This window comes from Ochotona princeps, chromosome 22 (genome assembly GCF_030435755.1).
Source record: "Ochotona princeps isolate mOchPri1 chromosome 22, mOchPri1.hap1, whole genome shotgun sequence".
Classification (NCBI taxonomy): Eukaryota; Metazoa; Chordata; class Mammalia; order Lagomorpha; family Ochotonidae; genus Ochotona; species Ochotona princeps.
This window is the reverse complement of record NC_080853.1, coordinates 9,667,055-9,788,950: the sequence shown is the minus strand read 5'-3', so window position 1 is coordinate 9,788,950 and position 121,896 is coordinate 9,667,055. Positions and strand designations below refer to the sequence as shown.

The 121,896-nt window shown below is 52.3% G+C and overlaps 3 protein-coding genes across 5 annotated transcripts; 2 read left to right on the top strand and 1 right to left on the bottom strand.

The window, feature by feature from the left end:
• The first annotated feature begins 395 nt into the window (after positions 1–395).
• SLC12A5 (solute carrier family 12 member 5) lies at positions 396–31,800 on the top strand. 2 transcript variants are annotated; one of them, XM_012927184.2, is made up of 25 exons: positions 396–556; positions 12,567–12,661; positions 12,911–13,042; positions 13,222–13,368; positions 14,182–14,236; positions 14,698–14,828; positions 15,675–15,916; positions 16,637–16,848; positions 18,313–18,483; positions 18,710–18,808; positions 18,942–18,999; positions 20,959–21,133; positions 21,785–21,903; positions 22,194–22,292; positions 23,163–23,282; positions 23,681–23,785; positions 24,926–25,094; positions 26,760–26,955; positions 27,725–27,894; positions 28,221–28,352; positions 29,171–29,278; positions 30,294–30,416; positions 30,507–30,706; positions 31,290–31,423; positions 31,567–31,800. In XM_012927184.2, exons 1-25 carry the CDS (start codon positions 433–435, stop codon positions 31,656–31,658), a joined length of 3,408 nt encoding a protein of 1,135 aa, XP_012782638.1. In that variant the 5' UTR covers positions 396–432; the 3' UTR covers positions 31,659–31,800. The 2 variants fall into 2 exon arrangements, with proteins under 2 accessions (XP_012782638.1, XP_058535723.1); XM_058679740.1 differs by lacking the exon at positions 396–556 and adding an exon at positions 10,403–10,732.
• A 3,969-nt stretch (positions 31,801–35,769) lies between these two features.
• NCOA5 (nuclear receptor coactivator 5) lies at positions 35,770–68,265 on the bottom strand. 2 transcript variants are annotated; one of them, XM_058679743.1, is made up of 8 exons: positions 68,129–68,265; positions 55,330–55,396; positions 45,991–46,281; positions 43,110–43,246; positions 40,769–40,895; positions 38,486–38,685; positions 36,957–37,277; positions 35,770–36,536 (listed from the first exon to the last, which is right to left on the bottom strand). In XM_058679743.1, exons 2-8 carry the CDS (start codon positions 55,365–55,367, stop codon positions 35,947–35,949), a joined length of 1,704 nt encoding a protein of 567 aa, XP_058535726.1. In that variant the 5' UTR covers positions 55,368–55,396; positions 68,129–68,265; the 3' UTR covers positions 35,770–35,946. The 2 variants fall into 2 exon arrangements, with proteins under 2 accessions (XP_058535726.1, XP_058535727.1); XM_058679744.1 differs by lacking the exon at positions 55,330–55,396 and having other exon boundaries at positions 68,129–68,253.
• A 19,454-nt stretch (positions 68,266–87,719) lies between these two features.
• On the top strand, positions 87,720–96,772 carry CD40 (CD40 molecule). Its single transcript, XM_004586082.2, has 9 exons — positions 87,720–87,846; positions 90,552–90,630; positions 90,957–91,082; positions 91,555–91,701; positions 91,921–92,014; positions 94,607–94,668; positions 95,766–95,852; positions 95,940–95,968; positions 96,430–96,772. Exons 1-9 carry the CDS (start codon positions 87,796–87,798, stop codon positions 96,583–96,585), a joined length of 831 nt encoding a protein of 276 aa, XP_004586139.2. The 5' UTR covers positions 87,720–87,795; the 3' UTR covers positions 96,586–96,772.
• Positions 96,773–121,896: the final 25,124 nt, after the last annotated feature.

Here is a 121,896-nt window from a genome sequence, read left to right as displayed (position 1 = left end):
GAGGCCTTGGAGTTCTCTGTCCTCCTCCCCCGCACAGCCCTATCCCCTCAGCGCGCCCCAGTCCTGAGCCTGCCTACTCACAGCCCCTCTGCCCCCTTTCCTCCATCGGGTCCATACTCCTCTCCGGGAGCCCAGTGCCTGGCCCAGCCCCCCAAGGGGGCCTGAAACACCAGCACCTCTCACAACGTGTTGAATGAATCCAAGAGTGGACCCCGTGGTGTCTGGGAGACGCCCGCGGGATTGGGAGGCCGGGGCCAGCGGCCAGTGGCCAGGGCGGTGCGGCCCAGCGGGCACTAGGACCGTGCGCCGCGCCGCGTCCGGCGGGGGGCGGCGGGCGGAGAATTGGGGGGTGGAGGGGGGATAGGCTCTTTCTCCCGCCCGGAGCCCCAGCGGCGGCGGCCACTCGTGCGATCCGGGCGGGCTCTCGGCGCCATGAGCCGCAGGTTCACCGTCACCTCCCTGCCCGCCGCGGGGCCGGCCCCAGCCGCCCCCGACCCGGAGTCCCGGCGGCACTCGGTGGCCGACCCCCGCCGCCTCCCCGGGGAAGACGGCAAAGGTAGAGGCCGCAGGCGGCGGGCTGTGACCGCGGTCCAGGGGGGTCCCATGGCGGGAGGCAGAGACCCCGAGACCGCCGACGTCGAAACCCCAAGTGTGCAGGGGGGAGAGGCCAGCCTCAGGTGGGCGGGGCCCGGGAAGGGGGCGCGGCCAGGGGATGAGTTGGGGCGTCCGGCGGAGGGGCGGGCCTGGCGATGGAGGGGCTGGGGCCCGAGTGGGCACTGAAGCGACGGGGACTACAGAGTAAGGGGCGAGATCGGGGCAGGGGGCGCGGGCTGTGCGGTTCAAGGGAGGGTCCTGGGGGGATGGCAGTGCGCCGGGTGGGGGCTGGGCCCGAGGTGGGGGAGGTCGGCAGGTCCGTGGGTGCTTGTTGGATCTCGACACCGAGTGTTCCTTCTCAGACTGGGAAGTTAGTGTGGAGCCTGGACAGCTGGACCCAGGGGGACCCCGAGGGGACTGCAGTCCCGGTCCTGGCGGTCGCACGGAGCCCCCTCCTTGCTCCAGCTCCGGAAGGGGCCGGGGTAGGTGGGGAGGTGTGGTGGGTGCTCAGGGCGCAGCCTGGTAACGGAAGGTACCCCGCCGGGTGCAAAGGGGAGAGGAGGGGAAGCAATGACCCCCGGGCAGTACGCGAGTGTCCCCTGCTGGGAGCACTCCTCAGGGGCCTCTCCCTCCCCGGGTCTGGAAGGAAGGAAGCGAATCGGGTCGGAGCGGTCGGGGTGCTGGGGGAAGGAGGAGGAGGAGGAGGAAGAAGAGGAAAAGGAGGAAGAAGAGGAGGAGCCGCCTCCCCGGGCCGCCAGGGGTCGCTGCCGAGCCGCAGGTGAACGCGCTTGGGCTGCAGGCGCCCCAGCTCCCACAAGCGCTGTGGTCTTGGACCGGGATTCTGGCCACCGCTGTCCTGCAGGTGCAGGCGACCAAGCCGGGCCGAGGCTCCCGCGTGCCCCCGATAGGTTGGCCTTGACTACCAGAATTCCCTTCCACGCCCCGTGTTTGCCATCATGTCTACCTCTTGTCTGGTGTTTAGGAATAGCTTTAACAGCCTCTCAGACAGCCAGGTCAAAAAGGCAGGGGCCGTTAGCAACGCCATCATATCCAATTGGACCCCTAGCCCCTGGCCTCTAAACCTCACCGGAACGTGGCCACTGTCCTGTTTCCCAAGTCCCTCTCGGGACACTGGCCACAGCCTCCTGGCTGCTTTGGTGGCCTCCAGTCCTGCCCTAGCCAGGTTCTTCAGTTGTCACTCGGACTCCTTCCTGTCTGCTCCAATAACTGTCTGTGTTTACCCCCCTCTTCCAGCTCACGCTGAAACATACAACTCATTTCGCCTCCATTCAAAATACTTTTCACTTCCTCTTGCTCCCAGCCTGCTGTACATACCATGGGGGGCATGAGGCAGTGGTGGAGCCCCGCATCCTTGGATCTCCGTATTCTGAGCTCCAGCCCTGGAGCCTGGGGCTGAGGCCCTGTGGCCCTTCTTCCCAAGGAGCCGTTCCCGTGGGCTCCCTGCCACACAACTGCTGTCTCTCCTCCCACGCTCTAGCCCCTGCCTGGGAAGTAACAAGGCCTCCTGTCTTGTCCCAAAGGGATTGTTTGTTCTTCCCACTCAAACTCCTGCGCAGCCGAAGCAAAATATAGCCTTCAGGCTTTGGGTGTGCAGAATTGTGTGCAAAATGGATGTGATTCTGCGAGGCTGTGTGTGTGTGAAGGGAGCAGTACTCCACGCTACCCCTACTGGCCCGTGGGGTGCTCAGTGGATCAGTTTACCTGTGTGTCCCTGCCCTGCTGGCCTGTTGGTGGCCATGAGGAGGTATACAATCTTGTGTCTGGTTGTGGAGTGGACACCAGGGTACCTGGGCAAATCTTGAGGATAATTTGAGTGACTTTAAGCTCTGAAGCCACGCATGGGACAGCTTTACACACTCAGCATGCAAAAATGGGAGAAAGCTCTCTGGGGACAATGATGATCTTGTGGTCTCATTTCCACAGGTGTCCTTTCCAAAACGATGGATTTGTGAAGGAGAGGGAGTGAGTGAGTGAGCACTCTTGTCCCAAATGCCTGCAATGGCTGTGGCTGGGCCGGGTTCTCAACAGAGAGATGAGAATTCAATCTATGTCTCCCACGTGGGTGGTAGGAACTCACGGATGAGCAGGAAGCTCGAGTCTGAAGCCATCATGTCTTAACTGGCATCCTAACCGAAAGACCAGATGTCCACCCTTCTACACATTAGCGCTCAGAACCCAGAGAGCTGCTGTGCCTCCTCTGGTTGTCAGCTGGGCTCAAAGGGAGAGATGGCAGCAGGCACTGGACTGGGAAAGTTTGAGGGAGGGTTTGTAGGTCACACGTGTGTGAGCGATCCTTCTCTTTTACTTGGGGCTACCGACATGAAGCGCTTCCGGCTCCCAGGGCCTGAGCTGTCAGTGGGACCACCACTAACAGAGGTGAGAGAGGAAGCCGGGGATGGGCCACAGCCCACACGCTGCAGTTGCCTTACCTGGAACGTGGGTCAACTGAGAGGCAAGTGGAGCTGTGAGTGGCTGGTATGACCCAAGAACCTCTCCATCATCCTTTCTCCCCACCCCTCCCAACTGTGCCTTAGGGAGAAGAGTTAACGTGAGGCCTGAAAGACTAACAAGGGTAGGGATGTGTTCCCATAGAGTGTGAGGGGCTCACACATGCCTCGGGGTGGAGCGGCACCACCAGATAGCCCTCAAGGGGGCTTTGGCTCTGAGGTGTGGCCTTGGCACGCTCGTTTTGGGGCCACAAGTTACCCATACAAAGGAGGCTGGCAGGAAGGTCCTTCCCATCACGGAAACTAAGCTCTCGGCCTCCCCAGCCCACCAGTCAAGTTTCAGCCTCTGCACCTGTAAGTTGGGAAGAGTGCTGCCGGTAGTGGCACATGGGCTTGGCATGGAGATTCCCCTTCTGCCCAAGGAGTTCTCCAGTTGTTCCTTCCTCATGCCAGGACTCAGAACCCCACTGCCCAGTACCTCAGCCCAAGGTGAGCCCTAGGAATCTCCATGGCAACAAACTGGTTATGAACGGGGCTGCAGTTGCTATGGTGACAGGCCTCTCTCTTTCTCATCCCCCTCCACTCTTCATCTCTTCTCAATGAACCGGAGCGATCTGCAGGCCTCAGCCCTCTGGGTGGGGTGAGCAAGGAGTGGGTGCAAGAGAAGGGGGTCCGGATTGGGAAAGAGGGAAGATGGGCTGAGTCTGCAGGGGAATAGGGGGCTGTTGGGGGTGCTGTTGCCATGGTGATGGGGCTGCAGCCTGTTAATTAAGCCCCCGGTTGCCACGGAGACGGTGGTGTTTGACGTGCTCTGCAGCGAGCCCTGTGTGTGGGGAGTGTGTGATGTGCTGGACTCATCAATTCACTGCTGGAGGTTTGGGGGTTGCAGCTGGGGGAGGAGGTGGGTGAAGGAGGGGGTCAGGCTCCCTGAGGCCAAGGCTGGGAGTGGGTGGCCAGGTTCTGCAGGACATACTGTGGATCTAAGGGTGGGCAGGGGCTGAACTGTGCGGGAGAAGCCCTGAGCCTGCCTCTTGTGGAAAAAGGACCTAGTCATGGGTTCTAGCTTCCTGCAGACAACGCCTCATCCAGTGGGTGGAGCCCTGGAGGTCAGAGAGTTAGAGTCTTGCTCCCCTGGATCACAGGTTCATCCCATCCAGAAAATGTGTCCCTTTCCATTCTGGACTCTAATTTCACTATAAGTGGGGGAAGAGAAAAATTATCTTCCAGTTTCCAAACCCCAGTACCCAGGAGGTATTTTCTCTATTCTTCGCTCTTTACGGCACAGAAGGAGAGAGGGAGGATGCGTTTGAGAATTTCTGCACTCAGAAACGGGTCCCTGAGTGGCTCTTCATCTTTTTTTGTTGCCCTCAGAAGGTTCCCTTAGGGTTCTGGGTGGGGATGGCTACTGAGCTGGGATTGGATTCCTGGGGCGCAGAGCTGGGGTCGCCTCTTGCTGGCCAATACCAAGTTGGCATTGTCAGGCGAGTTTGCAATGTGCTTCACATGCAGGACAGGTTGGGAGTCAGGCTGGGGCCCAATCCTCTAGAGAGGAAGGGCGACCAGTGAGAGGATCGCATCCCCTTCCTTGGTCTGGGGTCCCGATGTAGTTCCTGGATGTGTGGCGTGACTCTGGGGTTGGTGGAGAACAGCGCGTGCTCAGGAGAGGCAGGCAGGGAGGCTCAGAGGGAGAGGAGCCTGGGCTTCCCCAGTGAATTTGGGGACAGGGGTCAGGATAGAACCACCGTCTCCTGAGGCAATTCCAGTGAGTGTAGACAGAGGGAGCACTCGGGGAGGACCCTTTCTGTCTTCATCTGTGGTCCCCAGAGGCCTGTGGGTGGGCTCCCTCCCTGAGTGGGCAGAGGTTCCTCCCCAGAACCTCACCAGCCCTGGGCCACAAATGCAGGGACATAGGCCAGAGCTGGGGCTGCAGGGAACCCTCAGCCTCTTCTCGAAAACACACACACACACACTCATGCGTTTCACCATTTCCCATCTCCACCACCACCACTGTGTGTAGTGGATGCTCAGAAACTCTTGAACATTGCCTTGCCCTCCTGCTGGTCCTTTAACCCCTATCACCTGTCAAAATCTAGCCCACCGTTTTTCTAGTTGTCTCAGGGCAGCTGAGAATACCGGTGCTCGTTCCTGGTCTGCGTGGCTCACCCTCTACCTGAGAGTCCATGAGACATCCCCAAAACCGAGTGGCCGTGACCGCTGGTTGTTGGGTCACTCAGCTGAGCCAACTGGAAACCACTGATGAACGTGTCCAAGGGAGTCTGAGTGGGGGTCCCACAGAGTCTCTGCTGGCTGTGCATGGCTCTTCGGGACTGCTGAAGGCCCAGCTGCCAGCCAAGAGGCCACACCAGCCCACAGCTCTGAGGCCCAGGTACCAGAACAGGGAGAAAGCTCATCTCAGGCCTTATTCCTGTTCCTTTCTTGTGGAACCCAGAACCAGGAGCTGCTGGGCCACTTGGATGGGACTTTCGTCCTTGTCTCTTCTACTGGAGACAACACCAGTTTAGAAAAGAGTTGACGAAAGCGAGTTCTACACGAGAGTAAAGTAAACTGGGTTCCTGATCGAATTCTGCCTTTGACTGCCATTGTCTTCACAATCATTTCTTGGGCCTTGATTATTTATGTTTTTATCTGTAAAATGAAAACTGTGCATTATCTAGTCCAAGAAGCCTCCTGGAATTAATGTATTAATTTATTTTCATTGCATTTGAAAAGCTGAGGGAGAGATAAAGGGAAGGAGAGAGAGAGAGACAGAAAGAGAGAGAGATTTCATCTACTTCCATGTTGGTTGATTTCCCAAATGCCTGTAACAGCCAGGGTGGGGCCAGGCACTCAACCAGGGACCTGATTTTTCAGCCTTCACCTGATGCCAGGACGCACATTAACTGGCACCTGGGACCTGAAACAGGTGTTTTGCAGTGGGGTGCAGATGCTCCAAGCCGCATGTTAAGCTACTGTGCCAAATGTATCTGAGAGAGACAAGACAGAGGACACTTCCCAAACGCCACAACAGCCAGAGCCATCAGGAGCCAGAACTCAATCCGGGTCCTCCACGTGGGGTGGCAGGGACACAAAGATTTGAGCTGCCTCTCAAGGCATGCATTAGCAGGAAGCTGGAACTGGAAGCCAAGGGCTTGCCCCTCTCCCAGCACTGTCTACTCCCACCCTTGGATAGGAGGGCAGTTTTCCCAGCGACTCAAAGGAGCCAGTGCTCCACAGTGCGGCTTCCTGGGGTGTGTTCACTGCTGGCTCCAGCGGGATCTAGGGGTACTGTGGGGCCCTGCGGTGACCAAGCTTCGGTGGATCCGCACTCGGAGGGGGAGGAGTGCAGAGAGCACGTCAGCTCTGGACGGAGAGCAATCCTGGATTAGAGGATTAGACACTCGCCTCCCCAGGAGGAAATCTGGTCCCCAACCAACAGGCGGCCTCATTCGGCCCTCCCCCCACCTCTGCTCTATCCCTGGCCAGCCTCAGACCAGGCTGCAGCATCCCCGCTGGGGAGTCGGAGCTCCCGGGAACCTCACTGCTGCCTCCTCTACTCCAAACTGCGCCTCATCGCAGGGTCACTGAGTTGACAGGAGGTGGTCTTTAACTCCAGTTACGAATGGGATGGACCAGGCAACCCAAGGACCTAACACCACCACCCCTCCCGCCCCCACGCGGAGTACACAGCTTCGCTTCCGGTCCCTGGGGTCTACGTGCCTGCAGCTCCCACCTCTTGAATAGCTACACGGGAGGGGGTCTGGTTCGGCGCCCCCTTCAGGGCTGGCCTCTTTAGGTCGACTACCCAGGGTTCCACGTTCCATGGCGCCCCCCTACCCCACCCTCGCCGCCTCAGTTCTTCTTTTCCCGGGGGGTCACTCCAGACCCCCAGTCAGGCAGCCGCTGCGGGGCCGCCTCCCCGCGGCCGCGACCTAGTTCCCTGCCGTTATTTTTAGGGCGCGGGATGGCACCTGCCCACGTGCTGGGCTCCGCCTGCGCCGGGAGATTGGGGGGGTTATCTGCGTCTGCTCAAGGGAGGCGAGGTCCCCGCCCTCCACAACCCTCCATCCACCCCACCCGTGCAAACCCCCCAGTTTCCCTGCGAAGGGGCCACCCGGCGCGCTCTGCCCACCCTCGTCCCCTTTCCTCCTCCCTCTCGCTCTTCCCACCCCCCCACCCCAAAGCCCCGCCAGTGGCTCACGCCTCCTGCATACGGGATGAGGTGAGCAGCGCCGCCGCTGCGAGGGGGCGCGCGCGGGTGTGAGCGTGTGTCCGTGTGCGAGTGTGTGTGCGCCGGGCGGGCGGGCGGGCACTGCAGCTTCTTCCTCCGTGGAGCGGAGAGCGACAGAGCTAGAGCGAGCGGGCGAGCGGCGAAGGCGGGCAGAGGGGCGCGGGTGAGGCGGCGCAGCCATCCCCGGCCCGGCGCCCCGCCGCCACCATGCTCAACAACCTGACGGACTGCGAGGACGGCGATGGGGGCGCCAACCCGGGTAAGCAGTGGTCTGGGGGCGGCGAGGAGAGCAGCCACACAGGCAAGCTGTGAGGTTACAGGCGAGGCAGCTGCCAGCGAACCCGCGCTGGGCGCAGGCGGCGGCGGCCTGGAGCCCGGCTCCATTGGAATGCGCCAGGCTCTGTCCGAGGTGCTGGAATGCGCCGCGCTGGGGGGCAGAGCCCGGGGCCTAGGGGGTGGTCTTTGCCCACGGCTTGGGGGTCAGATCTACGACAGCCCAGCCGAGGAAGCGGTGGGAACGGGATGGGAGGGTTGGGGTGGGCTGACTTGGAGCTCGACGGCAAGGAGAGGGCTCCTGCTCCCGAGAAGGGACCCGGGCGTCCTGGCGCAGAGCCCGGACCAGTGGCGCTTGGGGTGGGGGGACGCAGTCTGCTGCAGTGCCTTGCTCTGAGACTTACAGCTGAAAGGTGGGGGGGAAAGGTGGCTAATGGGGGAGGGAGGCTGGGACCATATGACAGCTCCTGTCTGGGTTGCGGTATCTCTTTAGGGGACACTTGATGCAATCTGGAACCTCCCCTTCCACCCCAAAGCTTCCCAAGGACCGACCTCAATGGGAAGGGGCCTTCTTTTCCCCCCGCAGATTTTTCAGCGCTACTTTGCGGAATCTCCTTCTAGCTTCCCCGTGGGCTCCTAATTCAGGACGGGAAGCAGGCTCACCCTCCTTCCTTCTCCTTACTCCCCCACCCTCCTCCTCTGGGTACCCTAGGGCGACCATGAGCTTTACAGGGCAAGGCAGGGGGAGTCTTGCTAGTTAGCTCAGCTTAGCATTCCCAGGGAGGCCTGGGAAACGGGGTCCCAGCGGCGCCGCGGCGCGGACACTGCGGACGCGCTGCGGTGGGTGCGGAGACTCGTCAGAAACCCAGGGGTTGGGAGCGAGTCCTGTGGCCGCTTGCGTCCCTTTCCCCGCCCCCCGACCCCGGGCCCCGCGGTTCCTCTGCTCCGAAGTCTCGGGGCCAGCCACCCCCTCGAGCTCCAAGACCCCCCGCCGCCCCCCAGCGGCCTCAGCCATCCATCACGGCTGTCAGCCGCCCCCACCCCCCACCCTCGGGCGGCGCTGCGTCCCCTGCGCACTAGTGCGCCTCCTGCGCCTGCTGTCTGCGCCCAGCGCGTTCAAACGCTCCCCTGGGCATGGCTTGACCCTCTGGGCCGAGACTCCCGCAGCCCTCTCCGGGGAAATGGCTGAAGGGCCCTCGAGGGCTAAAGAAATAAGATCTTCTAGGGACCAACAGCTTTCACTGAGGTCCGTGGGATCCTGCACCTCAGTCAGGGGCCTCTGGCTGCTTGGGACACCACGGTCCCTGATTCTTGGTCTGAGACTCCCCCACCTCCGCAACCTCTTGGCCTCCTTGTTGCCCAGCGGGAGCTGGGGGTGGGGGCAAACTACCAGCTGGCCGACTCATCCACCTCCCCAGTGACCCTGGGCTCACCTCCTCCCCATCAGACTTGGGCTGCAGGGGGAGAGGGGTTGCCAAAGTGGAGTGTGCTGCCGCAGCGCTGGGGTGTGGGGTGGGAATTTCCATCCAGCTCCCCCTCCTGATGCCTGAGGCAGGGGTTGAGCCCCTGGGGTAATCTCTGCTCCCCAGGCACAAGGTATGGCCCCAAACCCCCAGCACCCACTTCCTCTACCAAGGCTTCCTTAGGCCTCTGGGGTTCCCTGGGGCAAGAGGCTTTTGTGTGTTGGAAGCCAGACAGGGACTGGAACTCTTCAGTTCTGCCTCCTCCCCCTTGGTCTCTGGGTGCTGAGGGTAGCTGGCCCATCCGGAGACAGTCTTTCTGTAGCTAGAGTCTAGGACCTGGGTCCGGAGAGAGAAGACTCGCAGGGAGGGTGGGGATTGCTAAGGACCTTCTGAACCTGAAAGGAAAAGGGACAGTCAGGTCAAGAGCCCCTGGTGTCTTGGGACATGCCACAGGAGCTGCAGGTTGACCACCGAGAGACAGGAACTGGCCCAGGAAGAGGCCCTTCTGGACTGCAGAGGAACTCAAGGATATTAACACTGGTCCCCAGGCCCCGTTCTCCCTTGGGATCTGATGCGCCCTCTCCCTCCCCAAGGGGGCCTGGGGATTCCCCCAGGCCCACCCCTAAGCCCTGGGGTGGGGGGAGGCTCCCCAGACCTCTTTCCCCTGTTTCCTCCCCTGGAGCTCTGGCCGCAGTAGCTTAATTGAAAGCCGATTCGGGCTGAGGGTTCCCAGGGGGCGGGGGTGGGGAGGGCCCAGCCTCGGTCTGGCCCAGCGTCTTGCGCCGCATCAGCGCGCGCGCTGCTCCCGCATCACCATCACCTTGGCTCCTGGCTCGGGGGAATCAGGGCTAGTTCCCCCCTTGGCTGTCCAGTTCTTTGAGCACCCAGAAGCTCAGTGGCCAACCCCCTCAACCAATGGGTCCGGCATCCCAGGGAGGGGACGCCACCGGCCCTGGCTGGCAAGGCCCGGAGGTTGGCGTCCTTCCCGGGGGAGGGGGGCGGGTGCGAGGGGAAAGGCGAGACACAGAACAAGCCTACCTACCAAGCCGCCCCCCTCCCCTTCCCTCCTCTCCTGGCCCGGATCCGGCCTGGAGTCTGGCTCTGCGCTGCGCGCCGCGTTACATAAGCGACTGCGGGCGCGTGGCCCGATCGGCGCTGCGCTCTCGGCCCGCGCGGTCGCCATGGAGACTGGTGCGGGGCCGCAAGTTGCGGGGTCTCGGGCCAGGACGCCCACCTTCCTGCCCGCTACGCGTCTTTCGCCCCCTCAAAGGAGGCAGAGCCTGGGAAAAGGGGCGGGTGTGAAAGCATAAGGGAAGGGCCTCACCGGTCTACTCTTTCTGGTTCTGAGCTGCACGAGAGGTCACCAGCGCCCCTAAATGTTTTTGTTGAAGGGGGCGGGCTGGTGAGTCCGAGGTGTGTGGGCAGCACGGATGTTACTAATAATCGCAATGGTGATGGTTGCGGTAGCTGCTTCTGCATGCTGCGTACACTGCGTGCCCCTCATTTCCTTGAACTCCCACCACCCTACCGGCTGAGCAGGTCATGCCCCTTGACAGAGGAGGAGGCTGAGGCTCGCAGAGTTTAGTGGTTTGCCCACTGAGAGAACGGATCCAGGTCCCCTGAGCTCGGTTCTTTTGGCTCTCCTTCCCCTGGCTCCTCCTGCCCCCTAAGTCCCTGCAGTCTCCATCCTGGTGTGGTGGAAACAGGTAAGGGGAGGGAGGCACACCCACCCTCTTCTTCCTCCTGTCCCCTGGTCCCAGGGAGTTTTTTAAACCTTGGAGAACTTACTAAAAAGACTTTTTTTTTTCCCTCTTGAGCACTTACTGTGAGTGAGCTCCCTGGGTGGGGCAGGGGGAACGGTGGAGGGGATGGGCTTGTATTCCCAGGACTGGCACACCTGCCTCTGTGGTCCCCACGGTCCAGGTGGAGGTGGAGTTCCTGGAGCAGGTGACGTATGCGCTTACCTCCTCTGCCTTGGCTGTCAGGATGGGATTGGATTCCTAATGGGGCCAGGTCGGGGCCAAGCAGACGGGGATAGAGAGGGAGGGCGGGGAGGTGACCAGGGCGAAGGGATAGAAGAGCCAGTGTCCACAGGGTCTTAGTTTCTCTTGGGGTTTGATCCCTGAAGAGTTTACTCAGGACCCAGGGAGATGTCAGTAACTAGGGCTGAGCCCTGGGGCTGGGGGGTGGGTGATGGCTGGAGCGGAGGGAGTGCGTCCATGGGAGCTGAAAGTTCTCTCCCCTTGATGTCCAAGAGGCTTGCTTCCTGAGTGACTTCGGCCAGGTGCCTGGGTCGCCACACCAGTCTACACCCATTGATGTGGATTCCCCACCGTGTCCTGCTGCGTCCTTACTGCGTCATCCTGAGCCACACACCTGGGTCTGCATGTGTTAACTTGAATGCCTTAACCTTCCCTAAGTGTGGTATCTCGCGCACCTCACATTCTTCCTTTTCTTCCCATCAATTAACCAGCACCATGCCCTGACCCATCTGCCTATGTGAGACACCCCAGACACTGTCCCAGATTTTGACCCTCCCCACCCCAACCCTCTGGCACAGAAAGGTACTGATCATTTGCGCCCCACGCTGTGCTGGGTCTTCATGGGTGCTGTCTCGGATTCCTGGGTGTCTCCCGTGGCTGAGGGTCCGAATGGTTGCTCCTCAGCAGATGTCTGCTCTGCTTGACAGTCTTTAATAACTGCCCACCGCCCGTTGGATGGAGGTCCAACTTCGTGAACTTGGTCCATCTTTTAGGACCCAGCCCACACCTGTCACAGCCGCCACGCAGCGGTGGCCTGGCTCAGCCTGGGTGATACTTCATGCGGCTCCTCTAACCCGCTCTGTTCACTGTCACCTCGGGGCCACTGAACACACTGTTCTGCCGTGCTGTCTGCCTAGAACACCCTGCCCGCCTCCCTCCCAGTCCTGTTCTTACTCATCCTTCAGTTCTCAGCCAACACGTCACTTCCTCTGGGAAGCCTTCTGTCACCTCCCAGGTTGGGCTGAGGGCCCCTCTTGTGTCCCCACAGCTGCAGGTTCATCCTCCACCACTGGGTGCACTTCTCTGGATTGGCAGTTCGTGTTTGCTGCCCCCTGTCTCCCACCTGGACGCAGGGACAGTGGCCTTTTCTGTAATTTATTATGCTTGGTGGCACCTGATAGATGCATAGCACATGCACATTGGCACATGATAAACGGAGGGCACAGGAGTTGCCAGAGGGGGTCACTCCTCTAACAGTGGGGTGTTCTCAGTGCCTCCCTGCCCTGGGAGAGAACAGCTGTGATCAAGAACAGCATGGGCAGAGCCAAGCAGTGACCTCTGCAGCCAGTGGGCAGAGCCAAGCAGTGTTTGTGCCTTAGGCTCTTGGTCCATGTTGTCCACTGAGATCTTGCAGAGAAGGTGGACTCAGCGACATTTTTCCATGGTAAAAACTGGGGCTCGGGGATGGGGAAGCTCCAGTGGACACACAAGCATGTGCCCATGTGGCCCGGGGCAGCCGATGGGCAGGGCCCGAGCCCTGATTCCTCTGATTTCTCAGGTGATGGCAACCCCAAGGAGAGCAGTCCTTTCATCAACAGCACCGACACAGAGAAGGGGAAGGAGTATGATGGCAAGAACATGGCCCTGTTTGAGGTGGGCTGCCGGGGCGTGGTAGCCCCTCCTTCCCACCCTGCTTTGGACTCCACCATCTTCCAGAAGCCTCTCCACCCATCCTCTGCCTCTCTAGCTTTAGCCCTGCTGTTCCTAATCCTACCTTGCGCCCCTGTCTCTTGCTGCCTACCTTGCCTGTTCTACCTTTCCCTTCTCATTCCAACCTCCTTGGTCCTGTCTGTCCCTCTGTTCCCCACCTCCCAGCCTGACATAGCCACCTTCCCTCTGCAGGAGGAGATGGACACGAGCCCTATGGTCTCCTCCCTCCTCAGTGGCCTGGCCAACTACACCAACCTGCCCCAGGGGAGTAGGGAGCACGAAGAAGCTGAGAACAATGAGGGCGGAAAAAAGAAGCCGGTGCAGGTGGGGGCGCAGGGGAGCAGCCCTCAGGGAAGTAGGGAGGGAGGCAGAGGGGTAGGAGTTGGGGGCTGGGTGACAGGAGGGCAGGGAGCTCAGGGCAGGGGAAGGGGGTTGGGGAAGGGAGGAGTAGATCTGGCTGTGCGGCTGCAGAGGTGACTCTGTTCCCCTCCTACTCCTGGCAGGCCCCACGCATGGGCACCTTCATGGGCGTGTACCTGCCGTGCCTGCAGAACATCTTCGGAGTCATCCTCTTCCTGCGGCTCACCTGGGTGGTGGGCATCGCAGGCATCATGGAGGCCTTCTGCATGGTCTTCATCTGCTGCTCCTGTGTGAGTGACCCGACCCCTCGCACACCCAGTCAGACTGGCTGCCTGGAGGAGGCAGGAGGTTTGAGCTTTTCATAGGAGGCCCTGTGGCTTCGGATCTTTGAGAGCCAATTAGCTCCAAGCAGCCCCTCCTGAACCTCTTGTGCCTGATGGCTTGCTCAGCAGGTTTTACCTGGGTCTCTGTGTGTGTGTGTGTGTGTGTGAGAGAGAGAGAGAGAGAGAGAGAGAGAGAGAGAGAGAGAGAGAGAGAGATTGAGTGAGGAGTTCAGGTTCATTGATGAAACTCAAAAGCGTGGGGAAGAAAAAAATCCTTGGCAACGCCATAATGGTTGACGTTTTGGTCGGTTCTGACCTCATAAAGTAGCAAGTATCACCACCAGAATTGCAAGAGGGCTTTTCCCACCCCTCTACAAGCTCAGGAACTTCCTGGACTCCTACTTGTGGTCCCACATGCACACGACCCTGAGATGACTCCGCATGGGATGTAGCAGCCAGGGTCAAAGGAATCATGCCTCTTTTGCAGACGGGAAAGCTGAGGCTGGAGACGGGAGCTGAGTGGCCTCCTCCAGTCATGAGGCTGATCCGAGGCCCTGCTGGGGTTCCCAGCACGCTCTGACGCTGTGGCTTCTGCTCCTGCCACATGCCTGGTGAATCAGGGTTTTTTTCTTGAGCAGACTTGGCAGGAGTAGATGTTGGACGGGGCCCAGGGAGCGGCTCAGCAGCGGAGAGCGTGTGGGTCTGGCTGGTGTTTCCGGGGTCTGAGGCCTGGCCCTCGCCCAGCTGCGCTGCTCATTCCCGCTGTCTCTCTCTTCACAGACAATGCTCACGGCCATTTCCATGAGCGCCATTGCCACCAACGGTGTTGTGCCTGGTAGGTGACCGGGGCTCCCCGGAGGAAGGGGAGTGGTCAGTAATACGACTGTGACCAGGTCTTTGGTGGTGGTGGTGGTGGTAGTGGTGAAGGGGCGGGGGGGTGCCGCATCAGGACCTAGGAGAGGCGCTGTTGCAGACCAGGGGAGCTGGGCTGTGGCCCCTTGTGGGGGTTGGAAGGGCTGGCCCTGGTGGGGAGGGGAGGAGGCAGTCACTGGTATTGAGTGGAGGCAGGGGTGACCTTGTTCTTACGTTCCCGTTTTCTGAGTGTGACCCCTTCCTCACTGAGGCAGTCAGCAACACAGTTGTCGGTGCTGTGCCATTCACACCAGGTCTGCCAGCAGGCTCCTCTCTGGGACCGTAGCCCTCTTATACCTCCGTTCTGGAGCCCCCTGCCTTCCCCCTCCCCCTGCAGCCCTGTGCACCTCCACCCTCCCCACTGACTGTAGTTTCTCTCTGCAGCTGGGGGCTCGTACTACATGATCTCTAGGTCTCTGGGCCCGGAATTTGGGGGCGCCGTGGGCCTTTGCTTCTACCTGGGCACGACCTTTGCTGGGGCCATGTACATCCTGGGAACCATCGAAATCCTACTGGTGAGACGAGTAGAGGAGTCAGCTGGTTGAGCCATGTTCCCTGGATACTCCCTGCAGGCCGGACCATTCAGGAAAGCCACAGAGAAAGTCAAATGGGGTTTTGTCTTGACAGGCTTCCCAGTCTAGTGGGTAGACAAGCCACGACAATTATGCAACACAAGCAGCTGTCGCTCCCCAGGTATCCCCTAAGGTCTCGGCTTTTAGAGTTGTTCTCTCAAGTTCTCTTGAAGGCTTCCGAGGTTTCAGTATCATTGGGATGTATTCCAAATGAGGAGGCTCAGAGTGCTGAGGTGACCTGCTCGGGGTCCCTCAGCTAGCAAGTGGTGGCACAGGTGGGTTAAGAGTTCCAGTCGAGGCAGAAATAATGATAGTACTGTCAGATGCTAGCTACCATTCTGTGTTGCCAACTGCATGCCAGGGAGTAAAGTCCTCTCTGAGTGGCTGAAGAGAAGAGCCATCCCAGGGGCCTGTGCAGAGAGCTGGGCAGTGTTGGCAGCACAGGGCTACTGGCTGAGGTCTCTGTTCTCCTTGCCCTTCTCGTGGGGGTGCTGCCCATATGGGATGACAGCACAAAAGGCAGAGGATTAGCTTACTATGCTACCATGCCAGCCCTGCAATGTCATTTTAAAAAATGATTGCATCATAGTCCTTGCGGGGCAGGTTCTGGCTCCCTTGACCATACTCCAGCACTGTAGGTCACCCCAGGCGACACTGCCATCCCTGGGTGCAATACGCATTACTTCTCCCATGGCCCTCCCATGCAGATGGTTTCCCCAGTGGGAGGGGGGTGATTCTCAGCTGCTTCTTACTGTGCGCCCTCCTGATCTCTTTTTCACTTTCCCATAGGCTTACCTCTTCCCAGCTATGGCCATCTTCAAGGCAGAAGATGCCAGCGGGGAGGCAGCCGCCATGTTGAACAACATGCGAGTGTATGGCACCTGTGTGCTCACTTGCATGGCCACCGTGGTATTTGTGGGCGTCAAGTACGTCAATAAGTTTGCTCTGGTTTTCCTGGGCTGTGTCATCCTCTCCATCCTGGCCATCTATGCCGGGGTCATCAAGTCGGCCTTCGACCCACCCAATTTCCCGTGAGTGCTGCCATTCTGAGCCTAGAGCCTTGACCTCCTTTTAGGCCCTGTACTCCAGTCTCTGCCAACCCACCTCTCCCTACCTCTCAGAATCTGAGTGGCGTCCATTGGCACTAGCTTCCGTGGGAAGCTTCCTGATTTTGGGGAGGAGTCCTTGGCATGGGGAGGGCTAACTCTTCTGGGAGAAGGTGGTTGGGAATAACTTCCCTTGTAAGGCTTAACTGCTTGATGGTGGGATGGGCTTGTGGGAGAAAAAGTGGGAAGGGCTTCTGGAGTAAACACTCAAGTGTTAGGGAAACTTCTCCTGGATGGGGTACCTCCTGAAAGGACTCACCGTCCTGGTGCTGGACAGCTTTGTGATGGGAAAAGCCAGCAAAGAGAGGACCCAGACACTCAAATCTGGGTTGGTCCTTGTGCTGTGGACAGTGTTCTTTATTCCAGTGCCTGGAGGCCAGCGCCCAGGGACTGCTGTCCAGAGTGCTGAAACACAGGGTTACCCTCCTGTGGCCTTTCTGTTTTAAAATTGCCTGCGGGAGCTTTAACAAAATGCCAATGGCCAGGTTCCATCCCAGATGAAATCCACATCTCTGGGGGTGGGGCCCCAGTATCTGTGTTTTTCACAGTTCTCCCTCTGCGCCCCTCCCCCCAAATGGTTCTATCATGGAGCCAAGGGCAAGGGTATGTTCCTGCCCCATCTTCCTCGCTTGTTTCTCTCCCCAGGATCTGCCTCCTGGGGAATCGCACACTATCTCGCCATGGCTTTGATGTCTGTGCCAAGCTGGCTTGGGAAGGAAATGAGACCGTGACCACACGGCTCTGGGGCCTTTTCTGCTCCTCCCGCTTCCTCAATGCCACCTGCGATGAGTACTTCACCCGGAACAATGTCACTGAGATCCAGGGCATTCCTGGCGCTGCCAGTGGGCTCATCAAAGGTCTGGGGGCAGGAAGAGGGCTGGCACCCAGGGAGTGCTGCGGGGATTGTAGGTTAAGCGGTCAGGAAGCCGGGGCTGTCCTGGCATTCAGTTCAGTGCAGTTGGTTTTAGTTGAGCATCTAGTCTGGGCTGCATTTTGTCCTTGGCATCACAGAGGGCTAGAGATGATAGGAGGAATATGTCTCAGCCCTCATGGAGAGAAAACCTCCCACTTGACAATTGTTCACTCAGCACTTCCTGAACTGAGCTCTAGTAACACGACATAAATAAGTCACAGTCCTTGGCCTCAAGGGGTCTGAGGGTAGAGACTGGTGCATCAGCAGATAAAGGATGATGTGCCTAGACCATGCATTCATGGAGCAGTGATCTGGCCTCAGAGACCTTCCCGGGGAGAGGGTGCTCATGGGCCTGAAATGGCAACACCAGGTGTCCTGGGCTCAGCTGAGCAGGGCTTTGAAGGACAAGTAAGAGATTTTCACTTATCCTAGGGAATAAGGGAGTTACAGATGGAACAGCTTGCCTAAAAGCTTGCAGATGTACAAGAGCATATTGTGTCCTTCCAACCACAAGTAATTTAGAATGACGGGGGCATACAGTGCAAAGGGAAGAGGAGCAAAGGTGGTGTTGGTGAGGCTGACAGATTCTGGGGGCCTGGAAGTCATGCTAAGGAGTTTAGACTGTATCCCAAAGGCACCAAAGGGCCTTGAGTAAGGGAGGGCCGTAGTTGAACCTTTCTTAGTGAAAGCTCGAGTTGGCTATTGATGTGAAAGGGTTATGAAGGGGCAGAGAAAGGAGGTGGAGACTGTAGCTGCAGGACTGGAAGAGATGATTTTCTAAAGTATGGTGATGGGACGGAGTTGGTGAGGTGCAGCAGCGGCTGTCCATCTGGAGAGCCCTTGGCCTTGTGTGGTGGGCAATTTTGGGTCAACAGAAGTGGAGGAGTGTGTGGGGTAGCACCCAGGATGTTGCTAAACAGCCTGCAGGGCATGGAGTAGCTCCTCCACAAAGAAGAACTGTCTAGTCCCAGATGTTGCCAGTGCCAAGGTGCAGAAATGATGGGATGGAGGGAAGGGGCATATCGAGAAACGCTAAGGGTATGCAGAGAGAAGTTGGGGTGGTTTTTGAGGGGGGAAGGAGAGAGAGTCATTTAGGGCAATGCCAAGATCTGAACTGAAACCAAGGCTCCAGGAAAAGCACTGATGTGGGGTGGGTGGGTGGTGAGAGAAAGCTGGGAGATCCCAAGTCAGTCTTTATGTGTCTCTTTACTGACCAGTTGAGGGCAGGGGAATGAGGCAGGAGTCTGCCAAAGCAGTCAATTAGGAAATGTGACATGGAGCCAGGCTGGCAGTGGAGAGTTGGGCATGGTTGACCTTGACCTTGACTTTTTGCTCACCCTGCGTGCTGGACCCCGAGTTCTGGTCCCTGACTTCTGGCCTTCCTCTTGAGCTTCCCTTCTCTGCACAGAGAACCTCTGGAGCTCCTACCTGACCAAGGGGGTGATTGTGGAGAAGCGCGGGATGCCCTCAGTGGGCCTGGCAGATGGCACCCCTGTTGACATGGACCATCCGTATGTCTTCAGTGATATGACCTCCTACTTCACTCTGCTGGTTGGCATTTATTTCCCCTCTGTGACAGGTGAAGGAGGGCTCAGGGAAGGGGAGACTCAGTGGAGGAATGGGAGGGTTGCATGATGCTGGGAAGTTCTTAGCCCAACAGCCCAATCGCACAAGCGGGAGCCAGGCACTCAAGTCACTGCGCTTGGATCAGTCCCCAGGCATCTTAACTCTGAGTTTGTGTGTGTGTTCTGTCTCTCTGGCTCCTGCAGCCTAGGCCCTAGTGCTAGCTGCTCTTCTGTTCACAGGGATCATGGCTGGTTCCAACCGCTCTGGTGACCTGCGGGATGCTCAGAAGTCCATCCCCACGGGCACCATTCTGGCCATCGCCACCACCTCTGCTGTCTGTATCCTTCACTATGGCACTGGTACCATTCTGGGTGGGCAGTGCTAGAGGGGTGGCAGCAGAGGTTGCCACCTTACTGGCTGGTGCGGGAGGAATATTCCACCTTGGGGATTCTCCTTCATTCTGTGCTGCAGACATCAGCTCTGTTGTCCTGTTTGGGGCCTGCATTGAGGGGGTCGTCCTACGGGACAAGTAAGTAGAATTAGGGTTGTTGGAGGGGTGAGGGAAGATACTGGAACCCATGCAAGGATCCTGTGGGAGGGAGGCTACTGGGGTTGCTTTCAAAGTCACCTCTTTACACTACAACTTCATCTTTCTTATGTCACTCAAAGTCAGGAAGCTTGAAAGTCTCATTTCCTCTAGGATAATGATGCTTTCTTTTTATTTAAATGTCTAGTAGTTTATTAATTGATCTAACATTTATTGGATGTCTGTGCGGGCTGCTGTCCAAGGCTCCAGGGTGAAGATAAATAACATGAGGTTTTCATCCAGGAGGAGCCTGTTGTGGGTGTTGAGTCTGCCTGCAGGTGAAGTGATAGGGCGGCCATAAAAGAAAGTCCAGGGCACATCCAGAGGGCTGAGTGTAGTCCTCTGGGTGGGAGAAAGCTTCCCAGAGGAAGTGAGGCTACAAGTGTCTCATATTACCATGGCTCTGCATCTAAGGATTTAACCAACCACGGCTGGAAAATATTTGAAAACAAATTGTTTCTGTAGTCATCATGTACAGGCTTTTTTTTTTTTTCTTGTCAAGCTATTGCCCAGACAATGAGGAGCAGCAATTATTCACAGAACATTTGCGTTGTGTTAGGTATTCTAAATATTCCGAAGAAGATGAAGCACAGGGAAGGATGTACACAGGTTCTGTGCCAATCCAATTTCCCTCTGTTCTACGGAAAGAACTGGGGCATCCATGGGTTTTGGAATCCATGAGTGGACTAGGACCAATCCGCAGTGACACTGAGAAGGGAGCATATCTCATGTATCCTGTCTGTTGTCCATGTTGAGTAGAAGTTAGGTGATGAGGAGGGGAAGGGAACCTCAGGCAGTGGGTAATGTGTGTGCGTAGATGTGGTTCTAGAACTCTCTTTCTCCAGGCCATGTATGTGTACAGCGAGAGGGTGGAGGGAAAGTCTCCTCACAGAGTCACCCTCTGTGGCACTGCCTGGAATTCTGGGAAGTGATGTCGTGGGAATTAAGGCTGGGGTCCTAGGCTGGAGCTAGACCTAGAGATGGGATTTTCAGCTTCAGGAGATTGGAGCTGTCATGAGCACAGAGGAAACTGAAGAGAGTTAGGCATGGGAGTGCCCTGGTCACATAGACAGTGCTCACTTTACACCTTTAGCTTGGGGTGCGTAAGTGTCTCTTCATGTCATTTAATCACGCCGCTTGTAGCAGATGCTCCAGTACCGCTCTGTCTCTGGCTGCTGGGGTCCTGCAGCAGGGCCCAGGGGAGATCCCTTTCTGCTAAGGCAGTATCTCCCATTTTAAGACGCTGTCATGTTTAAAAAAGTCTGTCTTTGATTTTCATAGCATCTGATGAGGCCAAAACGCCCATCTTTTCTTAATGTTTTACATTTTTATTTAATTAGTTTCATCTTATATGAGAGAGAGAGACAGAGAGAGAAAGAGAAAGAGAGAGGAGAATCTTCCATTCAATGGTTAACGTCTCAAATTGCTGCAGAAGCCAGGACTGGGCTAGGTTAAACCGGGACCCTAGAATTCTGTCTGGTTCTCCCATGTGGGTGGCGGCAGGGCCCAAAGCACGTGAATCATACCTGCTGCCTCTGAAGATGAGCACTATCATACAGCTGGTTTTGGGGGTAGAGTAGCTTGGCCTTGAATCAGGCACCCCACATGGCAACATAGCTATTTAATACCTGATGCCAGCATTGGTCCAAGAGATTGTCTCAACTCACATAATGTTAGCAAAGTCACATTAGCACATTTGATGCTCTCATTAATGATATGAGAAGGATGTGTAATTATTCTAGTCATACAGCTCAGGAAATCAAAGCTTGGAGAGTTGCCCCTCCAGAGCCTCACTCTGTGGTGGACAGAGTTGGTCCTGCAGTTGGTGTGGGAAGACCTGCCCTGGAAAGCAGGCGCCATTGCTCACCTGGCATCTCCTGTTCCCTTCTTGCTTCATTCCAGGTTTGGTGAAGCTGTGAATGGCAACCTCGTGGTGGGCACACTGGCCTGGCCATCTCCCTGGGTCATTGTCATTGGATCTTTCTTCTCTACCTGTGGGGCCGGGCTGCAGAGCCTCACAGGGGCCCCTCGCCTGCTGCAGGCCATCTCTCGGGATGGCATAGTGCCCTTCCTGCAGGTCAGTTTTAGCAGGTGTACTTCCCACTCTAGTGAACCAAGTGGTCAGACCCCTGCCTAGGGAGACCTTGCAGTGAGCCTCGTAGGGTCACTACCAGCTTTTTGCCTCCTGGACATGGTTCCTCTATGCTGAGGGGGAAGCATAGGCCTTATTTGGGATTTGGCCCTCGACCAGTGCCGTGAGCGCTGTCTGAGCACGTTAAACACTCTCTGGTTGCAGGGAAAAAAGTAAATTGCCCTCCTTTGGCCTAGTGGTTGGTCAGGGAATCAGTGAGGTAGCCAAAGGGCAAGAAGAGGTGGAACTGCCCATGGCCCATGTGCTGAAAGCACAGGTTGCTGCAGCACAGCATACTCGCTGCTGGTTACCAGCTGGCTCCTCTCCCACCTGTCCTGCTGAAGCTTCTTTCCCCTTCTGGGGTCATTGAAGTGCACTGCACTGGGGCACCAGTGTCAGGGTGGGAAGGACACAGCCAGAGCGTGCTACTCCTTTGAGTTTTCTCAGGGGGTGAGGACTAGAACATCCTCTGCCTTCTTCCACACCATAGCTTGTGGGATTCTGTTCATACTCCAGGTATTCCCAAGACTGGGGTGGCAGGGGGAAGCGAGAAGTCCTTAAGGTACCAGTCCCCCATGATGGTGGCTTTTTCCCCAGGTCTTTGGCCATGGCAAAGCCAATGGAGAGCCAACCTGGGCGCTGCTGCTGACGGCCTGCATCTGTGAGATTGGCATTCTCATCGCCTCCCTCGACGAGGTCGCCCCCATCCTCTCTATGTGCGTGCCTGGCCTCACGCCCTCCCCATCAGCCCCACTGTGACCCCCCCGAGAACATCACCCCCACACATGAATAACCCAGGGATAGTCCTCTCTGGTCCCAGGAACCTATCCTTTGTTACACAGATTCGCCCTATGTGTGTCAGGGCGTGGTGTAAGAGGATTTGAGTCCTTCCCCAATTGCCCAAGGCTGGTTTAGCCACCCCGTTTCTCTTCCCTTCCTCCTTTCTCCCCATGTCCCTGCCTCCCTTTTGCATCTTGGTCTCTCCGGGGACCTTTGTATGTCCTAGGTTCTTCCTGATGTGCTACATGTTTGTGAACTTGGCCTGTGCAGTGCAGACTCTGCTGAGGACCCCCAACTGGAGACCGCGCTTTCGATATTACCACTGGTGCGTGCCCGTCCCCCGGCTGCACCCTGCTGAACCATTCACTCACCCCCTTCCCTGCCCCAGTCCTTCCCTTCCTTGGGCCCCGTCTCCTGCCCACACCTGAATAGGGCATCCCGTTCTCTCTGGAGCTGATAGCTCAGCCAGCATGAAAAAGGTCCTGGGAGAGAGTTCTCCTTGTATTCCTGGATGAAATGTAGAGTCACCAGCATGCTTAGCTCTGGTGCCCTGGCTGCCCATACTGTTCCCCGCCTCTCCCACCCCCATGTCTCAGTAGACTGTGGGGGGGCAGGACTCAGTAGATCATGACTCTGCACTGCCTGGAGATATTGCAGCTCAGAACCTCAGTTTTCCCACCTTGTGGAAAGGGTATGCTCGCTGGGGATGCTGGTGAGCACTGTATAACATGCTCATCCCACAGAGATTGCGGCACTTCTTTGGCTCCGTGCCTGTTGGTGCCCGCAAGAATCAGGCCGGGGGGTAGATGGTCCATTTTGTTTTACAGAAAGAAAGTGGAGGTTCAGCCAGAAAGGAGGGACTGGCTCAAGGTCACCCAGCAGGACTCTGGCAGGACAGGACTAGAGCTAGGGCTGCCTCTCATCTCGGGTCTCCTGTTTGGGGGAGGTCCTGCTTCCAGCTGCTCCACAGGTCTCATCTGCGGGCCTGGCTGGTTGGCAGGGTCTGAGGCATAGGGCCGGGAAAGCGCGGTGACTCAGGGAGGAGCCAGGTGTGGGGGGGGTGGTGGCTGCCTACTCTTGGAGATGCTACTGCGGGTCCCCCAGGCCCTGGCCTCCGACGCTCACTGACAGAGCCGTGGTTCCAGCACCAGAGCTGCCAGGCAGCATTCACAGGCTGGGTCTCCTCCTTGTCCAGGACCCTGTCCTTCCTGGGCATGAGCCTCTGCCTCGCCCTCATGTTCATCTGCTCCTGGTATTATGCATTAGTGGCCATGCTCATTGCTGGACTCATCTATAAGTACATCGAGTACCGCGGGTGAGTGAGTGCTGGGTGTGGGTTGGGGTTGGGGAGCAGGGAGAGTGGGAGAGTGGGAGGGGTGAAGGGGGTGCCTGGAGTGCTGGGTGTGGGGACGAGGCAGGGAGTGGGAGAGGATGAGGCTGGCAGGTACTGTGTGATTAGGGTAGATATGTCTGTGTGATAAGTAGGCACATGCTAGATGCCACCATCAGGGTCAGAAGCTCCTGAATGGAAAGACGTGGTGAGAGACTGGATCTAGGAGCCATCTAGCTAGAGCCTTGCCTGAGCTAGCTGGCCTCAGTCACATACATATCCATTCAGAACCCAAGAGTGATGGCATGCCCAGGGGCAGCCGCTTCAGGGAGTTGGTTATTCTTGGATCCCTGGCATCACATGGTCTTCTTCCTGGTCCCCAGGGCAGAGAAGGAGTGGGGTGATGGGATCCGAGGTCTCTCTCTCAGCGCTGCTCGTTATGCCCTCTTACGCCTGGAGGAGGGGCCCCCACACACCAAGAACTGGAGGTGAGTGGAGAGGGGGTGCATGTTGGGGGACCAGGCCCAAAACATCCCATTTACTGTGTGTTTTGTGGAGTGCAGCCTTGTCTGATCCCTTCCCTGCTCTCACACCAAGGCTGAGCAGAATCCCAGACACTTGTTTCCCATTCCCCGGCTGCCAGGCCAGCCTCCTGACTTTCTCTGCACACACTCACCCTGTTGTCTGTTCAGACCACCTGTGAAGGTGCGACAGGTGGCACAGGCCCATGCAGAGCCACACCAGTACCCTCCTGGTGTCTCTGGCTCTAATTTGTGTAGGATCATTCCTATAGCAAGTGTGATGGATTCTCAGGCAGCTTTATAGCAGTGCCAATTCCTCCAATTAATTCCAGAGAAAGTGGGCATGTCAGGGGCCAGAGAGGGGCTCAAAAATCAACAAAGACAGGACTGAAACCCAAAGCTTTGTACCCTGTTCCTGAGCCCTGGGCACTTTCTCGCCCAGTGCCCAGCAGGCCTAGTGCCTTCTTCATCTCTCCACATTCCACTTTCCCAAGAGCAAGGCCTGGAGCCCTGCTCTGTGTGTAGAGGACGTTGTTGGCTGGTCTTTGCCGATGCCAACTCAACTGTGCCTTATAGATACTGGGACCGTGTATGATTTGTCTGTGACTTTTCAGATGCTTGGCACTGGGTCTAGCCCGGAGTAGATGCTTAGAGAGACCACCTGGATGGTGGTCTGCTGAACAGGATGGGGGGGTGGCTTAAAGAAGTAAGGAAACAGGTGGGTTCCGGGACGGGTGAATGGGTAAATGCATCTGTATAGGAGGGTGGCTGGGTGAAGGGATGGATGGGTGTGAATGGATGGTGGGGGTGGATGTGTGGGTAATTGAGCGAATAATGCAAGCGTAGGTAAGTTCCTATGGCTATGAGTGGATGACTGAAGAATACAATAGATGGGTGGGTGGTTAAATGGATAGATAGATGAGTGAGGTAGATGGAGAGAGTGGGCAGATGGATGGATGTGCAGGGACAGGGTTGGCTGGCTGGATGCTGAGATGGTTGAATGATGGGGATATCAGCTGGTGGGAGTATGGGATGGTGGGGTTGGGGTTGAACGGGTGGTGGGAGGGAGAGTTGGACAGGGGGCTATAGTTTTGCTCTCTCTCTCAGACCCCAGTTGCTGGTGCTGGTGCGTGTGGACCAAGACCAGAATGTGGTACACCCTCAGCTGCTCTCCTTGACCTCCCAGCTCAAGGCAGGCAAGGGCCTGACCATCGTGGGCTCTGTCCTTGAGGGCACCTTCCTAGACAATCATCCGCAAGCCCAGCGGGCAGAGGAGGTGAGTGGAAGCCCGTGGAAGGTGAGCAGAGGGCCAGAACATGGCCAGTGAGCCCTCTGAACTCTTCCTCCCTTGGCCAGCTTGGGGCTGCACAGGGCTCTGGCTTCTGTGTCCTGTCCTTACAAAGAGGAAGTTCCTTAGAATTCAACTCACAGGGCCAAAGTCCATCAGAAGCAGCGGGATCCATTCTATGGAGAAGAAAACTGAGGCTGAGCCAAGTCAGGCTGCTTGTCCAAGGGAGAGGGTCAAGGTCCCCGTTAGGGTTCCTGGATTCTCATTGCAGACTTCTCCCTGCTACAGCATAAATCTTACAGGACCCCACTGACCCTTGTCTTGTGTGGAGTCAGCAGGTGGGGAGTATCCACCTTTGTCACAGGGAGGCACTGGTTGGCAGAAGGCTGCTCAGCTGGCTGGAAGCATAGTTAGGCTTTGCACTGGAGTCCCTGGCTCCATGTCACCTACTCTGGGCTCCATCCCGGGACCATGTGCTCTGCCAGTGGGGGGCATGGTGGCTGCCATCTGCACCGGGCATATTGAGAGATGCAAGGAGCTTGGTGGGCAGCTGAGAAAGTGGGCCCTGTCTGCTGTGCAGGCCTTTCTGGGCCTCAGGGCTGTGACTAGAATTGGATAGAGAAAAAGGGGCCTGAGGGAGGTGAGGTGGGATGGGAGGGACACCCCTAATGGCTTGTGACAGTTGCTGCTTCCGCTTCGCCGGCTTGCTCGCACCAATCTGTCAGGGCCCAGGGCCCAGGGCTTGGACCAATCAGCACCATTCAGCATGCTGAGGTGGAAGGCACCCATGTGTCAGGTGCCGGGACTGGCCAGTGTGTTGGGGGACACATATTGAAAAGCAGGTGGTGGGCCTAAGGTCTGGGGCTGGATGATGAAGGGTGGGAAGGTTGGCAGGAGCAGTGCACCGGGCGGGGGGTGGTGTGCTAAGCCCTGTGTATACCCAGCCATGCAATTCTCCCTAGACCTGCACAGGGCCACTGGCAGGCAACCATGCAACAGACCAGAAAGCTGAGCCTTGTAGAGTCTGGGTAACTTGCCCAAGGTCATGCAGCTAGGAACTGGGAGATGGAACTTGAACTTGTGTCTAGAATCAAGGCAGCAGTTAAAGTGTGGGTCTGGGGTAAGATGTCCTGGATGCAGACCTCCTCTGCAACATTAGCCATGCATGCTTAGACAAGTCTGCATTTCTCTAAGCCTCAGTTTCCTTGCTAATAAAGGGGCCCAATACCGCCTCTTTCACAGTGCATGTACTTGGAAAAATACTTATTGCTATGCTCCTTTACACACTGTCGAAACAAGTGTGATCCAGAGAAGCCTGATCGCATGTCGGTCTGGGTGGGGCCAGTGGGAGTGGAAAGCAAGGGGGATGAGGGGCGGGGAGAGCAACAGTCTCAGCCCCAGGGGCTGCGTCGTGGTGGGGGGCTGCAGAGGGGGAAGGTCACAGAGAGCTTGGTTGCCCAGAAGGAGTGGGGATCAGGGATGGCGGGCAGCCACATGTGATCAGCCAGAGGCTGATGTGCTCAGAGCTGAGCTTTGGGGAGGTGGGGGCTGATGGAGGAGAGGGAGGGGGCGGGGGCTGCAGAGGCACTGCGAGGGCCAGGGAGGCCCCAGCTGGTCCTCCTCATCTCAACCTGCGCCCCTCCTCTCCCCCAGTCCATCCGGCGCCTGATGGAGGCGGAGAAGGTGAAGGGCTTCTGTCAGGTGGTGATCTCCTCTAACCTGCGTGATGGTGTGTCCCACCTCATCCAGTCCGGAGGCCTCGGTGGCTTGCAGCACAACACGGTGCTTGTGGGCTGGCCCCGCAACTGGCGGCAAAAGGAGGACCACCAGACCTGGAGGAACTTCATCGGTAATGCCTGGCTGGCAGGTGCTTCTCTTGGGTCTGAAACATTTCCCAACCGACCAGTGCAGGTTTGGCACATGCAAGTGCTGAGCTGGACCCGTGGCAGTCACTGTGCTGGCCGCTGGGGAGTCAGCTGTGAATGAGATGGTCTTCACTGGTGTGGGTTTGCAGGCCTGGGAGGAGGAGGAGGAGGTGGAGGAAGAGGAGGAGGAGGAGTAGAGTTCAGGACAGTGGGAGAGTGTCAGGTTTGGAGTGGCACCTGTCAGCTGGGGTCTGCCCCTGTGTTCGGGCACTTGCAAGTTGTGTGGTGGTACTCAGTAACTCACCCTCTCCGAGTGGCTGCCCCCTTGACGGCGTTGCTGGGCAGTGCCTCACTTCACAGCGTGCGTTCTGTGTGCCAGAGCAGTGAGGCGGTTGGAGTTTCCTGTCTGTTGCCCAAGGGCCAAACACTGTTAGCTCTCTTCTCTTGGTGCAACACTGAGGCCCATGGAAAGCCTGGAATCTTCTCCAGGTCACGTGGCTGGAATGTCAAGGTCACAACAGCCCCTCCAAGCACAGACAGCCCGTGGTGAAGTGGGAGTGGATGGATTCAGTGAGGTCACGCATCCCACAGGGCAGGTTGACATTGGACAGTGGGAGAGACGAACTGCCTAACTACTGCCATATGCTGAAGCGCTGGCTTGTGCGGGCTTTCTGATGACTCGGCCCAAGGCTGAAGCCAGGTGGGGTGGGGTGCTGAGGTGACCCTGATCGTCTACCACCCCCCAATTCCCAGAGCTAGTGCGGGAAACCACCGCTGGCCACCTGGCCCTGCTGGTCACCAAGAATGTGGCCATGTTTCCTGGGAACCCTGAGCGCTTCTCGGAGGGCAGCATCGATGTTTGGTGGATCGTTCACGACGGTGGCATGCTCATGCTGCTACCCTTCCTGCTGCGGCACCACAAGGTGAGCGTACAGCCAGGTGCCCACATGGCCACATGTGGACCTGTCCCCGGGCCAAGGCCAGCTCCCACACCCTTCTGTCCTGGGGGCTCCCGGGAAGAGAAGCTGGTGCTAGACCCCGTCTGTCCATTCAGGGGCACTGACTGTGTGCCCCTGTGAAGGCGGGCGACATCCCCTCCTCCCAGGTGAGCAGGGCTTTCCTAGGGGACCTGAGACCTGAGCAGGGGAGTCTTGGCAGGATGGGGAGTCTCTGGGACAGAGGAGTTCAGGGCTGCATGTGTCTGACAATGAGGTGGGGAGACTGAGCGCCTCTCCATGGTCCCTGACAGGTGTGGCGCAAGTGCAAGATGCGCATCTTCACCGTGGCCCAGATGGATGATAACAGCATCCAGATGAAGAAGGACCTGACCACCTTTCTCTATCACTTACGCATCACTGCGGAAGTTGAGGTGGTGGAGATGGTGAGTGTCTGGATGCCGTCCTTCAGGGCCTGGGGACAAATGCTCCCCAGGCCTCTTCCCTGGTGGCCCCAGCACCAAACAGGGCAGCCTGTGCTTCAGGAGGGATCTCTTCCCACCATCACACAGCATGCCGGGGGCCCTCCATCCCTCCCTTCCACCTAGGAACAGCCATTGTCCAGCAGCACTCGCTCCAACCAGGGAACTCATCTGTGTGCCTCGTGTATATCTATTCTCACAACAACCAGTAAGGAGGACATTTTATAAATTCCAAAGTCTAGGCCCTGAGAGTTCTCAGGGATTTACCCAACACCACACAGGAACGGGCAAGAGTCGGGGTTGGAACCCAGGCAGGCTAACTCTGAAATCGCTGTTCCCGGCAGTGGCACCACAGTCTCTCATTTGTTTATCCATCCACCCAGCTCTGCATTTTCATTCATTTGCCTATCCATTCATGTTTTCATTCATTCACTCATTCCCCCTCCATTCATCCAATGACGTCCTCATTCATCCCTTTGTTCCTTTCTTCCTCCCCTCCTCCATTCACTCAGGTGATTAATTAGCCCACTCATGCCTTAGTTCATCCATTCACAAGCCTGGTCCCGTGCTGCACTGGGCAGGGAGTGAGCTGCCTGCCTTCTAGGAGAGCTGTCCTGCTCTGTTCCTGCTTCCTGCAGCCCTTGGTGGTCAGGTACCCATTAAGGAAGCCCAAGGCTGGCACAAGGAAAGGTGCCTGCCTCCCTTCCTGTGGCCTTGCACCTGGGCACAGATCTTAGGCTGTGTTCCCTTGTCCCTCTCACCCGCCACCCCCACGCCCACAGCACGAGAGCGACATCTCGGCTTACACCTACGAGAAGACGCTGGTGATGGAGCAGCGCTCTCAGATCCTCAAACAGATGCACTTAACCAAGAATGAGCGGGAGCGGGAGGTGAGGTTGCCGTGACTGGGCTGTGAGAGACTCAGGCTGCTGCCAGCCCTGGTCTGCACAGGGAGCAGATGGCCCTGGGGGTGGAAACCCTTGTCCATTGGTACCACTGCCTTCCGATTCTTATCCTCCCTGGTCCCCCTCCTGACCTCAGGCTCCCAAGCTGCATCTGGGGGACATAGGGGCCTTGGCAGGAGGGAGCCACAGGGAGCCCAATGGGTGTTACGTGTGTATAGATGCAGAGTCCTCAAGGGCAAGGCTGCCCTGGCAGGAGACAGGGTTCTCAGGGAGTGGGCCAGGTGGGTATTCAGGGACATGGGTGACGGGTGGCAGGTAGGGCAGGGCTCCTTGGATGTGGGTGACGTGTTCTCAGGGGTGCTGGTGTTGAGCTCCACATGGGGGGTTGGGGCAAGACCTCCCAGGTGTAGGTCACGTGGGACCACTGCTCCCCTGGAGGATGGTGGAAAGACCCACTCCAGGGACTGGAGCCCTTGGCAGGATGAGTGATGACGCCTGGGGCTCCTAGTGGGTGATGGGCTGTTTTGAGGACTGGGTGAGGTGGCAGGTCATATTGGTGAACGGGCAAGGGTGACAGAATCCAAGTTATGGGTTTCCCAGGGGATAACACATTTCTTGGGGACATGAGTGATGGATGCCCCATAGAACTGGGAAGGATGGATCCCCTTGGGGAAACAACACGCAAGGGTGATAGCCAAAACAGTCAGAAGTGACATTTGCATTGGTTGGAAGAAACTGACACAGGAACCCGGTGCTAGGTGCTAGCCTAGAGCCCTGCTGTGCTGGGAATGAGCTTGTTGGCTCCTGGATAATGGGGAGGTCCAGGGCTCTCATCCCCACTGACCCACAACTATTAGATCCAAAAGCCTTGCCCTGCTGTAGAAGTAGGTGTGCTTCTAGACAGTTAGCTTGCAGTCCCGGGTGGGGTGGGGAGGATTCTTTGCAGGAGCTGGTTGGTGACCCCCACCAGAGCTGACGCCCACCTGTGTCCCACCCCTAGATCCAGAGCATCACGGACGAGTCTCGAGGTTCCATCCGGAGAAAAAATCCAGCCAACACCCGGCTCCGCCTCAACGTCCCAGAAGAGACAGCAGGGGACAGTGAAGAGAAGCCGGAGGAAGAGGTGAGCCCCAGGGCTGGGGTGGCCCCAGCCTGTGGGTATGGGACCTTCATACCCAAGCAGTTACCTGCTGCCCCTCCATTCATCCTGCAGGTGCAGCTGATACATGACCAGAGTGCTCCCAGCTGCCCCAGCAGCTCTCCGTCCCCAGGAGAGGAGCCCGAGGGGGAGGGAGAGGCAGACCCTGAGAAGGTGCATCTCACCTGGACCAAGGACAAGTCGGTGGCCGAGAAGAACAAGGGCCCCAGTCCCGTCTCCTCCGAGGGCATCAAGGACTTCTTCAGCATGAAGCCGTACGAGCCTTGGGGCTGGATGAAGGCTGGCAACTGGGTCTTGCTGCCCCTGGCAAATGGCACAAGGAGTCCTGGGGAAGGGGGGACAGGCTGGAAGTTCATCCCGGACATGGCTTTGGCTTCCCCATGGGAAGCCTGGAAGCAAAGGGTCAGACCTCCCCTCCCCCTCCCTGCAGGTGCAGGCAGTGGGAAGGTGAAGGGAGAAGGGGCTGCTGGGACAGCAAGTCACATGCAGGTCTCACCACCCAGCCTCTTCATCTTTTTCTGACCTCTCCCTCTCTTTCTCTTTGCTTCTCTCCTGTCACCTGAAGGGAGTGGGAGAATCTGTAAGTGCTTCCGGATTTTTTTTTTTTTAATTCTTTTTCTCTCTGTGGTTGGCCAGGGTCCCTGCCCTGCTCACACCATCGGGAATCCCTCCCCGCAGTCTCTGAACAGCCCAGCTTGGAGCTGTCGGGTTGGTAGGGCCACCCGCCCCCCTCCCCCCCGCCGCGGGCCCCAGCAGCCCAGCAAGGGCAGGGGAGGGGGGCGCAGCCGGGTCCCACGCTTCCTCTCCCGGGGACTCACCTGCTCGCCGACCCGGCAGGAACCAGTCCAACGTGCGGCGCATGCACACGGCCGTACGGCTGAATGAAGTGATCGTGAAGAAGTCTCGGGATGCCAAGCTGGTTCTGCTCAACATGCCCGGGCCTCCGCGCAACCGCAACGGGGATGAGAACTGTATCCTGCGCTAGAGGTAGGGGAGGAGAAGGAAGGGTGGGGCAGGAGAGCCGGGGCTGGGGTCGGGGCGTGCCTCGGCAGCAGCGCCTAGACCAGAGCAGCGGTGGGAAGGAGACGGGTCTTGGTCCTTGACCTCCGCGCAGACATGGAATTCCTCGAGGTCCTCACGGAACACCTGGACCGCGTGATGCTGGTCCGCGGCGGCGGCCGCGAAGTCATCACCATTTACTCCTGAGGGCCAGGAGCTGCGCCCCCTCCCGCCGGGCCCAAGCGCGCCCGGCCCGCGCCCCCCGCAGCTGTCACCGTTTACATACAGACCCCCGTGCCCATGCCCTGGCTCCCCTACCCCGCCGCCTGAAGCCCGAGGCCACGCCCGGTGCGGCTGGCTGGAGAGAGGCATGGTGCGCTGGCCCTGGGAGTCAGGGGAGGCCCCGGCTTCGCCGCCCCGGTGCCGAGCCCGGCCTCGCCCCGCTGGAGGAGACGCTGCAATAAAGGTCGGGAGGAGGTGCACGAGGAGCGGAGGCGATGGGAGCCTCTGGAAACCCCGAGGCAGCCCCGCGACCCCTACCCCTTCCCAGCCCCGCTGCGGGCCTCGCTCCGCGCTCCTCCGGCTCCTGGCGGCCCGAGGCGGCTTGGGCCCAGCGCCGGCCGAGCCTATACATAGTGTACAGGAAACATCGCGTGTATTTTTAACGTCCCCATATTTCCGTGACTGGAAACACAACGGACATCTCTTCGCGCCACTGTCGAGCTGCCCCCGGCTGGGAGGGGTTGGGTCCAGGGGAGGTGGAGGCCCCGGGCGGCTGGACTCTCCTGCACGTCCGTGTCCGGGGGAGTTGAAGGGCCAAAGTGCTTTCGGCCCACGCGGGGGTCGTGGTCCTGGCCCCTCGACACCGCCCCCACACCCCTAGCTTCTTCCCCAGTCCGGCTCTGATCCAGCCCTGCAGTCCCTTTCAGAGATGAAGTGAGCCTAGCGGCTAGCGTCTCCGGGATTAGCTTCCCAGTGGACTAGAGATGCCGCCGCCGCGCCTTCGGCTCCGGCTTCTCCTCTTATGCAAGTTGGGGCCAGGACAGGCGAGGGGCGCTCCCCAGGGTGGAGTCAGAGAGAGGGTCGGCGCCCCGCCGAGGAAGCCCCGCCTGGTGCCTTCGCGGGGGAACAGGCGTCTCTCCCCAGTCGGTTTGTCGCCTGCTCCCCATCCCACGGCTCCTCGCCAAAGACTGAAATCGTGGGGCCAGAGGGCGCCTCCTTCCCACCTCCTTCCCACGTCCCTCCCTGGGACAGGTGAGAGGGAACGGGGGCAGGGGGAGGGCGATTCTGGCTTAGGGAGGTCCCCTGTGCCACCGCTGATGATCTCTCCCCAGGGCCAGCTCCCTGCCTTGGGGAACCCAGGCACCTTCTTTGTGTTCCCTGGGTCTCTAGCTCTGGCGCCCGGGGCCCCCTGGAAGGTAGGGCTGCGGTCACCAGGGGCCTCTCTGCCCTCCCCTCAAAGGGACACAAGGCCTTTGGCGCCCCCAACTGCAGTCCTAGGCGCTTCCACTCCACGAGCTCGGTCAGAGGCGCTCTCTGGTCTTCAGAGAGGACGTGGGCCGGGTACCCTTCCCCTCAGGGCATATCACGACGGGGGACAGGCACTGCATGCTCGTTCCAGGGCCCTCTGGGACTGGGTACAGTACCTCCAGCCCTAGGGCCCTGACCTGCACACCTAGTTAGATATCCTGCCCAGCCCAGAGCTGGGGCACTGGGTAATCCTGACCTCACCACCTCCCTCCCTTCGAGCCCAAGGCAAGAGAGCTGCAGCTGGTTGCCATCTAGACAGGATGTGTGTGTTGTGTGCGTGTGTGGGGGGTATGTGGTGTGTGTGTGTAGGCCTGGAGGTCTACTGGTTTGGTCAAGGCCTGACATTTCATCAGGGGACTTGACCCTTTGTCCCAACTCACCAAGCAGGAGGCTTGGAAGCATCAGACCCCAACCCCCTGTATCCTTCCAGCGACCTCTGAGAACCCTTATAGCTGGGTCCCTGTGCATTCCAGGCCAAAGCAGTGGCTTGGGTAGAGGGGAGAAGGGGCTGCGATAACTTGATTAGGAAATCAAGTTGCACTATCTGGGCCCAGACTGTCTGGCTGACAAGAGCTAAGTTTCCGTTGATGAAAAAAACAAAAACAAAAAAACAACAAGAACACCCCACAACAAAAACCCAAGTTTTCTGTGCTACACGTGCAATATTTGTTATGAATGTTACCAAGTCATCCATACAATTATCTTTATAATCACTGTAGCTAGACGTCTCATGTCCATCCAAGTGACTTTTATTCTGAGTGCAATATTTCACTAGCCTCGTAGTGGTAGTGTTGCTTTGTTTGACGATCTATGTGCAGGGCAAAGCGATGACGTGGAGAACCCTTGTAAATAGGAGAGGTTGCAAACCAAATCAAGAGTATTGATTCCTACTATTCCCATGATTCCTAAGCCTGCCTTTACTTTTCAGTGTTCCGGTATTCCGCATCCTGCCTCAGTACTGATCTTGTGTTCTTTGTGCCAATATGAAAAGGAGAGGGTTGGTTCTTTCCTTTATTGTTGAATGCTCCCATTTAAATGCTTTCTGGCTTTTACTGTATTTTTTAGATTCCCGTCTGCACAAAATGCAATAAAAATAATTTTATGATACCCTTCACAGCCTGAGGCGTGTTGCCTGGGCACACTGGGGAACCCTCCAGGAAGTCCCCTGAGGCTTCCTCACATTGCAGGGTCCCTGACCCAAGGAACGGGCTGAGGGTCCGGGTCTGGGTCCACCCTGAGGAGCACTGTGCTAACCCACCTTTCCCGACACCGAGAGGTGTTCAGCAGATGGCCCGAGAGGCTCAGCATCACAGGCATTGGGTCCCTCGCCCACTGGAGGCCTGCGCCACTCTTGTCGACTCCTTCGGATTCAGTCCCCTGGCACCTCGGGGAGTGCAGAGGTGGCAAAGGAAAACACCGGCTAGAAAGGGCCTCCTCACACTGCGGCCTTCCTCCCCAGGGTGGCCTGCTGCCAGTCAGCGCCTACCAGAAGCTGCACACTCAACAGGGCACCCTGGTCTGCCAGTAGGCTGCTGCTGGAAAAGAGGCGGCCTGGCTGGAGGCTGGGGACAAGCCCGGCAGCAGCAGAGCTCTGAGGAGGGTGGGGACCTCACTTCCTGACCCTGGCAAAGAGGGTCCTGTGAGAGGGCCGCAGGTGCTCCCACCCGAGAGGAATAGGAACACAGCTTTTGGACATTTTTGTTTTAATTAAAAAGTAATCATTTCATCTTATTAACACAAGAGTTCCAAAGGAAAAAAAATTCACTATGTAACACAAACATGTCAGAACATAAAATGCTGCCATTTGGGGGAGCTTGAGTTTTCTGAACCCACTTTTTGCTCAGCCCAAGTTGTGGTGGCTCCCGACCCTGCCAGGCCCTGCCCCTGAGGCTGCCCCATAGGGCTCTCCTGAGGACCACCCCTGGGGAGCACCAGGAGCGTGCCTCTGGCTCTGCCTGCAGCAGCAGCAGCAGCCGCAAGCCCTTGCTGCAACAGTGTCCCTCCAGCTCCAAAGTTCAGACTGGCCACCTCTATGGAGAACGTGCCCAGCGACTCCAAGTCTGACATCCACCTGGTCCCTGCCCCCCGCTGCCCGGAAAAGAGAACCAGAGTCCAGAAGAAACTAAGAGCCTGGGTGTTGGAGGCAAATGCTCACAACCGACCACTACAAAGAAGGGCGGCCACCAAGGGGGCACAGAGCTTTCTCAGGGGCCAGGGGTTGTTGACAGACAGGATTAGGGGGAAGTGTAGGGGAGCCCAGATTCACAGTTTGCATCAAACTGGTGGTAATTGCAGCTGTTGAGTTCACGAGAGGGTGTGTGGGGGGAGCAAAGCTGAAAAACACAAACCACCGGACTGGACCTGCGGAAAGCCTCCTCCTCCTCCAGCTGCCTGTGCCAGGTCTCAACAGGGCAGAGCCTGCTGGGGGAGGGCAGCAGGACCCCGCCAGGGGCAGGTGTTCCCCAACCTCAGGCAGGAGCTTTAGCTGAGATCCACACGTTCAAAATGAACAAAGGTGGCAGCTACCAACAAATGCCATTCCAAGCTCAGCTAGGGGAAGAGCGGGGCGGCACCTACCTTCCCCCACCCCACAAATCCAGCAGCCAGAGGACCCAGAGAAACTCCCTCAAAAATACATTGACACGGGACACCTGTACTGCCCTCGGGACCCCAGAGATATTTATATATATTATATATATGTATATATATATATAATATATATACACACATATATATAAACAAAACAAAAAAAATAGAAAACAAAAACAAGGACAATGCACCCCCCAGATGTAGCATAAACTCTGACTGTCGGGGACACGGAACTCAGTTTTGGGCAGAAGAGAGCAGGTGACGAGAGGTGTGGGCCTAGAGAGAGCCACGGACATCTCCTGTAGAACAACTATTAGAACGCAGGAACTGGGAGGAGGCCAGGGAGCAGGGTAGGGGGCAGCGGACAGACGTGGCCTCAGTAATGCCTCTGGTAAGATCCCATGGGGGCCTGGGGCCTTCCCACCTGTGCCGTGGTCTGGCTAACCAGGTGGGAGAGAGCAGGGCCGCTCTGGATCAGGGTGTCCAGAGCCTTCTGTACACTTGGATTGTCGAAATTGATACCTGTGGAAGACACAGGCCTCTGGCTGGCCATGTTGCCAGCAGGTGCCAGGCGACTGGAAGGCTGGCCAAAGAGCCCTTGGGAGGGAGCCCCAGGCCTGGGGCCCATGTTCCGAGCAGATCCCGCCTGTCCCAAAATGGCTGGGGGCTGACTGCCAGAGGCCTGTGATCTTGGCTGGGGCTGGCTGTTCGTGGCTGGGGGAAAATTCTGGTTCTGTGTGCTTCCGGCAGCAGCCGAAGGGGCAGCCGAGCTGCTGTTGGCCGCAACCGTGCCACTGTTGAAGAGGCTGAGGATTTTGGCCTGAAGCTCTTGCTGGGAGGTGGAGGGTGCAGCTGGCGCGGGAGTAGCAGAGGGGAGCACTTGGCCACCCTGAAGCGGCTGGGAACTTGGCTGTGTCTTCAGCGAGGCACCCGAAGCCGCCCCGAGTGGCTGGCGGGAAATTGGGCCTGGAAGACAGAAGCGCAATGCCCCTGGTTCAAAGTACCCTCAGGGGCCAGGAGGCCTTGCAGCCAAGGGAAGGACAGCAATCACAGGGTGCACAGAGGAACAGCCACTTCCCAAGGGGCCACTTCACACAAAAAGCCTTGTTCACCCAAAGAGCTGCTTCCTAGATGAGTCAGAATAGGGGGCACCCATCTTGGCTCTTAGGGAACTGGCCTCACTGGTCGGTCCATTCACTATCGCGGTAACTATAGGGATCCAACTGAGTACCCCATCCTGACACCACTGTCACCTGGCCCAGTGGCCCAGGAGAGAGCCCAGGGGGTTGGGCTCATTCCGCTCCCCCATCCCCCCCTCCCAGCAGGGCCTGGCAATGAGAGAAATGCAGAGTGGGAACTTCACCTCAGCCCTGCCACGTAGCTCACCAGGCAGAGAGTCGGCGTTGCTCCTCAGAAGCCGCTCCTTGCGTTCCCGCAGGTAGTTGATGATCTTGTCCGTCTCCTCGGCAGTGAGGTACCTGTTGTCTGCCAGCAGGTTGATGAGGCTCTGCATGGCTGGAGGGTGCCCCCCACGTACGCCCTCCTCTGGGCCTCCGCGCTCCCGCTCCTGCAGGATGGCTTCGTCCGCCATCTTGGCTGCCTGTCGGGCAATTTCCTCGCGCTCCTTCTCCCGGCACTCATTCTTGTAACGCTCATAATTTCTGGCCACCAGCACCATGGCATCAGCCTGGGGCATGTTGCGATGCTCTGTGGGAGCGAGTGACATGAGTTATTTTCTTCCAGAACAGAGTGCCCACCTGCTGCACTCTGTCAAGCTTTTCCTAACCTCAACCCAGCAAGAAAACTTTCTGTGACAAAAAACCTTAAGGTTGGTTGTGGGCTGGGGAGGGAGATTGGGAAGAGAGTTAAGGGGGTCTTTGGTGGGGAACACACACAACCCATGCATGGAGCTGGCTCTTTGGGGGAAATTCCAAGATCACAGGCTTGTAGTAAAAACCAAAGAATCATGCCAGCCCCCCACAGCTTCATACAGAGGACATGGGGCCGAGCCATGGGAGGCAGACCCAGCAGCAGGGGGCCAAAAAGCCCTTCTAAAGCCTGGCTCTCCACTGAGCTCCTCAGGATGGGGCTGGCCTACTGCTATTGAGCTCATCAGTTCAAAAGTCATGGATAAAGACCAAACGGTGAACCTAAACGACCCTTTCCTACCCCTCCCTGATCAGAGGCACCCGGTGAACAGGAGGCGAAGACTCCGCATCCATCCTGAGGACTCCTGCACCAGGAGCCCGACTGCCGTCCGTGGCTGCAGCCGTCAGCTGGCAGAGCCCATCAACCCGGGCTCACAGCACCACAGGTGACCTCAGAGCAGGGCTGTAAGAGATCCACTGCAGGCCTGGTGGGCGCCAGCCCCTCCTCTCCTCTCCTCTCCGGCACAGTAAACAGAATCCTATCTGCTGGAGTGGTCTGCGCCCGTCCCTACCGCATCTGAAAGGCAGAAGATCTGGCTGCATTCAGGATAGCACGCGCCGGGGGCGCTGCAGCCAGATCTCACTGGGCGGCGACAGACTTATACTTCTTCCTCCACCCCTTCAATGGCTTCATGCCACTGACTTGAAATGGGGTATTTCAAGCACTCCAGTACTTAAGTAGGAGGATTTATACCAGGGAAATCAGTCAAAGGGACAAACCAGGGCCCACCACCTCAGGAACACACTGTTTATGCCTGTAGGCCAAGAAAGTAGCAGACCCAGAACTGTATCTACAGAGAGCACTAGGAAGTCAGCTGCTCTGCCAGGGCCCCCCGATGGAGTCTGAGGAGCACCCACCTCTCTGAGCTGAGAGCACCCTGCCATCCTGAGCTGTGGTGCATCAATCACTGGCCCACACCTGCTTCTGATGAGTAAGGTATCAACAGAGATAATGCGTCTGTGACCAGCCCTGGCATTACGACCCACCTTGTGGGGTTCCAAACATGATGTTGACTGTACAGGAGCGGTGAATCTGGTGTTGCTGGGTGATAACAATAGCAAAAGGAGATCCTCCTCTGTTGACATCCTCCAAGGCTTGTGACAGTGACACCTCAGTGTTGAGGAAGATCAAGTCCACAACCATGCCGAGGTCTCGCACCTTCCGCCCCACAGATTCAGCATAGTCTCTACAACAGCAACCGGAATTCAGATTCGCATCCGGGACCAACCTCAAACCTCAGCTACCTGGGTGTACTCCCCACAGGGAACTCAAGTCCTGTTTTTTATTTATTTTTTTTTGGAAAGGCAGATTTTATAGAGAAGACACAGAGAGAAGAAAGTTTTCCATCTGTTGGTTCACTCCCCAAATGGTCACAATGGCTAGATCTGAGCTGATCCGATGCTGGGAGCCAGGAGTTTCTTCTTAGTGTCCCCCATGGGTACAAGGGACCAAGTCGTTGGGCCATCTGCTGCTGCTCTCCCAGGACATAAGCAGGGATCAGAAACAGAGCAGCCAGGAGATGAACCCAGCCCAATTAGGATGCTGGCACTACAGGGTGGAGGATTAGTGTACTGTACTGACCCTCCTCTCTGCTCCCCCTGGATTTTCTTTAGGTTCTGAGGATCTACACCATTTCCTTAGTTTCCACCGGCTCAGAATGGTTTTGACTTGGCTGAGGTCACACAGGAAGTTGACAGCAGCCAAGTATCAATGGTGTTTCCTTAACATCACCGTGCTGCCCAGGCCTTGGGGTACTTACCTGTCACTGGGGCTGCAGAATACAGTGGTACAGACATGGGCTATAATGCTGGAAACACAGGTTGGATTTCCAGCCCAAACATTTGCTCAAAGTTATGGAGCCTTCAGTGAGTCCTTTAACTCTTAGAAACCTTATGAAACCTCCTTGCTAATCATACACACACACTACAGCTCAGCTGTCTCCGTGACTTGCCCTCCAAGCACAGATCTCCCATGCACTGCTACCTACAAATGCACAGCTGTCAGTGGCTCCACTAGATGGTAAGCTCCAGCACCAGAGGGGGAGTGTGCTTGGTTCTGATTGTAGCCCTAGGACCCAGCCTCTACCAGGCCCGGCAAAGCCATGCTGAGTGAATGCATATGGACTGTGATGCCTGTGAGCATTAACAGTCAATGTAATGTGCCTGCCATTGGGGAGGTGCAAAGTTGGTACTCTGAGAATCACAGCTATTATCATGTATCCCAAAATGCTATTTACAGTTACAGTAGCATTTGCTTCCAAACGAGGCCGACCCAATCCTGTGAACTTGGCCTGCTGCTTGGCGTCTCAACACCTATTTCCCTAGTTAATGTCTCAAAAGGAGCTCTTTAACCCCAAACTGCTAGGAACCACATGAAGTTACTCATAAGCCCCGGGGAAAGGAAGCATAGCCACCGCAAAGCCAGCAAGCAGCTGTGTCCCCTCTGCTCCTCAGCTCTGCCTCTTTGAGGACAGAGTGTAAACAGGTGGAAGACAGCAGGGCTGTGACCTCTGGCTCGGCTAACATGCTCAACTAACAGTTTTGCAAGGCCAGGGCTTCACAAAGAAGGCTTTGTTCTTGATTGACACACATGCAAGTCTGCCATCCACAGAACTGTGGATTCAGGGCTGTCTCATGAAGCAGGCTAGTTATCCACCACCTCCTTTGACCAACATCTAGTCCTTCTCCCACTTTTTTTTTTTTTGCTTTTCTGTGTGTAACTGTTGTTACCTTTTTCTCTCCCACTCTCAATCCCGATGGTTCTATAGGACTATTCCTACTTTTAGCTCTGGGGATAGCTAACCACACAGTTCTGGCCAATCCAGAACATTCTAGAATATCTGGCCAAAGTGACACTGGGCTCAGGTGTAGGAAAATGAGGCAGCTCAGTTCAATGGGAAGTGATTCCGGGATTTTATGTGAAAGAACAGGAAGAGAAGCTCTCTTTCGATGTCAGCGCCATCTACCTTTCCAAGTAGAAACCTGCCAGAGAATGAAGGCGACACTTAGGACATCAGTGCTTAGTGACCAACTCCCGATGACATAATTTGGCCCTGGATATATCACGCCTGAGCTTCCTAGTTACTTTCCAGTTAAATAAACTAAAATTGTTCCTTTTGGGCTTCAGTCAGTTTCACTTGGGTTTTATGCCACCTACAACTGAGACGCCTCCAGCTAACCCAGCACAGGAAGGCCACAACACCTAGCTAGCGGCAGTGGGTGGAGCTGACCGTCTCCCCTGCTTGGGAGAATCATCTAAGGAGGTCTTACTTTGTCTGCTTGTTGACCACAATCACAGAGCAATCCACAGGCCTCTCGGCATCAAAGCGTCTCTGGATTTCTTCAAAATACTGGCGATATAGCTCTTCCCTCCGCCGCTCCTCCCGCTTCAGTCGCTCTGTAAGACAGCACAGGGAAAACTGCAGGGACGAAGCGCCCTGAGCTACGTGAACACAGAGCATCACACACAGGCTCACGTTACTTCTCAAATCTACCTCCTAGAAACAACCACTAGAGCTCACTCTTTTATAATGATAAAGTCATCAACATGGAATGGGTAGGCGAGAGGGTGGAGCGGTCTCAGTGCTTCCTGTAATACATCCTGCCAAACGGCCTCCTGGAAGGCTGCTACTAATTTATTTATCTCCACAGACACAGATCGTCTAGTACAGGAGTGGAGAACATCCAGCCGTGAGGCCTGGGAACTTAGTCTGGCTCTGTCACAGCAACCGCAGGCGAGACTCAAAACTCAATACATCCACAGCAGGCTGATGTTTAAGCTAGTAACTGTCTATGGTCCGTGAATCATGTTGTAAATCGCCAAAAAAAGTTGCCCACCACTGACAGGTACTTATGTCTCCACACCTTAGTCAACACTGGACATTGATGTTCTTTTAATTTCTCCTAACTTGACAGATAAAAAATGATACTATTATTCTAATTTGCATTTTTGATGATTTATCTTTTAAAGATTTATTTACTTATATGACTGTCAAAATTACAGAGAGAGAGAAGGAGAGACAGGGAGATGTTTCATGTACTAGCTCACTCCCCAGCAGCCTACACAGGACCAGGCGGAAGTGGGAGCTTCTGCTGGGTCACCTGTGTGATGCAGAGGCTCAGGCATTAGGGCCATCTTCTGCTGTTTTCCCAGATGCAGTGGCGGGGAGCTGGACTGGAAGCGGAGCAGCTGGCAGGCAAATCAGTCCCTATACGGGACGCAAACCAGCGCCCACTGGGATGCTGGTGCTAAAGATGGCGGTTTCACTCCCTTCCGCACCCCCACCCCAATCTTACATTTTGAAATAAAGCTATCATGCAGTTAAATTTTCTAACAAATTAAAAACTGTGGGACACACGGGGTCAGGACACCAGCTGTGATGTGTGCCTGGGTCTCACCTGCGGGTCCGTCTCCTCGTTCCAGCTGTCTGCTAACAGACTGTGGAAGGAAGGAAGCAGCAGTGGTCCAGGACCCTGTGCCTTAGCTTCCCACCTGGGAGACAGACTGAGCAGCAGCTCCAGGCTGTGGGCCCGCTGTGGTCCCTGAAAGTGCCAGGCATTGGGAGTGAATCGGCCAAAGGAAGTTGTGCATCTCTGACTCTCAAACAAATATACAAATTCATAAACAGACTTTTAAACACACCACCCTGGCCAGACAGAAAACAGTTTAAAGGTCATTAATAGATGTATGAGAAAAAAGAGGCTTTTAAGAAACATGCTTATCTTTACTTAAAAAAAAAGAGGTAAAAAGTGTAAGCAACAAACCTGCCCCTCAAAGCTGACACTGCAGCAGGTCGTCCGGTCGGGGGCAGAAGGCTCAGCTGCAGGTTTTGCTTGCTGGCTAACTAAACCAGGCGACAATATCAATCTGCATTCAAAAATTATTTTCAAGTCTGTTATTTCTTTTTTTTAAAGATTTATTTTATTTTGGGTCTGGCATGGTGGCCTATCGGCTAAAGTCCTCGCCTTGAACGTGCTGGGATCCCATATGGTCGCCGGTTCTAATCCCGGCGGCCCCACTTCCCATCCAGCTCCCTGCTTGTGGCCTGGGAAGCCAGTCAAGGGCGGCCCAAGGCCTTGCGACCCTGTACCCATGTGGGAGACCCAGAAGAGCTCCTGGCTCCTGGCTTTGGATTGGTGCAGCACTGGTCGTTGTGGTCATTTAGGGAGTGAATCATCGGACGGAAGATCTTTCTCTCTGTCTCTCCTTCTCTCTATGTATCTGACTTTGTGCAATAAAAATAAATAAATCTTAAAAAAAAAAAAAAAAAGGTTTATTTTTATTGGAAAGACAGATTTACAGAGAGGAGGAGAGACAGGAAGATATTCCATCTGCTGATTTACTCTCCAAGTGGCCTCAATAGCTAGAGCTCAGCTGATCTGATGCCAGGAGCCAGGGACCTCTTCCAAGTCTCCCATGCAGGTGCAGGGTCCCAAGGCCTTGTGCCATCCACCACTGCTATTGCACTGGGCCCCAAGCTTGTTATTTCTTCTTCTCATGAAGTAGGCGGCCATATCGCCGGCACCTGCTATTGGCTCAAATCCTGCCTCATTTCTCTTTCTTTGGTAAAGGGTCCTGCAGTAACAGGAATGTCTATTTCTGCTACCTTACCTTTTGCACGGGACTGGCTGTCTGGACCTGGAGGGCCTCGTCCGTCGAAGCTGTCCCTGTAACGATCAAAGTAGGCGTCCTCTTTCCTCCTGTAATAGTCGTCCATTCGCAGGTACCGGTCATAAGAGCCCTCTCTCCTGTAAGGTTAAGAAGGTTTGTACAAAGTTAAAAATTCTTCTTTCCTGAGCAAGTCAGAGAGAAATCTTCAACACCAATCCTCTTTGAGTTTGGAAGCAAACAGCTCTGCACCTGGGACTTCCTGCTTCTAAGCTCTGTGGCTGACTGAGCTGACCTGTCCCACAAAATGAAGGGTGACGGAGGGAGGGTGCGAGAGAAGGCTGGTGAACACAAATGATATACAGAAAATATTATGCATAGTCTGATGTACTGATGTATATTAAACACGAAAAACTGATTTATAATTTCTTCAATAATTAAAAAAAGTTTATCTGAAAGGCAGAGTCAGAGAGAGAGAGACAGAGACAGACAGACAGACATCTTTTTTGATCTGCTGGTTCATTCCCCAAATGACTGCAATGGCCTGGGCTTGGTAGGGCCAAGCCAGGAGCCAGAAGCTTCTTCTGGGTCTCCCATGCAGGTGCAGAGGCCCAAGGACCCGGACAATCTTTTCCTGCTCTCCCCAGGCACATCAGCAGGGGGCTGAACTGGAAGTGGACAGCCAGGCCTCGAACCAGCACCCATATGCGATGCCAACACTGCAGCCATCAGCTCAACCCCATTATACCACAGCACTGGCCTCTGTAATATATATTTTCTATGAACTTATTGAAACTATCTTGTATATAGTAATTCGCCACCTTACCCTCTCAAAAACATTTTATTTGAGAGGCAGAGAGAGACATAGAACTCCTACCCACTGGATGACTCTGATATGCCCACAATGATGGACTAGGCCTGAGCAATCACTGGGTGCCATGCAAGGTGTGCCTTATCAGCAGGAAGCTGGAATTAGCAGATGACGGCACTGAACTCAGGCACTCTGAGATGGGATCTTAAACTTGATCTTTAATGCTAGGCCAAATGTCTGTCCCATTACCCGTTTTGCAAAAATAAATATAAAATAAAATTTTAAATATATATATCTTTTGAGAGAGTCAGAGAAAGACCAAGAGATAGATCCCAGTCCCTCCCCAAACACCCGTAATGGCTGAGGTCAGGCCAGGCCGATTCCAGGTCCCCCCGGCTGATATCATCACTGCCTCTCTGGCCCCGCGCTGGGATGCAGCTGGAGCTGGGAGACAGAGCCAGTCACTGAGCCCAGTGACTCTGGTGTGAGACAGACATCTCCACTTGGAGGTGGACATGTTGGTGCTGTGTCATCAACACCATTAGCTACTTCCAACATCAAACAGGAATTATTCACAAGCGATTCTCCCAGCCCCCTCCCCAGTCACTTCTCATCTATCTTCTGGCTTTATGAATTCGCCCAACCTAGAAATTTCATGCAAGAAGAATCATACATCTTTTGTATTCAGCTTACTTCACTCAGCAGGTTATCAAGGTTCATCCTTGTGTTAACTGTATCAGAACTTCTTCCTGCCTTCTGCCCGAGTTATATTCCACTAAATGGGTACATGACTCTTCTTACGTGCACTTACTTGTTGCTGGACTGCCCCTACCTTTTGGCTACTTCAAACAGTGCTGATAGGCATGTTCATTTACAACTACTTGAAACCCTTTTTTCAATTCTCTTGGACACATACTTGGAAGTACACATGATGAGAGCAAACAATAATCCTATACGCAACATTTGAGAGATGCTGAACTATTTTATATAGAACTTACCAATTTTATATGCTTGCCAGCCAGGTGTCTCTATACCTTGTTAACACTAGTTATTTCCTGTTATTTTTCAAAAAAAGATTTACTTATTTGAAAGGCAGAGTTATAGTTAGAGACTTTCCACCCTCTGGCTCATTTCCCCAACAGTAGCATAGCTGCAGCCGGGCCAGGACAAAGCCAGGAGCTTGGAGCTTCTTCCAGGTCCAAGTATGTTGGCCTCTTCCTCATGCCCTCTCAGGTGCGTTAGCCAGGAGCTGGATCAGAAGTGGAGCGGCACTCACAGGGGATGCTGCCATGGCAAGAGGTGGCTTTACCAGCTACGCCACTATGCTTCTTTTCAAATCTTGTTTGATAGGCAGGAGAAGGAGAGCGAGAGATATTATCTCCCATTTGTTGGTTTACTCACTGAATACGTGCAAATGGGGCTGGACCAGCCTGAAGGCAGGGGAGAAAAATCCAGTTTGGGTCTTTCACAGGGGCAGTGGGGATCCAATTACCTGAACTGTTATGTGATGCCTCCTAAGGTGTGTATTAACAAGAGTTAACAGAGTCAGAGCTAAGATTCCAGAAACGGGCATTCTAACATGGAACTGCGTTTCCGAAGTGGCAGCTAAACCACTGTGCCAAATGCCCATCCCTTCTGTTTAAACAAAAGCAAACAAAAAGCCCTGTTGCAGCCATGCCACTGAACATGAGGGTATCGCCCTGCGAGTCTTGTTCGCATTCTCCTAAAGACCGGCTGTGCAGGGCACCCTTTCCTATTTGTGGGTTCTTGGTGAGCTCCCCGGGCTTTGGCACTGCCAACCTGAGTTCACTCCATCTTTCTTTAGTCATACAATATTGCCTTTCACAGGCCACACTCCAGGAGAGACCCAGATTCATTCACTAAGCACAATGCATCAATCACTCGCATACGCAGCACAATACATCAAGTGGCATGCCTCCCACTTGATAAGACACTGAGAATCCAAGGCTGACAAAGCCACTGACCTTATAGAGCTGCCAGTGAGTTAAGTAGAACACACAGAGAAAAGGCCACTCGGGAAAGGCGAGCAGAGTGGAACAGCTGCCAACGCACCTGTACACAGGGTCGCGGGAGTCCCTCAGGTCTCGGTATCTGTCGTACAGTGGGTCCCGGTGATCTCGAAAATCTCTAGAGTCTCTGAGATCCCGGAAGTCTCTGAGGTCCCGCATGCTCCGGCTATCCCGATGGTCCCGGAGGTCTCTGCTGTCCCGATGGTCCCGGAAGTCTCTGCTGTCCCGGGTGTCCCGGCCATTTCTGCCATCCCTGGACTCTCTTCTCGGACTTCCTCGAAGCGGAGATCGGTCACGTCTTGTGTCTCGACTGTCCCCAAAGCCATATGGATCCCTGTAGATGACAGCAACAAGATGCTGAGACAAAGCAGAGGCTGCCAGAACTATAGCTCCTCGTAGGGAAAAGCTCACATCTTCCAAACAGTTTCCTAACAGGGCAGCTAAACAGTTTGGCTAAAACGTCAGTGGCTACCCATCTGGTCAGTAGATAAAGTCTAGCATGTTCAAGAATCTCAAAGGACTGGAATATCAAAGGAAGAACAGAACGTGCAAGAGTGCTGGACTGGGTAATGGCATTCTTCAGGTAACTTGGTATTCCTCACACATACCAAGTCGTCTCATCTCAATTACGACAGGTTTTTCAAAGCAAAAGTTATTTCTCCTACCAGGCTTGTTGGAAAGAGACATTACAAGGGCAAAAAATATGGGGAGACAGCATGAGGGCTGAGACTCATGAAGAAAAAAGAACAAATGGTTTCATCTCACACAAAGGAATCAAAGTGGCTATCCTTGAGGCACAGGTTTCACCCCAAGCACCTGACAGGATCGCCAAATTAAGGGGGAAAAGCACAATATGATACATATATCTTAGGATCAAAACCAATCAAATCTGGTTCCTTTCAGCCCAAGGTCTTTTACAAGCTCTTTGAAGCCACAGACATGTTTGGCTTGCTCTGACTCAACGTTCTCCATGAGACTAGTCATTCCACCGGAAACTCACCCCAAAGTACCCCAAATTAGAAACTTCCCATTCTGACCCACAACGAGGCCCAATCTTGACTTTTTCACTTCTGCAAATAATTATCTTTCTAGTTATCTGGGTTTAACCTCTTCAAAGCTCACTTTGATTCTTCCTGTCTATCCCCAGAAAGTCAGCCGACTACTTATCTTTCTATTCCACTAGACATACAGGTCCAACGCAGAAGCTTATTTATATGCTGGCACCAACAAAAATGTTTTTAAAAAATAAGTATTATTTACTTTGATGCATAAATGTCAGATTAACTGCCTAAACATGTCAAATTCCATCTGCAACCAATCTTAGCTTGTCCCTCCTGTGTCTGGGAGCCCTTGCCTGACAAACTGACCCCTTGTAACTATTCAGTCTCCTCAGCTCTCCCGAGGCTGTTTCCAGGATTTTAACTCCCACATCTCTCTCAGCATTTCTGCTTATATGGCTTCTCCACTTGGAATATTTACCCAAGACTAACTCAAGTCCCACCCTATCCACCAGGGGAAGACCACGGGCCACGTCTCACTGCTGCTCTCTCCTCTCACACTCAATTACCTCTATTACTGAATCTGACCTGGTATTTACCTTTTTACACCAGTGTCTTATATGCCTGACCCACATTTAACATTCCCCTTCTCTGTGAACCTGTCCTTAGCTCTGCCTCTGCTCCAAGTACATTCCCCCTCCAGCCCCGCCCCTTCAGTAGAGGGCACACCCACTTACTTGTCTGCTGAAACCCAGAAACTGCTCATCACCCTTCCTGTAGGACTTACCTACTCTTGTCAATCAATATTTCTGAAATTTTTCATTCTCTGAAAATTGCTGTCTGTTCATTCACTTTTATCTCCACTGGCACCACTGAAGTAACCGAGGTTGCTAATGTATCCTCCCCATGTCTGTCCTTGTTTCTTTTCTTTTTAAAGATTTATTTATTTTTATTGGAAAGTCAGATATATAGAGAGGAGAGACAGAGAGGTTCTTCCATCCGATGATTCGCTCCCCAAGCAGCCACAACGGCTGGAGCTGAGCCAATCCGAAGCCAGGAGCCAAGAGCTTCTTCCAGATCTCCCACATGGATGCAGGGTCGCAAGGCTTTAGGCTGTCTTTCATTGCTTTCCCAGGACACAAGCAGGGAACTGGATAGGAAGCAGGGCTGTTGGGATTAGAACTGGTGGCCAAATAGGATCCTGGCACATGCAAGGTGAGGACTTTAGCCGCTAGGCTACCACACTGGGCTCTCCTTTTTTTCTAATCTTTCCTCAGAAAGAGTAATCTGTAGAGTGGTAATAGGTAAAAGCCTTCACTGGTTTCTGCAGAGATTAAGTTCAAACTCTCAACCAAGGCTAACAGGGTCCTCACAACTGGCTCCTGTCTGCTAATCTCCTTATGTTCTCTCCCTAAGTCTCTACTCAAGCTGTGCTGGCCTTTCAGCCACCGCCAGCTGACAGCTTTCCTGACCCCTTGAGCAGCATGAACAGACCCGTGTTCATTCTCCAGCTGTCAGCATGTAAACATCCCTCATGTAAATGTCCAAGTCCACCTTCTGCTCCTACACTCTCAGAACTCGGCTGACATGGTCACTTCACAACTATCTGCCTTACCAGCTCACAAGCTTCCAGTGGACCAGGCCGATGTCAGCTTGCTGCTGCACTGTAAACCCACAAGAACAATGTCTGACACACAGCTGACGCTCTTCAAAGACGCTGGATGAATCGTACTCCTGTACATGCTTCCATTACTCAACTTCTCACACTGTTCTGTGACTACAATCACATGCCACCTAATGGCCACCGCACCGTAACTCTATCACCTTGACATGTTGCAGCTTAGATGGTGTAAGTATACTCTGTAATGTTCATACAATAAGATCACTTAATGATTCATCTTCCAGAACACACCTTGATGCTAACCAGTGTATGACTGTATCTGTTCATACGGCTTCCCTAGCAAATCATAGGTTTTCCTGAAGACTTTGGGTAACTGCAACATAGCACTGAGCTCAGTAACGCTTAATGGTTTGAATTTACAGTAGGCATTCACTATGATGCCCTCAGTTTGCTAGAACACTTTCATTTCGCTTCATTCACATGGACATAGCAAAAACCACTTAAATGTCAACTCTGCTTTTTATAAAGTCCCTGTCATACATTTTAAAGTTCACTACTACTCCTGGTTATGAGACCAAACATACAGTAGACCAGGGCACTTAAATAAGGACAGCTAAACACTAGTTTCCATATTAGAATGAAGTGTAGACTAATCAACATATTTTCAGCTTTCCCTGCTCTACCATATAATCCTCCTAACACTGTAACATCTGATGTAGTACAAAATGTGGACAAACACTAAGGATCCAGGGAGAAGGACATGACAGAGTATTTTTGGACCACTAATGATCAGTGGATAAACTTGCCCCAGGGAGCAGTCAGAAGCAGTCATTAGAGGTAGAATCAAATTTCAAGTGCTCTTGGCAATCAGAGTTGAAATATCATGAACCTGCCCGACCACAGACCACACAAAGCTTTGGTCTGGTAGAAGTAGGGTAAGGAATGCAGTGAAGAACATCACGTCACATCATGCTATATACAGTCTCAGGACTATGCAAAATATTTTCTGGGGCTCTAATTCTTTCCAATCTATTGGAAAACCTTACTTACCTGTCAGTCTACCCCTGTGGGTTGACCAGAACCCTAGATCCACAAAGTCTGGGTCCCCACTTCAACCTGAGACATCAAGCTCTTGCCATTTCCTCAAGGAACCAAGTTCATTAGCAATATAACTAGTAATTTTCTTCATAATTGCCTTCTGGGCAAAAAGGTGGAAGAGGTGATATTCACAAGAAGGAAAAGTACCAAGGGACCAACAGAAGTATAGACAGAAGATAATTCAAAACGAGAAGGCAAAAGAACCTTCTTCTTTCTCTAAAAGATGAACACTGGCAGATAGCTGTTCTTCTGGAGACAAAAACAGCCAACCATTTAGGGTCACTCCAGGACCCAAACAATGAACTTCTCAGAATAAAAGAGCTCCTGTTGCTGGTCCTAATTTCTTTCTCAAAACAAGAACACAGCTAATAAGAGTTGTACAGTGGCTGTATCTGGAGTGCAGAGAGGACAAAGCCTCCAGCATGAGAAGTTTGACCTCAAAGCATGAGTGAGGTAGGTTTCCTGAGCATATGCGGTTCACAGTACCATCCCAAGGCACCAGGGTTGTCTTACTAAAGGAAGTCAAATGCAGCACTCTCGGTACCACGTCATAAGAGGCTGGAAACGAAATCAGAAGTTAAACTTCAGTACTGGAGGCCACGAACTGAAGCAGGTGGCAAACACAACTAGAATTCTGCTGCAAATTCCTTATCAGCTCGGCAGGAGAGAAGCAAGGCATTACGTTCATAATCACTGGGCAACACTGGAGGGGGCATGGGAAGGGCGGGTGAAGGCAGAGACAACGGCCCGGACGGCAGGTGATGCACCTCTCCTGCGGACTGAGGTGACTGGACAACACGTGGCACCTGAGATCTTAAGTCTTGGTGGACTCTGAGCTTCTTTTCAACAGGAGCTGGAGAGCTCCGCTCCAGGATGGTGCTCTGGACTTGGCCGTGCAGCAGGTGAGGGGGAACACCCCCTGACATTTTCTTTCTTTTCTGCAGAAGACAGCTTTTCCCTTTTTTTCCCGTTCCATTCCTTAGAGCATTTTCATTGGGAAGGGTCTCTTTTTGACCCCGAGAAAAATCCTTCATCAGTTTTGTCATAGATATTCTTCACTTGGAATATTAACCCAAGATTTAAACACGCTATCTGCTGTGTGATACGGATCCCCAGCACGATGGTGCTGTGCTGCTGGTAGAGATAACAGACTTGGGCGGACTTTCACCATGAGGTGCAGATAGGCTATGGGGTGCAATGAGATGTCACACCTCCTGCGCCAGGCTTCATCTTCACGATTTTGTTGGTACAGGTGGCACTTGCTGACAACTTTTCTTCAAGTGTTAATGTAGAAGAAACCGCAGTCTGGAATCCTTAAGTGTGAGGTCCACCTAGACCTAGGGTTATTTCACACTTGAGAAGCAAACAATTTTCAAAGAAATTAACACTCTCTGGAGAAGTGGAAAGCATTTCAGGTCATATAGGAAATTCGTCTACAGCCAAGAGATTTCTCCTGAGTCTCTCTCCATGATTTCTATCAAAGTATCAGGCTTCACTTCTTTCACAAAAATACGGAAAATCATCTGCAGCCAAGTTAATTCTTTGTTCTTTTTTAAGTCACATGGGAAGGCTTAGCAAATACCTTATTTTGGATCCCTGGGAATCAAGTCAGTGCAGGGGAGTGCTCCAAAACCTGGGTTCACCAAGGGATGGGCTGACGATGCTGAGAACACCCAGCTCCAACCAGAATTATGGTCCAGACTTTGAAGGACTAACGTCTAGGATCATGCTAGACAACTGTGCGATGCTCTCCAAAGGAATCTGGTGAATCGATCGAAGGGTTAGAATAAGAATTCAAGCTGAAGTGTAGTTCAGAGTAGGGATTCCTAAGGCAGAGGCTGGGGCCTTGCTGAGCACTGTCCGAATCATACCACAGGCAGCTGAGCCATCACCAGACCAAAAGCAAAGTCAGCAGGTCTGCTGCTAAAGAGATGCTGGAAGTGATACTCCTGTGAAAATTCTCAAATATACCAGGTTTTGAAACCCTAGGTTAATGTCCAGCAAGAAGTGTTACAAAGGTCTTGCCAACATAGACAATTTTCTTTTAAAAAGTATACAACACGGGAGACACATGGGTATAACTTAAGGAAATTAATGCCATATATATATATATATATGTCTGTTCCTTCCCCTGTGAATTATGGTTCCCTGTGGCGGTGACACATAAAATAGGGCTGCCAACAGCAGTTTGGTTGCAAGCAACAGGACAGTACATTTGGAATCACCTCGAGGCTCTGCCTGGAAGCCTGGTATTTACCCCCAGAGAAATGATGGGCTCTTTCCAGGCTAATTACGCATCATCTTGTATATTCTCTTAGATATTACTTTTATGCTACTGGTGTATCTTGCGAGAATGCATGAGGAAGCAACAATCAAAATTCCGTGTTCTTTTTGAATATAAAATTCAATTTATCTGGCTTTTCTGCCCCCTTGCCTAGCTAAGACTCTTAGATGCGGTTCAGAACAGATTCTACCAAATGTGACCACAGTTCATCCTCAAGTAAACATGCACTGACTGTTTGGAACTTCATCACACGAAATAACACGTTAAAGACGTATCATCGGGGGGGGGCGGTTAACAGAACCTGAATTCGCTTAGCTGTCTCTCCCGCTGATTATAATAAATAAAGTAGGAAGCCACTGTTTTATCCACATTGCAGTAATAATCTCATTTTGGGATTTCTGAAAGTAGTATTTTAACAGGCATATAAAGGACACATTTATACTTAGTAAAGAGCGTGTTTCAATGTTTATTTTCATCTACTTCAAAGGCATAGCAACAGAGAGAAAAGAGATCTTCCATCTGCTGATTTGCTTCCCAAATACTTTTAACAGCCAGGGCAAGGCCAGGTCAAAGCCAGGAGCCCACCTATGTGGGAGACATGGGGCCCACGCACTTCAACCATCATATGTAGCAACAGGACACAGAAGCAGGAAGCTGGATCAAAAGTGGAGTAGCCAGGACTTAACCTGGCACTGATTTGGGATATGGACATGCCAATTATAGGTTTAATCAGCTATGCACCTACTCCCAGAGCTTAATTTAAAAGGTATTTCAATGCTATTTGTATTATGTTGGAGAGGGTATATAAAAAAAAAAAAAGAAAAAAGCACAAAGCTCTTTCTCTGCAAATAACATTACGGAACTACAATTTAGGTTGGGATGAAATTAATCTGTTCATTTAGTGCCCCTGCAACAACTATATTTGATTCTGAACAGGGTAAGTTAGTTGCTCCCCTAACATTGCAATGTACTTAATGATTAACCAGGAAAGTCAAAAGCAAACAGTCAAGTATTATTGACAGAATCGTAGAAGGTATCCTTCCCAATCCATGACACTAAGAGGAACTTTGCCACCCTACAACATACTATCTCTTTCTTTTTTCTTTTTAAGATTTACTTATTTTTTTATTGGAAAGTTAGACCTACAGAGAGATGAGACGGAGAAAGGTTATCCATCGATTTACTCCCCAAGTGGCTGCAATGGCCTGAGCTAAGCCAATCTGAAGTCAGGAGCCTGGAGCATCTGGGTTTCCCACGCGAGTATAGGGTCTGAAGGCTTTGGGCTGTCTTTGACTGCTTTCCCAGAGCACAAGCAGGGAAGTGGATGGGAAGTGGAGCAGGTGGAACACGAATTGGCACCATATGGGATCCTGGCACATGCAAGGCAAGGCCTTTAGCCATTGGGCTACCACGCTGGGTCCAACATACCATTCCTTTTTCTCCTTCAGAAACGCACAGTACTATTCAGAATTCTTGAGCACCATGAGAACAATAGAGAAGAAGTTGTTCAGTTGGAGTCTGTGTTTTAAAGCCCTAAGTTCCACACGTCTTTTAGTAAACCACATAGTTCAGAAACAGAACCATTAGGGGCCAGTGTTGTGGCACAGCATTTTAAGCTGCTACTGGCAACAACAGCATCCCATATGGGCACCAGTTTATGTCCCAGGGGTTCCATTTCCAATTTAGCTTCCTGCTAATGGCTTGGGAAAGCAGTGAAAGATGGCCCAAGTAATTTGGTCTCTGCCACTCATGTAGGAGACCTGGAAGCATCTCTTGATTTCAGCCTTGGCCCAGTCCTGGCCGGGCAGCCACCTGGAGAGTGAACAATCAGCTAGAAGACCTCTCTCTGTATGTACATCTCCCTCTCTCTGTACTTCTGCCTGTCAAATAAAGAAATCTTTACACACACACACACCCCTTACAGGAACCTCTTAGCCACATGTATCCCATGTCTGTTGGGGCTATGAGAGCACTATGGATGGGGTCCCCAACATTTGGAACATGGTTTGATTTGGCTGATGGAGATGTACATCAAATGGAACTGAAGTTCTGGAGGAGGACACATTTATGTTCTTGAAAATACTTAAAATACACATAAACCAACCAACACACTGTTTATCTGGCAGTTTCACGAAACACTTTCTATGATACTGAGACAGTACTTCTGCAGTGAGGCTAATGACTCCCGGGGCATCGATGTGATACCTGCGGTGTAGCTTCAGATGTGTTAGTGGATACAACTGCTCTGCACAGGTAGAATCAGCAAAAAATCCAACAAAATCAGCAGCACTGCCACATCCCTAGCATCTGTCTGGACATGTAGACTTGTATAATCTATGCCTGGTCGTTGGGACACAGTCTCCCTTCATATTCAAACACAAGAATCACACCGAACACAGTCTCGTCCAAAAGCACAGCAATTCTGTGTTCCATCTAAGCGCTTACCCAGTCGGTAAGTCTCCAAGCGACCTGGGAGACACCACTACAGATTGGGATCCATCATGTTGACCAATGTTCAGTTCACTGTAGGAAATGTAGCTTAGTGTGGTATGTAGTTTTGGTGGAAAATTGACATTTTAACGTAAGGACAAAGAAAAATCCATGCTGAGTTTCCACTCAAAGACGGACCTTGAAGATGTGAAATATACTGTATCTGTACTCCACACAACAGCACACATTGCATCCACTTACATGCTGTTACAGGGCCAGCAAGTTTGAATGAAAACATGGGAATGAAAACATTAAAGAACATTCTTCCTTTAGAGAAGCAACAATCTAATGTGCATCTGTAGAGGGTACATGTCAGGACTGTCTTCTTAGAACAAACAGAAGAACGTTTTGGGAAAATGCCCTCTATTTCCAGAAGAGCTGAGAAAAAGGGAGACTTGTGAGCAATGTGGTATTTTGCCCTTTTATTTCCCCTCCATCAGGTAACCCCGAGCATGCAAGCCAACACAGGATCTGCGGCACAGGCAGAGCAGCAATCGGTCAGCAGCAATTTCCGCAGCCCCGGGTCAGCATCTGGACTGGCAGCCATTTGGAAGGAAGAGTCGAATCTCTGCGGCCGCCCCAACCCAGGGCTCTCCTCCCAGTGACACGTGAGCTGGGGACACACAGAGGTTCATCCTCTTCAGTGGCCTGCAACACACGCTGCAGGCTGAACTTGCTGGGTTTGCCACCGAGAACACAAAGCTTCCTCTGCATCTCCTGACGTGTGTTTTAGAAAAGCAGCAAGGCCCTCCACATAAGGTTCATGTTCTTATTGTTTGCTTGAGCAGTTGTGACTTGTTGTGGGGGAAAAGACCCTTGATGTATGAAGTTGGGCTTAACTCCCCAGAGCCCAACTTTCCCAAGGTAACTCACTGCTTCAGGGTACTTTACCTTCGTGTGGGGCTGGGTCTTGATGGAGCCGTATTCATATTTCTTCCTTCCGCTGCCTTATTAATATCTGAAAAGAATAATCAACCCATCTGTTCAATGCTATGGAATAAAAACAAGATCATCAGCACATTTCAAATGAAAGCAACAACCAAAAAAAAAAAAAAAAGAAAGAAAAAGAAAGAAAAGAAAGCTACAATGGCAACCAGATGGTGTAAGAAAATCCATTCAGCAGAGATACACTGTCACTTGGACAATCTTTATTATTAAGTTAAGGCAGAACACTGTCATGGCTTGGTAAAGAACATCCCTTTAGTTTTCCAGCTAGAACATAATTTGTATAAAATTGGTTCCATCAAAGCTTCACCACCTGACAAAACCTAAAACACCCCCTCCCTCCCTTTAAAGGAAAGAAAAGGTTGTTTTCTACAATCCTGGAGAGCTAGCTTAAGATTCTTTTTGCAGAGAAAAAAAGTGGGGGGAAAGATAAGAGGAGTTTCAAAAATTCTATTTCATGTTACAAAAAAGTGATCGCTGGAACCTATTGTCTTAAAATGTCCACTATTCCACGAAGCAGGGCTGCCTCTTGGTGTGTCTTGTGTTGCACTCCATTGGATAGACTCTTCCAGAGTGAATGAGATGCAGGGAAGGGAGTTCTCTTTTTATTATTATTAACAAAGAGCATGACCTGTTAATATCTATAATCCTCACAGATAAGTATCTAAGAACTGGCATTCAGCACTTTAGGATTAGAGACTAAAACACTCTTTAATAACAAGTTTTCATTAGAGAAGGCTGATATATATAACTGGATGAGCGAGAACACTGCAGTAAACCTACAATTTACGTGGTTAAAACCTGTTGTGTAAAAACAAAATATATCTGCTTTAAGAAATGTACTAGGAATTGATAAGGCCTTTAAAGAATGTATGAATACGTGTCTTCTCAAATTTAACAATTGTTATACCTTAAAATAGCTCCATTAGAAATTTTGTTCTGGGCCCAGCGGCGTGGCCTAGCGGCTAAAGTCCTCGCCTTGAAAGGCCTGGGATCCCATATGGGCGCCGGTTCTAATCCTGGCAGCTCCACTTCCCATCCAGCTCCCTGCTTGTGGCCTGGGAAAGCAGTTGAGGACGGCCCAATGCTTTGGGACCCTGCACCCGCGTGGGAGACCCGGAAGAGGTTCCAGGTTCCCGGCTTCGGATTGGCGCGCATCGGCCCTTTGCGGCTCACTTGGGGAGTGAATCATTGGAGGGAAGATCTTCCTCTCTGTCTCTCCTTCTCTGTGTATATCTGGCTGTAATAAAATGAATAAATCTTTAAAAAAAAAATTTTGTTCTTCAGATGAATAGAAAAATAAAATGCCCCTTGCTGCAGGGTGCTTTCATTCTCCTTGTTTCATAGTAAGCAATTAATAGCATATCTAATGACATAAAATGGTATAAAGCACTCAGGTAATCAGAGTATTTTAAAATAGTAATTGCAAAGTTTTTAAATCCCAATGATTCCTATCATGTGAAAGACAACAGCAATAATAAAAACTGACGGGTCTCAGATAGACTTTACCCTGCTATGTAGTCAACTTTTGAGTTTCTGAGCTCCTGTTCAAGAGAGAATGATCTTCAATTCCATCTTAAACTGGAAGTTTCTATTATGCCTAGAAGAATAGCTTTTGACAAAACTGAAGATTACACAAAAACTAAACAGAGAAGCATTTTCTATTTAATTGCTTCTTACCTTTTCATTAACAAGACACAGGACATAATCCCTCTATTTAGACACACACACACAGAGGAAATGCTTTCTACATAAGGCCTGGCCAGGGTCCTCTGACGCCAGCTTTGGCACTGTGCCAATCTGTAACTGCTGTGCCCCAGTGTCTAAGTCACAGAATGACAGGCCTTCCAGGGACAGCTAACCTTCTACAGGTCACCGTGAGTACCAGTTCAGGGTTAAGGGCTTACTGACCCTGCCTGCTCACTTGCGTTATCCACTTTATAACACAGAAGGGCTAGGAGTCAGAGGAACACAATGTTTTTGATTACTTAAGTTGTTTTCAGAGTATTCTGAAGTACACGGGATGTGTACATTAAGACTTATTTTAAACAAATACCACATCTTTGACAGGATTCCATGTTTTACTAAAATATCTTGTGATCTAAAAACCTCACCTGAGCACTGATCAGGCATGGGAAGCATGTAGGTTAAGAGCACAAAAGACAGGCTACTACTTTACTTGGTAAGTTTCTATTAATGTCATAATATGTCCCCTCACACAAGAAAAGGACTATTATACTGTACTAATTAATCTATTTCCTTGAATATGTACATATAGATTGAGGAGACCAGAATGGTTATATTTTATCTATCTTTGGGGTAAAATTAGTTTCAGATAGCATGAAGGAAGTAATATTTTACTTTGAAGTTGGTGATATTTTTCTGCAAATACTTAGAAATTTAAAGAACAGAAATTATATTTTTAAATAATTTCAACTGTAATTTGCCTCCCGGTGTCCATTTTCATGGAGTAGTGCAAAGCAATTCTCTATCTGAATGGCTTATGCTTCTCTTGCAAAAAAAAAAAAAAAGAAGCCAAAAAGGCAAAACACTTCTAGACCATTTCCTTAATTTTATGAGTTAGCACACTTAGCGTAATATGCCCAGTTTCTTTATTTACTCGTATTTAAGAGTTCCTTAAACTCCTATCTTGGATGATATGGAGAAAATGAGATTTGTATTGGAGTCTCACTTCTAACGCAGAAGACTGTCCAGGTCAGAATAGGGTTTAGTGAGAATTTAGTGAGAACCGTACAAACATAACTCCAAACATTACCATCCACCCCCTCCCCCATCCCAAATCCTGACACAGCATTCACCAACACTTTGGAAAAACTCTCAGAAGTAGTAGAAAGATAAGAACAAAAATATAAAAACTGTAGGGAGCTGATCTTGAGAGTCAGGATTTAAGCAACCAATAAAAAACTTGTCCAATTCCAATTACTGTCATGGAATTTGAAAATCTGTCACTTGGAAGTTCATTTGGACAAGTTTTTCTTTGAAGATGCAAACATTTGAAGTGATAACTAAGGGATTTTGTATGATTCAATCTAATCAGATTATTTTCTTCCTAAATTCTTACAGATAAAAAAAGAAAAACACCAAGAAAATAGGCTGCTAATGTAAAGGAGAAGGGGAAACACAATTAGGAAACAAACACTGAGAGGCCTTTCCAGATAGCAGATGGCGGAACCTGGTAAGAAGTTCAGTAGCAAGAGTTACGAACAACTTGGGAGTCTTTCCAAGCAGGGGCAGGAGGACTGCTCTACAAACACGACCAGGAAATCGAGAATTCCTGTCCTTTTCATGACTTTACCCTGGCAACTGGCTCTAAGATCAAAAGTTAGACTCTCCGTGTCTCGCACATATTGGTAATTTCCAAGAAACCTGAAATTTGTTAAGAGCCCTTGCTAGGTAAGAATTTGTATGCAAAAGAAACAGCACCAACTCAAAGAAGGAAAAAATAGGGGGCGAATAAGCTAGAAAACACAAGATGATACAGAAAGCAACATAAAATGATAGGGTGAAGAACTCCCTCAGAAAGACACATTATCAAATCTATACATTTATTCCCAACTAGTATGCTAGACAGGGCTAACACAACAGTCCTTGTTTAATGTTATCAATAAAAATGCATGCTTCATTCATAGCATAAAGAATTGTTGTTATACCTATGTTTAACTGTAGCAAAAACCACATTGTTTAGTGTGACAGTACCACCACTACATGGTAAAAGAAACCAGAAGCCTACACAATTTTAATAATGGACTACAAATGTAATAAAGCTCTCCAAAGGGCTCAGTTGAAAACCAACTGGCAATCAAGAATTATTAAGTTGGAATTACATGACAATAAAGATAAAGCCACTTGGAAAACCATACTGACAAGGGAGCAGATATCACACACCAAGTCCCAAACCAGGAGGGAAAACGACACGATTTCTTGCTCCATATCTATGACATATATTTTGATGATCCATTGTAACATTAGGGTAGGGATTAAAAAAGTTACTCTTGCTCTGTTTCTAAATCAGCCCTTTAAGCTTACTATACATTTCTTTCAGTTCTCTAATGTAATGTATCTTTGTGTTTAAACTGTGTTAGACTACAGGGCTGGCGCTGTGGGGTAGTGCGTAAAGCTACCACCTGTAATGCTGCCATTCTGCTTGGGAGCCAGTTCATGTCCTTACTGTTCTTCTGACACAGTTTTCTTGAGAATGGCCTGGGAGAGGCAATGGAATATATCCCAAGCATCTGGGCCCTGCTCGCCACATGGGAAATGATGAGGCTTGAGACTCCTGGCCCCTGAGGATGTGTGGCTATCGGGAGGCAGCAATGGGATGGGGCCTTAGATCTGCCTGCCACCAAGGTACTGGAGCCTTACGCTCTGCTGCCTCCAACAGGGCAGGGGAAGATGTTTCTATTTAGAATATTCCTGTTAGGACTCCCGGATCAGGATCAAGCGCTGATGGTGCCTGGAAAAACACTCCTTTCTGTGAAACACTCAAAGCTTCAGTGCCCCACAAATACACAGCACAGCAGGACCTACTTACTGAATTACTCTTCCAATTTTTATTACCTCCAAGTAAAACAATTTTTTTGCTATTGATAACCTATCCTTGTCAACTACTTAAAAAAAAAAAAAAGACACCAAATTGTCAACATTTAATTCCCTGCCTCCTTTACTTTCTTTTTTTTCCCTTAAAGATTTACTTACCTTGGGCTTGGCGGCATGGCCTAGTGGCTAAGGTCCTCGCCTTGATCCCATATGGCCGCTGGTTCTGATCCCGGCGGCTCCACTTCCTCTCTATCTCTCCTCCTCTCAGTATATCTGACTTTGTAATAAAAATAAATCTTTAAAAAAAAAAAAAAAAAAAAAGATTTACTTACCTAAAAGGCAAAACTACAAAGAGGGGGCAGGGAGAGGTCTTCATCTGTTGGCTCATTCCCCAAGTGGCCACAAGACCAGGTACTCCTGCCAGCCCTACCCCCACTCCCACTCCGCAGTTAGAGGCCCAGCACTTGGGCTATCATCTATGCCTTCACAGCACATTAGCAGGGAGCTAGGTCAGAGCCGAGCAGCTGAGACACAAAACAGTGCCCATACATGATACCTGTATTGCACGAGGCAGCCCAAACTATTGTGCCACAGCACCAGCCCTGAAAAGTTGAATTTTTAAATTTATTTTTCAAAAAAAAAAAAATTTATTTTTCACAAAATTAGAAAAGAATGACCAAATAAAATTAACATACTTACCACTCTCTGCCCTCTCCCTTCCCCCATTTCCCTGCTCCAGCCTGGCAAACACCACTCTGCTCCTGCGACATCCACTGCTTCAGATGTCACATACAAGTGTCTTCCTGTGGGCCCGGCGGCGTGGCCTAGCAGCTAAAGTCCTCGCCTTGAATGCGCCGGGATCCCATATGGGCGCCGGTTCTAATCCTGGCAGCTCCACTTCCCATCCAGCTCCCTGCTTGTGGCCTGGGAAGGCAGTCGACAGCCTGAAGATTTGGGACCCTGCACCCGCCAGGGAGACCTGGAGGAGGTTCCTGGTTCCTGGCTTCGGATTGGCGCAGCACCGGCCGTTGCGCTCACTTGGGGAGTGAATCATTGGACCGAGGGTCTTCCTCTCTGTCTCTCCTCCTCTCTGTATGTATATCTGACTTTGTAATGAAAATAAATAATCTTTAAAAAAAAAAGTGTCTTCCTGTGCCTGGCTGATTTCACTTAGCATTATTTGTTTCTTTAAATATTTATTTACCAGATACATGGAGAAAAGAAGAGAGAGAGAATCTTGCACCTGCAGGTTCACCGCTCAAATGGCTATAACAGCAGAAGCTGAGCCAGGAGTCAGCAGCTTCTTCTGGTATCCCACTTGAGCGCAGGGGTCCAAGAGTCTGAAGCCATCCTCCACTGCATTGGGAGCTGGATCAGATATGAGGCAGCTGGGAGACAAACTGGTGCCCATATGGGATGCTGGCACCACAGTGGAAGGATCAGCCTGCTACCCCAGCCTACTGGCCCCAGTGTAGTGGTCTTTTAAAAGGAAAGAGCAATTAACTGGGGGAGTAACAACTGAACTGTAGTTTTTGGGGAATTTGGTAAAAACAGTTTTCGCTGGATCTCCATCTCCTCCTTGATAACACTGACATCCCACGTGTGCGAGCTACAGGGCAAAAACCTGACTAGGATTCCCAAAGGTGGGGCTAATGTGAACGAGCAGAAAAGTCCGAGCTACATAACGTTTCAAATACAGGTTTAGGGTTTATTTATTCTAAAATACGTGAAAGTTCAACTCAATTGTACTAGTGAAGAGCTACAATGAACTTGAAAAGGACAGCTTATAATTAGTACATATATGCTCCGTTAATACATGTGCTAAAGCCTACTATGTGTTACACTCTACAGGGTTTTTGATAATGTGGTAATGACAAGGATAAAGTACCTAATTTAAAGGAGCCCACAGTTTCACATGAGAATAGGTATGATCTGTAGTGGCGAAATAACAGAGGTCTAACTGCGTATGTGTGTGTAAGGGGAGAGTGGCAGGGCACAGAGCAAACTGGTTAGAATGTGTCTGTGTGCGTATAAGGGGGATGTGGAAGAGATGGGAAAAACCTACAAATAACATTTAAACTGGGTCTTAAGTGATGAGTACAAGTTTATCAGAGAGAAAACGGTAGGAGGCTGGTGATAGGATGCAGAGGGTTGAGCTGCTGGCCTCTCGGAGGGCAGGCGGCAGTCCCGGTGGCTCCCCTCGCAGTCCAGCTCCCTGCTAATGGTCCTAAGAAAGCAGCAGAAGATAACCCAAGTCTACCTGGGTCCCTGTCACTTAGATGGGACACCTGGATACAGCTCCTGACTCCTTGGTTTGGTCTGTTCCAACCCCTAGCCATTGCAGCCTCTGGAGAATGAATCAGCAGATGCAAAAATCTCTGTCTTTGTCTCGCACTCTCTCAGTAACTTTGCCTTTCAAACAAATAAATTTAAGAGGAAAAAGAAAAAGGTCATCCCAGCATATGCAAAGGGAAAGGAATGGTTTGGAGGACACTTTATCTTAGAAAAACAATAGGAAACTTGGTGCCGGGAACGTGGGGGCAAGAGGAATGAACAATGAAACCAGAGTTATACCTGAGATTCCAATGAAAAATGAAGAAATTGATGGCAACAGATTTGTCAGGAGGTTACAACTAAACTAACATAAACAGAGCCTCTAAGTCAAACTAATCAAGTTTTATGTATGTAATCTGCAAAGAAGGGTGGGGGAGTATTTAAACTTGAGACAATCAAAATACTGATAAAGCCCATTACGGTAATTTTCTTTAGGGATCACTGGTTTAGGATGATACTAAAGGGAGCAGGTGGGAGACAAGCATTACTGAACCCTAATAAAATGAACTGACGGCAACAGTCGGCAAATAATAGCCAACAATTAGTTCAATCCACTGTTCCAAGAAAAGACAACAAACCATTCTTCTTCATTTTCCAATTAAAAAAAATCCTGTAACTAAAATCATAACAATTTTATCTTAAATCATATTTATGTATACAGTTCAGTATAACATGTTGGAAAGAGATCCCACAACTTTATCTTGGCAAAACAACTCAATATCCATTAAACAACATCTCTTTTTTCTCTTTACGTATGCAAAAAAAAAAATAAAACAAAACAAAAAAACCTTTGATTCCCTCTATCACATTTCTTTCAAGAACTGTCTCAGTACCACATGGAAAGCGCAGTAGGCAGCCCCAGGCCCTGGTTCAAACTGGAAGAATTTGTGGTTGGAACCCAGGAATGTGGTTCTTCACAAACCTCTCAGGTAAATCTCAGCATGTGTTTGGGGACCTTTGTTCTGTTATCCATTTACCCCTCTGTGTTCCTACTTAAACATAACAACATATACACAAATCTTCCATTCTGAAATCTCTCTAAACCTGTGATCACAGGGAAATAACCCATCGATAGCACCTGCACAGACAGTATTGTGGCAATGTCTAAAGGCAGTAAACACACACACCAGTAGGAAAAGCATAACCATGCTTGTTTCCACAGACAAAAGGTAATTATAGCCACATTTCTAGAGTTGCCGAAGTTTTTAAAAATTTTTCTTTGTGTTATTGTTGATTTTAGAGTGATAAAAGCAAATAATTACGAGGTCACTGACTACTCCACAGGGGCAATGTATAGCCTGTCACGGCTTCCATCAATTCTTTAGGCTCATTTAATCATTTAAAAAGTATCCAGAGTTAAGCTTCTTCCAATTACTTAGTTATAAAAAGGCAGGGAAAACAGAGAGTGTATGATTCACTTCTTTGGTTACGAGGGAAAAAGTACAGTTCTTTACATTTTGCAAACCTAAGCTGTAAGTTCTGTCCCGTTAGTGGGGACAGAACTCAACTAACTCCTGGCCAAAGGGCAACAGTCACACGTACGATGCTATAGCCACACAGCCAACAGCAAACTGCAGCAAATCTGGAGCCAATTAGCAGACCATGCAAACCTTTGTTTTCAAGAAGTTAAAAGTATCCTAATGATACGAACGGAAGGTATTAAAATACCAAAAGCCAGATAGTTCAATTATTTCTTTTACTTCTAGTTCAAACTATAAAACCAAAAACATTTTACAGTCTTGCTTAAAACAAACCACTTAATGTAGGCGCAAGCCTTAACTGGAGCATCGGCACTCTGCAATCTTTGCCTCAGTCGTCTGCGATATGCACAAATTAGCACTAAATCTGATTCCACCTTCTATTTCCTATGAAAACTCGTTAAAAAGCATGAAATCAGGGGTTCTCAAATTTCTAATTTGAAAGGCAGATTCCCTGAGTTCCACCTTCACAATTCAGTCAGCTGGGGGGCAGGGAGCCACATCCAAGCATCTGTATTTCAGACAAACTGCTGTAGCAACTGAGAAAACAAAAACAAAAACCTTTTTCTTTGGGGGGCGGGGGGGTTTTATATTTTGTTAAATACTGTCCTAAATTTATCAGAGGCTGCAAAAGGTTCAGTCATATGTTCATAGTTACAAGTTTTAAAATCTGATGGAAAATTGTGCTTTCCTAATTTTTGTCTTTTGTATAATGATAATTTTAAAAGATTAAAAAGATTAAAAATATCTTCTGTGTTTTCTGACCTTAAATATAATTATTTCAATCTGTAATTGCTATAAATGTAAGCATATTTCAGTTGAAGCCAAATTGCTTATAATCCATAATTCTCAAACTTGTGCCCATTAGCTGCAGGATCAATCTAATTTTTAGTAACTCAATCAATCCGGGCCCACGAAACTCAAGATAAATGACCCGTTTTCTACTGTAACTTAAAAACTGTATGGGCCCTTGCCTAGGGTTGTCCTGTCTTTTTATAAGTTAACAAAGCTTTAACTGCAAAATAAAGGCATAAAGGGAAGAGTCCTACGGCCTGGAAAGCAGATTCTGATTCCTAAGAATTATTTTCATAACATAAAAATGACTGGTCTAGTTAGTCTAACAGCTCTTAATTTTTTGGTGGTAAGAATGAATGACGAGTCCCAGGAATATTCCTATCTGGGACAAACCAACCCATCGTCTAAGAGAGGCAGCAGGCACTCTGCTCTTCTATATTCAGCTGTCAGTATGCCTGGTATTTCCATCTGTGCTATGGCTTGGGCAGTGGCAGTGGCCTTGAACTGATCCGTCACTCAGGCCTCTCCTTGGTGACAGCAGCACACACGTCAGCGTTTACCAGGCATTTCCCCTTACCCTGTGGTCGGGTTAACTCTGTTGTTCACAGGCCATCCTCCTGGGACAAGAAGGGTGGCAATGAGCCTTAGAAGCTGTGTCTCAAGGCACAAGGAGCAAACAGCACCGTAGGAAGAGCGTTCCATCTGGGAGGGACACTAGCATCTCAGGACGTTCATGGTAAACAATCTTCCCTTCACGGATATCCACATCACACAAGTTTACATCAAAGTCTCCAGAAGTTCTAGATTAAGGACCCCACTGTGCTTCAACATGTTTTGTCTGTGCTTAACCATGATGAAATTTTTTCTCTAAAATAATGCCCTGAATATGTTATCTCTTTATGTACAAAAAAATACATAATACCAGTTGACAACATGGTTGCCAGGTGCCAATAAGCTGAAATTCATCACAAACACTGTTAGTTGCTATTATCACTGTTAAGAATAATAATGAGTTTAGAAGCTGCCTTCTTCATGTGAGAAGTCAGAAAAAAGAAACTAACTGAAGGGAAGAAAAAGTAAGTATACATCCCCCGATAGGTACCCATCATGTCTCTCTTTAAAGACTTCTCCATTCTTAAAAAGCACAACCAAATTTCAGTAACTTTCACAGCAATAACAAGCCTACAAAAGCACTGCCACCTACAGGCCACAGATAGGGAGTGCCTGCCACCGTTATTTAAAATTGTTCCACAGTGGTGGGGAATCTGGTCAGGTTCAGGTCACCTGGCCCTGATCCGGGGGCCAGCCTGTTACGGAGTGCCGGAGTGCCGGAGTGCCGGGTTGTGAGCCCCAGGAGTGGGAGATCCGGTGAGGCTTGGGACGCCTGGCCCGGGTCCTTGAGCTCCCCTGCAAGAACATGTCCTACTTAATGAAAAAGGTGGAGCAGTGGACAGAGGCTCATTTGATGCCCCAGAGGAAGGAGAGAAACTGGACGACTAACCCAGTCAAAGGATGACAGCAAAAAAACTTGGTGAATGGAGACCTGAGGCTTTACCATGTCTGCCAACGGACATTGGGAGGGTGACATCATCCTCAGATCAGTGAAATCGGCAGCATTTCACAACTATCCAAACCACTTGGACAGAACCCTCGGGATATGCACAATTTGAGACTCTGGGTTGATATGAGGTGACAGTTCCTCATCCCTGGGTAGTGGGGCGTGTGGAAAGTCATGAGTGGTTTCCCCCTTTGTCTCTCCCTTTCCCCCAGGAACAACAAGAATAGCAAATTTGGAAACAATGAGTCCACCCAATTTTCCCTAAACCTTGATTCTTCCCACCCTGATCCACCATGTAATCATCATAAAAAAATAAAATTAAATCAATAAAATTGTTTGAAACTTGCAAACCTTTTCTCATTGGACTTCTAAAAGACATTTATTTTTGAGTTTTTAGGCACTATTACAAGAGGCTCTATCTGTTGGAAATCTGACACCGATTCCTGAATAAAACCAAACTTACTTTCCTACATAACACTGCTTAGAAATCTGAATAGAATTAGACCTTAGCCGGATGCAAACTATACCTCCCAGAGCAATATGGATTTTTTTTTAGTGTGCGCGCATGTGTGTGCGCACGCACACATGTGTGTTACCAGTGGAGAGAGTGAGGGAGCCTAAATGGCTTCAGTCAACTTTTCTTTGAATGGATTCTATTGCTCTGGCACTAGTTTGTGAACGGACTATTGACTTGTAGCTAGTCAATACTTCCTTCCCATGTGGTGTTTCCCTGGTAGGTGACATTCGGCAACCTACACCTAGAAAACCCCCTTCTGCTGGGCCCTGTAATGTTTCCTCCAAGCGCATCCTCCAAACGCATCCTCTCACAGAGACGGTGTCACAGTGCGTGTGGAAGCCGACAGACCAGCTGAGACACAAATACGAAGGAGGAAGATGTGAGGGTAGAGCCGCGAGATCGCCCACCCCCAGTGGTCCCAAGGCGGCGACAGCACCCCGAAAAGCTCCGCCGCTGTCTGCACAGACTCACCGCGCTGTGCAACCTCAGGTGGAGCCCCAGGTGCTCTCGGGACGGACACCACCAGCCAATCACTGGTGGTGGGTGACAACCAGAGCCCCCCAAGATCCCAGGGCACTGGAGGCCTGGGGTGAACAACAGTCTACGCGGAGCAAAAGCCAGAAGGACGATCCCCTTTACCCCGATTCCTAAGGGCAGCGTTTCCCAAAAGCGGGGGACACACAATAACTTCAGGAGGAACAAGGACGCACCGTTGATTTGCAACACACAAGTATTTATTATTATTGTTGTTACTGTAAAAAAAAATTGCATTCGAAAAATAACTGACTTCCATGATATGGCTTGAGATGGAAGGTTCCGCCTTTTTAGACAAACATATATAAGAAGCAGAGAGTGAGTCTGTTTCAATAATCTAAAAAATTCACAATTAGGTAAACCCGGAGCACCAATCCTGACGGAGGGTAACACGGAGAAGGGGTTGGGCAAACGCTCGGGGGGGGAGAGTCGGGATACGGCTAAGTTCCTAAGCGGGTCCGATAGCTCCTTTCGGGGTGGCCTGGGCCACCGCTTCCTGCCCTCCTCCCGCGTCTATAAAGGGGGTGACAGGGAAAGGCGGCGAGTCGACACAAGAAGACTCCGCGAGGTTGCGACCCGGTGGCGACGGCTTGGGGGAGGGAAAGCGAGCCACCGGCCTGCGGAGCCCGGTTCGAATCCCTACTGCGCCACCGGTCCGCCAAGGCCCCGCAGGCGAACGACGACGGGCCGTGTCGCTGCAAAGGCGGACGCGGGTGCGCGGCCCTAGCCCCACAGAGGCGCCTCGGCGGCGCCGGACCGACGGCTGTCCACGCACAGAGCGGCCGCCGCGGCCCGGGACACCGGCAGCCGGGGACGACCGCGCCCCGCCCCGGGCATGCGCAGCCCCGCGCGCGCACCCGCGCGTCGAGCGGGCCCTCTCGCCGCCTCCGCCAGGCCCGGCTCCCCCGACCCCCGCGGGCCCGGCGGCACGCCCCACGCCGCGGCCCACAGCCGCCGCTTCCCGGCACTCACCGCTACCAGCGCGGCGGGCTTCCGGCTGCTCCTTCGCCTCAGGCCCGCCGCCGCCGCCTCCGCCTCAGCCCACCTGCCCGCCGTAGGACAAAGGCGCCACCAACCGACCGGCGCGGGCACGAGGCAATGGCGGCCGGAGCGGAGAGTGGAGGTAGGGGCAGAGGGCGCGCACGCAGCGGCGGCAGGCGCGGCGGTGTCGTGAGAGCGCGAGCGTTTACGGCACGGCTGAGAGGGCGCGTCGGTCTCCTTGGTGAAGGGGGTGGGGTAGCAGGCCTGGGGCGGCGGTTGAGAACACTAGGAGTTGCCTAGTAACGGCGTCCCCAGCTGAGGAGGGGCGGGCGCCTGGCGCATCCTCCCCCGCCCTGAAGAACTAAAGGCAAGGTTTGCCTTGTGTTTTCTTTTCTTTTTAAAGATTTATTTTATTTTTATTGGAAAGTCAGATATACAGAGAGGAGGAGAGACAGAGAGAGGGAAATCTTCTCTCTGGTGATTCACTCCCCAACTGGCCACAACAACTGGAGCTGAGCTGATCTGAAGCCAGGAGCCAGGAGCCTCTTCCGGGTTTCCCACCTGAGTGCAGGGTCCCAAAGCTTTGAGCCGTCCAATACTGCTTTCCCAGGCCACAAGCAGGGAGCTGGATGGGAAGTGGGTCCACTAGGATTAGTACTGGTGTCCATAGGGGATCCCTGGGCATGCAAGGCGAGGACTTTACTCTCTAGGCTACTGTGCTGGGCCCTGTCTTGTGTTTTCATGGTGCGTTCCCTCCTCCCCAACTCGAGAAAGAGAATATTAAATCCCGCAGTACTTCGATTTAATCTTGCATAAAACTAAGCACAGAATCAAATAACCCCCAGACACCTACAGATGGGTATATTGGAGAATGATGTGTATATACCTCCTGGAACTTCCCCCTGGCAAGGAACAAAGGGCGGAGGGGAGGGGGGAACTGGTTCATTGAAATTTACATTTAAATAGGCTGTGTACCCTGTTGGTTTTGCTGACAGGAGGCAAAAAACCATCTGGAAACAGTCACAGGTTCTTCCAGAGTTATTTATTTCTTCCCGGAATCTTCATTCAATGTCAAAAACCAAATTTCCTGGAATGTAACTGCGGGCTGTGAAGCACGCAAAAACGCTGTGTTGTTCATTTAATCTGCAAAATACATTTGTCACAGGGAATGGGGTTGGCTCACACAGCTGTGAGGATGCCCTGCTCACCACAGTCCTTACTAGCTGCATTCCCTGCGTCAGGTGGGCGCCTTGCGCTGGGAAACCCCGTCGGACGCCATGATCTCGTTGTCCTCCTTGTAGAGAGCAGCAGTTTCCTCCGAATGGCGGCTGTGGATCAGAAAGCGCTGGGAGAAACCAGGCTTCTCTGACTCCTGCGGTCCTTCCCTCCTTCACCCACTGAGTGTCTGCCATATGCTTGCACTTTTACAACTGTGCTCAGGTATGATGGTGCCAATGGCTCAGATGGCGCAGAGGGTTCTGTGCCTGGGATCCCGGGGCTTTCAAGGTGAGGACTTTAGCCGCTAGGCCATGCCACCGGGCCCTCTCTCCTACTTTTGAAGGACAATTTCTTACGGTGGGCTTCCACCACTGCTTGACGGGATGACCAAGCAATATTTAGCAAGCGCCAGAGAAAAAGGACGACTACAATGAAAGCAAGCCATGGGAATACGTCGCAGACAGTTTCAAAAAAACTCTGCAATGGGCTCGGCAGCATGGCCTAGTGGCTAAGGTCCTTGCCTTGATCCCATATGGCCGCTGGTTCTAATCCCGGCAGCTCCACTTCCTCTCAGTCTCTCCTCCTCTCAGTATATCTGACTTTGTAATAAAAATAAAATAAATCTTTAAAAAAAAAAACAACTCTGCGAGGCCTTAAGCTTAGTGTCGGTGCCTAGTGACTGGAGCAGATCTTGGATTCCCTTAATTACCTGCATTTTAGGGCCCAGCGGCATGACCTAGCGGCTAAAGTCCTTGAAAACTCCGGGATCCCATATGGGCGCCGGTTCTAATCCCGGCAGCTCCACTTCCCATCCACCTCCCTGCTTGTGGCCTGGGAAAGCAGTTGAGGACGGCCCAAAGCTTTGGGACCCTGCACCCACGTGGGAGACCCGGAAGAGGTTCCTGGTCCCGGCATCGGATTGGCGCGTACCGGCCCATTGCGGCTCACTTGGGGAGTGAAACATCGAATGGAAGATCTTCCTCTCTGTCTCTCCTCCTCTCTGTATATCCGGCTTTCCAATAATAATAATAATAAAAAAAATTACCTGCATTTTAGAGAGTTCTTGCCCCATGATAAATTTTACTTATGCCCCTGCAAAAATTTTAAAACCTGCCTCTAGATTTCCAGGGTCCCTCAGATTGTCCCTCGTGCCCCTGAACGGGGAGAAGATCTGGGGATGAGATTAATTTGCCTCTCCAGAGTCCCAGGGGTCCCTCAGATTGTCCCTCGTGCCCTAGCACAGGGAGAGGGTCTGGGGATTAAATCAGTTATGTCCCTGCAAAATTCCTAAATTCTCAATTCTTAATTCAAAATTCCTCAATTCCTAATTCCTTAATTCCGTACCTTCGTAGGTCCAGGGGTTGCTCGGACATCCTTTGCGCTGTGCCCCACGTTGGGCGCCATTTGTCGTGGCTAGCTGAGCCGGCATAGTAAGCACGGCGAATGTCCGAGCAAAAAGCACCGACACAAGGAGACCATGATGGTGGTAGAAGTGCTGGGAGCCGTCTGCTCCTAAGCCTCTTGACCATATTATATCCTCGTTCCTCCAAGCCCATTAACAGGACAATAGGATGCCAATGAGTCTGCAAAGGCCAGGTGCTACTGCTGTAGGCCCGATTCCTGAGTGCTCAGCTAAAGGCATGTAAATCAGCTCCTCAGCCCACAATTCCCCTTTGCTTTCTCCCAGGCTATACACTCACTCTAGGATATCGTGAGAAACCTCCGTTTTGTGGCTTCATCTGCCTCTCTGGTTTTCTCTGATTTAGTATGGTGAGACTCACATGAGTCTCAGTCCAGAATCTTCTGATTCTTTTCTGGATGAATATGTGTTTCTCCTGACCCCCAAATTCATATGAGTGCTAACCTGCAGGGAGATGCTATTTGGAGGGGAGGCTTTGGGAAGTAATTAGGTTTGGATGATGTAGGAACAAGCGATCACAGCTCTCGCTTCCCCGCCTTCCCATCTTGCTGCTCTCTTCCCCTCACACGGGCTGCCACATTGCCATCGTCAGACACCAAGTCTGCTGTCACCTCGATCCTGGACATCCCAGCTTTTCCAGCCATAACAAAGAAATGCTTGTTTTGTAAGCCAGTTAGTTTACAGTGTTCAATGACAGCTCTCTACAATGATCAACACACTTGGTTCCCCCTTTTCTGATGTTTACTTCACAAAGTGGTACCCTTTCCACAGTTTGGTTGAATTTATTCTCTTAATTTTTTTTTTTTTGAGTGCCTTAATGTAACTTCATGATTAGTTTTTGGTTCTATATACAGGGACAGAGATTCTTTGAGGCAACTTCATGCTGTCATCTTGACCCCAAAGTCCCACCTAATGGAAGTTGCTCCTCACAACAGCCTTAGATAGTAGATAGTAGACAATTTAAATATTAAAAATTCCTTCATGTTTATTTATTTTGGAGACAGAGAAATAGAACAGGCATAGGAACTCATCTGTTGTATTCAACACTCAATTTACATGAGTGGAAGAAAGCCATGACACTTGAGGTTCCTTCTTGCTCTGAGTGGGAGTCCTTAGGCAGCAGGGATGCCCAAGGGAGGACCGAGAGCGGTGCAGGGGTACTATAGCTCAACTTGACAAGCCCGACAGCCTGCCAGGACCTGCCTGTGCTGCCCTGTGCGGATCTCCCTAGCATGATTTTCGGAGTTCAAGTTTATTGGGAGGTGGTATTAACCACTTGAAGACCTGGTGGATCAGAACACAAGTTGTGGAATCAGCATGGTCCATGTTCATGTCTCCATTCCGCTTCCGACCTGGGCAAACTCGGGTTTGTTCTTTCACATCCTTGCACCTCACTTTATCTATAAAAGGGGGCTAAGAAATAGTATACATGTGGGGCAGGTGTGGAATTGTGGGAGGCCAATCCTCTGCTGCTTTTCCTAGGCCATTAGCAGGGAGGTGGATGGAAAGTGGAGCAGCCAGGGCAGGAACCCACACCCATATGGGAATGCCAATGTCCCAGGCAGCAGCTTTAGCGTCTATACCACACACTGACCCCCTCAAGCACCCTTAAAAGGGGGAGGTAGGAGGCTCAGAGTCAGAGAAAGATGTGATGAAGAAGACAAGGATGGGAGGGAGAGAATAGTTGGAAGGTGCTAGACAGCTAGCTTTGGAGACTTACACAAGGCAAGGAAAGCAAGAAGCCTCTAGAATCTGGATAAAGCAAGAAAACCAAGTCACCGAGAGTCCCCAAAAGAAACAATGACTTTCTGATCCACTTCAGTCTTTCTTCTCCTCAGAAAACCTAATACGTAGAGTTGCTTCTCTTTCTAATTTTGCCATCACTTACTTTTTTCTGTTTTAATAACCGGATCCTTAATGCAATTAACATTTAGCTTGCTGGATTACGTCTCATGTAAGTGATATTAAATTTCTTCTCTCGGGCCCGGCGGCGTGGTCTAGCGGCTAAAGTCCTCGCCTTGAAAGCCCCGGGATCCCATATGGGCGCCGGTTCTAATCCCGGCAGCTCCACTTCCCATCCAGCTCCCTGCTTGTGGCCTGGGAAAGCAGTTGAGGACGGCCCAATGCATTGGGACACTGCACCCGCGTGGGAGACCCGGAAGAGGTTCCTGGTTTCCGGCATCAGATTGGCACGCATCGGCCCGTTGCGGCTCACTTGGGGAGTGAATCATCGGAGGAAAGATCTTCCTCTCTGTCTCTCCTCCTCTGTGTATATCTGGCTTTGTAATGAAAATGAATAAATCTTTAAAAAAAAAATTTCTTCTCTCTACAAGCCGTCTCAACACCAAATAATACCATGAGAGCATGCATATCTCTTGTTTACTGCGTGAGACTTTTTTCTAGAGAAGGGTCAGGATGGGCTACTTTGCAATCTCTATTTTTGTACATTTTTTAAAGAATCATTTTATTTTTATTTGAAAGAGTTACAGAGAGAAGGAGAGACAGAGAGTGCAAGATCTTCCATCCATTAGTTCACTACCCAAATGGCTACAGTAGTTGGAGGTGACCCAATCTAAAGCCAGGAGGCCAAGAGCTTCTTTTGGGTTTCCCACATGGATACAGGGGCCCAAGGAAGTGAGCCATTTTCTGCTGCCTTCCCTGGCCATAAGCATGGAACTGGATGGGAAGTGGGGCAGCTGGTACCAGAATTGGTGTCCATATGGGATCCTGATGCTACAGGTGGAGAACTAGCTACTAGGCTGTGGAGAGCGGGACTTTGCCCCAAGATGGCGCTTGTTATTGTCTTCTCATGGCACAAAGGCAGTAAACAAGTTTTAGGAAGTTGCAGAAGATTGGTTCAAGGGCTCATGCAGTCTGCATGGTGTGCGCGTGATCAGAGTTGTGATTGGTGTGTGTGTGCGTGATCAGGGCTGTGATTGGTGTGTTTGATGCGTGGCCAAGCAGCCCTGTTGCAATTGGCTGTTGATAGGGTTTTAACCTAAGTTTGAGAGAAGAACAAAGAGGAGTAGTGGTAGAGTAGTAGTAGTAGTAGAAGAGGAAGCCTGTAAATATGCTGTAGTTACTGTCCTTCTGTATTATACTTGGATTTCTTGTTTTGTTATGTTATGTAATTAGTTTGTCCTTCAATAAATCCTCATAAGAGCAAGCACCTGTGTCGGAGCTTCACTCGCTGGACGAGGGACCCCATTACTAGGCCATCACTACCCCTTTTGCAATCGATCACTACTGTTGTTAATCCAGATGGAAGATACTTAGTCATTCTGCTTTCAGAACCACATGGAACACACTTGAAAAATATTGAAAGAAAAATGTCTTTAATGAAGTGAATGACTTTCGTTTGTACTACCCAGAAGCCCAGGTCTTTCCAATCATGGTCTGGTACAGCTAGGAGCACAGACTGGATCTGGATGACCTGGGTCCAGGTCCTGGCTGTCTTACCCACCTGCTGGGCATGCCACCCACCTCCTCACTCCTCAGTCTGCCCCATTGTAACACCAGAATAGTAATGGTGCCAACCCTAGCAGACTGCTGCGCACGTGGGCGAGTTAGGATTGGCAGACACCTTAGATGTATGCCAATCACAAAGCGCCCAGGGAACTTGGGGTAGTTACTGTGATGCTCCCTCCTATTGGACTGTGTACTTCTCTATTAATTATGCCTAATCATAAACCATGCAATGGGATTTGAGGTTTTTTTTTTCCTGTTACTTCCTAATCTGTGAGTTGGACCCACGATTCAGAACAAAGTGCCAGCCAGTATATTGTAAAAGATGCTTAGCCTAGGGTTCATTAGTCTGAAAGGAAAAGCTCACTGCATTAACTTCGTTTACGCCCAGTGAAAGGACAAAGGTATGCTAATATCGCAGGACTAGTCTGCCATGTTTTCTTCAATAGAAATTACAGATAGCCCTAATATTAGTATTATTTTTAAAGATTTATTTATTTTTACTGGAAAGTCAGATCTGCAGAGACAAGGAGAGACAGAGAAAGAGCTTCTGTCCTCTGATTCATTCCTCAAGTGGCTGCAATGCCAGAACTGAGCTGATCCGAAGCCAGGGACTAGGAGCTTCTTCTGGCTCTCCCCTGCAGGTGCAGGGTCTCAAGGCTTTGAGGAATTCTCTACTGCTTTCACATGTCACAAGCAGGGAGCTGGAAGGGAAGTAGAGCAGCCGGGACACGAACCAGCGTCCATATGGGATCCTGGTGTATACAAAGCAAGGATTTTAACCACTGGGTTGCCATGCTTGACCCTCTAATATTACTTTGCAGCTGTTGCATGTGTCTTGAGTTCTTGTTTGCCTTTGCAATCAGTGTAACATTAGGAAGATTTTTCAGGCAGGTGTTGTAGGGCTGTGTGTTAAGCCTCCATTCGGGACATCTGCATCCCATAGCAGAGTGACAGGTTCAGATCCCAGTTATTTTGCTTCCAATCCACCTTCTTGCTAAGCAGCCTGGAAAAGCAGCAGATGGTTGCTCAAGAACTTGGGTCCCTGCATCCCATATGCGAGATCTGGTTGAAACTTTTGGTTCCTGGCGTAAGCCTAGCTCAGCCCTGGCTATTGTGGGATCCTGGGAGGTGAGCAAGTAGATCAAGTAGATGGAAGATCTCCCTTTTTCCTCTCTGTACCTTTAAAATAAATAAATAAACCCTAAATTTTGGATGTTTTAGAATTGCTGCTAGATTGTGCTATTTAAATTGTTAATAAAGAAACAATATCACACATGTCTTAATATTTTGATCTCCACATTTTACTGTAATTAGTTTCCTTGTAGCTCTTCATTTTATTTCACACATTTACAGATTTTTTTTAATGGAAACGAGCCTTAGAATTTCCCCAGATGGGGGACTGGCTTTGTGGCATAGTGGCTAAAATCCGTATCAGTGCTGGTTTTTGTCCTGACTGCTCCACTTTCAATCTAGCTCCCTGCTTGTGGCCCAGGTAAGCAGTGGAAGATGGCCCAAGCACTTGAGCCCCTACAACCTGCGTGGGAGACCCAGAAGATGCTCCTGGCTCTTGGCTCCTGACTTTGGCCTGGCCCAGCCCTGGCTGCTGTGGCCACTTGGCGAGTGAAACAACCTCTAGAAGAGCTCTCTCTGTGATGTCCCTCTCTCTCCCTAGCCCTGACTTTCAAATAAATAATTTTTAAAAAGATTTATTTATTTGTATTGGAAAGGCACATTTCAGGCAGGAGAGATGGAAAGATCTTCCATTCGTTGGTTCACTCCCCAAATGGCCACAATAGCTGGAGATGGACTGGTCTGGAGCCAGGAGTTTCTTCTGGATCTCCCACAGGGGTACAGATTCCCAAGGCTTTGGATCATGCTCCACTGCTCTCCCAGGTCACAAGCAGGAAGCTGGATGGGAAGTAGATCAGCTGGGACACAAACTGGCATCCATATCAGATGCTGGCGCTTGCAGGTGGAGGATTAGCGAATTGAATCAATGTGCCATGGCTTCAAATAAATAATCTTAAAGACAAAAGAATTCTTCAGATAGCTAGAGGAGCCGTAACACACCCATGCACTCACACCCACACCCGAACATGCTCAAGATCCCTGCTCTAGAGCGATGCTCATCATTGGGCGAGAAGCTCTCCTTCATCTCCTGAAATCATACAAGGAGCTCACTTTTCCCCAGGGTCAGGCACTGGGCCTAGAACTCGGCATACTGATCTTCAGTTAATCCTCTCAGCATCCCAAGAAATAGGTTTTCCTATTGCCTCCATTTTAGAGACAGAAACAATGAAGCTCAGAGGAGTGGGTGAGTTACCTGAGGTCCCAGAGCAGTGACTGGTGTTAAAGTCCAGGCTCCTGGTGACTTCCATATCTTGCTCACTACTCAGAACCCCTGGACCTCACCACTTAAGGTACTTAGGTACCTCTCTCTCCCTCTGCAGATGAAAAAGTTGAGACTCAAAGAAGAGTCATTTTTTTTTTTCTATCACTGCTGTGTGACGATGGTCAGGACAGAAAGCCATGCTTGTGAGACTTGCAAGTTCGTGTCTTCTCCTGCACCCTGCAGAGTTAATGATGTGTACTGTGTCAATGGAACGCAGGAGAGGGGATGGCTGATCCAATACATGACTCAGGCAAATCATTACATGCCATCCATCAGCATTAGATGGTTTCGAAGGAAATTACTACTCTCCGTGTGTTCACTTGGAGGTTGCAGAGCTGTGTGGGGAGTGTCTTGGTGTATGGGAAAGACACACTAGCATTTGGAAAATTGCATTAGCTTCTATCGTCCAGAGAGTCAAAAGGAAGAGGCAGGAGATAAAAGACATCACAAGTAGAAAGTTCTGAGTGGGGCTCATTGCTGGAACAGAAAGAGCCATTATTACAAAACCATTCATGATGAACTTGGTAAGGATCAAAGTTGTCTTGTGACCTGTAACTCTAATGAAATGAAAATGAGGTAATGGCATGTTTTATAACGATGGAAGATCTGAGGAACTGGAAATTATCCCAGCAGGAGCACTATACGGGAAGAGCAGACAATGGAAGACATCCAGACAAGGATCTTTATTCAGGCGTATTTATAGCAGGCATTCGCCTTGTCTTGCAACACAGGGATCACAAAGGCACTTGTGGCACCTTGCTGGGTGTATGAAAATACAGTGGTTGTCACAGTCCCTGCTGCTTCCGTGGAACCAAGCACAAAGGAGGGAAAGGCAGAGAGCTCCAACGAGGGGGAGGAATAGCTCTGGCTCGGACAGGAGAGGAGACACGTGAAACTGAACAGGTATGGGAATAGAGCTAAAAGAAGTTCTTGCCTCCATTGCCTGCCCAACCCCATTTTTCTAAAACTGAGCTCTCTAATAGCAGTAGTCACTGTCTGTGGCTATTTACATTTGTTGATGTAAATGCAAGGGCAGCTATTTGGCTTGGGGAGTAAGATGCTGCTTGGGATGCATGCATTCCATAGGGAGAGCCTGAGTTTGAGTCCCGCTCAGTTCTTGATTCCAGCTTCCTGCTGTTGCTCGCCTGGGGAGGCAGCATGAGACAGCTCAAGTGCTTGGATCCCTGTCCCCCAAGTGAAAGATCTGAATTGGGTTCCAGGATTCCGACTTCAGCCAACACAGTCCTGGCTGTTGGTGGTATTTGGGGAGTGAACTAATGATGGAAGTTGTTTGTCTCTGTTACTTTTCAAGCAAAGTAACTTGCTCAAAATCACACAATCAATAGCAGAAGTGGGTTTTGGGCCCAGGCCTGTGATTTCTTTTCTTCTTCTTTTTCTTTTTAAAGATTTATTTATTTTTATTGGAAAGTCAGATCCACAGAGAGAAGGAGAGACACAGAGTGAGCTTCCGTTTGCTGCTTCACTCCTCAAGTGGTCACAATGGCGGGAGCTGTGCTGATCTGAAGCCAGGAGCCTGGAGCTCTTCCTGGTTTCCCACACAGGTGCAGGGTCCCAAGGCTTTGGGCCATCCTCAACTACTTTCCCAGGTCACAAGCAGGGAGCAGGATGGGAAGTGGAGCAGCTGGGACACGAACCACATGAGATGTGGTGCTCGTAGGCAAAGGGTTAACCAATTGAGCCATCGTGCTGGCCCCTAGGCCTCTGACTTCTGAAGTCACAATCCTCTCCACCCTGTTATCCTGCCTCCTGTTTTTAGTCCTCATTTGACATGAGTTGTATTCCCCCAGAAACAAACTGAGACGAAGATTTGAGTCAAATAGTTTGTTTGAGAAATGATCCTAGGAAGCACAGGGTTTGGGCACAGGGAAGTGAAACAGAGGGGGAAGGAAGTGTTTACAGGGTGAGCCATGAGCAGGTTGCACTGCTGGAAGCTGAGACTTCACTGAGAGGGCACAGAACATCTGCATCTCAGCTCTCAGTCCCACCTCAGGGACTGAAGGCGTGGGGACATTTATCTACCGACTCTGCACCTGTCACCAGTAGGTCGCACAGGTCGTCAGCCTGGGCACTCCTGGCTTGCACCCTCAAAGGCCAAATACACTCTTGGAGTCAGAAGGGAATGCCCCACGCTGAGGCAGAATGTCGCAGATGCTTCAAGTAGAGTGTAAGGAACACGTGAAGGGAGGGTCCTACCAGATGCTAGCTAGGGACCTGGAATAAATGCTCTTTTAATGCTGACAAATTCATGGCTAGTGGAGCTTGATACTAACTTTTTAAAAAAAATTTAACATCGTAAAAACGGAAGCTATCATGATTACAGTTTGCTAGAGCACATCTAAGCGGGGTGACTAGAAGTGTAATTGCATCCTAGGGTGACTTTTCTCCCTGAAGACAGAATAAAGGATAAGTAACCACGTCGCATAGAACTATTCATTAGGGTTGGAACTCAGTTTAGTTCAGTTATACTCCCGAAACAATGACACAAGAGGGTGTGTTCGATGAATGTTGGTTGATTGAATACATGATTTAGTGAGATTGGGAATTAAAGACAATTCTGGCATTATGGGATTTGGGTTAAGTTGTTGCTTGTAATGCCAGCAACCCATATTGGAGTGCTAGTTTGAGTCCTGGCTGCTCTGTTTCTTCTTCTTTTTTCTTCCTAAAGATTTACTTATTTTTATTGGAAAGGCAGATTGCCAGAGAGAAGGTGAGACAAAGAAAAGACCTTCCACCTCTTGACTCACTCCCCAAGTGGCTGCAACAGCTGGAGCTGAGCTGATCCGAAGCCAGGAGCCTTTTTCTGGTCTTCCACATGGGTACAGGGTCCCAAGGCTTTGGGCTCTCCTCTACTGCCTTCCCAGGCCACAAGCAGTGAGCTGGATGGGAAGCAGGGCTGCCGGGATTAGAACTGGTGGCCATATGGGATCCCGGTGCATGCAAGTCAAGGACTATAACCGCTAGGCTACTATGCTGGGCCCATCAAATAACTGTTTTTTTTTTTTAAAGAGACATTTCAGTGGAAAAATGGGTAAAGGCTTTATATAATTATTTCATAAAAGAAGAAATTTATGTAGTTGGTAAATGCTTGATAGGATGCTCAACCTTACTCAGAATTGGGAAAATGTAAAAATAGCAAGGTCTGGGACAGTGCAATAGCAAAGCAGGTTAAGCTGCCACATGCAACACCGGCATCTTATATGTGTGCTAGTTCAAGTCCCAGCTATTCCATTTACAACCCAGCTCCTTGCTAATGCACCTGGGAAAGCAATGGAAGCTGACCCAAATCCTTGGGTCCTTGCACTTATGCGGGAGACCCAGATGGAGTTCCAGGCTCTTGGCTTCAGCCTGGCCCAGCCCCAGCAGTTGTGACCATTTGGAAAGTGAACTAACAGGTGGAAATCCTTGCTTCCTCTCTCTCTCTCTCTCTCTCTCTCTCTCTCTGTAACCCTGCTTTTCAAACACATAAAATTGTCCATTAAAAAAAAAAGTAAGTAAACAAATGTTTTAAAATGAGGGAGGAGGGCTGACATGGTGGCATGAGCAATAAAACTCCTACCTGCAATGTTGGTCCTGTTCCCTGTCCTGGCTGCTCCACTTCTGATCCAGCTTGCTGCTAATTGCCTGAGAAAAACAGCAGAAAATGGCTCAAGTGTATGAGCCCCTGCACCTACATGGGAACTCAGGTGAATCTCTTGGCTCTGGTCATCAGGGGAGTGAATCAGCTGATGGGTGGCCTCTCTGACTTTCGAACAAACAAACAAACAAATAAACTTTAGAATAAAAAGTTACCATGCCATGCAGTGACTTGAAGCAACAAATATTTATCACCATGGAGTGTGTGGGTGAAGCTCCAGGGGGCGGAGGGCTGAAATGAAGTCTCATTGGCGCTGAGGTCTCGAGAGGCTTGGCTTCGGCTGGAGGCTCCACTTCTAACCTACTTGATTGTTATCTGGAAGTGGCTTTTCCTTGCCACATGGGTGTCTATGGAAGCTACCTGAAGGGTATGACACAGCAGGTAGCTTGGCTTATCCTTAAGGCTGAGAGAGAGAGAGTGGGGCATGGGGGGCAGAATGTGAGCAAGTTCATAGACAGGGCCAGCCTGCAGTGAGACTTATCACTTCTGCTGGTTTCTGTTGGTCACCCAGAGGGACATGGGGACGTTGAGTTATGCTTGGGTGTGAGGACCGATAGGTGGAGGATGCAGAGGGCTGTTCTGGAGATCAGCAGCTCAGAGCTGGGAGAACTCTCCTGTAGCAGTGAGTTGTGCACATTGGTATCCTGTGGTTCTCACCCAAGTTTCACACTTCAGCCTTCTAGGCAATTCTATGAGGCTTCTCATGCCATTTGGTTCAGCCATGAATGGTGAGGAAGACTGAGCAGATGAAGAGTAAGGAGAGGTGTGGGGTGAGATCAGGATGGCTGGAGGGTAGCAAGCCAGTGGGCCATGGAGGGAGATACCAGCAGAAGCTGATCTCTGAATCTTGAGGGCATAGTAGTAGATGTGTGTGCCTTCCTTTTGACCGAAAAGCCAGACACTGGATTCCAAGAAACCTAAGGACCAGCCAGACGTCCTTGTCTGGGAACTGGAGTCAGCCAAGTTGGTAAACAGCTTTAACCAGAACCTGAAAAAGAAACTGTCCACTTGGTCAAACCCACCCAGCTGTTTGGCTGATTCTTGGGTTTTCCCAAGTTTTTCAGTGGGTTGTTTCCTCAGTTTCTTAGTTCCTTTTGATAAATTCCAGCCCAACTCTCCAGGACCAAAAGGAAAGACTTTTGTCAGACCTGAAGATGCCAGCTAGAGTAAGCCTGGTTCTCTGGCAGAGATGGGAAGCCACCCAGCATAGTGTAGGGACAAGCAGGTGAATTTGGAGTGATCTCTTCGGCCTCATCACTTCATGGTCCTACAGCAAGACAACAAACAGGCGACTAGCACTTGGCACAGGCCTGGGCTGCATCAGGTCAGCATCGGGTTATAGAAACAACCCAAACATTATTCTCTTGCTCCAGGAATAAAGTTAGCTATGAGGGTTGGCCCAGTGCAAAGAGAGTGGGAGTTTCATGCTGGTTAGGAATCAGCAGTACAGAGGCCAGCACAATGGCTCGGTTGACTAACCCTCTGCCTTGCAAGTGTTGGGATCCAATATGAATGCTGGTTCGTATCCTCACTGCTCCACTTCCCATCCTGCTTACTGCTTATAGCCTGGGAAAGTAGTAGAGGATGGCCCAAAGCCTTGGGACCCTGCAACCACATGGGAGACCTAGAAGAAGCTCCTGACTTTTGGCTTTCAATCGGCCCAGTTCCAGCCAAGGCAGCCACTTGGGGAGTGAATCAACAAATGGAAGATTTTGCTCTGTTCTTCTTCTCTCTGTAAAATCTAAGAATAACAAATCTAAGAAAAAAAAAAAAAAGAAAAAGGAAGGAATCAGCAGTATGACCCATAGCCAAAGCAAGCAGGCCCTATGTATCCAGTACACTAAGGGACCAGACACTTTCTCTCCAGGGTTTACCGAAAGAAACAGAACTGGCCCTAAGCCCACTCACCAAAACCCCAGTTTCCTCTTCCCTGACTGTGTAAAACATCCCAGCAGGATGAGATCTGGGTTTTGTTGAGCTGTGCAATGTGTCCAGTTAGGGGCAATTCCCTTGTCTTCCAGCTAGCAGAGGGGACTTCCAAGGGAGCCTCACTGGAGACTGACAGGTGACTGCAAAAAAGGGACTGCTGGGATGCTGTTCCCCAACCAGGAATTCACTTGGTGTCAGGCAGGAGAGAGAACAGTAGGCAGGGTGAGCCTTGTGGAGTGGCTGGCTGGCCAGGATGTGTGAGTTCCTGTGGTCAGGTGGATGCTGCCATGATTAACCAGGTGGCAGCACTCTCGGCTGTCCCACCCACCCAAGCTGGCCCAGAGAATCCATCCCTTTAGGGGCAGACCTCAGGTAGGCTGAGAGAAATAAGAGAGCTCAAGCCCCAGCCAGATGCCACCAACAGAGATTCACACAGGAAAGACACTCCAGGACACCTGCTCATGTGCCCTCTGGGAGACTAGATATGCAGGGAGCCAAAGAGTTAGGGTCCTTGCTGGGGTTGAGCAGAACCAGGGGAGGGTGCTTGGCTGTGTCTCCCAACCAAGCTATTCCCTTTCCCCCATTCCACCTTTTACTTGTAGCAAGTGGGAGCCTGGCTCTAGTCCACGCTGGGCTGAATAAGACAGAAGACAGAATGAGATTTAAATTGAGTTTGTGGCTCAAGCTTCAACGGATGGGGGTTTAGCAACAGAAAGAGATCCAAAAGCAAGGCAATCTGCATGTAAAGGAGGAGGAGATTGAGCTGGGGGCGGAAGCTTTATTATCATACATATTATCATACAGCACCGCCCCCCAGCAACTCCCCCTCCAGCAAGTTGAGTCAGCTCAACACACCGGTTCCACAAATAAACAGGGTAGCTGAACATTGTGTGGTCCAGCTGGAGTCCTCATGTTCTCAGAGGGTCTCAGGCAGTAGGTGTACACAGCTCGGCAGGGCTGCCAAGGAGGAGAGCAAGGTCTTCCAGGGTGAGATGAAAGGAGAGTGGGTGAGAAAAAGGGCTTCTCTGGTTAGGAGAGAGTGCACAGATCATCTGGGAAGTGGGCTGCAGGGTCAAAGGCAAGGCTGAAGGCCAAGAAACCCATGACTTGGCATCCTTGTGAGCTTTAGGAGTGAGGGCCTGGAGAGCCACTTCGAACCCAGGGAGGGGATGGTGGAGGGGGACACCACAGTCAGACTTAGCCAGAACTCTCTCGTCACCAGAGGCTGGCAACTCTGGGCACCCTGTTAGGGTAAAGTTACACACAGAGAAGGAGAGGCAGAGAGAATCTCCCACATGTTGGTTCATTCCCCAAATAGCTGCAACAGCCAGAGCTGGGCTGGTCTGAAGTCAGGAGCCAGCAGCTTCTTCCAGGTCGCCTACATGGGTGCAGGGACCATTCTCTGTTGCTTTCTCAGGCTCATTAGCAGGGAACTGGATGGGGAGTGGAGTAACCAGGACTTGAACCTGTAGTCTGGGCACTCAACCTCCAGGCATGGGCACCATTCATTTCTTCGTTACTGAGACATCACTGAAAGCCATTTCTGCTGGGTTTTCAGAAATCCTGGGTCCTTCCTCCTATGTCCACTCCCTGCCATCCTCCCGACGTTGAACCTGCAGAGCTTCTGTCTGTGGTGGGACTCTTTTTCACCTTCCTCAAGGCTCCCTGCATAACCCCGTTTCTTCCCTCACTCTGCCACGCTCTGCTGAGCATGCAAGGATTCCGTGTCTTCTCTGGGCCTGTGCCCGCCAGCACAGGCTTCTTCAAGCTACGCGGGGACTAAAATATCTTCCCTTTATCTTATCTGGTCTTCACCCCATGGGCCAATCTGAAGGCTACTATTTATTCTCTCACACATTAATTTAAGCTGCCTTAATTGCCGCTATGATATGTTTTATGTAATATAATTAATGTTTTAATTCTGTGTACTTTGCTTCCCCAGGCACTTTGTGAAGGGCCCAATTTTGGAATCAAGTAAATAAAGACTAAGGAAGGGCTGAAGTTATTATAGGAACGCCTCCCTCCCAAAGGAATTAAAACTCTGCTGGCATTTTCAAAGTGGGTTAAAAAAGGAAGAGATCTTTTCATATTCTCTGTGTTCTGGGCCGTGCTTGGGTGGCTTTCCTTAAGTCCCCTGGGGGCCCTGGTTTTGTGTGTTTCTGATCTTTTGGAATCTGACTTCCATCACTCTGTCCATGGGGCTGCCAGGGCTTGAGGTGTGTAGAGACCAACAGCTTGCACCCCCGGCAGTACTTCCTTCTCACGGTGCAGGCTGAGCTCATGATGGGCAGGGGCGGGGCCCATTCACTCATTGTGATTTTCACCACCGCGGGAAAGAAGCTGAGGCAGTTCAAGTTCAAGATCAGGCAGACCTATCTCTGGCCAGGGTGGCAGTGGCAGGTGGCAATGGCATGTGTGTGTGTGTGTGTGTGTGTGTGTGTGAGAGACAGAGAGAGAACACGCCAGGATGCAGAGTACAATTGAGTCCAGCCTCCAGCTCTTATAATCTCAACCCTCTTGGGAGAACTACCTTCCAGGGGCTGGCATTGGGGTGCAGTGAACTAAACTGCCACATGCAATGCAAATGACGGTTCGAGTTCCGGATGCTCCATTTCTCATCCAGCTCCCTGCTATGTGCCTGGGAAAGCAGCAGAAGACGCTCCAAGTCGTTGAGACCCTGTCACCCACGTGGAAGACCTGGATGGAGTTCTGGACTCCTGGCTTTGGCTGAATCGGCTGCAGCTGTTGATCACTTGGAACATTTCTCTCTCTCTCTGCCTTTCAGATAAAGAAATTGTTAAAAACCAAAACAAGCCAGTGCCTTCCAAGGACAGGTCCCAACGATCTCAGGGTCTACCAGGCTCACCCAAAGGTCCCACCACCTTCCAATTGCATCACCAGGGAACGAGGTCTTTGTTTTTTTTTTTCAAAGACAGATTTACATAGAGGAGGAGAGACAGGGCCCGGTGTGATGGCCTAGCAGCTAAAGTCTTTGCCTTGAACGCGTCGGGATCCCATATGGGCGCCAGTTCTAATCCCGGCAGCTCCACTTCCCATCCAGCTCCCTGCTTGTGGCCTGGGAAAGCAGTCGAGGACAGCCCAAAGCTTTGGGACCCTGTACCCGCCAGGGAGACCTGGGGGAAGTTCCTGGCTCTTGGCTTCGGATTGGTGCAGCACTGGTGGTTGTGGTCACTTGGGGAATGAATCATCAAATGGAAGATCTTCCTCTCTGTCTCTCCTCCTCTCTGTAGATCTGACTTTGCAATAAAAATAAATAAATCTTAAAAAGAGAGAGAGAGAGAAGAAGAGACAAAGAGAAAGACCTTCCATCCACTGGTTCACTCCCCCAAAATGGCTGCAGTGGCTTGAGTTGAGCTGATCCAAAGCCAGGAGCCAGGAGCTTCTTCCAGGTCTCCCACGTGGGTGCAGGGTCCCAAGGACTTGGACCATCCTTCACTGGTTTGTCAGGTCTAAGCAGGGAGCTGGATGGGAAGTGGAGAAGCTGGGACATGCTTATGGGATGCCAGCACTTGGAGGTGGAGGATTAGCCAATTGAACCATTGCACTGAACCTGGACCTAGGGCTTTAGCACACATCTAAACTGCAACAATTACATGTTCATCAGCCGAGGTGCAGTGGGGTGCCACTATGTTCAGTCCTGCGAGCAAGGGGCTCACAGTCACCTGAGATCTGGTAGATGGAGCTAACGTGGGACGAGTGGGCAGGAGGCTGGGTTGGAGACCCTACCTCCAGCTCAGGGGGCTTGGGGCAGGCTTGCTTGACACAGCATTTCAGCCAGTTCCAGGAGGGAGAAAGGCAGGCTGGAGCAGAAAGACAAAGGGAGAAAACCAGTAGGGGAAAAAAAAGAGTGACTGTTTGAGGAAGTGGATATGGCTGAAGCCAATGTGCGTAGGTGGTTGTGATGGAAGTGAGCGTGGTGAGAGAGGTCGGGGCAGGGTTGGGAAGGCCTGCCACCTTGCTGGGCCAGGATAAGGAATTTGGGGAATTCTGAAAGCATAGGGGTACCCAAAGAGGTGTTCAAAAAAAAAAAAAAAAAAAAAAGAAGCACCCCAGTTGGGTCAGATCTGGAGTTCACTGAGGAAGAGCTGTAGGGTGGAGGGGAGCCTGGCAGGTGGCAGGAGCTCAGCAGGTGCTTGTGGAGCGAACAAGGCTGTTGGAACCAAGGTCGGGGGTCAGACGCTGTGCCTCTGAATTCAGACAGTGGCAGAGGTGACAAGGAGAGGGGATGCATTCCTGGGGCAGCCCCCACTGGTGCCGCAAGCGTACCCTTGGCAGCACAACCCCCACCCCCATCTTCCTATCTTTGCAGTCTGTCCTCTTGGCCTGCCCGGCAATTTGGGGCTTAAAATGTCATCACCCCAATCACTGTCTACTTCAGGGGTCTCTGGTTTCCTTGGGGGACAGTTGAGGCACAGGGGAACGCAGTTCTTTAGACTGACCTTGGACCAGAATCCAAGCGTCCCCCAGGAATTAACCCTTGTTCCGAGCACCATGAGGGAGGAGGCTGGGAGAATACAGGTGTGAGGGGTGGGGGTAGCAGGGACCCTAATCCTCTAACATTCTGAGTGTCTGTAAGCCCACAGAAACTGGATTTGGTCTATTTTTTCTTTTCTTTTCTTTCTTTCTTTCTTTTGAGATTTCATTGTATTATTTGAGACTGACAGAGCAAAATCTTCCATCTTCTGGTTCACTTCTCTAAATGGATGCAACAGCCAAGGCTGGCCAGGCCCAAACCAGGAGCCTGGAGCTCCGTCCGGAGTGGGTGGGAGAAGCCTCCATACTTGAGCCACCTTCTGCGGCTTTCCCAGGCGCCTTCGCAGGGAGCTGGAAGGAAGCGGGACTCAAACCAGCGCTCTTTCTGGGATGCCGCCAAGGCGCCCTGACTTCTGGCTGGCCCGCCTCCAGGAGCCGGGTGAGAGGAAGCAGTCTGTTGGCCAGGATGCCAGGTGCGACGCCCGGCTGGACAGACGCTGCTCCCACACGAGGGGATTTCCCTTACAGGAGAGTGAAACTGGATTGGGAAACTCTTTTCCTTGAAACGGTTCCCCCCACCGCCCGCTCCAGCTGCGGCCTTCCCGTTTTCTGGGGTCGCCGTGGTGGTGGGGACTTCCTCAGGTCTCTGTGTCCGAGGTGGGGACGTTTCGGTTCTGCTGGGATTCCCGGAGGCAGCTGGGGAGAGAACCGCGGGGGTCAAGCAGGGGTCCTCTCCCTCTTCTCGAGGCCCTGGAAGCGGACTGGCTCCTGGTACGTCCCCACTTCGCCTTTGAGGGTCTTGGAGGCCACAGGACTACAGGGGAGGAGGAAGAAGAGCTCCCTCAGGGACTGCACCTGCTCCCCTTCTCAGCTGAACGCGTCCCTAAACTCCCAGGGGGAATGTCCTGGGGAAAAGCCCGAGTCCCGGACGGCCAGGGATGCCGCCCCCCTCGACGGGCGGACCGCGATTGGCCCCAGGAGACCCCGCCCCGTTCCTGGGCGGCGCCCCGGCCTCGGGCAGCAGAATTACTAGGGGCCCCGCCTGGGCTGCCCGGGCTCCCGTCGCCTGGGTCTCACCCGCCATGGTTCGGTTGCCTTTGCAGTGTGTCCTCTGGGGCTGCTTGCTGTCCACCGTGAGTTGGGTTTCTGCCCTCCCCGTACAGGGGTTTGGGATTGCAGGGTCGGGAGTGGGACGGGCAGAGAGGCCAGACTTGGGGAGCATGGGCGGTCTTTGGCGGGATGGGAGGGTGGGTGGAAGGTGGGCGAGACGCCCGAGGGTGCTGGTCGGCTGGAGTGGGCGGCTCCTCTGTCCCCCCCGGCTGGGGAGACACACGTGCCAGGACGTTATGGGCAAGTTGGGAGTTTGGGGACTCTGACGCCTTTCCGTGGCCAGCAGGCTGGGGGCCGGATCGCAGAAGCTTGGGAGGACTCCGGAGGGCGGGAAGGGGCGGGTCTGGCTGTTTCCTGGCCCATCCCATCCCTTTTCCCACTGTGGTTATCGTGTCCTTGCCAGCTGGAGCTGCCTCCTTCCAGGCTCCGTGGCGAGAGCCAGTGACGGGTACGGAGTGACATGCTATCAGTGCCCCACCGCCAACCCGTGCTGCTCCCCATCCTAGGTGGTCCACCCTAGAAGGGATTTCCGAGGCTATGCCTCTGCTTCCCGAAGATGAGATGGTATACAGCACCCCTGATGTGCCAGGGGAGAGAAACAGTTCAAGCAGGGCCGGGACTTAGCCAAGCACATCTCCGGGATTTTCAGCAGCCTACACTTGACTCACTTCGTGCTTCAGAGTAATTCTGTAGTTCCTCATTTTGAAGGCCGGGAGTCCCCGCTGTACCTGGCCCTCCCAGCTCAGCCTCTTCAGCCTCCCCTCCTGCCGGCTCCCCCACCCCCAGCTCTCAGGGGCTTTAGCTTCTAGCACGAGGTCTCCTGGTGTGTGTGTGTGTGTGTGTGTGTGTGTGTGTAGTGGGGGTGGCAGCAGGGGACGAAAGCTGCTGTGAGCCAGCACTTTCATTTTCACTGGAAGCTGGTGATGGTCCAGGAGAAAGGATGCAGGAGGAGGAGGGGCTGGAGAGAGATGGAGTGGAGGGCGACTCCCAAAAGGGCAGAAGGAGGAGGGCTGTAGGGCTTTCAGGTGCAGGGTCTGCCCAGCTCTGGTTTCAGATAGAGGCTGGGCTGTGCTAGTAGGAAGGACTGTTGTTAAGTTTCCTATGGGATTAGGCTCTGAGCAGAGTACCTCACCTGTTTTTCCGGCTGTTTTTTCCCAACTCACTTTTACACAGATCAGCCGATGACAGAGGTCTGAGCAAGGCTGGCACCCTCGTGTGACTAACCGTGGGGTCAAGAGCTTTTCCTGCTCTTGGAATATCCTTGATGGGACAGCGTAGAAAGTCCTCTTTCTGAGGTTAGGGCCTGAAGATGTGTGAGTAGGGGCAGTCACACGTTTTTTCACTTCCTTCCCCATGAGGGGCACAGCACATGTCTCTAACAAGTTTGCTCACCTGCCATTCAGGTGGGAGCATCCTGGAGAGCCAGCCTGCTGCGCATCACTGCAGACACGCCCATCTGTGATGCTAACAGCTGCCATTTAACAAGCACCTATCATGGTCCAGACCCCATGCCAGGCTAGACGCTTATCATGCACAGCCCAGTCTGTAGGGCAGGCCCAACGCTCCCACTTCACAGATGATGCAGCTGAGGCTGAGAGAAGCAGAGTAACTAAGAAGTGTTACCAAAATTGGTAGCCTAGAGCTGTCTGACTCTATGTCTGACTCCAACCTGTGCTCTCAGCCCTGGTTGTTCCCCAATGTCAAATGACTTCAGGGAGCGTTTGGATGTAGAACTAAATGCAGGCTCCCTTTTAGTTCTATGAAAGAAAAAAATATATGATTTTCAAGGAGGAAGTTTCTGGAGCTAGAATGTAGTTAGTGCCTCACAAAGGTGTTTTTTGTCCCCCTAATCATCCCCCCCTTTAAAAACAAACAAACAAAATCAAAAGCAGGCCTCGGGTGGAGGGCCTTCCAGCAAGCCAAGCAACTATCTGAGGGCTGATGCGGTCATTTTGTTTCTGCCAGGTTTATTTTTAGGGTTTCCTGTGATTTACGGGAAGTGGTGATGATCCTTTTTTCATGGAAGTCATATCAGGTCTCCGCGTCACAAGGAAGTCATTCATAGCTGGCGACACCTGGATGTAGTAAAGGTGGACCCAGGAGACGCAATTCTAGGGAGCCAGGGGGTGTGGAGACCTGATTCTCATTCAGCCCCCTGAGGGGCCCTGAGTGAGGGGCCTAGTTTCCCCAAGCTCAGTCTCCTGATACGTGAACTAGGAAAGCCGGGTCTCATCCTGCCAGCTGCACTCAATGCACAAGGGAAGGGCTGGGGAGGATTGGAGGGAGAACACATGATGGGGCTTGGAGAGAGGAAGGAAGAGAAGCAGCAAGGTCAAATGCCACTGAGAGCCCCATCCAGGTGGCCCAGCAGCTGTGGGAGCCAGGCAGCTCCCGCCGCTGGGTTTGGAGCACGAGGAGAGATACAGGAGTGAAGCCAAATGCAAGATGGGTTCAGTTCCGGGGCGGAGGTGGGGGTCTTCAAGGTCAGTGCTTTGCCAAGATGATGAAGGCCCGGAGGGTGTGCTGGGAATCAGATCAGCTGGCTGTTTCTGACACACACACAGACACGCTGGGTACGAGGCAGGCTTCGGGTTCTGCTTTGGGGCTTCCACGTTGGGCTTCCATGTTGGTGGCGGCCTCTGTCCTGGCTGACTTTGCACCTCCTAGCCCAGGAGGCGAAAGCAGAGTTGTCAAGTTCCCCTTCTAATAGACACGATTCTGTTGTTAGGTCCTCCTGGTGTCTCCCACTCCCTGTAGAAAAAACCAGTACCAAATAAACAACCAGTGCTGTGATTTGTGCCCTCCAGGTGAGCTGCCAACCTTCTAGCCGCGCAGTGGGACCCCTCCCCTCCCAGGTGCTGGCACGAGAGGACCCACTTCCCATGCCCACTCCACCACTAGAATGCTTGGGTTCTCCCCCCACCCCATCCTCATACATGACCAATCTGCCTGCACTGGACTGGGATCCCTATCCCACCCATTTTCCCCTACCCCTCCCATTTTCCCCTACCCCTCTCTCAGATCTCCCACATTTATCTTGGAATCCCGCCCCCAGTCCTGGCCTGATGAATTTCTGATAAGCCGCTGACTCGCTGAGTTGGCCCAAGCTTCTTCATTTCCTGATGTTTTCCAGGAGAGAGACTGACCACTGACTGCACGGAGGGCACACAAACAAAATGCTCACCTTGTGAGCAGGACGAATTCTCAAACACCTGGAACAGAGAGCCACGCTGTCACCAGCACAAGTACTGCGACCCTAGTGCGTAGGGCTGCTGGTGGGGGTCCGGAGAGGGGGGCAACGCAGCTGTGCTTTTCAAGGGCGGAGAGAGAGAGCTTCCTGTTGCTAGTTTACTCTCCAAATGCCCACAGACCTGGGCCAGGCCCAAGCCAGGGGCTGGGAGCTCACTCTGGGTCTCCCGTAGGGTTGGCAGGGACCCCAATAATTGGGCCATTATCTGCTTCCTCCAAGAATACATTAGCAGGAAGCTGGACTGGAAGCAGAGTAACCTGGGCTTAAGCCAGAGACCCCAACATGTGCCATGGTGGTCCTAAGTGGTGACTTGGCTGCGATTTGATTTTACATAACCAGGGTCTGTTCTGACTCAGTGGGCTGGTGGCTGAGTAACTCGATGACCATCTCTACTTGGAAGAGAGACCAAAGAAGGAGAGGGGTAGGGCTCCAGGTAGGGCTCAGCAAGGGACTCCTGACCTTCCTGCCCATCTCTGCTCAGACCTAGGGCTCCGAGAATGGAGCAAGGGTACCTCGGAGACAGATACCACCTGCGCTTGTCAAGAGGGTAAACACTGCAGCAGCCATGCCTGTGAGAGATGTACCCCTCACACCTCCTGTCCTGCAGGCTATGGAGTTAAACAGATGGGTGAGTGACCCGTCCTAGAGTCAGCCCTGCAGGAGGTGGAGGGTGCTGAAGGCCAAGGGCTCTCTCAGGCCCACGGGTCACCGACCTTGGCAGGACAATGGGGGAAGTCCTTCTGGAGGCAGCGAGAGTGCCTGAGACCTGAGGTGGGAGCGCCTCCTGCTTGTCTCCTGGCTCTCTTGAGGGCACGGCCCACCGTGGTGGTTCATGTCCCCTCTCCAGCCACAGAGGTTTCTGATACCATCTGCGAACCCTGCCCCGATGGTTTCTTCTCCAACACATCGTCCGCCTCGGAAAGCTGCCAGCCTTGGACAAGGTATACAGGCCCCAAGTGTGATGGGAGCCCCACTCCATTTTCTCTAGCCCCTTCTTTCCCTCCCCTACCTCAACACACACACACACACACACGAGTGAGCTGGCGTAGATCCTCCAGAGCGACCTTGATATTGACCAAATAGGTGTTTTTCTTGCTCATTCTGAGGGGCGGCAGGCCAGGGGCCTCTATGTCTTCCTGCCAACACTCTGCCCTTCCTGCTCGTCCCCAGCTTCCCCTGTCCTGTTCCCGTCCATGTTGCCCTGGCCTTAGCTCTGGGCCTTCTGCCCTCCCAGTTCTGCTCTGCTTCCCTTGGCTGTCCCTTCCCGTCAGTGTCTCCTGGGGCCCAGCCTGGCATATCCAACTAGTGCGGGTGCACATGTACCAGTGGCTCCTAGGTGACCCGAGCTCTGTGTGTCTGGGATGGATTCATCTGCTGGGCAGAAAGCATCGCCATGGCGACCCCAGGTGCCCCACCCCTGGGGCCTTTCTCCACATCAGTCTACCCCAACCATCTGGGTATTGTGAGAAAATCTCTCCTCTTCATTCACTTTCATTGACCTTGGTCTCCTCACTGGGGCCTAGGGCAGGCCTTCGCCTCCTCCCTGCCTCCAGCCAGCTGCCCCTCCTCTTGCCAACGTATGCTTTGCACAGTTTCTTTTGGAATATGATGCTCCCATAGTAAACATCTCCTGGCCCTCTGCTGCCTTCAGGACAAAAGCCAGGCCCCTTTGCGTGGCTCTGGGCCCTCCAATGTTGCCTCCCACTGCATGGCACAGCCGCAGCTCTGTTCACTGCCCAGCTCCTCTGCCTGAAGTCTTCTGCCCAGCCCCATTGAGCTTAAAACATTCATCTTTCAGTGGTAGAGCAGCACATGGGACAGAGGGCATGGAAGGGCCAATGTGACAGGCTTCTCTCTCTGCTGCCTCACTGCCTCCCAGGCTTCCCAGAAGGTAGCTGCTGTTCCTTGTGAGCCATGCACACATACACATATTTCACTCAGAAATAGTAGTGTACCCTGACTATTTCTTGCCTGTCTGCCATCTCCTCAGACATAGAGAACTGGCTTTTTTTTTGGCACTGACCCCTCCCCTGAGCAGGCACTCGGTCCATCTTCACAGAAAGCTGACTGATGCCTGGAGCACCTGCAGGTGCAGCTGAGTCAGCGCACCACCTTACACTTGACCTGCGTCTCCGGAAATGTCCCTCAGCCCTCTGGGCCTTGGTGTTTTTACGTGTCAAGTGGGAATGACTTTCATCTCAGAGACCAAGATGCAGAAAACTCTCAAGTGCTTTTCTCATGGGAGATGAAAGGCTGTGCCTTCTGAGGAACACACTCTCTCTCTCTTTCTCTCTCTCTCTCTCTCCCACTCTCACTCTCTCCTTTAGGGGCTTTTCCTTTGCAGCGGCCTTCTCTGTCCGTCCCTCCCCACGTCTAGGCCCAGCCTGTGCTGAGCCAGATCCGATCCGAGCAGAGCTGAGCACCTGCTGCCTTGCCTCCTGCCTCATTTCCTCTGAAGTCACTGCCCAGTTGATTCTCTCACTAGTAGAGTCAGTCGGTTGGCTGCTGTGAGTCACTGGCTGCATTGAGCAGAAGCCCCCTGCCTGTGCTGAGGGACCGGGTCCTGAGGGAGGCTCCTATGGCTCCCTGACATCACCTGAGGCATCCCTGTCCCCCACTCACCCTTTCGCGTTAACTCCCAGGGTGCTGTCCTGCTGGGTCGCTCTGAATTTTATCCCCCTCATAGCCCATTCACAGCTTACTTCCATAGGGAGATCTTTCCAGAAGACCTTAAGCCACATCTTCTGAATTGGGGCAGTTTTGTTCCTTGTGAGACATTTGACAGTGTCTGAATGCTTTTTCTTTTCTTTAAAGATTTATTTATTTATTTGAGAGAGAGAGAGAGAGAGAGAGAGAATTTTCATCTGCTGGTTCACTGCTCAAATGGCCACAATGGCCGAGGTGAAGCCAGGCCAGGGTCAGGATCCAGGGACTCCGTGTGGTCTCCCATGTGGATGGCAGGGGCGCCTCAGCAGGAAGCTGGATCCGAAGCGGCATTCTGCTGTGGGATGCCAGCATCATTTGCCATGGCTTAATGTGCAGCCCCCAGTATCAGGATACCTCTTAGTTGTCACAGCTGGGGAGGTGACTACTGACCTCTCGGGAGCACGGACTGGGGGTGGGGCGCTGAGCATCCTACAGTGTGCACAGGACAACCTCCACATCAAAGAAAACATCCCGCTGAAATGTCACTGGTACTGAGGGTGAGAAACTGTCGTAAGATGAACTCCTCATCTCTGTTCCAGCCAGTGTGGATTCTGTCTGCTTGGAATGATTCCCATTCTTGGCACTCACTACGGGCTCCCCTGTAAGGTGCAGTAAGCTTTTCTGTGCACCGGAGCTCACAGTGGCTAACAGGGACAAGTGGCCTGGGATGTCACGTGTCACCTGTTCGTTCAGGTGAACCTGGATTTGCTGCCCTCCTCTGGAGCTGGGAATCTTACAGTTGGAGAAACTCAACCCTGTGTGTGTATATGTGAGTGTGTGTGTGTGTGTGTGTACACACACACAGATCCACATGTGTCTATGCACAGCTGTGAGGCCCAGAACCTGGTGGTGCTACGGGCGGGGACCAACAAGACTGATGTGCGCTGTGGTGAGTCCAGTGGAAAGGGCCCTGGCAGCCGTCTGACAAGGTGGCAACTGGAGGGGGGACTGAGGCACACTGGGGCAACGGGACAAGGGGGAAGGAAGGTAGAGAGGAGATAGTCTGTGGATGTGGTATCCCAACTCTGCCACTTACCTTGGGAGCTGGAGCAAGTCCTCAGTTTCATCTGTAAAATGGGCTAGCAGCAACATCTGTCTCTCCCAGTAAGTTGGTGTCAGTGCCTGGTGTGGGTCCTTGCGCTTTGGAGGCACAATCTGTCACCCAACACTTGCGGCTCAGAGAGTTAGAGGGATGAGGCCAGGATATATGCTTGAGCGAGAATGGTGAGGAGTCAGAAAACCACAGTCTCTTCCCCCTGACTTCCCTCTCGTGGAGCTGGTGCCAGAGTCAACTGAGAGGAGCCCTTGACCTTGGGCAAAAAACTTTGAAAGGAATACCACAAAAATGCAGTCATTCATATGAATACCATCTTAGTGTGGTATTCAAAAAATGCAGAAAAAATTGGTGAGCAAAATTGCAAAATCTTAAATACACTTGGGATGCAGACCTTGCATTGGCACGATCTTGCTTCACTCACGTCATTGTCATACTGGCCCTGGCTCCAGTAAAACTTTATTTAAAAAACAGGTGACCAACAGTCACATGGGATCTGCCTGCTGATTTTCAAAATCCCGCACAAAGCCAGTGCTAATCTTCGCTCTCACACTCATCTCTGACGAAAGCCACGGTGCAGCCGTCAACGAGGCTGGGACAGGGAGTGATTCACAGTGCAGGAAGGAAGCATCCACCATCTGCCTGGGTTGCAGCTCAGGGTGGGCAGGTGCAACTGCCGGCCACAGAGCTCTGCTCTTCCCGCTTCGTAAAAGATACCAAAGATCCAGGCTTTTCTTGTTTTAATATGGAATCTTCCAGTTTTGGAACTGTGGGCAAGGATTTCAAAATGTCTGCAAAATGTGCTGGTCACCTGAAAGACATGGGTTGGCTGTGTCTCCCAAGGCAGGGTGGGCTTGGAGTCTGGCACAGCACCAGGAGGCGTGGGCAGGGGTGGGGTGGGGCGGGGCGTGCTGGAGTCTCACTTCCCCCAGGTTCCCATGACCGGAAGAGGGTCCTGCTGTTAATCCCCGTGGTGCTGGTGGCCCTGATGACTGTACTGCTGGTATCGGTTTACATCCGTAAGTGCTGGGCGTGGAGGGGAAGAGGGGAAGAGCAGGGCAGGAGACCATGCTCCTGTTTCCTAATCTGTACCCCCCATTCTCCAGGAAAGGTGATCAGGAGGTCTGGCTCCAAGGTAGGTCATTCCTGGGAACCAGGAAGGTCTCAGAAAGTTGGAGAGATGTATTGGGGGGTACCTCTGGGGCTGCCTTTGAGTGGCCCTAGTGGAAACTCTGCTTTGGTCTGGCCGCCCCAGCCAGCTCTAGGCTTTGCCATCTGCCCCTGGTGCTACCCCTGGTGCTGCATGCTCACCCAGCACTGCTATCCTTCACCCTTTCCTGGCATTCAGCCCACAGGAGCCACAGCTGGAAGTCTTGGGGCTGGGTCCAAGGGGTAGTGGATCTGGAGTACTCCAGGAACCCAGTAGCTCCCACTGTGGAAGCTTTTGGTCACTCTCAGTGTGGCCAGCAGGGGGCAGGCAATACACGAGGAATCCTGCTGGATGCGAGAGTTGAGCAGGGAAGGGACTGGGGCTGGGGCTGGGACTGGGGTCCCAGCCTTGCAGCTCAGGGACTTACCTTAGCCTCGGCTCCACAGGGCGAAATCAACACCAAGAGGCAGGATCCCGTGGAGACAGAAGACCTCCCCGGCCACAACACGGCTGCACCGGTGCAGGAGACGCTGCATGGATGCCAGCCGGTCACCCAGGAGGACGGCAAGGAAAGCCGCATTGCTGTACAAGAACATCAGTGAGGTTGACTGTCTAGAACGTGACAGTCCAGCACAGGACCCCCGGGGGGACAGGTCTGGGCAGGGGGCTGGCCCTGGCTGGTACCCCTTTGCCCTGAATGGACCAAAACACATGGCCAAGGAGAACAGCTCACCCAACCCTGGTACACCTCCCATCCCCCAATCTGCTGTTAGCCACCTGAGCCAAACTTTGGGGAGGGGATGGTGCATAGAGTGATAAGAGCCACCCATGCCCCTGGTCCCAGTACTTTGGTGCCCGGAGACCTGTAGGGGTAGCTTCCCTGTGTCCAGGAACACAGGCACATACAAATGTTCACTGCTGTGCTGTGTGGTGGCAAACTCCCAGAAGCCACTTAGCTGTCCGTCAGTAGGGGGCTGGGATGCTCAGTAAAGGGATACTGTATTTATACAACTCGGCTCAGAAACCTTGTGGCATGGCATGGTGGGGGTGGGGTGTGTGTGAGCAGGGTGTGGACACCCTTGGTTAAAGAACAAACAAGCCCAAAGCAATGTGATCCATCACATGTGAGCCGTAGACATGTGGGATGCCCATGGTACTTCCAGACACAGGGATATCATGGGGGTCTGGGAGGACATCGAGAACTCACACCTCCAAGCTTGGTGACATCTGGGTCTGTGGGAGGTTTGGTGCAAGGGAATGTGGCTTTCCCATGATGCTTCACTCCTTCCCCATGAGGATGGATTGGTACAGTGCTTATGTAATTAAACAGTCGTCAAATGCAAAATGAGCCCCGGAGGCGGGTGTGCTGGGTGCTGTTGAAGTGTAGGCTCCAGGACACTCTCTGTCCCAGGTTGCGGGCCTTTAAGGCAGCCTCCCTGGGCTCACCCCGCTTTGCCAAGCTTCCTGTTCTGGGGCAGACAAGGTTTGCACTGCATTCAGAGGTAGAAATGGGGTGGGTGGGAGAACAGAGAGGTGCAGGGGCTTGTCTGTGGTCACACAGGAAGGTGGGTCGTGCTTGGTTGTCAGCCTCTGGACGGTGGGGAGGAGAACCTTGTGTCCCCGCCCCCACCCTCTGATGTTTCCACTCCATAGGAGCTGCTGTCCTCGGTCGGATGGTGCCCCCGTCCCCCCGAGCAGCCGCTCAGGATAAAAATAAACCACCTTCTTCTCTTTTCCTGCCATGCCAACCGAGGGGGCGAGCAGCCAGGAGGAGCAGCAGATGGAGTGGGAGCAGGGAGGTGGGGGCTAGGCCTGAGGGTGGGGTGGGAGGTTGGAAGATGGGGCTGGGAGGAAGAGTAGCGCTAAGTGGCATGCGAGGCCTGGGGGCAGAGGGTCACCCAGGGATGCGGCCTTTCCCGGGAAGGGCTGCTTCGGACTTGCCCTGCTCGATCTTCTGGCTGTAGGCTGTGAGGGCAGCTGGGAGCACGAGGGCACCTGGCTTGGCAGCCTTCCCAGAAACTCTGAGAAACATTTGGAGACACCAGGTGGAGGCCTTTGGTTTAGAAATCAGAACAAAGAGGCCGTGTGTGTGTGTGTGTGTGTGTGTGTGTGTGGTCGGGGGCGCGGGGGGACTTAAGGACCTCACCTACCCCCTACCTGCAACCCAAATGCTAGAGCTGATTCTGTGTGGGGAGGTGCGGTGAAGGGGACAAACTCCACAACTGCCACCCACTGTGCCTGTGACCTTGACTGAAGCCCCTGTCGGGCTGAGGCTGACCATGTCTGGAGTAGGTGCCGTTCATGCCCACCATGTTCCGTCCTGGGCCCGAGGCTCTCCGCTTACACGGGAACCACCTGCAGGGTCTGTGAAATGATGGTTTGCTGCCCCCCACCTCCTGTGTTGCTGGCCAGTTCAGGAGGTCCAGGCCAGAGACCAAACTTGTGTTTCTCACATGTGGTGCTGGGATCACACTTTTCAGAGCCACTGTCCTGGGCTTCGTGTTTCTGGATTCACAGCTGGTTGTCTGTGAGCACTTGAAATCACTTGTTCTGGTGTTTTCTCCAGCCTGGACACCATGCTTGGTGTGGACTCAGGCCCCGAATGCCAATGTCCAGGAGGGTACGAACCCTGATGCCCAACCAATGAGGATGGAAGTTGCAGGGTGATACTGGAAAGGGAGTGTGACAGATCTTCCACCTGCTGGTACCATTGCGGGGGCTGGGACCAGCCCAGAACTCCATCCTGGTCTCGCTTTTGGGTGGCAGGGGCCCAAGCACTGAGTAGCAGGAAGCTGGGTTGGAAGCAGAGCAGCCAGGATTTGAATCAGGCACTCCTCTATGGGGTGCAGTTGTCTCAAGTGGCGATGTAATCCACTGTGCCACAACACCAACCCTGAGGTGGTTCCTCCAGGCAGCCCCAGCAAGTTCTGGTCCTAAGTGAAACGTGGCCAGGAGCTTTCAGTGTGGCCTCGTGGAAACTGCACTCGGTTCTGGGCTTTTGTTGCTGGATGGGGATGAAGGGCTGGATTCCTGTGCATTCCATTCAAGAGGACTGAATTCAGAGCACAGGGTCCGCCCAGGTCAGCGGGTGTGAGGAGTAACGGTCATGTATATATTGGCCAGAAGGTGGCGCCAAGGTAACGTCCGCAGACACTGGCGACGGCCTGGGCTCTCTTGAATGAAGTTGATTTTGCTGGACTCATACCTGAGTGATGTTTTTCGGTTCCTTGTTTTTTCTTTTCTCTCTCTCTCTCTCTTTAAAGACCGATTGATTGATTTAGAAGGTAGAGTGACAGAGACACACACAGAGAAAGAAAGAGACAGAACTGTATTTCATCCACTGATTCACTCCTCAGATGGCTGGGCCAGGCAGAAGCCAGAAGCCTGGTACTGCCTCTGGGTCTCTCAAGCAGGTGGCGGGGGGCCTTAGCACTTGGGCCATCCTCTGGTGCCTTCCCCGGGTGCGTCAGCAGGGAGCTGGGTGAAAAGTGAAGCTGGGACTGCAGCCCACACTCTAATAATAGGGGATGTTGGCATGGTATATCACTGGTGGCTTAACCAGCCGTGCCCCAGCTCCCCACCTTGGAGAGGAGCCCTTCCTCTCCATGACCTAAGGTCTCCCATCTCACAGATGAAGCTCCCAAGTAAGTCAGTTGACTTGCCAAGGGCTGGAGCTGGGAGTTCTGACTCAAAACCTATGTTGTTTACCCACAGCCTGCTGAGACGTAGGTGGATCTCAATAGGCCACCAGAAGGCAGTGTGTGTGCCCTAGCAGAACTGCTGACCTGGGGTGGGCCGGCCTGGAACTCACACCCTCGGCAGGGAGGGCCATGGACCAGATCAGCAGAGTTTGCACAGTGGTGGGAGCAGAGATGGCCCAGGAAGGAACAGGGCAGTGTATTTAACAAACACACAGATGTAACGTGTGTGAACTCTCCTAGCATTTAGAAATGGCCAATCCCCACAGTTAGAAAACTTGGGAGAACAAGAAAGCAGTTTCTAGAGGGTTGGAAAGTTCCTCACATCTGATCCAGGGTGAGGGGAGGGCCTTGCCTGGGTGGGGCTGCTCTCCTGGGCCACACCCATCCCAGCGCTGCAACCCAGGAGAGGTTCCTGGGGGGCACAAGTTGTTACAGACTCTGCCCCAAGGCTCTCTCTCGCCAGAGTAACAACTGAGGTTCTAATTTATAAGGGAAAGGGTCACTTCTCCTTCCTGCCCTGAGGGGGCCTCCCTTTTCTGGTCCCCTCCCTCCCATCTCCTTGCCTGACCTGACTCCCTCACCCCCTCCTTGCCTGTCCCAGCTCCTTCCCCCTCATCCCTGTTCTGGGTTATAAAAGTCAGACTCGTGGTCCTGCCTCTGCACCTGGGGGAAGGAGACCACCAGGAAGCTCCCCACTCTCCCTGCCAAGGTGTGTGTGTGTGGGGGTGGTCCTCAGACTGTGGTGCTGTTCATCTTGGGGGTGGGAAGTGGCAGGGGCAATTCTTCCCCGTGCCCTGTTTTGTCCCTGTTTTATCTGCAGCCCCCTCTGCCTGGCTGCTGACGCCTCTCCATGCCAATAAATATGGATCGGCAGTGTGGTTTTAATTGCTGCCTAGGATTCCATTGTACGGCTGCGTTCTGATGCGGATGAGACTCCCATCTTGGTGGGCTCCCTCTGGGCCCTCGTCCACCCTCTCTCTCCATCTCCTGCTTCTCTCCAGCTTTGCCCCCTCTCTCCAGTGTCTCCCCCTCTGACCCCTGCACACCCCACTCCGCTGAGCCAGACACGGCCAGCCCTCCCCAGGCCCTCCAAACTGTCTGGCCCGGCAGAGGGTTCGGGGTGTGGGCCGGTGGTGTGCGGCGCCCCTCCCCTGCGCCAGGCATGTGCCGGCTCATTAGTGTGCCTGTCCCCCCAAGTGAGGCAGGCGGGAGCCACGGTAGCAGCAAGAGGCCTAATTGAATGTAGCTAATTATTCACTCCCTTAAATGGGCCTGGGAGGGACGGAATTAGTCACTCCGAACTGGGGAGACCGAGCTGGCCGGCGGGCGGGCGAATCCCAGGGCCTGTGCCTCCGCTCTGCCTGGAATACTAATTAGAGCAGGTGCCGAGGGAGCCAATCGGCACAGGGCGGCTCTCCCCGCCCCTTCCTCCCGGAAGAGTAGGGGACTCTTGCACGACTTTGGAGTTTGATTAGAGGGGTTCATGCGAGGTGGGGGCAGAGGAGGCTTGGGGTTAAGGAAAGCCTGTCTCAGCCCCACCCAGGGCCAAGGGGACTGGAGGCTCCCCAAGCTGGCAATACCCATGGTGGGTTGGGAATCTCAGTAACTCAGATGGGCAAACTGAGACTTAAGGAGGGTGAGTGATCCATGCATTCTACCCCCGGGCAGCCAGAGCTGGGCAGAGCTGTGCTGGAGTTGCCCAGCCTCCATCTCTGACCCCTAGAACAACAGGAACTGTGAAATAACCCAGACCAGTGATGCAGAGGGTGCAGGCGGGACAGCGGCAGGCTAGATATCAGCTCCTGGCTCACACCCGACCTGCCTCATCTGGACGTTGTGGCCTCTCTGCTGCCATGGGTGAAAATCGCAACAGGTGGGATTGTGCGGGATGGGCTGATGGAGGCTACTGTAGGCAGGTGGTAGAGCAAGTGCAGACCTGAGGGTGGCTTCAGGGAGCTTTGGGCTGCACTGTCCTGGAGGTCAGAGGCTGTAGGCATGGGGGAAGGGCTGGGAGGATGAATCCGGCTATGGAGAGGAAGCCAGTGGAGGGATTGTGTGTGTGTGTGTGTGTGTGTGTACTGCCACCGCAGGAGTGGCCGTATGCAGAGGTGCAGCAATTCTTTTAGATGCCCTCAGTATGCTGTTCTCTCACATTAGCTCATTTGAGTCCGACAATCTTTTCATTTTATTTGTTTGAGAGAGCAGGAGAGCCATAGAGACAAGGGTTGTAGCTGCTGATTCACTTCCCACGGGGCCACAACAGCCGGGGCTGAGCCTGATCAGAACTGGGACTCAATTCAGATCTCTCAGTTGGGTGACAGGGAGCCCAACTACTTGAGTGGTCCCCTGCCTCCTCCCAGGGTCTCCATCAGCAGGAAGCGGGTACAGGGAGCCCAGCCTAGGTGCTGTGGCATGAGACGCCAGTGTCTCCACTGTCCCCTGGGAAGTGGAGAGCAGACACTGTCCTCCGAGGCTCTGGGGAAGTAGGGCAGACCTGGCAGCTGAGCTGGGCACTGCTCAGAGAGGCTGAGCAAACAGGCCCAAGGCTGCACAGCACAGTGAGTATCCAATTTCTACTTTTCCGCCTGTTCCAAATCCCTTGCTCCTTTTTCCTAGGCGGCTTGGGTTCTGCGCCTGCGTTTGTAATCTCATCTCAGGCAGGTGCCAGTGTGGGCGTGCTACTACTGTGTAGCATGCATGCTTGTTAGCTGTGTGTGTGTGTGTGCATGTTTGCGCGCCTGTGTGTTTTGCTGGCTGTAGACCAGCCTCCCACTTCTACCCAGCTCAGTGCCTCCCGCTGACCAGCCAGAATAGCAGGAAGAGAAGCCCCACCCTGCTGCCGGCCCCTGACCTGCCCAGGTTAGGGCCTGAGGAGGGCAGATGAGGGTCACCCTGGCCACTCGGTGACAGATGGCCTTGCTTGTAACAAAGGTGGAGAGTGGACCCTCGTTCGACTGGGGGGGATGCCCTCCACCCCCGGCTGGTCACCCCTACATGCCTTCTCTCTGCACCCTCCCCACGGCAGCCCCAGTGGGAGGAGCAACTTGGGAGCTTCCTGGAGGGGTAGGAATTTACAAGCCCCACACTGATTCCCCAGTCACTTTGCTGACCCATCCATCTTTCTCCAGCCAGGGCTGAAATGAAATTATCGTGAAATAAATCTGTACAGATGATGGTGGGTCTGGCGGGGCGGGGCAGCCAGGAGAAGCTGGGGCTCTTGTAGGAGGGCCTTGACCATGCCCCCGCCAAGGCTGAAACCCAGAGAGGGGACCCCACCAACTTTTTTCCCCTGGCGTTCTTGGCTGTGCTCCATCTATGCTCCCAGGGATCCTTGGAGCCCCCGACCCCCATAGCATCCTCCAGACTCTGGTGGGTCCTCAGTCCACAAGCTTCGGGGACTCCCTGGGGTCTGTAAGCAGGGCAGGGCTGTTCCCTGGGAAGTGGAGAACAGAGGAAGGTGAAGGTTGGGAGTCAGGGCCAAGAGACACTTTGCACACTTCATTCCTCGCCTACTGGGATCAGAACCAACATTGGAGGTCCCCTGCTGAGTCCTGTGTTAACTGTTTGTTTTCTGTGACTGAAGGGAGAGCCAGGGAGGAGAGCAGCGTTGGGGCTGCACAGAGAGAGCTGTGGGGCTGGAAACATCTCCGTGTTCTGCCAGTCTCTGTAGAGGGGCTGGTGCCTTCCTGCTGAACACCAGCCTGGAAGCCTTGGGCTTCCTCTTTCCCTTGGCCCAGCAGTAGCTAGATTCTCTCCCCAAAGACCCTGCTGGCTAAGCCGGGCTGCCGGGTCAGTGCACAAACCCAGAGCCTAAGGGTCCCCAGTGCACACACCAAGCTAGAGTGCAGGTACCACACTGCCTCCCCCCGCCCCCATCCCAGCCACCTCTTCCCCACCCTTACCCTGCAGCACTGAGCTGGAAGTGGATGCAGCCAGCAGGTAAGGATGAGATCACGCAGCCCCCGAGGAAATCTGCATGCCAGGTGTCCCAGGAGAGGTCAGGGATATGTTGGGCCACTGGGCAGCCCACAGTGGCCTGGCCCTGGGACCACCCCCTTCTTCCTCCCAGGAAGTGATACAAGGGCTGTGGGGGGAAGATGAGGGCCAGACGGGTGGACCTCAGAACCTATGGATGTTGGATGTTGCAGGCTGGGTGGGGTGCTTGTCTGAGTGCAGCAGCCTCAGGCTCTGGGCAGGTGGGCTGGGGGAGGGAAGCAGCACAGCCCGCCCTGGAAATGAGATTTCCTTGTTATCTGTGCTTGCTCAGGTCTCGGCCTCAGGCAGCAGCATCCAACCCAGGCTGGGAGTTAGGAGGAGGCGGGTGCTGGGAGGAGGCTGGGAGTTGAAGGGCAGGCTGGAGTGGACAGAGCACCTGCTGGAATGCGTGGCCCTGGGTCAGTGCAGGGGTAGGTTTCTGTTTCTGAAAGCCTCTTGTTGTCCAGCTTAGCATGGTTGGCCTTTGAAAGAATTTGTGTGTCAGGGCTTTGCGAGTTCTCCCGTAGTGTGTGTGTGTGTGTGTGTGTGTGTGTGTGTGTGTGTGTATGTTGCTGGGACTAACATGCACATTGCTCTGTGTGTGTTTGCGTGCCTGCACACCCCCATCTAGATCTTTCCAGTTCTTTCTGTTCGTGCCCTAAACCATCAGAGGCCTGCAGGGCCAGACAGAACCTAAGTGCCTAAGGGCAGGCTGGCTGGACGGCACCCAGGGGTGCTCTGGAAATCTTCCAGGGGGACCAGTCTGGCAGGGAACAAGGGGCAATCAGCTGAGAGGCGGTGAGAGCAGGAGTTTAGGGCTGATTGAGGAAGAGGAATTAGCAAGGAGCCTCCTGGGGCCCTGCAGGGGGCTGTGGGCTATGGGGGTTCCTGCCAGCCTGATTAGGAAGGGGGAACAGGTGTGGCTGGATTTACCCACGTGTCAGGAAGTTGGAGGGGGCCCTGAGGGGGAAGCCCAAGAATGGGACAGGGACAAACTGGAGTAGGCCTGGCACACTAAGCATCCCGTGGATAACCTTGAAGGGATGTGGAATGGGGGGAGGTTCTGAGGAGGGGGCACAGAGATCACCCCCAGCCTCCAACTTATCCAGAGCTCACCGTGGGCTTGACCATGGTTCATGCATATGCCACCTCATCCTGGTGACACAGAAGCCAATTCCCTCATCCGCCAGGCTCACACGTGAGTCAGTGCATGCTCAGAGAGGTGAGGCAATGGCTGAAGGCCACACAGCTGCTGCTTTAAGTCTGCTTGCTCTTGGTTGATTTCTAAATTCATATTTATTCGTAAGGCAGAAAGAGGAAGCAAGAGAAGAAGAAGCGAGAGAGAGAAATCTGTGTGCTGGTTCACTCCCCAAATGCCTGCAACAGCCAGCGCCAGGTCAAAGCCAGGAGCGAGGTCTCCCACACGGATGACAAGGACTCATGTTCAGTGTCCTCCACACCTCATGCCGCAGGGAGGTCAGCTCGGACCCGGAGCAAACAGTCGTGTCTGCTGAGAGGTCGGCAGTGCCGGAATGCTCTAAAACCTGCTTCGTCTCTGCTTTGCTCTTTCTTGTGTGCCCGCTTGTCTGGGGGACTGCTCCCTCCTGTCTCCCGTCTGATTTATCCTCTGCAGGTGGTCCTCAGCACAGGTGTACTGGCAGGTGCATTTAGTCCTGTCTTGTCCAGGCTTCTGTTGAGTGCCTTGAACTTGACCTTCACCAGGGGCTCCCAGAGACTCCTGCCAGACTGGTCTAAGTTTCCAGCTGCAATCTTAACATCTCCCTTTGGATGTCCGGCCTGGCCTTCGGGAACGGAGCCTTGCCTGTGCCCCTCTTCTGCTGCTCTGCTCGCCTGCCCCATCTCAGCAGCTGGTTAGACAGGCAGGAGTGACCCCCAGCACCCATTTCTTTCTTGCCCTCCGTATCCAATCTGTCAGTCAGCCATGCCTGTCACTTCCTCTAGAAAACAGGCTTTAAAACAGCCACAGCTCCCCGGTTCAGTGTGTCGGAGTTAGAGCACATCACCCCTTGCTTGCATGTCACAGCGGCCTCTTCTCTGGTCTTGCTGCTTCCCCCTGACACCCCCCCTGCCCATCACACAGCAGCCGGAGTGGCATTGCTGTTGGTTCACAGAGGCGCTCTCAGCCCTGGGCTCATCATCGCCCCAGCCCTTTGCCATGCTTCATGCAGCCCCTTGTGGCCAGAGACTTTCACATCGCCCATTTTTGTCCTTGAACTTGCTGAATCCTTCTCCAACATCTTCCCTCTGCCCCTTGACCTTGGCATTTTCTCCACCTTCTCTCAGCCGGTGCTGGAGGGCCGCCTCCTTGGAGAGGCCCTCCCTGACCAGCAGCCATGTGGCCCCCTGAGATGACCACACCCTTCTTTCTTGTCCTCTGCAGAGTACAGTATTTTCTGTCTCTTCCTCTGTGACTGTTTGCCTTCATCTCCGAGTAGGAATGTCACCTGTCACTTGTCACCCGGTGCCAAAAAACAGTGTCTGGGTCACAGGAGATGTTGATTGAATGAATGTGTTTTATTTATTTCCACGAGTCCCTTTGATGGATGACTGGTGTCACTGTCGTCCCATTTTAGACAGTGGTATCAAGTTTCCTTTTAAGAACGAAGCAAAAAGGATCTGATAAGAGACTTGTATCTAGACCACATGAAAACTCCTACATTTCAGCCATTAAAAGAGAAATACAGTTTAAAAAATGAGTCAAGGAGTTAAAGGACATTTATTCAAAGATACACAAACTGCCAGCAGGCGCTTGTGGGGTGTGCAACATCATTAGCCACAAGAGAAACACAAACCCAGAGGAAATTTCGTCCTGGATCCCAACGTGACATCCTGTCATCAGAATGATGCCCCAGGATACGGCCTTGTGGCCTTGTAAGGAGTTATTCCAATATCCTTCCCTGGACGGCGCCATTCCTTCTTCCTCACAGCTCACGAAGTTCGCGCCGGCCTAGCTATCCACCAATCGGATGTAACCTGGCATTCCACCTGAATCCCACCTCCCAATCTTCCAGCCCCCTCCCCAACTCCGCCCACTTGCCAATCATCCCTAGGCATTCACCTGCAGGCGCCAATCCCCTGGGGGACTGGCCTCAATCCCTCCCAATCCCCACCCCCTACACCTGGAAGACAAAAAGGCCCCCCCAGGTGTGGCCTGCTCTCTTATCCCGCTCTTATCCTACTCCTACCCCGCTCTTATCCCTCTCTTATCCCTCCTTCTCTGGTCTCTGTCTCTGCTCTCTCTATCTCTCTTCTCTCTCTTGCTCTTCTTTGCTCTCCCGTCTTCCTCCGGCCTCCCTTCCCCCCTCCCCTTCCCCTTCCCCTCCACCCTGTTCCTGCCCCGTTGGAATAAACCTCCTAAGATACCTCATTGCGTCTGGTGTGTTTCAGCTCATGGTAAAGAACCAGGTTGTGGGAATTAGCTGCGCGTAATAATATCATAATATTGTATGAACTAGAACTCTACCAATCTTTTTAAATAACTGACAGCACTGGCATCCCACATGGTACCAGTTTGAATCCTGGAAGCTCCAGTTCCAATTCAACTCCCCAGGAAGGCAGTAGAGGGTGGCCCAAGTGCTCGGACCCTCGTACTCAAGTTCTAGGCAGTCCAAAAGAAGCTCCTGGCTTTGGGCTGGCCCAGTTCCACCCGTTTTGGCCATTTGGGGAGTGAACCAGTGGATGGAAGATCTCTGTCTTTCCTTTTAATTTTGCATTTCAAAAAAAGAACAAATTAAGTAAAATCTTTCTGAAAAGGAACAACAATCAAGATAAAGAATGGCAAGGATATGGAGGGATTAGGATGTGGACATGTGGTTGGTGAGATTGTTCAATGCTGCAGCTACTTTGGAAGAACCTCAAAATGCTTAAAAAAAAAAGATTCAGGGGGCTTGGTGGCATGGCCTAGTGGCTAAGGTCCTCGCCTTGATCCCATATGGCTGCTGGTTCTAATCCTGGCAGCTCCACTTCCTCTCTGTCTCTCCTCCTCTCAGTATATCTGACTTTGTAATAAAAATAAAATAAATCTTTATAATAAAAAAAAAAACTAAAATAAAGTAAAAAAAAAAAAAAAAAAAAATAAGAAAAAAAAAGATTCAGGGCCCAGCATGGTAGCCTAGTGGCTAAAGTCCTCGATTTGTATACCACCAGGATCCCATATGGGCACTGGTTTGTATCCTGGCTGTTCTACTTCCTGTCCAGCTACCTGCCTGTGGCCTGGGAAAGCAGTAGAGGATGGCTCAAAGCCCTGGGATCTTACACCTGTGTGGCAGACCTGGAGGAAGCTCTTGGTTTCAGATCAGCTTAGCTCCAGCCTTTGTGGCCACTTAGGGAGTGAATCAGCAGATGGAAGATCTTTGTCTCTCCTTCTCTGTATATTTGCCTTCCCAATAAAAATAAATAAATCTTTTAAAAAATATTTTAAAAAACCCCATCAATAGTGTGGCAACACAGGGATTTCAGGCAGAATCATGGGAGAGGGATCCGGCTTAGCAGGACACAGTGTAGTGAACCTTGTGGAGCCTGCAGTGCCTAAGCTAACCTCCAGCTCCATGGCCTGCTCCTAGGCTACCACGCCAGCATGTTCTCCGTTTCCCAAACACCACGGTCCCTCTCCAGCTGCCTTCTGTTTGCACCCAGTAGTTCCTACCTCCTTTCTCATTTTGATTTCATTCAACCCACGCAACATGGTGGCAGGGATGGGCACGTGCTGAGCACTGTGCTGGCACTGGGCACTGTGCTGGCTGCTGTTGAGCCAGGGCAAACATGGTCAGGCCTGGGGTCACTCCCAGACAGGATAGGGCAAGACAGCCAGACAAGCACCTTGCCATGGCCCTGTTGGAGGCAGAGGAAACTGGTCTGGGAGGTCAGGGGAGGCCCCCAGAGCTGGACACATGAGCTGCCCCGGGAGGAGCAGGGTAGAGTGTCCCAGACCAAGGGACACTGGGTGAAGGCGTCAAAACAGGGCCAGGTGGGAGGAGTCTGCAGAAGGTGGGAGGGGAATGGTAAGAGGGAGGGAGAGTGAGCTAGTGAGAGAGAGCGTGAGGGATGCCAGCCTGCTTGTGGCCTGGGAAAGCAGTGATCAGGCCTTTGTAGAGCTGCCAAGGAATCTGTGTGGTTCCTAAGCTCAATCAGCCTCCACACCACACATTAGGGTTATTTTTCCTTCAAATCATTGGTCCCCTGCTGGTGCACAGCCATCTGCTTATTGTCTCTCCCCTACTAGAAAGTCCGCCAAGTGCGCACTGTTGGGTGTCCCCAGCAGCCGGCACGCTGCCTGGCTTACGGATACACTCAGTCAGTACTTACGGAATGTGTGGATGTCCCTACCGCTCTCCGCTGCTTCGCTGAGTTAGGGCAAGTCAGGAGCCAGGTGGCTTCATCATCTTGTCCCCAGGACCCAGTACAGGGCACGGCCTGTGCCCACTGCTTCATAAAGAAGGAATGCATGAGTGAACCAATGAATGCTTTCCCCATCTGTCATATGTCCCTAGGGGGTGAAGCCCACAAGCCTGGCATCCCCAGTGCCCAACAGGTGCCTTGGCAGAGAACAGACACTTGGGGAAGGGAGTGAACTAAGCAAATAGCTTTTGGTCAGGGCCCCAGGCAGGCCAGCTGCGGGGGCTGAAACAAAGGCCTTCTGCTCCCACCTGGATCTGCCCCCACCTGGATCTGCCCAGATGGCGGGAATGGGGGGGGGTCCCAGGCAGCAGGGATCAGGGTCCCAGGCATAGGCTGGACAGGAGTAGCCTGCGTGTATATATGTGTGTGTGTGGGTTGGGGGGTGTTAGGGAGCCCTAGAGTCCCACATGGGGCTTCCTAAAGGTCATGATCCCACCCTGGGCATGAGTTGCTCAGCCCCACCCTCTGTGGGGCAACTGGGGGCGGTGGTGGGCTGGACCAGATGGTGGGAGCCACAGAAAGCCCTTGCCCTCCTCCATCTGTTGCTTTTAATTGACTTCCTGCAGAAAGAAAAAAATTAATAAACCAATTGCAAGGATGAAATTGCTAATTAAAAGGCCCTCTGATTAGATAGACAAATATTTACCAATTACGCCTGACCCTGTCTGTCCCTCTTATGTCTGCAAACTCCTGTGTTACTTCCGTGGCCATTTCACACCCAGCTGGTGGCTCTTCCACCAATCCCTCCCTGGGGATCAGCCTGGCTGTGGGTGAAACAGAGCAGGAAAGAGGCACCAGTTGGCAAAAAGTCACTCCACAAACACTGCCGAGGCCTGCCCCCTCCTGGGGGAAGCCCGAGCAGGCACCCCCTGCCTGGACAGATCTTCAGGGTGTGTCCCACACCAGTGCACCTGCAGCTAGGTGGGAGCTGTGCTCTTGACATCGGTGACGCTTCTTTGCACAATGGACCGTCAGCTCGCCAAGCCAAGTCCACCAAGTATGCCAGCACCACTGAGGTGTCCACGGGGGGAGAAAAGCCAGCCTGTAAACATTTATTGCACACTTATCGAGTACCTCATGTCTGCCAAGCCTGTGCTAGGTGCTGCGGGGCCGAGGTGGCAGATGCACCTGTCCTGCCCTACGGGATCCCTGGTTTCTGGGAGGAGATGTATGTACAACTTAGGCCTGCCCCACCCTGTCTTCCTGCCCTGCCTTCATGCCACATCATTATGAGGCTGCCTGGGCTTGTACCACCACTGTTCACATTTTGGCTTCACTGTGCCTTACTAGCGAGGCCTTTGGCACATCCCTTAGCTCTCTGTGCCTTAGGTTTCCTCTCTGTGAATGGGGGATAATTCTAGGAACAGCATTTCAGGGTGCAAGGAGTTGACACTGTAACACATGCCTATCATGAGGGCTCAATAAAAAGCATCTATGCTGGAACTAAGCCACTGTGTGATATGCTAATTCTCTACCTGCAGTGCCAGTATCCCATCTGGGCAGCAGTTCCTGTCCCAGCTGCTCCACTTCTGATCCAGCTCCATGCTATGGCTTGGGAAAGCAGTGCAGGATGACGTAAAGCCTTGGGACCCTGCACCCCCATGGGAAACCTGTAAGAAGCTCCTGGCTTTGGATCAGCTCAGCTCTAGGTGTTGTGACCATTTGTGGAGTGAACCAGCAATGGACGATCTCTGTTTCTCTCTCTTTCCTTCTCTCTGTAACTCTGCCCTTCAAATAAAATAAAATATTGTTTTTGAAAAGGCAGCTCTGTGGAGTCCCCTGGGGACACAGAGGGATAACCGTTCCTGTTTCCTCTCTTCAGGACTCAGCATGGAACACACAAATTCCCTCCATGTGCACAACACACACATGTTCAGGCTGTGCTGGGGGCACGTGAGCATCAGGTGTGGATCTGGGATGAATGAACCTTAGCTTAGAAGTCAGGGCATTTGGGTTAGGGCTGGCATTGTGGTGCAGTGGCTTAAGCTGCCACTTGCAAAGCCAGTATCCTATTTCAGAGTGCCCATTTGAATTTCTATTGCTCCACTTCTGATCCAACTTCCTGCTAATGTGCCTGGAAAAGCAATGGAAGATAACCTCAAGTGCTTGGACCAGCACCATTTATGTGGGATGGAGTTCCAGGCTTTTGGCTTAGGCCTGGCCGTTGTGACCATTTGGGGAACGAACCAGATCTCTTTGTCTTTCTATCTCCCTCTCTCTCTTCCACTCTGCCATTCAAATACATAAAATACAATAATACATAAAATGAATACATAAAATGAATAATTTTTTAAAAAATTATTTTTATTGAAAAGGGAGATTTACAGAGAGAAAGAACAACAGAGAGAAAGATCTTCCATCTGCTGGTTCACTCCCAAAGTGGCTGCAATTGCTGGAGCTGAGCTGGTCTGAGAAGCCAGTAGCCTCTTCTGGTCTCCTGTGTGGTTGCAGGATCCCAAGGCTTTGGGCCATCCTTTACTGCTTTCTCAGACTGCAAGCAGGGAGCTGGATGGTAAGTGGAACAACTGGGACATGAATTGGTGCCATGTAGGATCATGGCACATATAAGGCAAGGATTTAGCCACAGAGCCATTGCACTGGGTTCATAAAATATATATATATATATTTTTAAGATTGGGATTGTCTTGAGTTCAGGCCAGGGAAAGAGAATGATGGGTTGGTAAGTCAATGAGCTCTACATTACTGGAGCTGTGCCAGCCAATTCCATCTGTCAGACGCTGATTTCCATTGTCTCCTCCTAGGACAGTGAGACAAGCCTTGCAGGAGCAGCCTGCCAGGCCTGTGGAACCTGTGATGTCTCAGAAACCCACTGCTCCAGCAAAGGGACGGCCCTACTTCCTATGGCATGGGTCCATTCCCTGGAGGGAGGCGCTGAATGGCTGGACCACAGCCTCCAGCTCCTTTCTGGGTGATCAAGTTGGTGGAGGAGGAAGTTGGGATGGCTCAGTCCTGAAGGGGTGCAAAGCAAGGAGAGAATGCCCCCTTGCTTCCTCTCTCCCCTCCCCACACTCACTCTATGCCATGGACCCAGCTAAATCAGTTGGGGTAACATCTCATTTAAGTCCACAACAACCCAAAAGGCAAGCATGGTTACTGTCATGTTCATTTTACAGATAAGGAAACGGGGATGCCCTGGACAGTTGAGTAAGTTGTTCAGGTTCACCCAGCATGGAAGGCACAGGGTCAAGTCCAGGCCTGACTGGCTTTGAAACCTGAGATGCCAAGAACCTTGTTCTTCCGCCCATCTCCCTCCAGGCCATCTGGGATGGCGCCGCCCTCCACGGCATGCCCAGCAACACGCCCCCTCTCCCCAGACCTCTCCTGGGCTCATACCTCTGAAACCCCATGCAGAGCCTTCTCGTCTAGGGATATATATTATCTAAATTTGATAAGACAACTTAATTTCACTCCGTGTCTGTTACTGGCGATAAAACTGGGAGACTTTTATGACCCAGCGTCCCCGGCAAGATTGTCAGGAACTTATTATACAAGGTCTAACTGGATTTCTCTCTGCAGATGGCTGGGAGCCACGGGCCGGAACGCAATTCGGCAACACATTTGGGGGAATAAATGCAAAAGGCTTGTTCCGGAGACTTAGATAAGGCACCAGGACTCCGAGTGTCCCAAGACTCACAGCTGCCGTTCCTGGGCCCCGCAAGCCATCTGGGGGTAGATCTATCTACTGGGGGGGAGGAGGGTTGAGGAGCTTCTCTCCCTTGATCTTTCTCTCCAGGAAGGAATGTGGAGGCGCCTGAGGCTTGGGGTCCAGCATAGCAGCTCCTGGACAAGGGGCGGAAGTGGGGTGGGGGTAGTGGGACCAAGGACATGAAGCAGGAAGCAGGAACAAGATGGCAGGAAACTGGGTGTGGCTTCCTGGCTGCCTGGGGACCCACGCCAGGCTCTTTCTCTGTGGCCTAGCTTCTCTGCAGTCATGCCCTCAGGGCTGGGGTGCACGCCCGGAATGCAAGCCCCCTTGGCAGACCCCAACCTTACATTCAGATGTCCTCAGATCCTGCCGTACATGGAGGTAAATTCCGAGCTTTGTGTTTTCCAGACTTGGGCTCACTTGAACTTGGAGTTTACCTTAGATTATTTTTTTGTTCTGTTTTTGAAGTTTTACTTTATTTGAAAGGCAGAGAGAGAGCGAGCCTCCATCTGCTGGTTTCCCTCCCCAAGCACCTGCAATAGCCGGGCTAGGCCAGGCTGAAGCCGAGAGTCTGGAACTCCATCTGGGTTCCCATGTGGATGACAATGACAGGGTCCCATCACCTGCAGCCCCCTAGGGTGCACAGTAGAAGAAGTTAGATGGGAAGCTGAGTGAGGGGTCTAATCTAGGACTTAGACAAAGGACACCGGTAAGTGCTGTGTCACAGCACCTGTCCCCTCCTCTCGGTCTTCACAGCACCAAATTCCATCTTCTGAACCTGCAGCTTGTGGCTTCACACCAGTGTCAGGCCTGAATTCAGAACTCACAGTTCAGACTGACACCCCCTAAACCTGGGCTAGCTTGTGTGGGAACCTGCTCTCTCAGTGTCACATCAAGACATCTCCTTAAACTGAACTGCAGCCCCTTGCTTGGGGACCCCTGGGGTCCCACTAGTTAGCTCACACTGAACCGCAGGGGGTAGGCTCTTCCAGAGTGGGGCTTGTACCACTGACATGGGATGTTCGTGGCAGGCTCTGACCCGCACCCACTGGCCCTGGGACCCCAAGCCCCAAGCCCCAAGCCCCTGCCCGTGGGGTGGGATGACCCCTGGGCAGTTCCAGCTGTTATCAGCTCCCAGAGGCCTCATGCATGTCCCATTCCATGGTCGCAGGACTCCACCAAGAGGAGTTTGGACTTAACTTTTTATTCCTTTCTTACTGCTACTCCCATGTGGGTTCCCCATCCTATTGGGCCCTTCCCCCCAGTGTTTGGAGGGGAGAGACTGGCTGATATCCACTGCACACCCCTCCGCTTCAGGGCCTGGCACTTCTGTGATCTTGTGGACCTCTCATTGCAGTCTTTCAAACTAGGTTTCTCTCCTACCCATTCCATAGATAGAGACACAGAGGTGCTCAGAGGTCAAGTCTCTGCCCAGGTTCTGCCCCAGGGTTGGAGAGTTGTCCCTGGATTGGGCGCCTGGGGGCTTGGAGGCTTGGCGAAAACTACAAAGGGGTGATGTCCCTGAGACCAAGCTTGTAGCATCCCCACACTGGCCAAAGGATGTGTTTCCAGCAAACAGGCGGTGGGTGTGGGTGTCCAGGAGTAAGGACACTATGGTGATTCAAGGGTGCTGATTGCCCAGGGCCAATCACAGTTGAGGATGGGGGACAGGAGCTGGCCTTTACCAGGAGACAGTGATAAATAGGCTGGGTCCTAGCCTTGGGGTGCTGAAGGGCACCCTGAGACTCAGCTCCTGCCTGCGGATGGCGGTGCTGGACATCATTGTCACCTGGGGACAGGCCAGGCAGTGCGGGGGGCCTGTGGAATACCAATGACCCTTGGCCTATCCTGCAGTCAGGCCGGCTGACTTCCTGGGAGGTGGGGAACCTGGTGGGGAGCAGGCCGTGGGCGTCAGGCTGCAGTGGGGGACACATGCATATCCAAATCAGTTCTGCCACTTCCCATGGTGTAACCGTAGATGAATTGCATCCCTTCTCTGAGATCCAGGTACCTGTAGACAGGTACAGTGGCACTGACCTGTGGGGTTGGGAGGGTGGGAAGACGCAGCAAGGTGGCTTGTCCTGGACAGAGGTTAATGCCTGCACCCCAACAGCAAGGCCTGGCTGTCGTCTCCAAGGAGGGGAGCCCCCAAACCCCCCTGGGGGAAGCGATTTCATTTTAAACGAGAACAAGTCACATAATCCTCAAAGGACTTTCCCTCTTGGCTCTGAAAAAAATCTAATATCTTCATTTCCATCCCCCCTTTTAAGCTAATTTGTGGAAAATTAAAACGGGGAACTTGCCGGGGCTGGCATTTAATTGGATCTCGTCTGGCGTCCTCTCTAGGACTCCCTGATTAAATCCTTCGTGCTCCGCATAGCCTGGTTCCCGCCTTCCACAGGGTCTGGCCTGCTGCCCAGGGCTGTGGACTTCCCACTCAATGTTGCAGGCTGCAGCCCGGCCTTTGAGGACCAAGATGCTCACGTGGAACTTTCAGATTCGAGCAACGCACCTGCTAGGATGCACCTCCTCTTTGGGAATCATCATTGCCAACATTCTTTTTTTTCTTTTTATAAAATTTATTTTGAATTTGTATAAATTCAAAATTCAAATTGAATGGTACAATTCCATAGATCTGAGATCTCCTCTGCTCCACCAAATTCCCATCTCCCGACTGATTTTCCCCCATATTATTACAATAGTATAGTCCATCAGTATGCTATTGAAGTGTGCCCCAACATTGCTGGTACAGACAATGTCAGACAGTCCAGCTTCCCATTGTCTAAATATATCCAACACTTTCGTTGGGAGTCCTTCTTTTATTTGGAAGTAGAGATACATACTGCATTGTATCTTCACATCTGGATAGGATAGTCTCTACTACGCTCTCTCTATACATTCCCTTAAATGAGAAGCCACGAAACAAAGTCACCAACAAAATTACATCACCGTGGAGTCAAAAAGGCGCACCACTGAATAACCAACACATGGGGGATGAAAAGAAAACGCAAAAGTCTCTTGGGTAAAATGAAGCCACCATGTGATCCATGAGCCAGCGATTATTACCAACATTCTTTCCCACCCCAGTTCTGGTGAAGCTGCCAGGATAGGGCCCTTGGCAGAGAGGGGCCCTCTGTCATCAGGCATCGAGGCTTTGGCTGAAAAGCCAGTTTCCATGATCATTGTGGTGGGGTGTGTGTGTGTTGATTTCCATGTGGAGTGCTGCCTGCTCACTCTTATTTTGTTGGCATAACAACCCGGGGGGAAGAGGCTACTGTAACTTCTCATTTTATGAAGGAAGAGACCCAAACACAGAGAAGCAAGTTACGTGTTCCAGACCACGCAGCTGATTCTGCAGGGAGAGCCAGCAGGAGCATTTAGGCTTGGCAGGCCTCTCCACTCCTCCTGTTTCCCGTTTGGCATTAAGTGCCTGATTGTTGAGTCCAGCGGCTCCCTGGGGGCCTGGGTCCAGCTCTGGTCCCCTCTACCCCTAGTCATTGTCCTGGGAGCATGGATCTGCAGCCCAGAGGCCCACGATGTTTCAGGCCCAGCCTGGCAGCTCCGCAGGGGTCTGCAATCAGCACTAATCAGCCGCCGCTAATTACCCAGCCCGTGGGGAGGTGAGCTTGCCGCAACTCTGCTGCACTGGAAGGCAACGACTGGGACCAACCTACTTCCCTCGGCAGCAGTGCCATGCTGTGCACACTGTCTTGCTGGGCCTCCATTTCCCTGGCTACACCTGGGTCTGGGTGGAGGCGGTCGGTGTCTAAACGTGAGGGGAACAGAGAATGAGGGCATCACAGAGCTTCCGGTGGGAGGCCTGGGACACCCAGGGTCACACCCGGCCCAGGTTCATCCCTGAAGTGGGGAAAAGGTTAAAACACTGGTCCAACTGCCACTTGAAATGACCTAATGGAGGCTCCTCCTGTGTTGTGCTTGGAGCAGAATGACAGGTGGGGAAACTGAGGCTGGGGGGGTAAAAGTGCTCACTGTGACGCTGGCACCCCATTATCCTGTTGTCGCTGCTCAGTCTTAGCTATCACTCAGCCTGCAGCACATTGCATGGAAGCAGACATGCAGACAGAACCCCTCGGCCTGCCCCTACCTCGGTCCTTGAGTTCCAGCAATTTGACTGTCTGCCTCTGGCTCCCCTGGGAAGGATCCCTCCCTAGCTGTCTGGGTGGAAGGGGAGCCCCAACTAAAAGAAATCCCTGGGGTCTGGGCACCTGATGATTTCCACCCTCCCCCTCCCCTCCGTCTCATAAGCCTGGAATGTAAATTTCCTTTATAATGACACTGAGAGTGCTGAAACTATCTCATTTTTTAATTTCTTTGCTAAATAAATAAACACATAAATAAATAAACAAATAAACAGCTAAAGTGGCCCTAGGTAGTGGCATAAATACTTGAGGCAGAAGGGGTCCCTGTGACTCGGACGGCAGCGTGCTGTGGGTTCCTCCTGCTTCCCTGCTCCTGCCCTCCCACCACCACCACCACCATGGAAGAGGCTGGAAGAAGCTGGAATTCAGCTGACTCAGCCAGAAAAAGAGGGAAGTGCCTGGGGCCACCGTGGAAGTGTGGGTAGGAGGCGGGGAGCAGAGTGAAATTATGGCGGGTAATTAATTACGTGGCTTTGTGTACCTGCTTTTTATTAAGCAAACATGCAGATACTGCCTCAGGTTGACCCCGCCTGAGTGTGCCTCTGGGTGAACTATTTCTCTGTGGCCAAACTCCTAGGGAAGGAGCCTGTCTGATCGGTAGCCCAAGGCTTCTTTCCCTCCCTTGCTATAGCTCCTCTAGTCCACAGGGTCCAGCATCATCCTCCAGCTTGTGTGCACAAGATGGTGCCTTCCCAATATCACTCCTGCTTTGTGCTTCCTCTCTTGCCGTCTGCAGGGCTTGGCATGAGCCCTCAACCTCTGGATCCCAATTCCCCCTAAATTCACTGCACCCCAGGACTATTGCTCAGGCTGTTTCTTTGTTTGGAAGGCTGTTTTCCATAACCAGTTCTTTCTTGACATTTAAGTTTTAGATCAGTGTTGAAAATGCCTCTTTGGTTTTGATGCTGCTACCGTGCTGTGCTTGAACACAGTCTAGTACTAGGGAAATTTTCTTTTTATTAGCTGTTGAAGTTTATCTCCTGCTAGAAAGTAACTGCCAGGACAGAACATCCTAAATTCCTGGTGCCAAGTACAGAACACAGAATTGGTTGTTGCTAATTGCGTATTCCTCAAATAAATGAATAAAAAGAGGAAGAGCCTCTTTGCCCCTATTCTCATCTCATCACCATTTTCTTTTTCTCTATGCTATTCAGAAATAGCAGTCTTGAAAAAAAAACTTATTTCTTGGGGACCAAGTGTTGTGTCCCAGCAGATTAGCCACCATTGTCATGCCACCACCATCCCATAGCTGAGCGCCTGTTCGAGTGCCGGCTGCTCCACTTTTGATCCAGTTCCTTTCTGATGCACTTGGATGATGGCCAAGTGCTTGGGCCCCTGCCACCCACGTGGGAGAACAGGAAGGAGTTCCTGGCTCTGGTATTTGGCCAGGCCTAGACCTGGCTGTTACAGCCATCTGAGGAGTGAACCAGTGCTCTGCCTTTAAGATAAATAAAAATTTTTAAATTATTATTTTAATTTATTTTCATTTTATTGGAGAGTGAAAGAAAAGAAAAACCTCCATCCATGGATCCATTTTCCAAATGTACTCAATAGTCAGGGTTGGGTTGGCAAGTCAGGAGGCAGGAATCCAGCTGCTAGATCTTCCACATGGGTGGCAGGGACCAGGTCTACTGCTTTCTCCGGGTGCGCATTAATGGGAAGTTGGAATCCGCAACCGAGCCTGGGCTCAACCAGGCACTCCTGGGTCTGTTTTGACTGCTGATCTCGAGGCCTGCCCCAATTCAGCACAAACCCACGTGTACGCAGCCTTCCATGGTTCCCTAGTTCTATGGGATGACAGTCATTATCCTGCCCCTGTACGAGCCGACCTCTGTGTACCTCCGTTCCAGCTCTCCTCATGCTATGCATGTTGGCTGAATCCTCCTTCATACCCTTACTGCCTGGCCAAGGTCCCCTGGCCTCTTGCCTCTCCCACTGATCTTGCTTCCTGCCTGGCCTGCTCTGCTGTCCAGTCCCTTCCAGTTCGCCTCCTCGCTTTTCCAGCTGGAGAGTTTCAGGGGCGAGGGAATGGCCTCTCGGTGCTCAGCATCGCCATCATGGCTGGATGAAGCACAGGGATTGTGGGCCAGCACACCTGGATTCGTGGGCCAGCTCCACTCCTTCCTGGCTGTGGCAGACACCTCCCCTCCCCACCCCTGAAATGCCCCTGAGGGGCTGTGGCATGTGGCATTTGTACCTTTGCACAGACCCCTGCTCAACAGTGTGAGTGGGACCTAGTTACCTGCTTCTAATAGCCAGTCACATGAACAAGCTCAAGGAAAACTGAATCCAAAAACACATTAGAAGCTGGCATTATGGCCCAGTGGGTTTAATCACTGGCCTACAATGCTACCTACCATCCATATGGACATCAGTTCAAGTCCTGGCTGCCCCTTTTCCAAACCAGCTTCCTGCTAATGATCTTGGAAGATGGCCCAAGGGCTTGGGCACCGGCATCTTTATGTAGGAGTCCCAGGCTTCTGGCTTTGGGCTAGTCCAGCTCTAGCCATTGTGGCCACTTGGAAAATGAATTAACACATGGAAAATCTCACTCTTTCTTTTCTTCTGTCTCTCCTCTCTCTGTAACTATGCCTTTCAAATAAATGCATTTTAAAAAGAAGCAGCAGCAGAAGCCTGTATCTTACTCCAGAGGCCTGGATTCAATACTTGGCTCTGACTTCTGATTCGTTTCTTGCCAATGCAAACACTGGGAAGAAGCTGTGTTGACACAAGGCACTGGGTTCCCGCTACCCACAGCGGAGACCTGCATTGAACGCCTGGCTCTTGGCTCTGGCCCAGCCCAGCCCAGCCCCTGCTATTGCAACAAATCTTGGGGTAGTAAACCAGCAGATGGCGGCTTCTTCTGTCTCTTTGTCTCCTATGCATTTTAAAACTCCAAAAAATGGTGCAGTTATTTTGGTGCAAAAATTTTGAAATGCATGTAAACTTTTTAAAAGAAATTATTTATTTTCGTTGGAAAGACAGATTTACCGAGAGAAGAGACAAAGAGAAAGATCTTCCATCTGCTGGCTCACTTCCCAGATGGCTGCAACAGCTGAAGATGAGCCAATCAGAAGCCAGGAATCAGGAGCTTCTTCTCGGTCTCCCATGTGTGTGCAGGGTCCAAGGCCTTGGGCCATCCTTCACTGCTTTCCCAGGCCACAAGTAGAGACCTAGATAGGGAGTGAAGCAGCTGAGACATGAACCAGTGTCCATATGGGATGTTGTGCTTGGAGGTGAAGAATTAGCTAGTTGAACCATTGCACCAACCCCATGTATGATTTTTTCATAGCACACTTTCCCAGGAGCTTTTTAGAAAGATCCTCGGATAAGGCAGCAAAAGCAATATAAGGATTCTTCTGAGAAGCAAGTTACAGAAAGACCATGGTTGTCATGTTGGCAAATGCTTATTGTTGATGCTCAGAAATCTAGGACTTACTTGTTATACGGAAATCAATAGGTAAATACTAACTGACTCATCCCGGACGGGTGGTTTTGACCTTTCTATGGGTCAGTTTATCGATCTGTAGAATAGGGACAGAAGTCATAACTCCCTGTGGAATGGCTGTGAGGGCTAAGTGAGTTAGTGCGTGTTAAACATTCAGCAGGTGCCTGGCATGTAGGAAGTACATGGAAGTATGACTCTTACTGTATTTGTAGCTCCTGGGCGGTGCTTAGTAATTGCGGAACAGAGGTGACTGTGGTAAGAACAATAGTTGCAGTTTATTGCAGCTGTGGCATTCCAGCTTCTGGTGATGGCATTCAAGGTCCTTGAGCCTCCTCACTCAGGTGCTGCCCACTTTGTGGTTGTGAGGCTGGCCACTGCCCAGCATCCCTATGGAGGCAGGAACTTGTCCATGCATGCGGAGGTCAGGTGACTTGCCTGAGGTCATACAGTCAGCCCAAGCTTACACTAACATTGGAATCCGGGAATGTGACTTATCTATATGTCCTCTGAGCCCGCTGGCCAGCCTGGCATGAAGTAGGAAGCTGGTCTGTGTCTGGGGAAGGACTGCCTGCTGGAGTCAATACTGCCCATCTCATCCTGACTGGTCAGGTGAGCACGCAGCAGAAAAGCTCGCCCCTGCCAAGCAGCTTTGGAGAGCGTTCCTTCCCCCAGAGATCGCAAGTGCCCATGGGGGCCTGGGCATGCGCCCAGCGGCCCTGCTCGCTGGTCTGCTTCCAGGGAGGAGGAGGCAGTGCTGTGACAGTGGTGGTGGTGGGAGTTAGTAGAGAGATCTGCCCATTAGCCCTAATTTGCAGCCCGTCTGGAAAAGAGCTTGGGCTGAAATTAAGATGCTGTCAGTGGGTCCCAGCTGGGTTGTAGCAGAGTGGCAGCTGCAACGTTTCCAGAGCCTGAGCTCCAAATGCCCAGCTGAGAGGACCTCTCTGCCAGCCTCCACCTGGACCCAGCTGCCTTGTAAGGCCATCAGCCCTCTGCCCACCAGGCAAGGGGCACGCGGGCTCCCAGAAAACGCGGAACCTTCACAAAGCCCCACCTCCTGGCTGTCTCTAAGGATCCTCCAAAAATCCTGGGAGATGGACACCATTGTACTCAAACAGAGGTCTTGAGAGCTTAAACAACTTCACCATGTATTCATTTTCATTTTGTTTGTAAGGCAAAGAGGCAGAAAGACAGACTGTTGGTTCACTGCTTGAGCTGCCTGCTGCTCCCTCCCAGGGTGGGCATTAGCAGGAAGCTGGATGGGAAGTGGAGAAGCCAGGATTCAAACCGGAAGCTCAGGTGTGGAATGTGAGTGTACCACAGCACCATGTACCCGCCATGTGTAGCCACGACTGCACAGCTAGCAAGTGACAGAGTCAGGGTCCCAGCAAGGCTGGGATGGGCAGGGGAGGCTTCCAGCTAGTAAGTGTGTGTGGGGGGGTGGAGGGAGGAATACCAGGAGGACAGCGACAGCCTGGGCTCCCAGTCACCATCAGAGACTGCATTCCCAGCCCCTCCCAGGGCAGAGCCACTTCACTGCCCCCGCT

Excerpts from the sequence above, each read along its gene's own strand:
- CD40 (XM_004586082.2), top strand. The coding sequence starts at position 87,796 with ATGGTTCGGTTGCCTTTGCAGTGTGTCCTCTGGGGCTGCTTGCTGTCC. Across the intron at positions 87,847-90,551 it reads GGGGCTGCTTGCTGTCCACC|GTCCTCCTGGTGTCTCCCAC; the intron begins GTGAGTTGGGTT and ends TTCTGTTGTTAG. Across the intron at positions 91,702-91,920 it reads CTATGGAGTTAAACAGATGG|CCACAGAGGTTTCTGATACC; the intron begins GTGAGTGACCCG and ends TCCCCTCTCCAG.
- NCOA5 (XM_058679743.1), bottom strand. The coding sequence starts at position 55,367 with ATGAATACGGCTCCATCAAGACCCAGCCCCACACGAAG. Across the intron at positions 40,896-43,109 it reads CAGCCAGTCCCGTGCAAAAG|AGCGACTGAAGCGGGAGGAG; the intron begins GTAAGGTAGCAG and ends GCTGTCTTACAG. Across the intron at positions 38,686-40,768 it reads GTGGTCAACAAGCAGACAAA|AGACTATGCTGAATCTGTGG; the intron begins GTAAGACCTCCT and ends TTGCTGTTGTAG.
- SLC12A5 (XM_012927184.2), top strand. The coding sequence starts at position 433 with ATGAGCCGCAGGTTCACCGTCACCTCCCTGCCCGCCGCGGGGCCGGCC. Across the intron at positions 14,237-14,697 it reads CACCAACGGTGTTGTGCCTG|CTGGGGGCTCGTACTACATG; the intron begins GTAGGTGACCGG and ends TTCTCTCTGCAG. Across the intron at positions 15,917-16,636 it reads TTCGACCCACCCAATTTCCC|GATCTGCCTCCTGGGGAATC; the intron begins GTGAGTGCTGCC and ends TTCTCTCCCCAG.